The following is a 143220-nucleotide window of genomic DNA, read 5'->3' as shown; positions in this document are numbered from 1 at the left end:
CGCTTCTATGTTTTTTGTGAAGGATCTCGTCACCAAGGAAGTTCTCCTTTCCGGTCAGAGTCATGATGGCCTTTATGTCCTCTCCGAGTCTTCTGCCACGTCAGTTCCTCAAACTTTTTGGTCTCCTTGCATCTCCGCGACTGCCGACCTGTGGCATCGTCGTTTGGGTCATCCAACCCCTCGCATTTTCAATTTGTTAGTCTCCGGAAATAAAATCGTATGTACTTCTAGACGTTCTCTTACTCAGTGTCAAGCTTGTCCTTTAGGAAAGTCGTCCCGTTTGTCATTACGACCTACGGGTCACAAAACTTCTGCCCCGCTTGAATTAATTTTTAGTGATGTTTGGGGTCCTGCCCCTATGTTTTCTTCTGATGGCTTCCGCTATTTTGTTATTTTTGTTGATGCGCATACCAAACATATATGGTATTATCCGCTTGTTGCGAAATCTGATGTTTTTTCCACTTTTCAACGTTTTCAAACACTTGTTGAGCGTCAGTTTTCTCTTAAAATTAAATCTGTTCAAACTGATTGGGGCGGTGAATATCGTAAATTAAATAAATTTTTTCAGACCATTGGTATTCATCATCGGTTAATCTGTCCTCATACTCATGAACAAAATGGCACTGTTGAACGTCGTCATCGACATATCGTCGAAACTGGCCTAACCCTTTTAGGCCAGTGTAGTGCCCCATTGCGATTTTGGAACTATGCTTTTGAATCATCGGTCTACCTTATTAATCGCATGCCTACTCTTGTTCTCCAAAATACATCTCCATTTGAGTGTCTGTTTCGACGCACTCCTGATTATAACTTCCTACGTACTTTTGGGTGTCTTTGTTTTCCTTTTTTGCGTCCATATCATGCTCATAAATTAGATTTCCGGTCTTCCCCTTGTGTGTTTTTAGGTTATAGCTCATCTCATCTTGGTTATCGTTGTCTTGACTTAGAGTCTGATCGTATTTATGTCTCCCGTCATGTTCGTTTTCATGAAAATGTCTTTCCTTTTGCGAAGTCTGAACAGGTAACATCCTCACCGGTACCTCCCACCCCACCTACCTATCTTCCATCCTTGCACCCTCCTCCATCTTTTCAGCCTACTACTTACCAAACCAGCCCCAACCACAACCCAATTCTGCCCTCTGCCGCACCCCACCAGCCTACCACTTTGCCCATTGATTCTGCCACCCCTTCATCACCATCCCCCACTACCATACTGTCACCATATGCTTGTCTTTCCAATGATAATTATGCAGGTACAAGTTCTCCATCACCGGATGTGCATGTTCTCAGGTCTGCTGTAACAGAGCAGCCCGGTTCTGCATCAGCTCTTCCCAGTTCTGCAGCAGCCTCACCAGTGTCTACAGTGCCGACCAGTCCCTCCACTGCTTCTCCAGCTGGTCTGCAGCTCTGTGTAGACCTCTCCTCATATCCTCTTCAGCCTCTTCCAGGTACAGGCCCCACTTCTCCATGCCCAGCTGCTCGTCAACATCCCATGGTTCTTCGTCCAAGGCAGCCCAAGACAGCACTGTCCACAGCCACTGCTGCAACCTCTGCTGTCTCCTTCAGCCGGGTAGTTTCTCCCCCCTCTCATGAGCCACTTGTTTTTAATGATGCTAACAGATATGAGGCGTGGCATAGTGCTATGCGTGAGGAAATTCAGGCCTTACATGCAAACCGAACTTGGACCTTAGTGCCGTTTCATCCCTCCATGAATGTTGTTGGTAGTCGGTGGGTATACAAGATTAAACGCAGATCTGATGGCAGCATCGAGAGGTATAAGGCGCGTCTGGTTGCTAGAGGTTTCACTCAGCAAGAAGGTATTGATTTCTCTGAAACCTTTAGTCCAGTCATCAAACAGGCGACCGTCAGATTAGTCTTCTCCATTGCAGTTTCGTGTGGTTGGAAAATTCATCAGCTTGACATCCATAATGCCTTCCTCCATGGTGTTCTTGATGAGGAGGTCTACATGAAACAACCTCCAGGTTTTGTTGATACTGCTCTCCCCTCTCATGTGTGCCGATTGCATAAATCTCTGTATGGTTTAAAACAGGCTCCACGGGCTTGGTACACTCGTCTAAATGATTTCCTGTTATCTATTGGGTTTCGTGCCTCTAAGGTGGATACTTCATTATTTATCTTCTCTGTTGGTGCTGATATTTGCTATCTTCTGGTCTATGTTGATGATATTCTGCTTACGGGTAGTAACTCTCTTCTGCTCCAACGCCTCATTCAGCTACTGAGCTCAGAATTTAAGCTTCGCGACTTGGGTTCTGTTCATTACTTTTTGGGTATTGAGGTTCAGTCTACTAGTATGGGTCTTATGCTTCACCAGCATAAATATATACTTGACATCCTCACTCGGGCTGGTATGTTATCTTGCAAACCAGTTGATACCCCTATCTCTACATCCAAAGCTACCATTCTGCCCGATCCATTGTTTTCTGATGCTACCCGCTTTCGTCAAATTGTGGGTGCTCTTCAGTATCTCACTTTTACGCGCCCAGATATTTGCTTTGCTGTTAACAGAGTCTGTCAGTTTATGCATGCTCCTACAGATTCTCATTGGGCTGCCGTGAAACGCATCTTGCGTTATCTTCGGGGTACGGCATCACATGGCTTACATATCACTCGCAGTTCTTCTTTTGCCTTACATGGTTTTACAGATGCAGATTGGGCAGGCAGTGTTGAGGACAGAAAATCTACGGGTGGTTACCTTGTGTTTTTTGGTCAAACGCCGATTTCGTGGAAATCCGGTAAGCAACGCACAGTTGCTCGCTCTTCTACTGAGGCTGAGTACAAAGCCTTAGCTGATGGCACTGCTGAGGTTATCTGGCTTCAGTATTTATTAACAGATCTCCAGATTCCATCCACTTCTGCTCCTATTATCTGGTGTGACAACCTTGGTGCCACTTATTTGTCTGCGAATCCTGTTTTTCATGCTCGCACTAAACATGTTGAGGTCGATTATCATTTTGTCCGAGATAGAGTTGCAAAGAAGGAAATTCAGATTCGTTTTATTTCCTCCAAGGATCAACTTGCCGATGTCTTCACTAAGCCACTTCCTACTTCTTCGTTTACTGCTTTTCGTTTCAAGCTTCGGGTTGATCCTCCACCCTCAGCTTGAGGGGGCATATTATAGAATATATTTATATAGGAAATATTGTATATAGGAAATATTGTAGACATACTCTTGTGTGGTAACCTCCACCATTACTATTGTATATTGCCCTACCTATATATATAGAAAGGGTTGGCTAACCATCAGGTTAAGCCTCCCAATTATTCTCAACTAGGACTAGCTGGTTTAACTTTCTGCTAGCAACGATAAGGTCGGTCAAAACACACAAAAGTCTTCATAAATTGTGGCTATCTTACTTTCCAAATTTGCGCCCCCCCAGTCGTCTATCGTGAGCTGTAATATTGTAGAGGTCTCGTAAGCTATATAATAGCAATAACATAATAAACATAGAAATTTTAATGAGTGAAAAAAAAAAACAGATATGAACTTTAAATTTATTATTTCAAAATTAATATATAATGATTGTCTTCTCAAAAGATTTGTAAAACATTTAAATAGTAAATCGGTCAGAAAAACCTAAGGAGATAATTTAAAATCCAAAAACATCAAGAAAATTAAAATAGAATTGTAAAAAAGAAAAATCATAGGAAAATAATAAAATTGATCTAAACAGCAACTTTCATCCTTTGCTTGATCGTTCTCGGCTGCAGAAGTCTTTAATTTTTCTAATCTCCTTCCGAAATGCAGCCCTGGACTTGATAAAAAATGTGGAAGTGCAAGCAATCTTAGGGCCAAGAACATCAATGCAAGCCAATTTTGTTATTGACCTTGGAGAAAAAGCTCAGGTGCCAATTATATCTTTTTCTGCAACCAGTCCTTCTCTTACTTCCATCAGGAGTTCATATTTCTTGCGAGCAACACAAAATGATTCAGCTCAAGTGAACGCCATAAGTGCTATAGTTCAAGCCTTTGGATGGAAAGAAGCGGTGCCCATCTACATTGACAATGAATATGGAGAGGGAATCATACCTTATTTAACTGATGCTCTGCAAGAAGTTGATGCTCGAGTGCCCTACCGGAGTGTCATTTCTCCATCGGCCACTGATGATCAAATTGTTGAGGAGCTTTATAAGTTGATGACAATGCAAACTAGAGTTTTCATTGTGCATATGTATCCCTCTCTAGGCACTCGGCTTTTCACCAAAGCAAAAGAGATTGGAATGATGAGTGAAGGCTATGTTTGGATCATGACAGACGGTCTAAGTGTTGATTTCTTGAGTTCACGAAATCATTCGATCACCGATACTATCCAAGGAGTATTGGGTATTAAACCTTATGTTCCAAGAACAAAAGAGCTTGAATATTTTCGAGCTCGGTGGAAAAGGAAATTCCTACGAGATAATCCAAATAAACTTGATGCCGAGTTCAACATTTATGGATTACTGGCCTATGATGCCACTACAGCAGTGGCCTTGGCAGTTGAGAAAGCCGGCACTACAAATTTAGGCTTCCAAAAGGCAAATGTTTCTAGCAATTCATCAACAGATCTTGCAACTCTTGGCATCTCTTTAAATGGTCCAAACATTCTTGGAGCTTTATCGACCACTAGTTTCGAAGGCCTTACAGGAGATTACCTTTTTGTTGATGGGCAGTTGCAATCATCAGCTTTTCAGATAGTTAATGTGAACGGAAATGGAGGAAGAGGGATTGGATTTTGGACGCCAACAGAAGGACTTGTGAAAACACTGAATCCGAGAATAAATAAACGTATGAATTCAACTTCTATTTCCAGAGTTTCAACTGTAATTTTTCCTGGGGATACAACTGAGGTTCCCAAGGGTTGGGAGATTCCCACAAACGAGAAGAAGTTGAAAATAGGAGTGCCTGTGAAGCATGGCTTCAGTGAGTTAGTAGCAGTCACAAAAGATCCTGTTTCCAACACCACAACATTCACCGGATTCTGCGTAGATGTTTTTGATGCTGTAGTCAAAGCATTGCCTTATGCTTTGCCTTATGAGTACATCCCCTTTGCCAACTCTGATGGCGAACCTGCTGGAACTTACAACGATCTGGCCTATCAAGTGTACTTGAAGGTAAGACTTGCTCTCTCCTTTTCTGTTCTTGTAACTATATCAGTTTGAATATCATTCACATTGAAGTATTTTTTGTTTATTGCCAACAGAATTATGATGCCGTGGTTGGAGACATAACTATTGTCTACAACAGGTCGTTGTACATCGACTATACCCTGCCTTTCACAGAAAGTGGTGTCTCCATGATTGTTCCGATTGTAGACAACAACAGCAAAAATGCTTGGGTCTTCATGAAACCTTTGACACGAGACCTTTGGGTGAGCAGTTTTTTGTTCTTTGTTTTCATTGCATTTGTGGTCTGGGTTCTTGAGCACAGAATAAATGAAGATTTTCGAGGGTCAGCTTCAGATCAAGCTGGCACTAGCTTCTGGTTTTCCTTCTCAACTATGGTTTTTGCACAACGTAATCTCCCTTCACTTGTGAATTTTCCTTCTCCTGTTGTACTAGCACTCCATATATAAATACCAAATTGACTTTATATTTATATTTACAGGGGAGAGAGTGGTTAGCAACTTGTCTAGGGCGGTGATAATCATCTGGTGTTTTGTTGTGTTGATCCTCACGCAGAGTTACACAGCCAGTTTAGCAAGCCTACTTACCGTCGAGCAGCTGCAGCCTACAGTTACTGATGTACGTGAGCTCATTAAGAAAGGGGAGTATGTGGGATACCAGAATGGTTCTTTTGTTCTAGGACTCTTGTTAGACTTGGGGTTCGACAAGTCCAAGCTCAAGGTGTATAGTTCTCCAGAAGAATGCCACCATCTTTTCTCCAAAGGAAGTGGATATGGTGGTATTGCTGCAGCTTTCGACGAACTGGCATTTATAAACCTCATTCTGTCAAGATATTGTTCTAAATATACCATGATTGATCCTAAATTTAAAACCGGCGGTTTTGGCTTTGTAAGCTCACTTTCCTATCTTGTTATTTCCATTTACTCTGTGGCTAATAAGTGCATAGTTTCTCACTTATCCTTTCTTTTTGTAACTTCAGGTCTTCCCTAAAGGTTCTCCTCTAGTGGCTGATATATCGAGGGCAATTTTAAATGTGACCGAGGGAGATAAAATGAAGCAAATAGAGGGTGCATGGTTTGGCAAAAAAAGCACTTGTCCAGAATACAGCCCCTCAATTTCATCCAATAGCCTTAGTCTCAAGAGTTTCTGGGGGTTATTTTTAATTGCAGGACTAGCTGCATTGTTAGCTCTCATTATCTTCGTAGTCATGTTTGTTTACCGAGAAAGAAACGTCTTGAGGTCCTCTGATTCCACAGCTTCAATATGGAGTAGAATTGAAAACTTCTTTAGAATTTTCATTCAAAGGGACTCCACATCCAGTACTTTCAGACAAAGTGATCTGAATGATAGAAATGGCATCAGTCTGCCTACTATGTGTGCGCCAAGCCCATCATCCTATTCAGTCGACGCAGAATATCCTGCCAATCGATCTTCTGCAAGCTATTATTCTAGTCCAAATAGGGAAGCACCTCAAGAGCTAGTCATAGATACCGATCAATCAGCTTACCAACCGAAATCAGGAGAGACCGGCAGCTTTGGAACTAGACCATGAAAATAATTGACTTGTAGGTTATCATTTCTCACTTCTCATGACACCAGTAGTCATTAGCATTGTAAAGAAATGGAATTACTGTATTAAAAACACATGTAAGTGAGATTATTTTACTAAGATTTAAGTAGGATTAAACTGGGTTTCAGAAATTGAGCTTCTTTATATTTCTTGCCTTCTGTTTTACTCTTTGAGTTGTGTTACTGAGGAGCATCTGGCATTACCTTCTGTACCTTCATATTTGTGATAGACTTCTTTCCTTTTCTTGCAAGTCCTAACTTAACAAGAACCCAGAGATTTGCCTCGTGTTGAAGACTGCTTCAGGAATCCATGAGTCCTGTTTTTTCTATTCTATTATCACACTACACCATTAAACAGTTTTACCGACGGATTACTTCTGTCGGTGTGAGGCACGAAAACCGTCGTTAATACTTTTACCGATGGCATCGCCGACTGAATAAGTCCGTCGGAGGCATGATCGTTGGCGAAGTATGGCGAAGTATGAGACAACAAAGGAGGTTCAGGATCATCTGCAGAGGTTATTCACACAATCAAATTTTGCAAAGCAGTATCAGTTAGAGAATAACATACGAGCTCTTCACTAGAAGAATATGAGTATTCAGGAGTTCTATTCTGCCATGACAGATCTTTGGGATCAATTGGCTCTTATAGAATTGGCAGAATTAAAGGCATGTGGTGCTTATATTGAGCGTAGAGAATAGTAACGATTGATACAATTTTTAACAGCACTTCGCAGTGATTTCGAAGGACTTAGAGGTTCAATACTGCATCGCTCTCCACTACCTTCTGTTGACTCGGTTGTCAGTGAGTTATTGGCTGAAGAAATACGTTTTCAGTCATATTCTGTAAAGGGTATTCTTTCTGCTTCGAATCCTTCTGTATTAGCAGTACCCTCTAAGCAATTCTCCAATCACCATCATAAGCCTTACATAAGGGTTGGCTTCGACGAGTGCAGTTTCTGTAAGTGGAAAGGTCATTGGAAGGCTCAGTGTCCTAAGTTGAGACAGTAGAATCAAACTTGGAAACCTGACAGCCAGTCACAATCTAATGCTCATAGACCACCTCATGGTTATAAACCACCACACCATAATACCGCAGCAGTAGCTTCCTCATGCTCTATTATCGATCCTAGTACTTTGGTTGAGCAATTTCAAAAGTTTCTCTCCTTGCAGCTACAAGCAGGTCGTATCATTCTGTCTTTATATGTTAATGACATGATTATTATTGGTGATGCCATTGATGGTATTTCAGTTTTGAAGACAGAGTTGGCTAGACGATTTGAAATAAAAGATTTGGGTTATCTTTGATATTTTCTAGGTATAGAGGCAGCATACTCACCTAGAGGTTACCTTTTTTCTCAGTCGAAATATGTTACAGAAATTCTTGAGCGGACTAGATTTACTAATAACAAGACTGCAGATACTCTTATCGAGGTTAACGCAACGTACTCTTCTTTTGATGGCTTACCTTTGATAGATCCTACTTTATACCGTACTGTTGTTGGGAGCTTGGTATATGTAACACCCTCAAATCATAATGTCATAAAATCTCCAAATATTTCTTTACCAATGTCAAGTATTGGGTAATATGTCTAAATTTATGAGATTTTTTTTTTTGAAATTTCGGCAGAGTTTCCTCTATTTTTATTGGTACCAAGTTAACGACAACACTTTTATTATATGTCATTACGACTTCCATCTTAATCCAATCATCCTGGATCACATTCCATTCATCAAACAATAACTCAATACTTATACTTATTAATATATTCAAGTCTCATAATATCAATTAGTAAATCAACATAAATGTACTACCAAAACAACTCCAAAGATAAACAAATTCATCACAAACGTAATAAATGCTAACTAACTACATATATACCTTTAAACTACATAAATACAACATTAAGATTAAGAGTCATATTATATTTATAATAAATCTTATCTTATTATTTTGAAAATGATTTGGTCATACTAACAACTATACATATATATAATACATCCACTACATATTACACCTTCTACTTGATTTTTTTTTGCAACACAAAAGAATTTACACTGAAAGTAAAGACATGAATATTACATTCCAAAATGATAATTCATAAACAGGAGAATTCCTACATCTAATGATCTGCATCACCTCGCGGTGTACCTGTTTCAACAATAACCATATTAATTAACTTACTCGCTATATTAGTCTAATATTAATTAATTACTCTTAACCTTTGAAATTTAATACTTCTACTTCAATCTAACTTAATCCCATACATAGTCTTTTCAAAACTTAAAAATCCAGTTAACTCATCTTAATTACCAAATAAATCTAACACTTCCATATAACTATTCAGAAATTTAGTTTTCCTTCCTCAGTTACCAACAGATCCAGTAATTCCATTCGAATTACCCATCATCTAGCTAACTTCTTTTGTTAGCCAATCAATCCGGTAATTCCATATGAATTACTCCTTATTCGATTAATCTCTTTGTTAACCAATAAACCCGGTAATTCTCTTGATTACCCAAAAATCCGGCTAACCCATTTCGGTTAGCAAAAATCAATCCGGTAATTCCATATGAATTACCTAGTATTCGGCTAATCTCTTTTGTTAGCCAATCAATCTGGTAATTCCATTCGAATTACCCAGCATCCGGCTAATCTCTTTTATTAGCCAAACAATCTAGTAATTCCATATGAATTACCCCATATCTAGTTAACCCCTTTGTTAACCAATAAAACCGGTAATTTCACATAATTTACCGATAATTCACATAATCATAACTCAAATTATTCATTTGCTCCATTCGTTTAATATCAATTAAATAACCAACATAGATAATTAGGGAAACTAAAATTACAAAATAAGGTGACGAATCACCTACCTTCTGTTCGGGATGACCCAGCTCCTCCTGTCTGATAACCAACTTCAGACACAACTCCTGAATCAATCAAGTGTCATTATATCATTAGTCCATCAATATTTTTCTTACGTGCAGAAACACAAAGCACGTAATATTTTTATTTGTAATTTGTTCTAATAAAAATTCATTCTCAAATATAACATCATTATTTTACATACAACCTCATATTTAACTCAAGCTACTTCTTTGCTTACTCTATGTTCATAATTCCTCCATCAAATAATTCTTCTATTCTTTATACCCTCACATCATATTATTTATTTTATCTAAATACTATATTCAAACACAATCTAGACATTTTGTCTTCATATTTTCTTTTAACTAGTTTATTTCTCTTTTAATTTGAATTTACTTATAATTATAATTATTATTATTATTATTTTCTCAACTTAAATGCTATCTCTTCATTTAATCTTTCTCACATTTTCATTTATCATGATTAAACATGATTTTTTTTTTCTAAACATTAACATCAAAACTCATTCTCCTATTTTTCTCCTTCATTTGGCCGAATGTTGTTTCTTTTTCCTCCCCCAAATTTTCTTCATTTACTTGTTATTTCAACTTGTTTTCATTCTATTCCACTTCAATTTCATCATTTTTCCTTCCCCTCCTAATTCCCCCAAATTCACATAAGAACCCTAAATTCAAAAATCTAGGATTTAAGGGAAACTAAGGTAAAATTCCATGAAATTACTTCCTAACTTAATCAAATAAGCTTAGGAAAACATCTAAATCAAACATTAAATCCAAACTTCTCATGCTTACCTATTTCTTTTCTTCCAATTTCTCTTCTCTTCCAAAGTTAGTTGAACTCCCCTTCTCAAATCCTCCTTCCTTCACTTGATTTAGTGTTTTATAGGTTGAACTTGCAAGTTTATAAAGTTATTCTCTCAATTTCCTTATTGTTTTTCCTTACATTTCTCTCTTTCTCTCACGTTATGCTCTGTTTTTCTTTTCCTCTATTTTGTTTCTGCCCATTCGGCAGTTAATAAAAGAGAAGGAGAGCTTATATGTTTTCTTTTCAATAGCTAATCACTATTCTACCCTTAATGAGTATTTTTGCCTCTATTTGACGGTTTTTATTTTTTTGCTAGCACTGCCGAGCTCCATTCATCTTAAAATTTTAACCAGATTTTATTCAATATATTTTAAGGTTCCTCATAAAATTTCAGCTCAATCCCATGGTCGGATTGAAAATTACGTCCAATAACGTAAAACTAGTCGACTTGTGATTTTTCGTAAAATTTCCGAATTTCTCTAAAAATTCTAAAATTTTAACCCAAGATAAGAAATCATATTAGAAGGCTCCACACAAATTTTTAGAATTTTCTGATAACTCAATCAAGAGTTATGAATTTTTTTGTTTTACCTAAAACTAGTCAATTTTTTATTTTTCGCCCGGAGGTTTTACAGTATATCTCACCATTACTCGTCTAGATATTGCATATGTTGTTCATATTATTAGTCAGTTTCTTGTTTCTCCTACTACTGTTCACTAGTTAGCTGTTCTTCGTATTTTGCGATATTGTCGTTGTATAGTTTTTCAGAGTCTTTTACTTTCATTCACCTCTTTCTTGAAGCTGCGTGCATACTCCGATGCTGATCATGGTAGCGATCACATAGATCGCAAGTCCCTTACCGAGTTCTGTATCTTTTTATGTGATTCTCTTATTTCTTGGAAGAGCAAGAAACAATCTATTGTTTCTCGATCATCCACCGAAGCAGAATATCGTGCCATGATATCTACTACTAAAGAGATTGTTTGGTTACATTGGTTACTTGGTGATATGAGAGTTTCATTTTCTCATTCTACTCCTATGTATTGTGACAACCAGAGTTCTATTCAGATTGCTCACAATTCGGTTTTTCATTAGCGAACTAAGCACATTGAGATCGATTGTCATCTTACTCGTCATCATCTCAAGCATGACACCATTACTTTACGTTTTGCTCCTTCTTCCTTGCAGATTGCAGATTTCTTTATCAAGGTGCATTCCATCTCTCGTTTTCGATTTCTTGTTGGCAAACTCTCGATGCTTGTAGCTACCGCATCGTGAGTCTGAGGAGAGATGTTAAATAATATTTATGTAGTCTTATTTATTAAGGGTAGAATAATATTTTCAGTTTAACCTATATATACTTTCTTTGTATTTAGGTTAACACTATGCACTCATAATAAATAGATCATTGAGAATTCTAACCTCCCTTTTGTGTTTGATCTTAATTATTTTAACACTGCTCACCAGAAATCAAGTTTTGAGGAGTGTTTTGTTGCCGTGTCATCATTTACATGGGAGAAATGCTTGAAATGCGACGAGGAGGATTCACTCCTATCATATTTTAATCCAGTAATTTGGAGGTTCATTGTAATTTATTAATGGCAATCCCACTGCAGGTTCTCCAACATGCAAAACCACATAACAGCTTCCCCTCGTTGGACCCTTGTTCACTCCCACTATCAATGTTACTGTCGTGGTGAAAGTTGTAGTAAGGGCAGCAACTGATCCAGTTTTCCCTCCCGACATCGTGAATGTTTATGGAATACTGCGTTATAGCCAGCAGCAAAGAGCAATATATATTTGTTGATATCGAGAGAGTTCATATGTTTTCTTCACCAATATAGAGTTCATCATCAATATCAAGGTTTCATCTGTTTTCTTCTTCTCTGTAAGTTCTCAAAATGTTAGCGGTTGGAGTTGGACTCGCAGCATTTTGTGAACTGGAGACTCACAAAAAGGTTCCATTAACATATATGATGAAATAAAAATACATGATAAGAACCAGCTCATACCCTGTATGTCTCCTGATCAAAAGAGTTTATGTAGGTCTCATAATAATTATTTTTTGAAGAATCTCTTTTTGGAAGGTATAAATATGATTGCATAAAATCTCAAACAAACCTTTTCCTGGCATGTACAAATCATATATTTATGCAACAAATTTATATGCAAAAAAAAAATTATAAAACAAGTAAACATCCAAACAAAATACATATACTACAAAAATATACAATAAAAATTAAGTTAAAAAAGATAATTTTACTTTCTTTAAGTTGAGAAACCTTAATAAAATTTGAATTAGAACAGAGATGTTAACAAACTAAGTGTTGAGGTGGTCGAATTTGTAGTGGGAGGTTGATGTGTAATAAAAAAAATTAGAGGGTTTGCTGTTTATTGTAGAGAAAAATAAAGAAAGAAAAAGAAATGAGGAAGGGAGAAAGGTATTCGTTAGATCATAAATTTAATATTATAAATGGATTTACCAATGATATTCATCAATGGAATTAATCTGCCTGTAATTCTATCTGTAGAAGTGGCACGTCATTGTACCTTTTGATATTTTTTTTATTAACATGGGTGTCCGGACCAGTTTGCGCGCACCTCGACTAATCCCACGAGTCCTGAAGTTAATGACCATATAAGACTCAAGTGGCCCTGAGATTTGTGAGACTTGAACTGGTAACTTCTGGGGAGCAAACTCATGATCTGACCAGTTGAGCTATACTTCTCAAGTTATTTTTGACATTTTTTTAAACTTTTTTTCTCATTATAATTCATTTTTATCTATGTTTATTGATAGATATAATGAAAGAATAATGTATTGATAAAATTCACCATAATTTATCGGTAAAAAAATTATATTTGTAATGATTTTAATTGCAACTCTACATCATATGCATATGTATATTGATCTAGTTCCTGCTTTTGGATAAATTTTGAATAGAAATTTGATAATTTTATTATGGCGCAAGGAGGATCGATTAAACTGAGTTGCATTATTAAAATGAAAGGCTACAGTATTTTGGACTCTTGATAGCTAGTTGATCAACTCTTTTACCCTTTTTTTCCTTCTTCTTGCTTTAGCAATTTCTAACCTTCATTTATAGATGCTAGTTCAAGGTTTTTTCCCACAAGTTTATGGCACTTCTGTGGTGGATGGGGATTAGGGATCAGCCATTTTAAGTTTGGTTCTTAATTTCTTTTAAGGATAGAGAATTTCAGAATCTCAAGAAAAAACTAAAGTAATGGCTTATCTCTGACAACATGCAGTTAATATATAAATTTCCTCTGTAACAGTCAATAGATGGGACTGATTTCTTAATCATTGAACACTAAAACTGGAATTGATGGACTTAATCGTAAATTATTTACTTTAATCAATCCAAGCTGACTTTCTGCATCATGCACGCATTAGGTATATAAGCAAGCAATAGAATTTAAAATCCACGTTGATATTTTTATACATTTTCCTTTCTGCAGCTATTAATTTATCCTCCTAGCAATCACAATAAAATGGAAGAAAATAGTCCTCTTGTGATAGGCATACATCATGAAACCAAATGAAACCCTTGGTTAAAATTGAAAGAATGATTTAGAAAACTGTTATATATATATATATATATATATATATATATATATATATATATATATATATATATATATATATAAAACATTTGGATTCTTTTCTTGAAACTTGTTGTGTTAGTCATAATTTTTAAACTATGTCAGGGTTCATCAAGGGCAAGGGACAAGTTAGGGGCAAGAGGGTCGACCTCAAAACAAAATTAAAAAGAAAAAAGAATTAAAATGATGATGTTTTGTTAATTTTTTTTTAAATTAACAAGTTGATTTTTCTATTTTTTTTTTCCAATTAAAACCAATTAAAGCTCCAAATCAAGCAGATCTGAATTTTAAAATAGTTGCGTTGGTCACCAGGTCAGAAGAATAAAGGCTACCCAACATCCAAAGGCACTGGGTCCTACACTTCTTCTTAAAAATCTACGAACATAAATAATAAGAATTATTTTCAATTTAAAACTCCAAATTATTTGATTATATATGAATCCATCTTGACCTCATTTTTTGTCATCTTGGGTAAACGGTTGAGAAACACCTCCATCTTTTAAGAATGGTTTAGAAACACAGTCCAACCCGAGTTTTTAAAACATTTAAATTTTTTTTATTTAAAAATTAAAATTTTTTAATATTTTTTTATTATTTTAATATACTAATATTAAAAATAAAAAAATATTATTTCAATATATTTTTAAATTAAAAACACTTTAATTTACCATTATTATCATAATCCGGGCACTTAAGCTAAATAAAAATTTATGGTGATTTTGGAACTAGAATTAAGAAGTAGTACCCAGGAAAAAGCTTGCAGCAGTGTAAAACACGATTGACTTACGGGAGACAACGATGTGACATAACAAAGGATGCTTCCTCGAAGGAAGCCACAGCTAAAATAAATGATTGGCATATTCGAACCTTGTCCTAAACAATAGACAATTAGGCACGCACTGTTTAATGATTTCCTGCCAATAAAAATATTAAAAAAGGAACTGATTGTGATCTTCAATTATATATTTGGGTCTAAGACTTCACTTTATGCTAACTGATTTATATTTTATTATGATTACGGAAGGCACACTGGTTTTCTCAGCTTCAGCTTGTTGAGGAAAGCCAGCCTTGTATGATTTCTCAAACAAGCAAGAAAAAGCCCGGTGCTTTCTGTTAGTAAAACCTAAAAACAATGAAACAATATTATCTTATTAAACTCAAACTGGAGAAGATGATGTCGGAACGAAGCCCTTTGCCACCAACAGCTCAAGAGTTTAGGGGATCTATGCTACAAGCTTGAATATTCAATAACTAATCACAAATACTTTGATTTAGTCAAGGGTACACGATGGTGAAATAACCAATAAGACAAGGGATATTTATCGGTGACCAGAACAAGGCGAATTCCGACAGATCTGAGGGCAACTAATTTGTCATATGTGACCAATTTGTCATAGTCAAGGGTACACGTCCAAGTGCCTCTGTTTTACATGCGAACATTAACATGTGCCGGCGACAATGACTTTGATGGGGGTGTACAGTACAGTGTAAATGCAAATCTCTTGCCATTCTCCTCTTCCAACTCTTGCCATTGTAACTTATTTCAATAATAATAATAAAAAATCTTCTTTTATAATAATCTTAATTATGATCAGGGGTGGAGATAGGGAGCAAGTAGGGGCTCGAGCCTCTACCAAAAAAATTAAACCTTTTTAGGATTGTACACATATTTTATATGTGTATCTTCTATATAAATTTTTTTTCAAGTTTTGATATTTCCCTAGAAAATTGTACACACCTTCTATTTGAAAGAATTCAATAAATTCTTCTTCAATGTAATTGTAAATCGCTAACGTAAAATTGGAGCCCACGCACAGGACCACGTCTCCAATTTATTAATATGATTTGATTCAAACAATCAAAACATGCAATTTCCTAGTAATTACAATCACTATTCTTCTCCTCTCTTCAAACTAATACGGTTAGCTAGGCCCCTCCTCAAGAACTGGTCCAGCCTCTTCTCCTTCAAGGCTTTAGTTTCACCTTATAAATAACACTTCCTTCCTTCCAAGCTTAAACCAAGAAAACTAGCTAGAATCAGCTCAACCATAGTTGGACAACAAGAGGATCATGAAAAAATACTCTTTAAATCCTGTTCTATCTTTCTTTTTCTTCCTTTCTTTGATGATTTTGTTCTTAGAAATGGGGGTGGCCCAGAACACAACATCTACAATCCCAGTGAATGTAGGAGTGGTTCTTGACTTGGCTTATTTGGAGGCCAATATTGCTTTGAGCTGCATCAAAATGGCCCTTTCAGACTTCTATGCCTCTCATGGTGACTACAAAACTAGACTGGTCCTCAACACCAGGGACTCAAAGAAAGATGTTATTGGTGCAGCTGCTGCAGGTTCCCTCTCTGCCCCTTCTCTTGGTTCTCATCTCTTTTCTCCAATTATGAATCATTGCTCACCATTTCTTACTTCTAATTATTAACCTCCAGCTCATGCAACATTTTAACAGTAGAGATTTTTACATTCTGTAATTATCTGATGAGGTTCTTGACCTGCAAATCTCTAGTTTGTTCAAAGAATGCAGGTCCATTGACATGATATAAGAATATATATACCGTTCCATGCTTGCTATATTTTTCTTTTCAAGCTAAGGGTATTCTCAGAAAAACCTGCACATATCTAGACAAAACTCTCTTTCTGATCGTGTTTACGTAAGGTATTCACGCTCGAACAGGTTTATATTACTCATTTAATAACTTAAACTTTTAGAGTGAGATGATTATTTGATATTTAATGGAATTTCTTCCTCAACCTTTCATTGTATTGAACCCAAAATAACAACGCACGTGGGAAGCTTATCCGCAATCAACACCTTAAGACCAAGAAGGACACTTTTTATCTAGGCCTTACTGTGATAATGAAGGACAAGCTGGTTTAACTTTCTGCTAGCGACGATAAGGTCGGTCAAAACACACTAAAGTCTTCATAAATTGTGGCTATCTTACTTTCCAAATTTGCGGCCCCCCCAGTCGTCTATCGTGAGCTGTAACATTGGAGAACCGCCCCCCCCCCCCCCCCCCCCCCCCCCACAGCAATATTAATAAGTAAAACAAATGCAGTAAATTTATAATTTTATTATCTCAAAATTAGTATATAATGATTGTCTTTCCAAGAGGTTTATAAAATATTTAAATAGGTTAATAAAATCTACATTTAGTAGGAAACAACTTAAAATTCAAAACATAAAGGAAATTAAAACTGAATTTTAAAACAACAAAAAAAATCCTAGGAAAATAATAAAATTGATCAAAACAAGAATTTTCTAGTCTAATTCTAGAAGATCCAACAATCCTCTGATAAGCAACACAACTATGTTAATCTTAAGTAACATGAGAAAAATTTAAACTTGATCTAATAATTGAATTTCTCGTTATCTTAGTTTTAAGATATTAACCTAGTTTGACATGACTAGATTTTCTCTTAAGTCTAAACATGTCCCACTAATTTATAAAAATATTTTTGTAGGTAATTTATATAGTTTATTTGAATCATATCCTCATCTAATAGTATATGATATTTACCTAAATACTCATACTTGCTATAAGATCGCATAAATTTGTGGATGTCATAAGTTTATCAGGACTTCATGCATAATCACTTTTGGATTATTAATAATTTAATAATTTAGAATTGAACTCACTGAATAATTTGTTTAACTTGTCACTGCCTTATCAGCCACCTTTTTTTTTATGTAATTAACAGCCTAAGATGTACTTCTTAAAATAAAACATGAACATAATAAGCTTGGCTACGCCGATCATTGCATTATACTTTAATCATCATTCAACTATGATAATCATGTGGTTAGCATGTTGTTGAAGATTGCTTCATGAGCTGTCAAAGATTTTATTTCTCCTTTGTTGTTCTCAGTTTCAAGCAAATAATAAACTGTTGTCCTTGTCTCTAGGAGTTAGTTAATCTGTTAGTATGTTAACAGATCATAGCATGATTTATTGCTATAAGTTTGCAATTCTGTTTTGCTTAGTTTACTATGTATCTGTAAAGATTGCAATAAACCGTTAGCAATCTGTTTTCATTCGTTCTGCAAATAAATCAAATACAATCTTTGCTGTCTCTTCTCTTCTACCTATCTTCATTTCTTCACCAAAACATTTTACTATTAAAACACTTTCAATTTATCATCATTCAACTATGATAATCATGTGGTTAGCATGTCAATCTATAAATTAATTTTGTTGATTAGAAGCACTCACCAGTTAATTAGCCAGTTTTCCCTCTACTTAAAACAAAAGTTCATGCTCTGCTTAAAAAGTTTGGATTGATAGTGAAAGATATATATAGCTCGATCAGCATGGATTGCTAGACAAAAGCATGTTCATTTTCTGCTGTCATGTCATTTCTTGATTTATAAGATAGTGTTTAATTACTGTCTCGTAACATAACAGAAAATAAAAGGAAGTAAAGAAAAAAAGAACATGTTTCTTTGTTTTTCTTGTTTTAAAATGATAGAAATTCACTATAAAACTGTCAAGAGACATGTTTATTTTAAGAATAAGTCGTACTCGAACACTAACCAAATCCAACATAAGGTGTAGAGCAAAAGAGAAGAGCTCACAGATCATAAAACGTGACTGCAGAATGATCATCCTATAAGAAACTGTGATCCTTTGCTTCATCGTTCTCTGCTGCAGAAGTCTTTAATTTTTCTATTCTCCTTTCGAAATGCAGCCCTGGATTTGATAAAAAATGTGGAAGTGCAAGCAATCTTAGGGCCAACAACATCAATGCAAGCCAATTTTGTTATTGACCTTGGAGAAAAAGCTCATGTGCCAATTATATCTTTTTCTGCAACCAGTCCTTCTCTTACTTCCATCAGGAGTTCATATTTCTTGCGAGCAACACAAAATGATTCAGCTCAAGTGAATGCCATAAGTGCTATAGTTCAAGCCTTTGGATGGAGAGAAGCGGTGCCCATCTACATTGACAATGAATATGGAGAGGGAATCATACCTTATTTAATTGATGCTCTGCAAGTAGTTGATGCTCGAGTGCCCTACCGGAGTGTCATTTCTCCATCGGCCACTGATGTTCAAATTGTTGAGGAGCTTAATAAGTTGATGACAATGCAAACTAGAGTTTTCATTGTGCATATGTATCGCTCTCTAGGCACTCGGCTTTTCACCAAGGCAAAAGAGATTGGAATGATGAGTGAAGGCTATGTTTGGATCATGACTGACGGTCTGAGTGTTGATTTCTTGAGTTCACCAAATCATTCTGTCACCGATACTATCCAAGGAGTATTGGGTATTAAACCTTATGTTCCAAGAACAAAAGCGCTTGAATATTTTCGAGCTCGGTGGAAAAGGCAATTCCTACGAGATAATCCAAATAAAATTGATGCTGAGTTGAACATTTATGGACTACTGGCCTATGATGCTGCTACAGCATTGGCCTTGGCAGTTGAGAAAGCCGGCACTACAAATTTTGGCTTCCAAAAGGCAAATGTTTCTAGCAATTCATCAACTGATCTTGCAACTCTTGGCATCTCTTTAAATGGTCCAAACATTCTTCGAGCTTTATCGACCACTAGTTTCAAAGGCCTTACAGGAGATTACCTTTTTGTTGATGGGCAGTTGCAATCACCAGCTTTTCAGATAGTTAATGTGAATGGGAATGCAGGAAGACGGATTGGATTTTGGACGCCAACAGAAAGACTTGTGAAAACACTGAATCCGAGAATAAATAAACGTATGAATTCAACTTCTACTTCCAGACATTCCACTGTAATTTTTCCTGGGGATACAACAGTGGTTCCCAAGGGTTGGGAGATTCCCACAAACGAGAAGAAGTTGAAAATAGGAGTGCCTGTGAAGCATGGCTTCAGTGAGTTTGTAGCAGTAACAAAAGATCCTGGTTCCAACACCACAACATTCACCGGATTCTGCATAGATGTTTTTGATGCTGCAGTCAAAGCATTGCCTTATGCTTTGCCTTATGAGTACACCCCCTATGCCAACTCTGATGGCGAACCTGCTGGAACTTACAACGATCTGGCCTATCAAGTGTACTTGAAGGTAAGACTTGCTCTCTCCTTTTCTGTTCTTGTAACTATATCACATTGAATATCATTCACATTGATGTATTTTTGTTTATTGCCAACAGAATTATGATGCTGTGGTTGGAGACATAACTATTGTCTACAACAGGTCCTTGTACATCGACTATACCCTGCCTTTCACAGAAAGTGGTGTCTCCATGATTGTTCCGATTGCAGACAACAACAGCAAAAATGCATGGGTCTTCATGCAACCTTTGACATGGGACCTTTGGGTGAGCAGTTTTTTGTTCTTTGTTTTCATTGCATTTGTGGTCTGGGTTCTTGAGCACAGAATAAATGAAGATTTTCGAGGGTCAGCTTCAGATCAAGCTGGCACTAGCTTCTGGTTTTCCTTCTCAACTATGGTTTTTGCACAACGTAATCTCCCTTCACTTGTGAATTTTCCTTCTCCTGTTGTACTAGCACTCCATATATAAATACCAAATTGACTTTATGTTTATATTTACAGGGGAGAGAGTGGTTAGCAACTTGTCTAGGGCGGTGATAATCATCTGGTGTTTTGTTGTGTTGATCCTCACGCAGAGTTACACCGCCAGTTTAACAAGCCTACTTACCGTCGAGCAGCTGCAGCCTACAGTTACTGATGTACGTGAGCTCATTAAGAAAGGGGAGTATGTGGGATACCAGAATGGTTCTTTTGTTCTAGGACTCTTGTTAGACTTGGGGTTCGACAAGTCCAAGCTCAAGGTGTATAGTTCTCCAGAAGAATGCCACCGTCTTTTCTCTAAAGGAAGTGGAAATGGTGGTATTGCTGCTGCTTTCGACGAACTTGCATATATAAAGCTCATTCTGTCAAGATATTGCTCCAAATATACCATGATTGATCCTAAATTTAAAACAGGCGGTTTAGGCTTTGTAAGCTCACTTTCCTATCTTGTTATTTCCATTTACTCTGTGGCTAATAAGTGCATAGTTTCTCATGTATCCTTTCTTTTTGTAACCTCAGGTCTTCCCTAAAGGTTCTCCTCTAATGCCTGATATATCGAGGGCAATTTTAAATGTTACCGAGGGAGATGAAATGAAGCAAATAGAGGGTGCATGGTTTGGCAAAAAAGGCACATGTCCAGAATCCAGCTCCTCAATTACATCTAATAGCCTTAGTCTCAAGAGTTTCTGGGGGTTATTTTTAATTGCAGGACTAGCTGCATTGTTAGCTCTCATTATCTTCGTAGTCATGTTTGTTTACCGAGAAAGAAACGTCTTGAGGTCCTCTGATTCCACAGCTTCAATATGGAGTAGAATCGAAAACTTCTTTAGAATTTTCATTCAAAGGGACTCGACATCCAGTACTTACAGACAAAGTGATCTGAATGATAGAAATGGCATCAGTCTGCCTACTATGAGTGCGCCAAGCCCATCTGACTATTCAGTTGACACGGAATATCCTGCCAATCGATCTTCTTCAAGCTATGATTCTAGTCCAAATAGGGAAGCACCTCAAGAAGTAGTAATAGATATCGATCAGCTTACCAACCGAAATCAAGAGAGACAGGCAGCTTTGGAAATAGACCATGAAAATAATTGACTTGTAGGTTATCATTTGACACTTTTGACACCAGTAGTCATTAGCATTGTAATGAAATGGAATTACTGTTGAAGAGTGTCGCACGTCATTAAATCCGCGCGGCATCGGCTTGGCGATTTTTTCATTGTGTTGCGTTGATTCGTTTCGTTGGAGTCGCCACCTAGTAATTTATTGAAGGCTACTAGGAAACCTGATGTACTGGCCTTGTCAGAGATTCACGGGTAAGGGACTGGTTGTGGTTAAGGAAGGTATTAGCACCCCTAACACACCCTACCTGAGGTAAGCTGCTTCGTGGCTTTGACGTGTTAAAGAAGTTTTAATAATTGTCTTTTCATCGGATATTAGAAATACAACCTACATGTAAGTTAATAATTCTAGACCGTGATCCAATCAAAATATTAAATTCTTCTTTAATCTTTGCAATTTTATCATAAATAAAAAAACATCCATAAAACAAATACAAACACACACGTACACTTTCAACATATTTTTTTTCTTTTGTTTTGTTTTTTTTACATCCACACTACAAATAATAAAAATTCAATAAAATTACATCAAACAATTTAAAATTACAAAACAGCCCCTAAAACATCCAAAGGCTTCTGGAATATGCAGGAACAGTGTGCAGGAACAGTGGCGGCGTGTCATTCCACGCGCCACCATCACTGGCGGCGCGTGGGCTCACGCGCCGCCGCAAGAAAAACTCAGCGACAGGGGGGTCTGGATCGACTTCTTCCCCTCTTCTTTTCCTCGCCGGCGGTGAAGATCACCGTCACCTGCAACCAAAAGAAAACGCACAAGCAGTCTGTTTTAGTTATTTTTTTTAGATCTGTTTTCCTCTGCTTCCATCCTTGTCTGCTTCACTTTCTTCTTTCTCAGGTCTGTTCTTGGGGCTTCGTCGTGAGGCTTGTGGCTGGTTTGTGGGTAGAAGCTGAGGTGGTCTGCTGTGAGGGTGGAGAGGCAGAGGTGGAAGGCTGAAATGGCAGGGGAAATGGCGATGGAGGGGCTGTGTGCAGAGAAGAAAAAAATTCTCTGGTGGGCGGCGGCGGCTGGGTGTGAAAGAGATAGGTTTAGGGTTTCTCTTCCCCTTTTTTATTTGTCAAAATTGCCCCCCCTCTGAAAATTCAGTGTAGCATGGTATTTATAGGAAAAGTTTTGCTAGGTTTTCAAATTAGTCCCTCAACTTTTCCTTTCCTTCTCTTTTCCTCTTTTTTTTTTGTAAATTTTGATTTTTCTTATTTTTTTTGTATTTTTGAAAGCGAGGAAATATCAACATCGACTCAATGTGGAAAATCAATGATTTTAAAAATTATGCGTTAAAAGTTGAACGCGTTCCAAATATCTTTGAAAATTTAAATTCTTTTGAGACGATGCTAAAAATGATAAAAACGATGCAAATGTATTAAAAATGTATTTTTTTTGGATTTTCAATGTTTTTCGCTATTTTTGAATTTTTCTGAAAATTTATCAAAACATGGGTCAAAAATTAGGTAGCAACAAAGAGAATGATATTTTCTTATTGTATTACAGAGTAAGCAAAGGTTACAATTTATACTGATGGTTTAATACAAAGAGCCTATATTATTGTCTATGATCAAACCTAATTATCTATGAATAAGGAAACAAATAAGTAAAGATTCAATTACAGTATTTGACTAAACTTGATTTCCTATTCTATGATTGATTTCCTATGTTGTGCTTGGTTTCCTTTAACACTCCCCCTCAAGTTGGAGTGTATGTTAATTACACCCAACTTGCTAAGAAAAGTCTCAAACTATGTGGAGTTTAATGGCTTGGTAAACAAGTCTGTCGGTTGGTGTGTAGTTCGAATATAGGCTGTCTGAATCATTCCTGTTTGAATTTTCTCATGTATCAAATGACAATATATTTCCATGTGCTTGGTTCGCTCATGAAAGACGAGATTCGATGCTATGTGCATTGTTGCTTGATTATCGCAGAATAAGGTTACTGGTTGTGTGTGATTTATTTGTAAGTCCTTCAAAATGTTTTTCAGCCATGTAATTTCGCAGCATGTAGTAGCCATGGAGCGATATTCTGCCTCTGAACTTAAACGTGATATTGTTGTCTGTTTCTTGGTCCTCCATGAAACTAGTGCTTCTCCAAGTAAAATGCAGTAACCAGTAACTAATCTTCTTGTGTCCTTACAACGAGCCCAATCAGCATCACAAAATGCTCGTAACTAAAGTGCACCTGTGGACGGCAACAAGATGCCTTGCCCAGGTGTTTGTTTGATATATTTGAGCACTTTATAAGCTGCATCCAGATGTGGTTGACGGGGCTTGTCCATGAACTGATTTAGGATATGCACAACTTAAGTCAAGTCTAGTCTAGTTATAATAAGGTAGAGTAACCTGCCAACTAACCTCCTGTATGTTGATCCATCCTCCAAAAGCTTTCCATCGGATTGTGTTAGGGACACATTTTGCTCCAAAGAAAACTGAGATGGCTTGACACTCAAAACCCCCGCATCATCCAGAATGTCAAGTGCATATTTTCTCTGTGACAAACTGATGCTATGTCATGATCTGGCAACCTCAATGCCAATAAAGTATTTAAGTTGCCTCAAGTCCTTAAGTTTGAATTGCTTGGACTAGAAAAGTTTGGTGCTCTCTATGTCTTGCAAATTATTCCCAGCTAATATCACATCATCAACATATATCAGTAATGCTAGAAAGTTACCATGATGGCTTCGAGCGAATAACGAATAATCAGATAGAGACTGACGGAATCCTGCAGCCTTGACTGCACCGGACAACTTGATAAACCACTGTCTAGAGGCTTGTTTTAAGCCATACAGGGATTTGTGAAGTTTGCAAACATGTGTCTCCCCCTTTCGCCCGAAGCCAGGAGGTAAAGTCATGTACACGTCCTCATCCAAGTCACCATGCAAGAATGCATTGTTGACATCTATTTAATGTAAATGCCAACCATGCAAAGCTGCCACACTAAGTAAGAGGCGGACAGTGACCATCTTGGCTACGGGAGCAAAAGTTTCCTGATAATCAATGCCTTTAACTTGATAAACCACTGTCTAGAGGCTTGTTTTAAGCCATACAGGGATTTGTGAAATTTGCAAACATGTGTCTCCCCCTTTCGCCCGAAGCTCGAAGCCAGGAGCCAAAGTTATGTACACGTCCTCATCCAAGTCACCATGTAAGAATGCATTGTTGACATCTATTTGATGTAAATGCCAACCATGCAAAGCTGCCACACTAAGTAAGAGGCGAACAGTGACCATCTTGGCTACGGGAGCATAAGTTTCCTAATAATCAACGCCTTTAACTTGGCTGTAGCCCTTAGCCACCAGTCGTGCCTTATATCGTTCCACTGTCCCATCAGCATTCAACTTGATTTTGTATACCTATTTGGAGCCGATTGGCTATTTGTGGGATGGTAAAGGTACCAAACTCCAAGTCCCAGTGGCCTGTAAAGCAGCTACCTCATGGTGCATGGCCTCACGCCACTAAGGATGTTGAACAGCCTGTGAAAAACTGGTGGGTTCTTTGAGGAGAGTGAGTTGAGCAGTATAAGCCTTGTGATGGAGAGAAAGGTGAGTGTAAGATATATAGGTAGAGAGGGGATAAGTAGTACCTGAAGTGTGAACCATGTTCGTGGAGGATGTCGAGTCAGGCCTTGAAGGGAGAGTCATAGCAAGATGAAAATCCTGCAAGTAAAGAGTGGTGATAGAATGACTGCCACGATGAAGAGTAGGAATATGCACAGGGGAGGAGGGGTTTTGTATGGGAGATAAATCGGGTAGTTGACTTTCGACAGGACTGGCTGGAGATGGGGACTCTGTGATGGGAGCCGGAGGAGTAGACGAGCTAGTGGAAGGATGTGTCTGGGAATTGGGTGAGCTGGTAAGTGCAGGACAGGGAAGCAGAGGAGGGGGTTCAAAATGTATGTTGAAAGGTAAGGATGGAGTGTGAGTGGGGGTGGGATGCGAAAATGGTGGGGTATTAGTATGTGATGCAGATGTAAGAAAGGGAAATATGGATTCAAAGAAAACGACATCCCTAGAGACTATTATTCTTTGTGTAGCTAGATCAAAAACTCTATACCCCTTTTTTCCATAAGGATATCCAAGAAAAATACACCAAAATGCTCGAGGATCAAATTTGGAGCAACTTTGTGCATGGGTGGAAACAAAACATAAGCAACCAAATACCCGTAAGTGCGAGTAATTGGGAACTATGTTGAATAGTTTTTCATATGGTGTTTTTCCATGGAGAATGGGGGTTGGTGTTTGATTTATGAGATAAGCGGAAGCAAGAATAGTGTCACCCCAAAATTGGTTAGAAAGACCGACTTGAGACAGCAACTGATCTAGTTTTCCCTCCCGGCATCGTGGATGTTTATGGAATACTGCGTTATAGCTAGCAGCAAGGAGCAACATAGATTTGTTGATATCGAGAGTTCATTTGTTTTCTTCACCAATATAGAGTTCATCATCAATATCAAGATTTCATCTGTTTTCTTCTTCTCTGTAAGTTCTCAAAATGTTAGCTGTTGGAGTTGGACTCGCAGCATTTTGTGAACTGGAGACTCACAAAAAGGTTCCATTAACATACATGATGAAATAAAAATAAATGATGAGAACTAGCTCATACCCTGTATGTCTCCTGATCAAAAGAGTTTATGTAGGTCTCATAATAAAAATCCTTAAAGCTAAATTATTTTTTGAAGAATCTTTTTTTGAAGGTACAAATTAATATAATTTCGCAAATTTTTAACAAATTATACATTTATACAACAAATTTTTATACGAAAAAGCTATAAAATAAGTAAAAATCCAAACAATAAATATATATATATATATACACACACAATTAAAATTAACATTAAAAAATTGAGTTAAAAAAATAGATAGTTTTGCTTATTTGAAGTGAAGAATTCTCAATAAAATTTGAATTAGAATAGGAATGTTGACAAACTAAGTATTGGGGTGGTTAGATTTATAGTGGGATGTTGATTTGAGATAAAAATTAAGGGGCTGTGTTGTTTGTTGCAGTGAAAAATAAAGGAGGATGAAGAAGAAATGAGGGAGAGGGAGGGAAGGATTGCTCTTCTAATCATAAATTAAATATTATAGACAAATTTATTGACGACATTCTTCGATGAAATTTTCCTGTCTGTAATTTTATCTATAAAAATAACATATTACTATATTTTTTAGCTTTTTTAACTTCTTTTCCCACTGTAATTCATTTTTATCTATATTTATTGATGTATATAATAAGAGAATAATCTATTAATAAAATTTACCGCAATCTACTTACAAAAAAAATTATATTGGTGTTTTTATTTATATTTATCAATTTTCTAGTAATGAAAGTAATAATAATTTGTAATGATGTTAATTTCAACACTACATCATATGCATATGTATATTGATCGTGTTCCTGTTTGGGGTAAATTTTGAATAGAAATTTGATAATTTTATTAGGGCGTAAGGAGGATTAAAACTGAGTTGCATTATTAAAATGGAAGGCTACAATATTTTGGACTCTTGGTAGCTAGTTGATCAACTCCTGATAATCAATGCCTTCAACTTCAACTTGGTTGTAGCTCTTAGCCACCAATCTTGCTTTATATCATTTCACTGTCCCATCGGCATTCAACTTGATTTTGTATACTTATTTGAGGATGTTGAACCGCCTGTGAAAAACTGGTGGGTTCTTTCTTGCCATAGCAATTTCTAACCTTCATTGATAGTTGCTAGTTCAAGGTTTTAAGTTTGGTTCTTAATTTCTTTCAAGGATAGAGACTTTCAGAATCTCAAGAAAGAACTAAAATAATGGCTTATCTCTGACAACATGCAGTTAATATATAAATTTCCTTTGTAACAGTCAATAGACGGGACTGATTTCTTAATCGTTGAACACTAAAACTGGAATTGATGGACTTAATCGTGAATCAATTACTTTAATCAATCCAAGCTGACTTTCTGCATCCCGCATTAGGTATACAAGCAAGCAATAGAATTTAAAACCCAAGTTGATATTTTTATACATTTTTCTTTCTACAGCTATTAATTTATCCTCCTAGCAATCACAAGAATCATTTGGATTCTTTTCTTGAAACTTGTTGTGTTAGTCATGATTTTTAAACTATGTCAGGGTTCACCAGGGACAAGTTAGGGGCAAGAGGGTCGACCTCAAAAAAAGAATTAAAATGATGATGTTTTGACTTTTTTTTTTTAAATTAACAAGTTGAGTTTTTTTATTTTTATTTTTATTTGAATCAAAACCAATTTAAGCTCCAAATGAACACATCGAGCGGATCTGAATTTTGAAATAATGGCGTTGGTCACCAAGGTCAGAAGAACAAAGGCTACCTAACATCCAAGGCACCTGGTGCTCCAAGGCACTAGGTGTTGGAGATATCTGAACCGGAGGAGAGCCCCCACTTAATTCTTCTTAAAAATCTATGGTGATTTTATTTATTTATTTATTTTGGGGGAGTTGGAAGTAGAATTAAGTAGTAGCTAGGAAAAAGCATGCAGCGGTGTAAAACGCGATTGAATTACTAGAGATAACGATGTGTCTTGAAAACAAAATCCTGTGACATAACAAAGGATGCTTCCTCGAAGGAAGCCACAACTAAAAAAAATGATTGGCAAATTCGATCCTTGTCCTAAACAATAGACAATTACGCACGCACTGTTTAGTGATGGACGGCTAAGACTTGACTTTATGTTAACTGATTTATATTTTATGATGATTAAAATATGCAAGATTTATATTTTATAATAGTGATTAATTACGTAAGGTACACTGGTTTTTTTAGCTACAGCTTGTTGAGGAAAGCCCCGTATGATTTCTCTCAAACAATCAAGAAAAAGCCCGGTGCTTTCTGTTAGTAAAACCTAAAAACAATGAGACAATATCTTATTAAACTCGAACTCGAGAAGATGATGTCGGAACGAAGCTCTTTGCCACCATCGCCGCAAAAGTTGAGGGATCTAAGCTCTTTGACTAAATCAGAGTATTTGTGAATAGCCTCTTGATGATTATCAAAAAATATCTAAGCTTGAATATTCAATAATAATCACAAATACTCTGATTTAGTCAAAGGGTAAACGATGGGGAAATAACCACCAAGACAAGGGATATCATTGACCAGTACAAGGCGAATTCCGACAGATTTTTGTCATATGTGACCAAAAAGTCCAGGTGCCTCTGTTTTACAAGCAAAATTAACATGTGCCGGCAACATTGACTATGGTGGGGGTACTGTACAGTGTAAATGTAAGGCACCGTTTGGGAACGCGGCCGCGTTCCCAAAAAATTTGAAAATTTTTTGTTTTTTTTTTTTGTTAAAATTTAATATGGTTTGTACGTTTTGGATCGTTTTGATGTGCTGATGTCAAAAATGATTTTTAAAAAATAAAAAAACATCGTTGGCATGCATTTTGGCACGAAAAGTTATTTGAAAAGCACCCGCAACCACACTGCCAAACACGCTCTAAATCTCTTGCCATTCTACTCTTCCAACTTTTTCGGAATAACACTTTCTTAAATAATTTTAATATTTAACCAAAATACCCACTCCCCATTTGTGTCAATAGTGTAACCATTTAACTATTTAACTACTAAGTGTTTGTTTTTGTTAGAACATTCTTTTTAAAGCATTTTTCAATTTTTTGTTAGAACATTGACTATGGTGGGGGTACTGTACAGTGTAAATGTAAGACATTTTTTTTTATTATTATTTTTTACAATGGGAGACATAATTTTTAAAAAAGGGAATTAGGGAAAGGAGTAATCTGCTAGGATATAGTATGTAGTTTCAATAGTGTAACCATTTAACTACTAAGTGTTTGTTTTTGTTAGAACATTCTTTTTAAAGCATTTTTCAATTTTTTTTTCTTATGAAATAGTGTTAAATTAATAGTTTTTATGTGATTTTAATTAACATTTCTGATATTAAAAATAAAAAAATATTATACATCACAATACCAAAAACACATTTAGTTTTATTTTCATCAAGTTCACATACACATCGTATAAGACATTGGTGTATATTTGGTGAATTATTTTTTTTATTTATGATAAATGTATTTTAAATTAGTTTATATATTAATTGAAATTAATTTTTTATTTACTTCCTATATATATATATATATATATATATATATATATATATTAAGAAGAATTTAGCTAATTCCTCTTAATACCTTCTATTTGAAAGAAGAATTTAATTCTTCTTCAATGTAAATGTAAATCGCTATCGTAAAATTGTAGCCCTGCAGGACCCACGTCTCCAATTTATTAATATGATTTGATTCAAACAATCAAATCATGCAATTTCCTAGTAATTACAATCACTATTCTTCTCCTCTCTTCAAAATACGGTTAGGCCCCTCCTCAAGAACTTTAGTTTCACCTTATAAATAACACTTCTTTCCTTCCTTCCTTCCAAGCTTAAACCAAGAAAACTAGCTAGAATCAGCTCAACCATAGGTGGATAACAAGATGATCATGAAAGAACGCTCTTTAAATCCTGTTCTATCTTTCTTTTTCTTCCTTTCTTTGATGATTTTGTTCTTAGAAATGGGGGTGGCCCAGAACACAACATCTACAATCCCAGTGAATGTAGGAGTGGTTCTTGACTTGGCTTCTTTGGAGGCCAATATTGCTTTGAGCTGCATCAACATGGCCCTTTCAGACTTCTATGCCTCTCATGGTGACTACAAAACTAGACTGGTCCTCAACACCAGGGACTCAAAGAAAGATGTTATTGGTGCAGCTGCTGCAGGTTCCCTCTCTGCCCCTTCTCTTGGTTCTCATCTCTTTTCTCCAATTATGAACCATTGCTCACCATTTCTTACTGCTAATTATTAACTTCCTCATGCAACATTTTAACAGTAGAGATTTTTACATTCTGTATTAACTATCTGATGAGGTTCTCGGCCTGCAAATCTCTAGTTTGTTCATAGAAATGCAGGTCCATTGACATGATATGAGAATATATATACCGTTGCATGCTTGTTATATTTTTCTTTTCAAGCTAAGGGTATTCTCAGAAAAACCTGCACATATCTAGACAAACTCTCTTTCTGATCGTGTTTACGTAAGCCATTCACGCTCGAACCGGTTTATATAATCATTCTAAGAACCGGTGTTGATTGAGGAATTTCTTCCTCAACTTTTCATTGTAACCCAAAATGACAACGTCTTGGGAAGCTTAATTATCGGCAATCAACACCTTAATTAAGACCAAGAAGGACACGTTTTATCTAAGCCTTACTGTGATAATGAAGCAATAACACACAAAAGTCTAACTTTCTGCTAGCAATGATAAGGAGGGTCAAATCAAAACACACAAAAGTCTTCATAAATTGTGGCTACCCCCCCCCCCCCCCCCCCCCACCTGTAATATTGGAGGTGGTCTCCTAAGCTAATATAATAGCAATAACATAATAAACATAAAGATTTTAATGAGTTAAAAAAAACTAAAAATATAAACTTTAAAATAGTAAATAGATCTACTAGAAAATAACTTAAAATCTAAAAACATCAAGAAAATTAAAACATAATCCTAAAAGAACAAAAAATAATTATAGAAAAATAATAAAATTAATTCAAACAGCAACTTTCAAATCTAATAATGGAAGACCCATCAGTCCAATAAATAACGCAGTTATCTTATTCTTAAGATAACATAGAAATTTTTTTTAACTCTACCTAACAATTAGATCTCTGATTATTTCATTTTTAATATGCTAACCTATGATGCGCGGTCAAACTTTTTTTAAAATCACTTTTGGATTATTAATAATTTAGAATTGATGTCATTGAATAATTTGTTTAACTTGTCACTGTCTTATCAGCTACCTTTTTATATGTAATTAACCGCCTGAGATGTACTTCTTAAAATAAAATATGAACATGATAAGTTTGGCACTGCCTATTTTAATTGTGTAGTACTGCTACGCCGATCATTGCATTATTTTTGTGGTTACCATTTCGATAATCATGTGGTTACCATTTCAATCTATAAATTATTTTTGTTGATATAAAAATATTAGTTTTTGTTATATCTTATAATTTTATTTAATAATTTAAATTATTAGGTTAAGATTATTTTTTGATATGGTATCAAAATCTTGATAACTAAATGATCACAAGATTAAATTTTATTATTTTTATTTATTTGATAAAAATTAAGTATAAGTTTAATGTAAACTTGTATAAATTTTAAGTTTAAAGAGTTTTTATTTGGGAGGATATATAAAAAAATAATATAAATTATATTTTAAAATTTTATTTTAAAACTTAAACTATTAAATAAAAATGGTTGTTTGACGGTTATTGCATTATGCATGTACACTCACCAGTTAATTAGCTTAGTTTTCCCTCAAGTTAAAACAAAAGTTCATGCTCTGCTTAAAAAGTTTGGATTGATAGTGAAAGAAATATATAGCTCGATCAGCATGGATTGCTAGACAAAAGCATGTTAATTTTCTGCTGTCATGTCATATCTTGATTTATAAGATAGTGTTTAGTTATTGTTTTAAAATAGAAAAGACAAGGAAATAAACATAAAGAAAACATATTTTCTTGTTTTTTTATTTATTTATTTATTTTAAAATGATAAAAATTCATTATAAAATTATTTGAGATACATGTTTATTTTATTCATAAGTCCCTTATGCATTAGAACACTAACCAAATCCAACATAAGGTGTAGAGCAATTAAAAGAGAGGAGCTCACAGATCATAAAACGTGACTGCAGAATGATCATCCTATAAGAAACTGTGATCCTTTGCTTGATCGTTCTCTGCTGCAGAAGTCTTTAATTTTTCTAATCTCCTTTCGAAATGCAGCCCTGGACTTGATAAAAAATGTGGAAGTGCAAGCAATCTTAGGGCCAACAACATCAATGCAAGCCAATTTTGTTATTGACCTTGGAGAAAAAGCTCAGGTGCCAATTATATCTTTTTCTGCAACAAGTCCTTCTCTTACTTCCATCAGGAGTTCATATTTCTTGCGAGCAACACAAAATGATTCAGCTCAAGTGAACGCCATAAGTGCTATAGTTCAAGCCTTTGGATGGAGAGAAGCGGTGCCCATCTACATTGACAATGAATATGGAGAGGGAATCATACCTTATTTAACTGATGCTCTGCAAGAAGTTGATGTTCGTGTGCCCTACCGGAGTGTCATTTCTCCATCGGCCACTGATGATCAAATTGTTGAGGAGCTTTATAAGTTGATGACAATGCAAACTAGAGTTTTCATTGTGCATATGTATCGCTCTCTAGGCACTCGGCTCTTCACCAAAGCAAAAGAGATTGGAATGATGAGTGAAGGCTATGTTTGGATCATGACAGACGGTCTGAGTGTTGATTTCTTGAGTTCACCAAATCATTCTGTTACCGATACTATCCAAGGAGTATTGGGTATTAAACCTTATGTTCCAAGAACAAAAGCGCTTGAATATTTTCGAGCTCGGTGGAAAAGGCAATTCCTACGAGATAATCCAAATAAAATTGATGCTGAGTTGAACATTTATGGACTCCTGGCCTATGATGCTGCTACAGCATTGGCCTTGGCAGTTGAGAAAGCCGGCACTACAAATTTTGGCTTCCAAAAGGCAAATGTTTCTAGCAATTCATCAACTGATCTTGCAACTCTTGGCATCTCTTTAAATGGTCCAAACATTCTTCGAGCTTTATCGACCACTAGTTTCAAAGGCCTTACAGGAGATTACCTTTTTGTTGATGGGCAGTTGCAATCACCAGCTTTTCAGATAGCTAATGTGAACGGAAATGGAGGAAGACGGATTGGATTTTGGACGCCAACAGAAGGACTTGTGAAAACACTGAATCCGAGAATAAATAAACGTATGAATTCAACTTCTACTTCCAGACTTTCCACTGTAATTTTTCCTGGGGATACAACTGTGGTTCCCAAGGGTTGGGAGATTCCCACAAATGAGAAGAAGTTGAAAATAGGAGTGCCTGTGAAGTCTGGCTTCAGTGAGTTTGTAGCAGTAACAAAAGATCCTGGTTCCAACACCACAACATTCACCGGATTCTGCATTGATGTCTTTGATGCTGCAGTCAAAGCATTGCCTTATGCTTTGCCTTATGAGTACATCCCCTTTGCCAAGCCTGATGGCGAACCTGCTGGAACTTACAACGATCTGGCCTATCAAGTGTACTTGAAGGTAAGACTTGCTCTCTCCTTTTCTGTTCTTGTAACTATATCACATTGAATATCATTCACATTGACGTATTTTATGTTTATTGCCAACAGAATTATGATGCCGTGGTTGGAGACATAACTATTGTCTACAACAGGTCCTTGTACATCGACTATACCCTGCCTTTCACAGAAAGTGGTGTCTCCATGATTGTTCCGATTGCAGACAACAACAGCAAAAATGCATGGGTCTTCATGAAACCTTTGACATGGGACCTTTGGGTGAGCAGTTTTCTGTTCTTTGTTTTCATTGGATTTGTGGTCTGGGTTCTTGAGCACAGAATAAATGAAGATTTTCGAGGGTCAGCTTCAGATCAAGCTGGCACTAGTTTCTGGTTTTCCTTCTCAACTATGGTTTTTGCACAACGTAATCTCCCTTCCCTTGTGAATTTTACCTCTACTGTTGTACTAGCACTCCATATATATAAACACCAAATTGACTTTATGTTTATATTTACAGGGGAGAGAGTGGTTAGCAACTTGTCTAGGGCGGTGATAATCATCTGGTGTTTTGTTGTATTGATCCTCACGCAGAGTTACACCGCCAGTTTAACAAGCCTACTTACCGTCGAGCAGCTGAAGCCTACAGTTACTGATGTGCGTGAGCTCATTAAGAAAGGGGAGTATGTGGGCTACCAGAAGGGTTCTTTTATTCTAGGAATCTTGTTAGACTTGGGGTTCGACAAGTCCAAGCTCATGGTGTATAGTTCTCCAGAAGAATGCCACCATCTTTTCTCCAAAGGAAGTGGAAATGGTGGTATTGCTGCTGCTTTCGACGAACTTGCATATATAAAGCTCATTCTGTCAAGATATTGCTCCAAATATACCATGATTGATCCTAAATTTAAAACAGGCGGTTTTGGCTTTGTAAGCCCACTTTCCTATCTTGTTATTTCCATTTACTCTGTGGCTAATAAGTGCATATATAGTTTCTCATGTATCCTTTCTTTTTGTAACTTCAGGTCTTCCCTAAAGGTTCTCCTCTAGTGCCTGATATATCGAGGGCAATTTTAAATGTGACCGAGGGAGATGAAATGAAGCAAATAGAGGGTGCATGGTTTGGCAAAAAAAGCACTTGTCCAGAATCCAGCTCCTCAATTTCATCTAATAGCCTTAGTCTGAAGAGTTTCTGGGGGTTATTTTTAATTGCAGGACTAGCTGCATTGTTAGCTCTCATTATCTTCGTAGTCATGTTTGTTTACCGAGAAAGAAACGTCTTGAGGTCCTCTGATTCCACAGCTTCAATAAGGAGTAGAATTGAAAACTTCTTTAGAATTTTCATTCAAAGGGACTTGACATCCAGTACTTTCAGACAAAGTGATCTGAATGATAGAAATGGCATCAGTCTGCCTACTATGTGTGCTCCAAGCCCATCAGCCTATTCAATCGACACGGAATATCCAGCCAATCGATCTTCTGCAAGCTATGATTCTAGTCCAAATAGGGAAACACCTCACGAGGTCGCAATAGATATCGATCAGCTTACCAACCGAAATCAGGAGAGACCGGCAGCTTTGGAAATAGACCATGAAAATAATTGACTTGTAGGTTATCATTTGACACTTCTTACACCAGTAGTCATTAGCATTGTAAAGAAATGGAATTACTGTATTAAAAATACATGTAAGTGTGATTATTTTACTAAGATTTAGGTAAGATTAAACCGGGTTTCAGAAATTGAGTTACTTTATATTTCTTGCCTTCTGTTTTTCTCTGAGTTGTGTTACTGAGGAGCATCTGCCATTACCTTCTGTACCTTCATATTTTTTTGTGATATACCTTCTTGCCTTTTCTTACAAGTCCTAACTTAACAAGAACCCAGAGATTTGCCTAGCGTTGAAGATTGCTTCAGGAATCCATGAGTCCTGTTTTTTCTTTCAGCCTAGGATTAGGAATGTTCTCATAGTCATCAAAGGAGGACATTGTGGCATAATCTACTGCAGAAGCTGAAATTATAGTAACAACAGGAGTAGTGAATCAAGCATTATAGCTCAAGAAGATTCTATGTGATTTTTACATGGATTAGAAGGAAATTACATAGATCTCAGTAGATAATCAAGCAGCAATAACAACTTCTCACAATCCAGTGTTTCATGGAAAAACCAAATATTTTAATATGAAACTCTATTGTTTTTACAAGAGATGTAGAAAAATGATGAGGTTATGTTAATTCACTGTAAAACTGAAGATCCGTTAACAGATATGTTCACCAAGGCACTTCCAACAAGCAAATTCGAATTCCTAAGACAGAAAATTGGAATTTTTAATTCCTGAAGCAAGGAGTGTTGAAGACTCCTTCTGGAGTCCTATTTTTTTCTATTTTGTTATCATCAAATAAATGTTGAGCTAGTATGTAGGAACAAATTAGTCGGTTAAGATTTTATTTGCTGATTTGCGGTTGTTTGTTTTTACTATAAATGTAATGAAGTTTTAATGAATAAAATAGTAACTGAAGTCTGGACAACAATAGCAGACTATTATCATAAAATTCTCTCGTGTTTTCTTTTCTTTTCTTCCTTTTAAAATCATCACCTAGTCTTTGAGGAAAAATGTTAAAATAATCTTGGAGAAGGGAAAAAGTAATGACATGGAACTATACAACTTCTACTGAGATATACTAATGGCTGCAAAGAACATGTTACATTGGTTACAAAACTTTCCTAGCATTTTTTGTACACAAATTTACAGCAGAAATCATGGTAGATATTGTTCCAAGCACTCTTTTATTTTTCGAAAAGTCACGGGCTTTGAAACAAATGAGTCCATGCCATTTGCATAGCATTCCTCTGCACTCTCTGACAATGCATTTGCTGTCATCTGCACATTCACCAGCAGAATCTGTTAGCGTACGCTGACAGAAGAAAAGAAGACATCTTTCGGTGGTTCTGGCGTAAATTGGCTAGTATAGAAACCAAGACACATTGCTGTGTTTTGATTGATAATAATGTTTAACAAATGGCTAATAATATTCAGGATAGTAAGATTACAAGTGAATCAGGAGAGGAAATGGGGTATCAAGATTTTAAGGGTTATTGATAGTGAAGTGCTTACTGCAATTATAGGAATCCGCTTATGATCATGAATTGAACTCTGACCATGTAGTACTGAAGCTGAAGACGGTGCACATGGCTCTATTCCAGCCTTAATAGCAGCATCCCAATTGCCAGTTTCTTCGAAAGAACGAATCAATTGTGTGGCTTGAAGACCATTCATAACAGGCATGCAGACATCCTGCAAAATTTGTATTCACGGTTACTGAAACTTAAGAATCAAAGTATTCAGCTTAATCGAAATTGCATTCACACCTAAACTCATCAGAAGAAGCATGAACAAAGAAAAGGAGGTGGTGGAAATTATTTGAATCTAGAAATTACCATCAAAATGAGATCATAAGAACAGGACTGAACTGCACGCACTGCTTCAACTCCGTTATTTACGACATCCATGGTGTGGCCTAACTGCTTCATCATTGATTTCGTCACCATTACGTTGATCTTGTTATCTTCTACTAGAAGGATCTTAGGCTTTGGTTTTGATTCTGGTTCTGGTTCTTGTGGAATGCTGCTAGAATTGCACTGAGAACTTGTGGCAGATTTCTCTTGTTCCTGACACGACCCTGGTGGGTCACCTAACACTTCTTTGTGATTATAGCAGTTTTTAGTACCATTAGGGATTTTACTCTCTGTTTCATCTAGACATTGTTTTCTTCTACAAACTACATTCTCGTTGTCACGGTCTGGACTATGACTAAATGAGCTTTCAGGTTCAGATAATGTCTCGGCAACTTCAACCATAGAACAGGCATCCTCAACAGAAGTTGTCTCTTTCAATCTAGCGTTACCAGAAGGGAATGAGCAAGAATCCTCAGAGAATCCATTGAGTATAGGGGAATTACTGAAACCAATACTATGTGGCAACAATTTTTGAGTCCTGGTGGATCCATTAGAAGAGAATAGAGAGCCCAAAGTACGTGGTTGGAACCGAAAGAAGCCAGCAGTTTCATCCTCTAGTGGAGCATCATGATCAGCCATCTCTGAAAGATCATCAGGATCATCGGAAGAATCACAGGTTGATGATACCTTATACGGTAGCACAAACGTAAACGTAGATCCACATTTCACTTTGCTAGACACAGTGAGACGGCCTCCCATCAGCTCAACCTAATCCAAATGCATAGAAAAGTAAGAAGGCTGTCTCAAAATCTGTATTCACACGATGTTCTGTTTCCCATCAATTTAAGCTATAAAATCATGTTTGTATCAAAGTTTCAGAATACAAATTTCAGTTTATTACAGTCAAAGTACAAATCACAAATGGCTTGGGTGGTCAGAAAACTCACCAGCTGTTTGCATATCGCAAGGCCTAGCCCTGTCCCGCCATATTTTCGAGCATGATCCGCACTAACTTGCATGTATTTTTTGAATAGAGTAGGTAAAGCATTATCTGACATGAAAAAGAAATGTAATGAGTGCTTCTACAATAGAAATTAACTTAGAATGTAATAGACAGCTAGAGTATTGATAAACAGAAAAAAAGAAGAAAAGAAAATACTCAATTCTTCGACTAGGCAGATGATTTTAGAATAGAGTTAAGCATATTGATAATGTACCTGGGATTCCAATGCCGGTGTCATAAACATCACAGCAAAGCCACACTGTTGTTCCAGGTGCTTCAGGTTCCTCCCCTTTATCTCCGTCCATTGTGTTTCCATTTTTAACCGGTGTTTGAGGTTCATTGCTAGGCAAATGATTAGGATATGGACCTTCACTGTATTTTGTACTGTGGAAACTTTTTCGATCGCTGCTACTTTGAGACGAGGATGTAGGCTTGCCTTCCTTTGGCTCATTTGTGGTTGACTGATCTGCAGATGACTTCTGATGTTTTCTTTCAGCTTTTCCATAACATGGATCCGATACGACATAAAGTTTTATCCCTACTTTCCCTTCATGAGTAAACTTTATTGCATTGCTTATCAAGTTGGTGAGGATTTGCCGGATCCTAAGAACATCTCCAATGACCTAAAACTAAAGCATGATTAGTGTTTTTTTAATTTAAAATCGTAACAGATGTTACCTTCAGACAGAGCTAAATGGCACAAAAATATTGATATTGCAGATTCAATTTATATAAAAACAATATTCATGAGCAATTCTGCATCTAAAGTTTTTCTTAAAAGTTATTCTATCGACTTTGTGTTATGAAACTTTTACCTCAATGGGAACATCATCGGCTACACGTCCTTCCAAGGTCAGAATCTTTTGCAATGATGCCGCAGCAGTCTGCAGCACATGTTTTACTACCTCTCGTGGTCGGAATTTCGTAGCCTCCAACTTCATAACACCTGATTCAACCTTGGAAAGGTCGAGTATGTCATTTATAAGTTGAAGAACCAAATCTCCTGAAGATATCATGACATTCAATAGTTGTCTTTGCTCGCGATCAAGGTTTGTGGTGGAGAGAATCTCAGCCATGCTAACAACTCCAGAGAGAGGTGATCTTATCTCATGAGACATGGTTGCTAGCATTTGTTTTGCACGCATTGTTTCCTCTGCAAAAGTACAGAGGTACAAAGTCAGATTGAACTTCTTAAGTCACCACCACAGAAATTGTCGACGAAAAAACAAACCTGTTATATGGATTGTTTTGTTAAGTTCTGTTTCCTTAGCTTTCTGTACTGCTATCTCTTCTCGAAGCCTTGCCATTTTCTCTCTTTTCCTTACCTGTTTTGCAACCAGGAACATAAATGTCTATTCTTTTGCTAGATCAAGAAGATTCTAAATAACCACGAAAAAGAATGATTTACCTGATCAGTTACATCCATTCCCATATAGTTTATACCGATTGTCTCCCCGGACTTGCTAAAAACAGGTTCCACATAGATCAAAAATGTCTTTGAACCAAATAATTCTGTCTCAAATGTGATTTCCCTCTTTGCAGGCAATCCTTTATCCAAAACTTCTTTCTTGAAATCTTGAGATTCCTTAACTCCTGCGCCTGAAAAAATTTCGACATCTGTTTTTCCTATAATTTCCTGAAAATGGAATGGACAATATAGAATTATAGATAGGTAATTCAGTGACTCGAGCTAGCTAGCAATCCTTTGAAGAGGAACAATGAAAATGAAAAAGAAATCCTGCCTCGGTCACAATTTCTTACCTCCTCTTGCAAACGCGGAAAATGATTATAGATAAAGCGATATCTTAAATCTTTATCCTGAAAGAAATAATCAACAAATCAGACCTTTTAGCTAGAAATTGGGCGCAGGCAGGCAGAAAGAATAGGATTATGTCTGCTTTACTCATAATACCTGATGGCCTATAACAACAGGAGCATTTTGAAGTACAAAATGTAAGAAATTATCAGCCCTTTTCAGAATCTGTGTCAACTCTTCAACTGGGGAGGATTGCTTTTCCAAGTTCTGTATGCTTTCTTGTAACTTCTCTGTCAGTAACTCCTCTCTGTGGACACTGGCCTCCAACAATTTCTCTAAATGCACTACTCGCTGTTTCCAGTATGCGACGGTGTCGAATTCGGCATCTATGTCTACTCTCTTGCTTTGAACAATGATATCACTTTTTCTCCGAGGAATATCTTGATATATATCAAAAATTTCATCCAAAATAGAAATCTGTCGTTTATCACCACTGTATCTTTCTTCCTCAAACCGAAAATCCTCCAATATCTCCAATTTCTTGAGCTCAACTTCCTCCCTTTGTTTGTTTAAGATGTCAAGCTCTTCTCTGAGAAGGCGGACTGCATTTGCCTGTTTATACTCCCAGTGTTGTACAAGATGTGCCAACTGAGAAGAGCCCCTATCAGTGTAATTCGTCAGCTCGACAAGGTGATGGAAATCAACTATAGTTGGCCCCTCAACTATGGTAACCTCCTCTAACATGTCTTGATCCCCTACCGGCTTCTCTACATATGGCTTTGAACTATCAATATCTTCAGGCCACATTGAAGAGAGGGCTTCAATGTCCATGTCCTCCATTTGATCATTCTCCATTTCGCAGACCATTAAACTAATTACATCAAATTTATGCGTCCATCATTCAAAGGCTACTGAACCACTGTACTCGCGCCACTCTACGCACCAGAAACAATGAAAAACTTCAACCTTCTTAAACCCTTTACTTGCATAAGAAAATCTTCAAACGGCAGTGGTAGAAAATCCAAAACCATGAAATCTGATGCAATTTATTTTGACGGGAAAATTGTGAATTCCTATTGGAACCAACAGAGCAAAAATGAATTACTGGAGAAAACTCACATCCTACACTTCAGAAATGGAGAATCACATATACATTTACAAACATATCATGCATCAAAATCTTGAACATAAGGGAGCAGAAGCAGCAGCAAGAGCAATAAATAACAGCAAAATTGGATTGCTATACAATAAAAGCAGAGTTGATTGGCTATAGTAGTTTTATCTATTAAACAAAATTCTCTGATAAATATTGAACCAATTGATTCAAGACTTGAAACAGCACTTAGGCTATTTCACTTTGACAATCACAACAAACTTGAAATTAAAGAAAAAGAATCATTAAAATTAAAGAAAAAATAATTCAAAAAATGCAAATAGTATGGCCCAATTCAGAATTTTTTCAACTTCTGATAATCGCTTAATTTGCTGAATTATGCAAGGAATAAGAGAGAAGAATACCACTTTCCAGGAAACCAAACAAAGTGTAGAACTGAAAAGCTGACACACAAAAGCCAGAACAGCCTATACAAGACCACATGGCAACAAAAAATTTTACAGAGAAAGGAGGATTCTTTGAGTTAAATCAGTTAACCAAAGCAAAAGAATTTGGTCTACATTTTCTCATTTATAAGAACATAAAGGACTTCTTGTGCTGCATCATTTTCCACCTCAAACAACATTAAAGGACAAGAAGCGCAAACTCATGCCATTGCCAAAAAAATTTCACGTACAAAGCAAAGGATCCATCAAACAAAACAATTCAAGAAACACTTCCAATCAAACCCAAAACATTGAATTCAAGAAACACAAAGAAACAACTAACCTTGGTGAATGGTGATTGAATCAAAGCTCATGCAACCAAGAAGCAAAGAAGATCAAGAAAGTAACATAGGCAGACAAGAAAATGAAAGTTTAAGGGGGGGAAACTTTTTCACTGTAGATCTAATGATGAGGAATCTGGATCCTGGTTTTAACTACTGAGTCAATTCTTTTCAATGGATAATTAGCTACTAACAGAGAGAGGGAGAGAGGGAGAGAGCAAGGAGGGCATGTGAAAGGCAAAAAACAAAAACAAAACGTGGAGAGAACAGAAGGTATAATACTAATATTCTAGCTAGGCAGCTAGCTACTAACACCAAGAAGCCATGTGCATTCGGAGGTCAAAAATATTAGAAAAATTCTTCAAATTTAGCCTTTTTTTCACTCTTTTTAATTTATATAATATTCTATAAATCTTTTTCTCTCTTTCTGTGTTTTTAAAGTGACATTCATAGTCTCTTCTCTGCAACAAAAAAAAAGATTGGAAATCACCACTTTGGTCTCTTATACTTGTGTTTTCTCTGTCTTCATGCTTTTACTACAGAGTAAGAGAGGGTTTTTTTTAGTATTTTTTAAATGGGAAGGGAGTTCTCCTGATTTGCCCGCCTTTTATTATTTTTAGGGAAGTGTTTGATTAATGGTTATAGACAGAATGGATGGAGATTAAAAAAAACGAGACAGAGATATAATTGTATTTTGTGGAGATATATTTCATAAAATGATTATTTTTTTAACGTGTTTAGTTAGGGTAGATAAAACAAAATAAAATATAAAAATATATATTTTATTTTTAATATATATTGTTGCTAAACTTATATATTTTAAAAAATAATTAGATATTTTTTTATTTTAATTTATATTAAGCATTGAAATTAATAATATTATAATAACCATAATTATAAAATCAAGATTGACTTGATTAGTTGACCCAGGATCTGAACTAGTTTGAGTTTAAGAAAAAGATGAATGATTGACTAGATTTAACCCAGTCAAAAACCAAAGTCAACCCAGGATAAAACCCGGGCAAAAAAATCATTGACTTTTTTTTGAAAAAAAATTGATTAAAACAAGGTCGCTTTGATTATTTTTATGTTTTTTTTTTTGTCAATCGGATTGACCCTCCCTACCAGTGACTTGAACCTTGCATCGAGTTAACTCTCAAGTCAGGTTTTAAAACTATAATAATAATAATTATTATTATTATTTTTATCCATATGTTGACTCGGGTCAACCTGTGCTAACCCTCTCAACTCGTGACCTAAGTCTTGCCCTAATTAACCTCCAAGTCAGGTTTTAAAATATGATAATAACAACTTTTATTATTATATTGACCCGGGTCAACCCAATTTGATCTTCCTAATCCGTGACTCAGGCCTTGCCTCTGGTTGACCTTTGAATCAAGTTTTGAAACTTTGATAATAACCACTTTTATTTTATGATTGCCCGAGTTAATCTAGATTGACCCTCCTGACACATGACTCGAACCTTACCTTGAGTCGACCCCTAAATCAGATTTTAAAGTTATGATAATAACTATTTTTATCATTATGTTGACTAGGGTCAATGGTTAACCCCACTCGTGACCCAGGCCTTGCCCCTAGTCGACTCTCAAATCGGGTGTCAAATTATGATAATAATCACTTTTATTCTTATGTTGACCAGGGTCAGCCCGACTCATGACTCGAGCATCGACCAGTGACTCGAGTTTTACCCTGAATCGACCCCCAAGTTGTGTTTAAAAATTATGTTAATAATTATTTTTATGGTTACATGTCTTAATTGAACAATTTTGAAATTAATAGTTTTTTACAAAGACATTTTAAAAATAAAAAATAATAAATATTGTCTTTAAAAACATATATCATTTGTACCTCCTGTTTTGAAAGTACAGAAATTTAGAGACAAATTTATTTTTATGTCTCTATCTTTGTCTTTTCAACTAAATATATTTTTGTTCAAAGATAGTAACCAAATACTACCTAAGAGATATGTTGGGATGATGAATTATAGTTTCAAAACTCGATACGGGATCAATTTAGAGCAAGGTTTGGATCACAAGTTGAAAAAATTGATCCCAAAAAAAATTAAAAATAATAACAAAACAAAATTGTTTTGACAAAAGATCAATAAAAAAAGTCAATAGGTTAATTAGGCAAGTTTTTTTCTTTCTACTTTTTTTTTCAATCCAAACCTCGTGTTCTGGATTAACTCGAGAAGCCAGATCTGATGATCAAGGTTTTAAAACATTAATGGATGAGTCACCAAGATGGGAGTTTTTGTGTGTTGAGAATTTACACTGTAATTGGTGTAGGGAAGCAGGTGAAAAGTTTTGATTAAGATTAATTAAGTTTTAAACAAATATCAGTTTAGCTAATAAATTTAAATTTGGGTTATGCTTAAGATTATGCTCTCTTCAATGCTTAAATTTTTGTGTTTGATGGCATGACATGACTGAATAAAACTGAAGTAAATTGATTCAAATATATATTTATTGTTAAATAAAAAAAATTCAGCAGTTTAATCTCTCGTTACAACACTTACATAATGTGTAAAAAAATATTTTTTTTATTTTCTTTTTTCTTTAAAAAAAAAAAGATTTGAACTCGAGATTTCAAAACTTGTAGTCTTTCCTTTTTGTCTCTTTTACAACCTAATGATGATGTATTTTCATAATGGATCCTTTTATTTTCTCATGTCCCATGTTGACGGGGGTGGTTGATTTATGTTATTCCTGTTTTCTTACAAGCCTTGAGCATGCTAGCTATTCCTATGTAATAAGTATACATTTATATGGGAAAATACATAAAAAAAAGTCCGACCGATTTATATTATCAGAAAAATAAAAAATACCAACAAAATATTTCTCTGTAAACAATTTTAATATTTTATTTTAAAAAGAAAATTGTAGTAATGATATAAATAATGGAGCACATTGAATATAATTAAACTCCGTTTAGAAACGTGTTTTAAACCGTGTTTCATTAAAATTAAAAATTATATATTTAAATTTAATTTTTTATATATTTTTTTAGATCATTTTGATGTACTAATATCAAAAATAATTTTATAAAAATAAAAAATATATTATTTTAATACATTTTAAATAGAAAAATATTTTAAAAAACAACTGCTATCATATTATCAAATAAATAGTTAATTGGGCATTGTAGTGCCCGAGGGAAAGGAACACTAAAATATAATTAACTTCAAAGAAAGTTTGAATAATTTATATGAACAACAGATTAGTTGGAAGGATATGGTGATAAGTTGGTTTAGTCTATAAAAAGGCAATGCCTATATATATATATATATATATATATATATATATATATATATATATAGAGTTTATGCAACCATAACAAGTAAGCCACTTCCTCGTCTCTTCCTGTGGCATTTGGACCTATATAGCCTCCATCGCAATTCCTCATTAATTGATCCTCCTTGTCGACAAAGGCAGAGAAAATATATAAAATATGCCATATAGCTATTAAACTATTGATCAAAGCGTAAATAATTATATATATTCATTTTATTAAAAGTATATTGTCCTTGAAGAAAATATTTAAGAGTAATAAGCAGTCCTTCTGTTAGGTTATGTTACTTTTCCATCAAGCTAGGATTAGTAGTATTTACCAAGTGATTAGCATGTGATATTAAAATCACAAGAGAAATTAATTAACACGTGTGTTTAATTAGGGCTATATATGTAATGAGAGTTTACATGCTAGCGAGGTGCGTTTAATATTAACTCCAATTTGGACAGAAACCTAAGTACTTCGTTTAATACAAGGATTAATCTTTAAGGAGCCTTGGCACATTTTACTTTTAGTCTAAACTACTTGGAATATTGCATTTTGTGGTAACAAGTGATGATCACTAGGTAATCTCAAGGGATGGATTTGATTAATTATATAAGGTATGTTTCTTTCTTAATTCTAACTTGGTGTTCAAAATCAGGTTTCAAAAAATAAATTTTTCATAAATGTACTAATTGTAATGCAAAGATCATATCTTTAATGAGGAGGGGGAAATGATTTAATTACCATATGCAAACGTTAGATAATAATAATAATAATAAATTATATATCACATAGGTGCATATGAATCACGACCCCATGGCAAGTGTTTATATACCATGATCATGGCATGTTAGCATGCCATCACTGGCTCCTTTAATTCCTATATAACCGTAGGAATACTTGTTCATCAATATATATATATATAGACCACACACCAAGTTCCATTTTCCTGATTATTATAACAAAAAATGTAAGAGTGTCTATTAAAAAAGAAGGTTTTTTAATAAATAAAAAGAAACATAAAAAACAAAGTTATTGAAATCAGCTCAATTCAAGGTTTTGGTCGTGGCCGGGTATACTCCTTGAACCTTGTCATTAATTTAAAAAAAAAATTAAAAAGTTATTTGCTTCCGGTGACATTAATAAAGGATAAATATCAATTATATATTATTAATGAGATAATAAATATGCTAAGTCTTTTAAAAGATCTTTTGTACACCTATAAGTGTAAGGGAATCATTATCTCAAATATGAATGACTCATATAATTATTTTAAATGAAAGGCATGATGGTTTATCATGCCTAAAATACTTTTAATCTAGGAGATCATTTAGGGTTCAACACATGGTTGTAGAACCCGATAGTTTTTAAATACAAGTGTTTTGGGTCTCACACTTTCGTCAGACTTATATTGTCTTGGGTTTGGATGATTGTCAAATTCAAGTATCTTGGGTTTGATATATTCATCAGATTCATATTGCATTGTGTTTAGTCGATTTTCAAACTCAAGTGTCTTAAGTTTGACACGTTTGCCAAACATATATTGTCTTGGATCTGATATATTTTCTAAGCCCATATTATCTTGAATCTAGTTATCAATAAAACTCAAATGCTTTAGACTAAGTACATTTAGAGACCCATATTGTCCTTTTTAATTTATAAAAATTTAGCTAAAAATTAGTGACTCATTATATTGTACTTTGATTTTACTAATGAATGTCAACTGCTTGCGTATTCGTAGTTACCATAGCATATAAGGTTAATTAAAAATTTCCAAATAAATTAAATAGAATTAAGTGAAACCACTTTGCTTAACCATATTTTAATCAAGCTGCTAGCTAGCCAACTCCCTAATTATTTAATAATTAAACCCCTTTTTGAAGGAATAAATTAAACAAAACCCTTTACTGGCCATAAAGAACCTTTGGTGGAAGAGAGAGTCACACTGATAGGTTAATTAATTAATCACTTTTAAGAAAAAAATAATTACATGGAAGAGAAAGATGATTGGGTGAGACAGCATCCTCAATACACGGATTACTTAACTGCTAAAAAATTTCGGTAAGTGTGATTCAGTCCCTTTCACTAGGTTTACCAAAGATGGCAATAATTATTTAATTAATTTTTAAGGGTTTTGTTTAAATTAATAAATAATGGTATTGATGACTACAGATAATTAACCACAGAAATAAAGCAATGTGATTGGTTCATATACTTGCCAACGTTGAAGATTTATATATAAAAAAAATCATTTAATTAAGGATTAGTTTGTGATGTTTTTCCTAAGTTCATTTTGGCATCTCTTTGGCCTTTTTTGTTGGGTTTTATATATTAAAAAAATGGTGTAAGTAAACCTATTAGGGTTAGCTCAAGTGGTTAAAACTTGGTTTTCTAAGGATTTATGTATGTTGAATCGTTAATGAATTTTAAATTTTTATGTATTACCTAATATGGAATTTTAAAAATATATATATAACTAATTACGACAATAAAAATAAACCCGCAATTATATACAACTCTAATATATATATAATCATTAACAATAATTATCTTCATAAATTTGGTTTTCATGCGTGATCACAGACAAACAAATAAACATTTGCATAATCAATCCAGAGTTGAGTGCTTAATTTGTTATCACATGTCATAATTTTATTTTTATTTTTAGGGTAGAGGAGGAAAGCACATGTTCTCTTGATTTTTCTCCTCATGGTCGGCATCATGTTACCCTTAGTTGACTGTTTACGATATTAATTGGTAACATGGCTTTGCAAATTAATTAAGATCCCAACGCACAATTAATATTAAATATTATAACAGCTTAAGTTTTCATAAAAATTATCATATGGAAATTCGTTTACACTCATGCATTCTGCATATCATAATTCCTTATTCCACTTTAGAAATTACTTCTAAGAGCATTTGGTTTTTTTAAAAAAAAATAAAAAATCACCATCAGTTGATATAGATGGAACATGTCTTTTTATAACATTGTGTTTGAAATGATATAAAATTATTTTAGAGATATATTTATTTTTATATTTCAATATTTATCTATTTCACTAAACATGTTTTTGTCTCTTTTATTATAAGATACTAACTAAACACAACATTGAAAAACTAAAATTTCATATATTAGTTTTTTTTTTAAAAAAAGAGAGTATTACACGAAATTCATAAGAAATTAAAATATATAAAGATGCATAGTTTAAATCTTGTGTAACCTATTTAGTGTATATTTAGTAATGGGATACACAATATTTTTGCAAAATAATTTTTCAATTGATAATGCATTAAAAATATTTTTTTTAATATTAACATATCAAAATCATTAAAAAAACACCTAAAATGCATCAATTTCATAATTTTCAGAAAAAAATAATTTAAAAAACAAATTGAACCACAAAAATAAACACTCTTAATATGATTGACATTATATCTATTCGTGAATGGTTTATGATTTTTTTTATTTGTAACATGAGTTGATTTATAATTAGTTGGTGAATGGATAAGTATTATGTATTATTGCTAGATAATTACATGGTATTGTTCTTAATTATTATGTGATTAATTTTCTTTATAAAGACCATATTCATGAAATAACTTCTAATGCATCAAACTAGTGGCATATATATTCTACATCACTTATTGGCAAATAACAATATATAGCTAAAGCCTAAAATGCATTGTTCACCTAATTAAAGGAAGAATGCAATGAGGAATAAAAATCACTAATCATTTATCAAAAAGAAAACTCGAAAATATTATAGATAATTGCATGGAAATCATCAAGGGTTTTGTGAGTTCTGACAAGATTCATGTTGGGTCTCAAAATTTTGTGCAGTACGTGGCCAATTTCAAATGGGTGTACTAAAACCCCAGTAGACATCTGCTTGGACTATTGTGCAAGTCCAAACAAAGACTATACTTTTTGCTCACATTCATCATTTGGGATTGGAGCCTTTAATTTTTTCGGTGGAGTAAATAAAAAAATAAAATTAAAAATTAAGGAAATAGTGATCACGAGGAGGCACAAAAACACTCATCTCATCAGCAGCCAACAGGTGTGTTTGTACGTGGATGTTGGGCCAAATGCTTCCTTGTAGTAAGCAGTAAACACTCTTTTAATAATCATGGACAGCAAACTCTCCACCAGAATCTCTCAATAATAATATACAAATTGCTTGCTTATGCAAAATTTTTATACATATATATGTTCAATTTTTTTATTAACCCTAGAATTCAGGCTGGGTTTAAAAAATAAATGAAACCATGTTTTGTCTCCTATAGATTGAGTGATATTCTGATCTTATCCTTATAGTTTAAAACTTTTTGATGCTGATCGATCTTATATTTGACAAAAAAAAATGGTATACGTTTTAAATGTTAAATGGATAATGAAAATTTATTACAAATTAAATAAGAACCTAATTATTATGTTTTATGTTTTTTAATTGTTAAGAATTTTTATGAGACATTATGATATATATAGAAATTCAGAAAGAAAGAAGAGAGAAAGCATGAAAAATGAAAAATGAAAAAAGAAAAGAGAGTGAGAGTAAGAAATCGAGACTTCATTAGGTTTTTGTTAAGTATTTAATGGCAATTAGAGATGAGATTGAAGCTTTTTCTAATAAGGAATAATATTGAAAAAATTAAAATCTACGATGAAAAAAATGATGGTTGGCCATATTATAGTTTTATATTAAATTAAATTTATTGATTGTATCTTTGGCATTTTATTTGAGACAATACTTGAAGAAATTTTATTTTTTAATTATTTTTTTTTAAATTAGTATTCTTTGTTTATTTACTTTTTTTTCTATTAAATTATCCTAGAATCAAGTCATGAATCATAGATTCAACAGGTTTACTAGGTTTGGCTTAAATTTTTTTCATTACTTTTTAATATTTTTGGATATTAAGTTAGTAATAATAATTTTAGATTTTTTAAAAGAAAAATTTACATCCTCTTGATATTTTTTTAATACTATGAAAAAAAACAGAAGATGCAGGCCACTTTCTAAATGAAATTACAAGTACTTGATGCCAATCGATCCCCCAAACCCTGGAAGCACCATACCACCTAAGATTGTGATTTTGTCATTTTGACAACTCCATGACAAAGAAAAAAAAGGCCTTTCCCATGAATCCTACATTTGCACTTCTTGTAGGACATGTTGATTTGATATGGCTTTTCTCGACGTTGTCTTCTTGTCATCTGGTGTTTGTAGCTATGGCTAGTGACATTTCGTGTCAATATAAGATCTCCCAAGAACCCCTTCGCGCCATTGAAGGGTTGATTCATAGTTTTTTTTTTTTTTTTTTTTGGTTTCCAAAGGACTATCTTTCGTATCCAACACGTAACAACGCTTGATTCTCTCACGTTTATATGTATTTAGTGCGTGTTTTCCATGAAGATTAATATTTGAGGTGACATATATAGGTATTAGATTTTAGAGTGATGGAATTTTTAAAACTATTAAAAAGAAGCAGAGATGATCAATAGTTTGGAATTGATCCGTTCTAGTGTTCATGTATTTAAGTCGGGATATCAACTTAGATTTATTTTTTTAATCTAAAATGATATTTTTTTTAAAAAATCATTAGTTTTGACTTAGTTGAACTTAACAAGATCTATAGAAAAAGTAATTCAAAATAAAATTTAATCTAGAATTTAAATCGATGATAATATATATTGGTCATGGATTTAAACTCTACCACTGATTCATGAAGGAATCATGAGATATATAGTATCTTCATGCCACTCAAGCACACCATTGAAGACCCAACTGAACATGAGGAGCTAGAAGGCTCCTGAGCATGATGTTTAGCATTTTAGGGCACATAACATGGGTAGTGGACAGCACCACTCCGGGATTTCTTGCCTAGCTCTTTAGTAGGGTCCCCTTTCTAGCATGATATTTAATTATATATTGCATGCAAATCACTTTCACTATAGATAGAGGAGGTCTTGTCTTGGTTCTTACCAGGTAAAACTAGGAGCGAGCTTAGGACAAGAAGATTGCTTACTGATAAAAGCAGTATCATATCTCTGTGCATATATATCACTATCCTGATTAGTTCTATGTAGCTAGCCTTCTTTCTGCACCTACTCGAACCAACATGTTAGATTGGACAAAAGATTGCCTAATCATAGAAGCACCACATATCTCTCTTTACATCTCACTTCCCTCAAATCTATCAAAGCTTGTTAATCCCTTTTCCTCCTTTCTCACCCAACACACACTTCAATGTTTATTATTATTGTTTTTGTTTTTTATTATGATATTTAAACATGTTTGTACATCAATTGACATGAAGTCTTTTTTTCTAAATAATTTTAATAACATACATTGTATATGATTTGATGTATTTAGAAGAACATATATATAAACTTTTTAAAAAAAGTTAGATTAAAAAAACTAAAATAACTAGCAAATTTGTGTAAAAATAAGATAGCATTTGAACAATTGAAATAAAAGATATGTTACATTATTTTTTATGTTTTGAAATAACAGAAATTCATTCTAGAGTTGTTCTATAAATAGATTTGTTTTATATTAATATCCAAATATATTTTTATTTTTTTATATGTGTTTTTCATCCCAAGAAACTAACTTCACTAGCAAAATTATTATGAATGGAACAAGGAATATCAAATTAAATATTACCCTAATTAAGAATGGACGTCACCATTTTTATAAACTATGCTAGCAAAACCCCATTTGGCTTCAAGCACCTCATTGTCTTCACATGTACACAAATCGTAAAGAATATATAATAGAATGCGATCTAAGGCAATGAAAAAAAAAGTGTTAGAGAGAGAGAGAGAGAAAGAGCCCAGTGCCGGTCTTCGAACATGCTACAATAGCTTGATTGCTTCCCCCCTTCATAAGAAACAATGCTGGGTTTATTTAAAAAATAAATAAATAAATTTACATACATACATACATATATATTTATATATATGTTTTGATTAAACTATTCAAAAACATTATAGTGTCAACCACATGTTGCGTTCTAATTAAGATATAATGAAGAATAAATTTAAACAGGCTGTCTTATAAATGGAGCGAGTACTTAAGAAACTTGAGAAGCGTACTAGAAATTATTAAGTAAATGTAGATGTCAAATTGGTCGGTTAATTTGCCTGTTCCTTGCATCCCCCTAGTATCTCATGGGCAACCAACTTTTTGACCTATCAAGAGCATAGCTGGTGAATTTAGTATGGTTTGATGGGTTTATCCGAAAAACTCAAGGTTTAAAACCTGATCCAAGTCAGGGTTTTAGTTTAGTTAGATAAAATATTAACCCAATAAAACTCGATTAGGTCAATATCGGTTATTTTTTAAAAAAATAAAAAGCAAAGAACAAAAAAAAAAAGTTGATATAAGACTTATGGGGGTTGATCTGAGAAACCATAAATTAACTTTAGCAATCCAATAATTCAACTATGATACTCTTTTCATGTGGTGAATAACATTACCTATTACCTTAATAAGTAAGTGAATTGTGATCAAGAAATCTTCTATATTTCTAGATGGCAATGGTGCCAAGTGCGTGCAGATTTGATATGGGCCTTGAGAGTGACTTCATTGGTTGGGGGCCTATCGGGCCTCAAAGCCTCTAGTTCATGTTTGGAAGCCCAACAGATTAAGTCTTCCTTGCTATCCTTGTTTCTGCTTGTCATTATCCCTGATATATAAATGCATGTATTAATATTTCATTTTATGTTTTAGCCTATTTTACTAAAATTAATATATATTGTAAGTTGGAGAAATTTATAAAATTTTAAATCAAAAGGTGTTTTGTATAGGAAATCTTAGACAACTTTAAACCAAAAATGTAGGGTTTAGTAAAACAGTTTTTTAATTTCAAAATTGTTTTCTTAAGAATAACTTGTTTCACATGCATCTTAGTACTAATGTCCACTCTCGTAACCTAACTCAAACTAGGTTATTTGGGTAAAATTTGACATGGTTCAAACACAAACCTATCAACCTAGTCAAAATCAAATTGATTTTTTATTTGACTTCTTAATTTTTTTTAAAAAAATAACATTGTTTTAACATAAAAAAAATCTAAAAATAACAATATTATATTAACTTGAGTCAATTTTTATTAAAGCTTTGACTCGGTGAAGGCTATTGATTTGATTGATCTTGTGATGTACATATAGTATTAGAAGAGACCTTGCATTGTCTACTTGCATATTTTGAGTGGAGATGCAACTATGGATGGCCCAGAATTTCTTTCTCAATTCTAGCCTAGCAATTTATCACATGGCTGAAGCCCGAGCCATGTCTATTCTGCCTGGACTGGCTACATTTTTCTTCTCCAAATTTCTTCACCTAATCCATCAATGCATTGACCTCTCACCCTCCTGAGCCCATCGACTAATGCATCAAAAATATATATAAAAAAAAAACAAAAACCCATCAACCAGATTTTAGTTTTCCCAATTTTATGAGAGTATTTTGCTACACTCTTGTGAAAACGACATGTTTTTATGGAAGGGTTACTGTTCATTTTAAACAATAACATATTTCTTCGGTTTTATTTTTTTACAATTCGGTTTTTTACAGTTTCTATCCCCAAAACTCTTTATTTTCTACCCTTTCTTCTTCCCTTTAAAATAAATTTAAAGTAATTTTTTATATTTTTAAAACATAAAAACACAAGGAAACATGTATTTTTTTTATTCCAAGACAATAATACATATTCTTTATTAACGGTTGTGTTTATATATGTATACATATAACACAATGAAAGAACATGATGCATACAAGAAAATGAAATTATCTTGATTTTTTTTTAATTTTTAAGAAAATATTTATGTAATTTGCACAGAAAATATATCCAAACCAACAGATCAATCAATCAATTTTGTTGCCCCATCTCAGCTGGAACCAGAAGCTCATAAATTTGCAAAGTGGAAGAAATATATCACAATCTATCTTTTCATTACATTAATATCAACCAAACATGATTGTTCAGACAACCTAATAAGTCAACCACATCCATGCCTGTTCTTTAATGCACGAAATCATCTTGTTTATGTTCACATTACATGCATGAAATCCCTTAATAATAAATTCAAGATGTGGTTTTCCCACTTTTACTTTGGAAAAAATTGAAGCATCGTCTCTTAGAAAAGTTATATTGCACGAACAATGTATTTTATGAAAAGTCAATTGCTTGAAATTTATGTTGATATTTCAATTTATATAAATATTTAATTTAAAAGGTTTGTTTTAAAATATTTGTTTTTCTTAAGAGAAAATCGGGTTTTTCAATTTTTATTATTCATTTGCTTTTAATTGAATAATCTTAACAACTAATCTTGGCACACTTAGCAAAATTGATCAGCAAATCTTATCTCATTCAATTTTAATTGATTATTATCTTAGTGTATAGCTAAACTACAAATTGAAAGTTTTTATAGAAATTTGCTTTGAACAAGAATTGTGGTTTTGTTGGGTTAATCCTAAGTCAATTTAGATTTATAAAAAAGAATTATTTTTTATTATTTTTTTAAAAGTAATTAAATGATATCATTCCAAATAAAAAAATTATTTAAAATTAATAAAATCAAATCAAATCTAGATTTGATGAGATCAATCAGATTACATATTAACTCATTGAGTTATCCAAGTTTAATCAATTCATTATCCATTTTAATTTTTTCAAAAATATTTGACTCGAATCATGCTTAGGTTGTGAGATCAATGGATCAACGTGCCAAACCAACACAATTTAATAACTTTGAAATTTTGTAAGGTGTTTTCAAGATTAAAAAGCATTGAGGTGGGGTTTTTCAGGTTGATGAGGTTAAAAAAATTACTAGGAATATTCTAGGATGAATTATTCTCAGAGATCCTTACACATTATTCACAATGTGTTCTACGACCTTCATTTTAAGACTATACTGATTTCTTTTTTAATTGATCTCCTTTGAGGTGTTAATCTCTTCCTGAATAAATACATGCACAAAATCCTCTAGGAGTGTTGGTGGGGGATCTTTCGGAGGTCAAGTCAGTACCAGGTTTTTTTATGTAACAAAAAACATTAATGAAAATATTAACGAACTTTTATGAAGATAGAGAAGAAGAAGGGGAAGAAGATTTAGAATTCAGGAAGAAGAAGCAGAGAATGTGTTTTTTGTCTCTAAGTATAAGGTTTTGAACCCCTTTCTATATATTCCACTCCTCTTTTATATTATCTGTCTTGACCTGTTTCATATAACATAGGAGGGGTAGAGATGTAATTTCATAATAGTAAAAAAACAATATTTTATTGCTTGTACTATCACATCTAATTAATATAAGCATGAACTACTTGCTCATATTTAATAGGATGTGATGAGTATCATAATTATTAACTCAGAACTAGAGTATGAGAGACTCAGTATAGAATTACCTTTCAGCCATACACTCAACCTGAGAAATGTTGGACTCAATTTACACCCGAAACCCAAGAAAAAACAGGGTGCGGATGTGTCCAGGTCCAACGTTGAGTTGGACACAGTCGCATCTAAGTTCAACATGGAGCTAGGTACAATTAGTCCCCCTCTCCATAACTTTGAGTTGGACATCGTGAAAGATATAATTTCATCTCGGATTATAACTTTCATACATTATCTTTTAAATAAATTTGATTTGAGAAATTATAACCCATCACAAGTGTAAAAAAAACACATTAAATTACTATAGTAAGCACAAGCTGAACTACGAACGATAGTTTTCTCTTAATGATTAAACTATAACATAAAAAAAACCAGCTAATCTACCTCTCTATCACAGATAATTAGCAATTCCAAACAAATATGGAAGTGAAACATAGAAGCACGACTCCGAAAAGGATAATGGAATAAATTCCTCATACTTGCCAGGCAAGGATGCTTTCCCAGCACCTCCTCCTCCTCTCAAGATGCAGCACGTGACCAGTCACGGTCCCAGGTAGAACAAAGCAATTGAAAACATGGATGGAAGAAGAAGAAGGGAAAAAAAAGAGCAAAAAAATCAATACTAATTTTCTTATTTCCAGCTCAGAAACTTCTAGCTACAGACGAAGAAATAAGAGAGATAATAATTATCTAAAATTATTTTATAAATAATTATAATTATATTGCATTATTTATTTAACTTTGTGATATTCTTACTATACATTTATTAATTCTTATATTTTACAATGATATTATTCTTTTTTATTTTATGATTAGGGATCTCTTAAATCGTTTTTTTACACATCAAGAACAAATTCGACTTTTCAATTAAATAAATTAAAATTATCTATAGAATCCATTTCAATATCCATAACCATTTTAATATATCTAAAAAGGGACAAGAGAAAATAAATAAATAAAAGTAAGTACATAAACACTTTCCCATCATTAAATTCTTATGGTTGGTAATCATATTAATAATAATAACAATTAACCACTAATCTTAATTACCCTACTAATCAACCCCACCTATTTCCATACAATAAATAAATAAAATAAATAAATCTTTCCCCAAATCACAATCCCAATTCCCACACACCAAAAAAATAAAAACCCTAACAAAATACTATTCACAAACTCTCCTCTCCAAATCCCTAATTTACTTGTAAAAAAAGGGAGAAAAACACGCAAAAAATCCTTTGATTAATGCATGCAAACAACAACAAGTGTAGATGCATGTCGGTGGAATAACAGTGGATCTGAATTGGTTACTACAATTTATATTCACTGTTTTTGTTATTGGTTTGGGGTTGTTACACCTCGTTAAGAATACGGCGTCCAAGTACTTCGAAGTCGGCGCTAATTTCGAAGCAGCTGAGAGTAGCCACACTGCTATTGATCCAAATATTATTAATCAAGCCGTGGAAGCTGAAGAGGACTCTAGTATCTGTGGACATTGTGGCGGTTTTGGGAGTAAAAAGTGTTCTCGTTGCAAATCCGTGAGATATTGGTGAGTTTTTGGTGATTTCTTTGGGTTGTTGATTATTGGGTTCTGGTCAAAATGCAATCTTTTTTGGGTTCTTTTGATGTTGGGAATCAATGGGTTTTTGTTATTTTTTTGGTTTTGCAGCTAAATTAGTGATTTGGAAGGTAATTTCAATGTGTTTTTGTGTAGCTTAATTGTAGTTACAGCTCCTTTTGGTGGTTTTTGAGGTTTTGTGTTTTCTTGGTTTTGTAGCTAAGTTTGTGATTTGTAGGGTAATTTCTTTATGTTTTTGCGTAGCTTAATTGTAGTTACGGTTCTTTTTAGCTAAATTAGTAATATTAAGGGTGGTTAATTGTATTAGAATGAATTGAGTTTTTGTTTATATTAGTGATTCGCAGGGTAATGAACTCCCTAGTGATATATGGTTTGGCATAATTATGCATGATTTAGCTTAATTAGTGGTTAATGGGGTAATGAACTAACTAGTGACAGATGGTTTGTTGATAAAAGTGCAGTCTTTTTGTGTTGAAGGTGGCTTGTTAAACTTGGGAATTCTGGGCTTATGCTCTTTTGGTTTTGTGAGCTTATTTTTTTACGGTTTTTTTGGTTAAATAGCTTAATTGATTTTGTAGGTAACTGATTGTGTTAAGAGTGCTATTGGCGGTTCACAAACACACACACATATATTTGTGGTTGGATGGGTGGGGTGGGTTTGGTTAAAAATGTGCTCTTTTGTATTTAAGTTGGTTTCTTAATCTTATAAATCACTGGGCTCATCCTCATTGGTTGGCTTAGTTATGCTTGGTTTAATTGGTTGTTCAAACTTAAGTAGCGATTGTAGGGTAGAGATAGCATTGCAATGCTATAATAATAGACTATGATATAATGTGCTATTAGTTTTTATTGATTTTATGATGAAGGTTTATTATCTGTTTCATGTTTTTATTTTTCAGATGAAGGGTTTTTTAGTCTAATTTGGAAGTTTTTTTTTTGGGTTTTCCTATCCTTTTAATTGAGTTTAATATGTGGGTTTTAGGTGCAGATTTCTTAAGTTTCTTTTTTTAGCATAAATCATATGGTTGTTCTTGTTTTCTTTTCCCCAGCTCACACAGATGCCAAGAAGCAGACTGGAAGGCTGGCCATAAGTTAAAATGCAAGGATTTCAAATTAAATTCTTCACAAACAGTAAGATCAAACTTTGGTTTTAAACCTTCAGGTGGTGGGAGTAGAAGCTTTTCTAACGCTGCACTTGTTCCTGCCAATGGAGTTTCTAACTCTAAGCCTATAAAGAAGCCAGGAAAGGTATATGTTTTAACCTTTTCTCATTTTGTTGTTCATTTAGATTATTTAGTGAATTCTTGTTCTGCATCGTGAAAACTTCAACACACTTAAATCTCAGGTTCTTTTCCCGTATGATGAGTTCATTAAACTTTACAACTCAGACAAGCCCGAATTCTCTCCCTGTGGGCTCTTAAATTGTGGAAACAGGTAAATGTTTGCAACCCGCGTACACCTTTATTTGTTCATTTGACCATAAACTATGCATGGGCAGACACAAACATTTGCTAGTTGTGTTATGTTTTTCTTTTGAGCATGTGCCATTTTTTATTCAATTATCCCCTCTCTTTTTTTCCCTTCACAGTTGCTTTGCCAACGTGGTTCTACAATGCCTCACATACACAAGGCCACTTGTTGCATATTTGTTGAAGAAAGGTCATCAAACAGAATGTAAGCTCAGAAATTGGAATTTTATGTAGCCTTCTTGTTCTGCTTTTTTGGGGTAGTTTGGACAATTCTTCCCTCACAACTTTTCATATTTGTTTCAGGTAGACATAATGATTGGTGTTTTCTTTGTGAATTCCAATCCCATGTTGAAAGAGCAAGCCAAAGCACACATCCCTTTTCACCAATAAATATTATTTCTCGGTTACCTAATATTGGTGGTAATCTTGGCTATGGAAGACAGGAGGATGCACATGAGTTCATGAGGTTCTTATTACTGGCCTTATCTGGTTTGCATATTCTGAGATAAACATCCCCCATCAGAAGAAAAGACACGACACACTCCAAATATAATAAGATAGAAGAATCAGTTGAAGAAAGTGATTGAGTAGAGAAGAAATTTTAGTTGTCTTTGATGCAATGCCCAGTTCAATACCATAAACCTTTCATGTCTTTTCTGTAGGCTTGCTATTGATACTATGCAATCAGTATGCCTTGATGAATTTGGTGGAGAAAAGGCTGTTGAACCTGCCTCTCAAGAGACTACAATAATTCAACACATATTTGGGGGTCGCCTCCAATCTCAGGTCATGCATCCTGTTATACTGAAGCTGTTTGATTTTGTTCTTGTTTGTGAGAGCTTCTTTTCTCAGCATGCATTAACTGTATTGAATTCCACTTTTATGCCATTATCCAGAGCTTCTCATCCTTTTCTCTGTTATTAGTCATTACAAATAGGGAAAAAATAGAATTTGATGGACTCTTGGACTGAGCTGTTTCTGAGAAGTCTGATATCTGGTGCTGGATGCCATGTTACCAATCTTATTGGAAACGTAAAAAATCCCTGGATGATGCACCAAAGCCTTATTAAACCTGTTCCCAAACCCCAAATAATCTCTCAATTGATTAGAGGAGTCCTATCTCTAGTTTGGGATGCTGTCCTGACATGCTTTATCTTCGTTAGGTGATATGCACAAAATGCAATAAGATTTCAAATCAGTTTGAGAACATGATGGATTTAACTGTTGAGATTCATGGTGATGCTGCATCCTTGGAGGAATGCCTCGATCAATTCACAGACAAAGAGTGGCTTCATGGAGAAAATATGTACAAATGTGACAGGTATGGCTGCTTAATCCTGTGATTTCTGAATCCCAAAAGCTTAAATCATTTACTTTATTGATTCCATTTCGTCATCTCTTTTGTTTTATTATGCACACAATCTTTAATTTTAATATTTATTTTTTAATCTTCAACCTTTTATTTTAAGCAACTACTAGAAATTCAATCCTCTCGGATTCTTCCACCCTTGCTATGACTGTATGAGCAATTTTAAATTATGATGGAGGTAGTTGCATTTTAAATTGAAATATTGATATGCTTTAGAACTGAATGGAGGAAGCAGATACATGTATCTTGCTCCAGCTAGTTTGGGATATCAATCTTGAGTTAGTTTTATTTTTTTCCCTGGATGGTGACTGGGGTTTGTTGGTTTCAGCAAATCTTTCTCCCCTTGCATTTTGAGCCAAGATAGGCAGATGGATGGTAGATGTTGAATACGGACTAGTGGTGCATTATTTACTGTCCAATTCTTCCTTCTCTAGTCATTCCTTGGTCCGGGACTTGAAATATTCTCTAAAAGAGGAAAAATGTGTGCATATTGGTTATTTAATTTTCGTTTTTACTCTAGCATATTTAACATGAACAATATAATTGCCTAACTGAATATTCAACATATTCTACTCTCTGCGGCCAACTACGGCTTCCATGAACTTGTGGACTGAAAATTACTTCTATTTCTAAGTATGTGGTCTCTAAATATCTGCTTAAAATATGGCCGCAGATCAGACAGAATAAAATGATGATTTGTCCAGCCAACTCCAACTAGTTTGGCATGATGCCTTGATGGTTTAATATTTGAAAGTGAAATATGCCTTGCCATGAAATGTATCTTATTTTCATACTAGTTTGTCAATATAATTGGAGCCCAGCAGGTTCTAATAGAACAAGGCTACCAATAACATGGATCACAAGTCTGCATTTAATATCTTTTGATGTCTGCATCTGTTCTGATTTAAGGTACAATTTTAAACTTTGTATAGGTGCAATGACTATGTCAAGGCATGGAAGCGTCTTACCATTCAACGAGCTCCAAATGTTCTTACAATCGCTTTAAAGAGATTCCAGGTCCGATTTGTTTACATGCTATGGATATCTCTGCTGCTTTATTACCTTTCTGAATCTAAACTACCTTTTCTGTGAAAATAATTATTTTGCTATATTCTAGTTCTAGAGGTTTTATAACTTCTGAAATCATGTGGACATAACTTTTCAGAGTGGGAGGTTTGGTAAACTTAACAAAAGGGTAACTTTTCCTGAGATGTTAGATCTGAGCCCCTACATGAGTGAAGGAGGAGATGGCACTGATGTGTACAAGCTTTATGCAGTTGTTGTCCATGTGGATATGCTAAATGCATCATTTTTTGGTCATTACATCTGCTACACCAAGGATTTCCATGGAAACTGGCACAGAATTGATGACTGCAAGGTAGGAACCACCCCCACCCCCCCGAAATAATAATAATAATAATAATAAATCCGTGTGCACTTCTAAACAGATCTACCATCTACAGCTTGTGAGGATTGGTGGCCTTATCTTTTTAAAATCATAATGTGAAACTTGGTTTTTTTTTAAAAAAAAATTTAAATCTAGTGTAAGAAATGGTTTTCTGCTTTGGAAAATTGCTATGCCAGAATCCTATGTCCCATCATTTCATTATTACATCAAATGAAAACAGCTCAATTGTCACGCTCAATCTACATGGACTCATTTTTCTCTAACTGCAGTTCTGCCTTCTCCCAGGTTTCTAGTGTTGAATTAGACGAGGTACTTTCTCAGGGTGCATATATGCTTGTGTACAGCAGGTATACAGACTAATGCCTGATGGTGGATATTGACTACCATCCAATCTCAATTTTATCTATGACCTTCACAACATTTGCTTTGCTTATATACAGTTACAGTATTTAGCACGCTATAACCAAGTTGCAGGCAAATTAGATACTTGAACATTCATTGCATACATTTCGATAGGATGGTGTAAAAACTTGATGGTATGAGAACTTGAGGAAAATATAAGCATAAAATGGTGGATTTTATTTTCTTATTTTATGTTTACGCAATGTTGAAATTTCTGGTCTCCTTGTTAGAAACATTTATATAAGCAGGATGCACGTGTCAGAACACTTATACAGCAGAATGAGACTTTGAATTTGTTTATCTGAATTGGGGCATACAAGCATCGTCTGTTCAACTGCAGTGTGTGTGTATATATATATATTAAGTTCTTTCTGGCTCTGCTCTGAAGATTGTATTTGCCTGATGTTGGGCAGGGTTTCTGTTCGGCCGTCATGTCTCAGAACCATTGAGCCTTCAAAGGAGCAGCAATCAATCGTGAAAGTAGAACTAGATTCTTGCACGGAGAACCCAGTTGAACACCTTTCACCAATAGAGTCGATGGATGCCACAAATTCTGGGTTCCCAGCACCTGAAAATGAAAATTATGAAGTTGGAAGTGAACATCACGAGTCAGGGACTGGTAATGAAGATCCTGACGAAATGATTGGAGTTGATTACTGCTCAAGTTTATCCATTCCAGTGGGGGTTTCTGGCCTCAAGAAAGATTCCGCTGCTGCACTTGATTCAGAAGCTGTTGTGATAGAGCACTCCTTGGACTATACAGATACAGTCATGTCTGAATCAGATTCTGCCGTTGCGAAGGATATCAAAGTAAATGGCAGTATTTATTCATTCTCGAGTGAAGAGATTTCAACATAACCTAATAATTTGAAACGTCAACCACCATTCCACTATTTGGACAGCGAGGACACGGCGCAACTGAAGCTAAAAGAGCAATAGTAGATAGTTATTGATGATAATGATGCTTTATCAATCTCTAATTAATCGTTCATATTTTTTAAACAATCCCCAATCATCAAAGGAAAATTTGAGTTGGGCATTTTTATCCGGGGTTTCATTATTTGCAGAAATCTCAGATTCTATTTGTAACGGTTCTAGATGGGAAGAAGCCTCACCTTCCTTCAAATGACACAGTACGAGGATGTCATTGCTTCATGAGCAGGAATGTTTCGTTTATAGTCTACTCCATAATGTAAGTTGCCAAGAAAGTCTAGTCCAAGGAAAGCAAGTGATAGGTTGTTTAATTTGTTAGTGTACCACTACAGCATAACATCCTACTTTAGGAATATAAATTTTCTGGCTGTGTCAAGAACAAGCCAAAAGGGTCACTGTGATTGCTTGATAACTTGGGCATGTATAGAACTTGAACTGGTCTGGAGCTGCAGAGAATGCTGGAATGTGAACAGTGGAGATTCTTACATTGATTGATTGATTGATGGGGCTTTTTACCGCCAAAATTGATGGGGCTTTGCTACTTGTTATTGCGAGATTCTTACATCTATGAAGGTTATCCCATAGACCAGTAGTGTTCCAATCTCTTCACGTCTAGGGGGGTTAAAAAGTGTGAGAAATAGGTTTTTTTTTTTTTTTTTTAATTTCTAATTGCATCTGATCAATCCTAAGTAAGTGATTTATATCATAGTTATTAGAATTTATCTGAGATATGACCCGACTCAAAATTCAGTTCTTGAGTTTATTGGGTTGGTCTAAATCAAATTTAAAGTTCTGTGTTGTTAATTTGTTGGGTAAACTTAAATTAAACTTAAAATAATATTATTTTATTTATTTTTAAATAAAATAATGTTGTCTTAAATTTTTTTTTTTAAAACAATGCAATTTAAACAACAATAAAAATAAAAATTCTAGAATTTAACTCGATAAAACCAAGTTTAATATTTATATTTTATATTCATAAGGATGTACTAATTTTAATAATTAATAGGATAGCTTGGTAAAAAATTTCTAATATATATATAAAAAATAATAATAAATTTTTTTTATTTTCTTCATTAACACCATAATCCTAAAATTTCGAAGTCTTACAATACAAGTATGAACCTTGTTTTCACTGGATTAAAAAAAGACATTTTACTCCCAATCCAAGAAAGTTGGTCCAAAATTACTAAATAGTAATCATGATAACGGTAAAGGGATTATTTAGAGTAGAACCAATGGTCATGTGAAGTGGTTAACATCTTAGACCGTTTATCTTGAAAATAGTAGAGCCAAAAGTGGAGACACAGGAACCAGCAAGCAAGCAAACCCATTTCTCATCTGATGGCGATTTCTCTCGTGGAGTTGCCAGCTGTTTGTCTTTGCCCTTGCTGTATTATTTTTATTATTTCTCGCTCTATCTTCCTCCTTTTATTTTTGCTTCTATATTTTTTACTACAGCAAAACCACTCACAAAAACCTCTTTCACTTGATCCAAGAACCCATAAAAAAAGGATTCTTTTTTGTTACTATAATGTAAAGGGAGTTTGTTTTTAGCAAGGTTATTGATTTTTAATGATGTCCCAGATTCCAGTTATGTTTTCTATTTATTTTTGCTTCTAAAGTTCGATGCTTTTTATTTGATTAGTTTGCAGGGCTTTGTTTTGTTTCTGATTTTGGGAAATTGTGGGGATTTGTTTGACTCAATTGACAGCAATGGAAAATCGCAGTGAAGCAGAAGCAAGTCCTTATAAGAGGTACTTGTGTTATATTATTGAGTTCTTAATCCAAAACCTATTAATGCATGCATGCAATACTTATTCACATTTCATTATCTGATTGATTTGTTTGAAGGCATTTTAATGAATTTGATGATTGTATGTGAATGAATGAATGTAGTTTGGTTGCTGCCGTGTCATATGGAATTGCTTCAATGGCTATGGTTTTTATCAATAAGGCCATTTTGATGCAATATGGTCACTCAATGACCCTTCTCACCTTGCAGGTATTGAATTTTTTGAATTTGAAAACAAATTAAACCCTTTTCTTGTTTAATTGTATTGTTATTTGGAAAAATATTCATGCTGTGTTGTCAATCCCACTTGATGATGAGTTTTGAAGATTTTTAGACTTGTTGCTCTAATATGTGTGTTTTCGGTGATTATGATTACTGATAAAGGACGTTGTTATTGTTTGATTCTTGTTGGTTGGTTGGTTGGATTAGCAATTGGCGACGGCATTGCTTATACATTTTGGTAGACGAACAGGGTATACGAGAGCGAGGGGAGTCGATATGCAAACAGCTAAAAGACTTCTCCCAGTTTCGTTGTTCTACAATGCTAATGTAGCTTTTGCTTTGGCTAGCTTGAGAGGAGTTAATATTCCTATGTATATTGCAATAAAGAGACTCACACCGCTTGCAGTACTTATAGCTGGAATTTTCTCAGGAAAGGGAAAGCCTACAACACAGGTCTGTGCTGCCACTTATTGAGCTAGTTTTCACTGAATGCTTACCCTTTTTGTTTGTAACATATATAAGATATACATTGGACTCTGCTTTGCCAGTGTTTTATTTTACATTTAGTGTGTGTGTACTTGAACTGGTAAAATTAATATTATTGACAGAATGATCAATAATTCACATTCCTGATTCTTGAATTTTGAGATTTCATAAATGAAGGAGAAGCTTGCTGTTCAATTAACAGATATATGTTACTAAAAGACCAATTTTTATTTATATGCCCATAATCTAATTATCAACCCTTTGAATCCTTGAGAAGGCATCTCCTTGACTAATATCTTGAGTATAGGATGCTACTTCAAACTATGACACTTTTGCATCGTATTTCAGGTTACTCTTTCCGTGCTATTGATTGCTGCTGGAGTTATTATAGCAGCACTTGGAGATTTTTCTTTTGACCTTTGGGGATACGGCATGGCCCTTACTTCTGTTTTCTTTCAGGTTGGCTATTAATTCCATAATTTCCAATGGATGTGAATAATACAGCGTGATGATGCTTGCTTATTTAGTAATAGTAGTTGTGCTTTGAAAGTGCAGACGATGTACCTTGTTTTAGTTGAAAGATCTGGTGCTGAGGATGGCCTCTCTTCAGTTGAGATAATGTTCTACAACAGCTTTTTGTCTCTTCCATTCTTGATATTTCTCATCATAATTACAGGGGAATTTCCAAACTCTTTAGCATTATTGTTTGCAAAGGTCAGAATCTTAACCCATCATATTTAGACTCAAATTATTGATTGTGCTAGAAACAAATGGCATGCTGAAGTTCTGAAGCCTCTTCAGAGCAGGCTAGAATGCTATTCTTGTTTACTTATGTAGGCTCTTGTCATTATTGTTTACAAATGGAACTTTGAATTAATAATTGATGGTCAAAACCTTTTTATGTAGCACCAAAAACCTTTTCTATGACTTCAAAGTTTTCTATCAGAGTCTGGATTTTACAGTTAGGCAGTTAACATCATTGAAGTTCAGTCTAATTTATGTTGCTGTAGGAGCTTATACCTTACCTGGAGAATCTTGTATTCCACTTCAACATCTATCAGATTTTCATGTCAATGGTAGAACACCATTGGTCAAATATGTTTCAGTGTGCAGTCAGTTATTTGAGTTTTATTATTTTCTTATTTGAGTTTTTATTATTTTCCTTTTAATTGGTATCCCAACTGAAAAGTATTAAATAGGTTGAGGTCATGTTATATTGGTATCCTGCATTTCATGTTTTTCCTTTTGGGATTGTTGATTGATGCCTTTTGGAATAGTCTGGTTCCTGAAACCAGGAAAGTGCACTACTTGGCCATTTCAGAATGATCTTAACATCTTGAACATCTAAAACCTCGTTTTTTCCTAGGGCAGGGCAAGGGTATCGATTATGTATTAGGGAAACTAGGTCTGATTTCTGTCGAGGGGTGGGGTGAGGGTGTTGTTAGCGTTTTGGAATGCAAAGTTTGATTCATGCTATAGACACCCTCTTGAGACCTTGACCTCCCCAACTTGTGATAAATTTAAGTGACAGTTTTAGTTGTCATATTATCATTTATATTCCCTCACAATTTAAGACCTTCAAAAGTTATCATGATGAACAGTATCAGGCTACTGACCTTATTATGTTGAATATCAATTGCTGTTCTATCACGAATGCAGTCCCAGCAAGGAGATGCCTCGGAAAACTGCACAGTGGTTGCAACTTTGATACTGTCTGGTCCATCCTGGACTATTCTATCATTAGACTTTTCTCAATGCTTCAAGTTGATGTTTTCTGGTGTATCCATAAAACTCAATGCCTCCACATGCATGTGCCTTGTTTTAAGTCTGAATTATTGTCTTGCCTCCTCATATGGTATTGGTCTTGGTCAATCTTTTTAACCAGATCATGTAATTTGTTTTGAAAAAATCGTGGCAATCAAAAAGATTTCCATAAAGTGCAGTGATGATTCAAACTTCATTTTTCCTCTACAAAGTGCTGCATTTTGCTCTTCGTGATTTCTGACTTGAAATCTGTTTTTTATTGCAGAGTAATTCCTTATCATTTTTGGTGATCCTTGTTATTTCATTAATAATGGGCATAGTTCTCAACTTCACAATGTTCTTATGTACCATAGTCAACTCAGCTCTAACAACAACCATTGTGGGAGTCCTCAAAGGTGTTGGGTCCACGGTATGTGCATATAACCCTTCTAGTCTATTACAGAGAATCTATAAGAAGAAAACAAAGAACTTGGAGTTTTATCAATTAAACCAAATTGTTTGTGGGTTTTTTCAGTTACCCTCATCTTTTTCAGACCATTAGTCATGTTTTGCTAAATGTTCAAGTGCATTAAGTTTAAGTTTCCTTTTCCTTTTCTGCTCAGACCCTTGGTTTTGTCCTCCTGGGTGGTGTGGAAGTGCATGCTTTGAACGTGACTGGATTGGTTATCAACACAGCGGGTGGTTTGTGGTACTCATATGCCAAATACCAGCAAAAGATGAGTAAACCTCCAAAGAGAATATCAGATGTAGAGGCTCGTAGCAAATAAGTCTGCTTTTGAAGATCACTACTGGTGATGAGTTGCTGCTTCAGCCGGTTCCTTATCTGATTTCTTGTCAATTTGCCTACACTGTATAATTCACAATGATCTCATAGTAACAACCAAAAGGGGTGGAAAATGAAGTATAGCGATAAGTTTTTGTTCTTAAAGAATATTCAACTCTATAGCATATCCTTGCTTGGAACACTCTTGATTTCGTTCGGAGAAGATGTCGAAGTCTAGATGGTTAATGTTGTCCGCTGATTTAGATTGGACTTGTGCTTGAAACTGATGCTTAAGCCACAGAATGTTGTTCAAAACGTTTTAATCCTGTGAAATCAAAAGCTTCTCTTAGCTCATTTTCTTTCTACTTTATGATTGCATCATGCATATGATTCTCAGCTGTGAATTGTGATGGTTCTCGTCAGAGTCGGTGAAAATGATTGATCTATCCACTTCTGTGCTTGTCTGGAGACAAGATTAGTTCTGATAATGTAAACCATAGAGTTAAACTGGGACTCCTGAAATCCTCAACACGCATCCCATGCTAAAGATCTATCCACTTAACTAGAATGATCTCCCCTCTTACCACCACCCCTTAGAAAGGCACAATAAATGGGAAATTAGGTGAATGATCATGACAGAAAGTAAGAGTTTAACTGCTGCAAGAGGCAAGATGAATCCTCTCAAGTTCAAGAAAACATCCTATCATTAGTCAAATCAAGTGTGAATCATTGTTTATACCAGTTTTCTCTTAACTAGTTGATGCATTGCTCGTTGGTACAAGACTATAAGCTGTCTCCACTCTCAATTGTCTCTTTCATGGATAATTAATCTTTCAAGTCTAAAGTTGTTTTCATTTTCTTCCAGCACGGGGGGGTACTGCGACACCCAAGCTAGCTTAAAGCATATCATTCAAATTAGGATTCACAAGAATTTAAGGATTGATATCATTAATGTTTTCCATTTTTTAAAACTAAATTTAAAAATATAAACAAAAAACTTTATTTTTTTGTTGTTTATTACGAAAATATAAAAAACCAATAACTAGTTGTCAAAAAATTTCAAAATCAAACAAATTGGTTTTAATAATTATGACAATGGATAATTTTGCTTTTTGTTTTTTTAACATGAAAATTCAAAATAATCAAGTTCTTAAAAATAAAAATCGCAAATAATATTATCTCTAAATAAAAAAGAGAAAGATAATGAAAAACAGAAAATACATATACTTTTGTATCTTATTTTTTGAAATGACAATTTCATTTTAAAATTATTTTAAAAACATATTTATTTTATATTTTTATCAATGTTCAACCAAACACATGGATGATTTTGTTTTTTTTTTTAAACATAAAAGTTTAAAATAATCAAGTTCTTAAAAATAAAAACTGCAAATAACATCATTGTTTAATTATTGCTTTGGGATAAAAAAAAATAAAAATAATAGAGATAGAAGGGACACGCCTTTCTTATTCTCTATTTTAAAAGGATATCATTTCACTTCAAAACTATTTGGTTTCACTTCAATCAAATATTATTTTTGTCCTAAAACATTAAACAAACGCAAACCAACCCTAATTGTTAAAAAAAGTAGTTATTATTATTAATTTGATATTGCATCATCATCTGAAAAATACAAGATATATATGCAATGGAATGTGGGTGGGACATACAATGGCCACAGACCATCGAAGGACAAACATGGTTTGGTCTTAACTCTTCTGCCTAATGCTTGCTTGTAGTTATGTTGAAAATGAAAGCTGGCCATAGCTTGCTGATAACCAATAGCATAATATTTCATGGATGGTTTAGAGGAGAAGAAGTGGCCCTTCTGTTTTTGGAGGTTCCTCGACATTGAATAGCTTACCAAACATGATTTTAAAATTTGTGCTTCAAAATGTCTTGCTATTACTACCCATTTTCTTTTCTTGTCTTTTCTTTTCTTTTTAGGTTGATTAATTTACATTGAATAATGACAATGAATTCCTTTTCTTTTTCAGGCTTAAGTATTGAAATCAAGAAAATCATTGCTACTAAAATCTCAGTAATTTATGACCATGAATCCCTTCTCTTTTTATGGCTTGAAGAAAGGATCTTCTATATGAGAGTTCATTACTTTAAATCCACCATCCCAAAATATCGAAAAAGGAAAAGAAGTGAATTCCATTTTTTGTTAAGGCGTGGGAGGAGAAAAATATTGAACTCTAGAAAATTATTCCTTGTATCTTACAAAAAGATATTCCAATCTAAAAATTTAAATAATTAAGTAAAGGGCACTAGCGAGAGTTTTGCTAGACGAGCATCAACGACGAAGACATTAATTGTAAGAGCCTATTTAAAAGTGTAGTTGCGGTTACTTTTCAAAGTACTTTTCATTCCAAAATATATTAAAATGATTTTTTTTTATTTTTCTAAAATTATTTTTGAGATCAGCGCAGCAAAACTATCCAAAACATAAAAAAATTAATTTTTTTAAAAAAAATTTAAATTTTTTAAAGATACAAGTTGATCCGCATTTCCAAACGCTCTCTAAATTAGTTTACATGCGTCGTGGTAAGTATTATATCCTACTATAGTTGCTACGATAATCTTTAACAAGTTAGAACGATTGTTTACTACCAGATTTGCTCAATATAATTTATATATTTTTCATTAAAAAATTTCAAGTAGTTTCTTGAAATTTTTCTTTTCATTTTACGACTAATTAGTATCTACACTCTTATTTTTTATGCAAAAAAACAACGTTCGTGCCTCTAGTTCAATTCAAGACAAATTATGCACATTAATTGAAACTAAAAGAAATTCAAAAATATTATACTTTTCACAACTTAAACCTAGGAGACAATAAGGAAGCAACTCATATGAGAGCAACTCCCTCGTATCCCTCCTAGATAATGATTCTACTAAAGTATAAGCACATGGTATTGCTCCTTTGTCTTGGATGAAACCAATATGTCTTAGTCCTGCATGCTGAGATGCATAATATTATAGAGGACCTGATGTCTCATTACCAACAATCCCACGTACTGGAAATCAGTTGAGATGAATTAATTCAATGAGAGGCCTGAAGTAGATTGGTTCATGATCCACTTTTAAATGTCAATTTTGGCCGACGAAAAATTTGGCCTTGTGGGGCAATTATTGCTGTGTGTTGTTTGTCCCCTGATCACTTCTAGGGTTCCAAATCTCTCTCTTCTTGAAATTCATGGGTTTCAAAACTGTGATTCAGTGAATGATTACTAGCTACTAGCTAGTTAAGAATGGCAATTCCATCCTATTTAATTGGATTCGATTTTTTCCAATTAAACCGAGAGTGGAAAAGAGCGAAGGATTCACTCGTTATCACCTTTTTCATCTTATGAATAGTGTAGAATTCTTATGGTTTTATACATGGATTGTAAGTTTACACTCTATTTTATAATTTATGATTCAAAGATGAAGATTATATTATTTTAAAAATTAGGTTTTATTTTCGTAAAGCTATTTTTTTAATAAAAAAACCCAGATCATATCGGATACCATCAAAGCAGGTAAAATTTTCTACTCAACTTGATTCGATTAAATTGAGATAAATTGAGATCGGACAAGAGATGTATTTCGAATGGAGAACAGGGGTTGATGAAAAACCCGGCATTGACCCGATCTATTACCATCCTTATTAGTAGTAGCAAAATGCGAATCATCAACTACTCGAAGCGCTTGGGTTTCAAAAACCAAATCGTTGTAACCAGATATAGACCCCAATGCCACTTTCTCCTTTGCTTTGTCCTTCATCCACACAATATTGGAGGTTGTCTTTTTACAAGTGTAATCAATTCACAGAAATCCTGTGGTCTTTCCATGGATAGTACTCTGCCTTTAACTTTATCATAAATGTAATACTGTTTTTGGTCACCCAAAAATCTAAACAAAGAGTTGTTTATGTTGTAAAGTGGGGGGAAAAAAAGGAATTCTTACAAATTTTGCCTTGTAAATTTAGGATGATACTGTTGATGAGATCAAGACGTTTCTTTCGAAAGACAATGATTCTGTCTAAAGAAAGTCTTGAAAGGGTTAGATTCGTTGTCAAAATGGAAAAAAGCCACCATGACAATAGAAAAAAGAAGAAGAAAGTATTACTTTTCTGATTTGTAACATAGAAAATAGGGTTAAAAAGCAATATATCCCCAGCACATTATGTAATCGAAGCAATCATGTACGTGTGTGTCTTCTTCTTCTTTTTTCACGGTTCGAGTATTTTCAAACCAAACTTCATATATTAATATATTAAGTTGATATATACCATCCAAATTCAACTTGATATATTGAAGAAAAGTTATACATATAATACACTAAACAATTCATTTATTAACTGATGACCGGTCAATAAATTCAAAATCTTAATAAATAAAAAAAACAAACAACAAGCTGTTTAGTCTGGTGTTGTGATAAGCCTCAACCCAAAACAAATAAATTAGACAACAAAGTTGTCGGGTCAAGTTTAAAAGGTCTTGGTTCAAAGAATAAACTAGACAGCAAAGCTATTAGGTGAAGTTTGGTGGGTCTTGGACCTCAAGTTAAGAGCTTCGACCCAACACAACCCTAGTATGGTGGCATGCTCGCTCAAACTTTATCATTAACCAACCTAAATATATAATGATGATACTAGCTATACAACCCCCTATATGCCATGCTAAACATCCGTAATGATATAAAAAATGTGTGAAATTTGATTCCAGATAGCCTTGAAAAAATCAATGGATTTTTCATTTACAAGATCCCCAAAGTCGGGATTTTTTTTTTTATTTTAGTTTACCCTGGTCTTGGAATGAGATCGCAATTAATAGCAATGGCTCCAGATCTTCAACCTTGTAGTTGTCACATCTTTGTGGTTGCATATAATTGTATCAAGTCGCCATGCATTCACGTGTTTAAGTGTTGTGATGGTTCCTTCATGATGGCCACCTTGTCCTTAGATTTGCTTTCCATGATTAAGATTTGAGATCGATCTTGGATTGCAGAAATCCAATAATCAATCACATGTTATTAATTACACAATTAATGGAAAAAAAAAATTAGGGTTCTCCGTATATGTATATAATTAGGGTGAAGGAGGCAACATTTTAATCTTGTTTGCATACAGTTCAGAAAACTTGCCCACTTTAGTCCACATAAATGCTACTTTTAGCCTTGAAATGAGTTGTTATAGTTCAATAATCAATTGCATCTTTAAACTCTTTAGATACTATAGATATATAAAAGTATCTCAAGAGATAGAAATATAAAATAAATTTATTTATATAATTGTTTTAAAGTAAATATTTTCTTTTTAAAATAGAAATTATAAAGGGACATGTTCTCTTACAATAATAAAATGTTATCTAAATTCCAACTTTTAATCAAGGTATAAAAAAATTCATGAATCTTCAAATCTCAACATAAATGGTTATTTTTTGCTTGATTATAAAAATAAATCAATTTTTTTCTTCACTAATATGTGTTTGTGCGCGCGTAATTTTGAAGGAGTTGAAGATCGATGTAGAGAGTTTCAAACATAGCACTTTCAGATATCCGAACTCTGACAATGATAATAATATATATATGTATATATAAAAATATTAACTATAATAATGTTGGTATCTCCCATGAAAATAATAATAATAATAAAAACAATATGTAGTAATAATAATATGATCCATGCTCATCCAGTGGTCTCTTTATTCTGTGATCCTAATGTAACGCTGCTCGATCGACAGAGCCAGTCTTTGCTTCATTAATTTCCTTGGGCATGCAGTGGGTGGCAGCCTGGCAATAGAAAAACAAAGAATTTTGCATGATATATATATATATATATAAACTAATGCATAGGAACATGCCCTGGTGCCAATCAGAGATAGCATTCGGTCTAAAAAAAAACATTAACCATAAGAACATCAATTTAATTAAGATACATTTTCTCTCAGATAGTCTTAAAAGTGTAAACCTGAAAAATAAAAATAAAATATAACCTTGACCAGTAAGCTAACCCTTAAGAGTAAAATAAACAAATAAACATAATAATTAAATATAATTTATTACATTAGTCAATATTTATAGTTTTTATACACTCTATATATAGAAGAGGTTACAGTAGTGAGTGTGTGTTTGTGCGTTTTAGAAAGAGAGAGGACCCTCCTCCAGCTTTACTTCTCCAGCTCAGTACTGTGCTCAATATATAATTTTAAAAAGCTAGTTTAAAATACCTTTACCATTAATTAGAAAAAAGAAGACATAATTCTTTCTCATTATACTTACTTTATCAAATTTCAATAAAGAAGACTATATATATATATATAAAGTACATATATAAGCTAATGTCCAATTACTTGCTTATCAATGTGCCAAGAAAGTAGGGCAAAATGATGATGGCATTTTGGATCATAGATATGCACTAAAGGCAAAAATATATATATTAAAAGAGTACTGGAACAAATGGCATTTTGTTCTTTTATTGGCATAGAAGCCACAAGCAAGAAAGGGCAGTATATACTGTTGGCATCACTGAATCTCCTAAAGGCCAAAGTTCTTCAAAAAAAAACTGTGTAAATTAAGGAGAGGAAGAAGTGTCAAAATTAGCATAAATCCATAACCTTCTCTGTAAGCAAAGTTGATGTATTATAGTTGTTTTACCCCTGAACATTTGTCCACTTGCCAAGTTTAGCATAAAATTAAATAATATTATTTTGAGTTTTTTTAAAAAATTATAAAAAAAATGAAGAAGAAGTGTCAAAAATAGAATAATTCCACAACCTTCTCTACAAGCAAGGTTGATATGTATTTGTTTTACCACTAATCACTTGTCCATTTGGCAAGTTTAGCATAAAGTACTGTGATTTATTAATTTTGTAGACCGGTATGAAAATCTTATAAAATCTACTTGAACTACAAATTTGATTAATTAATTAGATCAAGTCTAATTCTAAGTTAATTTTCTCCTCACAAAAAAAAACTTTGTTTTACCATTTAAGTAATTATTATTAAATCTCTCTTAATAAGTTAATCAAAGACTTGGCTGAATCAATTTTTTTTTATAAAAAAAACTAAATATAAATTAACTTGGTTGGCCTAGTTAAAATTCATTTTATATATTTTTTTAAAAATCAAAATAATATTATTTTAATTTTTTTTAAAATATATTAAAATAATATTATTTTAATTAACATTTATCGACATCATCAATTTACTATCTAAACTTTGGATCAAATAAATTTTTAGCTAAGTTTAATAACTTTAGTTTAGTTACTCATTTTTATATAGCAAAACTAAATTAACTAAGCATTTTCCAAATCGAATTATCCATGCTTATAATAAGTTCATAGTATATTTATTTTTGGAACCATAAGTATACTCCTTGTAAGGTATCATGATCACCAGTCTTCAAAGACGTCATCCGCCCCACCTAAAAGCCACTTCTTCATAACATTTGCCAATAAAGAAAGTGACTGCAAATTTCTTTTACTGACAGTAAAAAGGACCATGCAATTAATGATTATTAATTAATAAAAATAAATGCCAATCATGGCTCTCCAAGAGAGAAATAAAAAATTAACCTCCCAAGATTCCTCACATTGGCTGCCTTGCTTCTCATTTTATTATGTTAGTGTTTCTATTGTTAATTCTCCATTAATTCTTGCACTTATTGCATTATTTAATCTCAACCAAGAGCCAAAATAAAAATAAAAATAAAAATAAAAACAACCCACTTTAATTAGCATAATCATGGTTTTAATACACTATTATTTCATCTAATTTCTGTAATTTAAAATTCCCTAAAACGAGAAGAATTCTCCAGAAATAAATATGGGCAGAAGGGGTGCCTGACCTCGTTTCTTGGAGCTGGAAACTGGAGTGGTGCTGAAAAGACATTCCTGCCCCTTAAGAGTTAGCTTTTAGGTTGTCGTGAAGGGTAATATTGATATCTTACTGGTGTTCCAATCCACTTGTGGCTTCTCTTTTGATTTTATTCACTTTAATTACTTGTATTTTTAAAAAACAAAATAGTTCGGGGACCGAACAAAATGTTAGAACAGAAGAAGAATATTCTTCTCTCCCATTTCTCACATAACCGACATGTTCTTACTATCATTCTTGGGTAACTATGATCAACTCAACTTAGTTTAATGAGCTTTGGTAAAAAAATCGAAAGTTTTGATAATCTGTCAATCGAAAGTTTTTTTAAAACCCACTCATATGATGCATGTGAATTTTTAATGCATTAAATATTTTTACATAAATTTTTATATCAAATAGATTTTTTTAAATTTAAATAACATGTCTCCATCCAGTATAAAAATTAAATTAAAATAAAAAGAAACTTCCTATTGAAACAAATGTCTGTGATTAGTGAACATGCTTGTTGCTTAATTAGGTGTGGGAATTTCCATGTGGTTACCTCATAATTTAGTCAACACAACGTCACAAGAACATGATACCATTACCTAGATGTTCACATTCAGAACTGTTTACTTCCTAGTCAACTGATGTTTACTTCTTAGTCCATGTTGCCATGTCTTTAATCCATGTTTCACATAAAGTTTTGGAAAACTAATACATATGGGAGTAAAAATATTTGGACAGGTAAAGAGTAAGGTTTATTATAGGCTGTGTTTTTGGAATATTAGACAAATTCACATGGTGTAAGGGTTCTTACAGCTGCAACAACAGATACCTTACCTCATAGTATTTCTTTGCCATGTTGGATCTCTTGGTAGTGTCTTTGAGTGAAGAGAGTACAAAGAACATCTCTTTCACTTCTCTTCTTTTGCTTTTTCTCGCCACATTGTACTTTAGCATGAGTGGGTAGCCTTAAAGTTGTGTTCTTTGATTGAGGGAGGGGAGGGATCTAGATTTCTAGGTTTAATATGGTTGGTTCTAAAATGGGGGTCTCTTGTTTCTTGGTTTTGGGATCTGGGTTTTGATTTTTTGTTGAAAAGATTGGAGCTTTGAGTATTTTGGTTTCTTGGGGTTTTTTTTTTTTTTTAATGTTGTTTGTAAAGTTGTGTTGAAGATAGAGAGGAAAAATGGCTCCAAGATTGGATTTTTCAGATTGGTGGGGAAAAGATAGCAAGGAGGGAACACCTGTTGTAGTGAAAATGGAGAATCCTAACTATTCTGTCGTGGAAATCAATGGTCCAGATTCTGCATTTAGGCCAGTTGAGAAGAGTAGAGGCAAGAATGCAAAGCAAGTCACATGGGTTTTGCTCCTCAAGGCTCATAGAGCTGTTGGTTGTGTTGCTTGGTTAGCTACTGTCTTTTGGGCCTTGCTAGGGACTATAAAGAAGAGGTTGATCTTTAGACAAGGTGTTGCTGTGGCTACTGAGAAGTTAGGCAAAGGGAAATTAGTACTTCAAATCATTAGAGTGTTTTTGGTTGCTTCTTTGGCAATTTTGGCTTTTGAAGTGGTTGCCTATCTGAAAGGTTGGCGTTATTTTGAGAGTGCTAATTTGCATATCCCAAGGGCCTTGGATTTGCAAGGCTGGCTTCATGTGGTTTATGTTGCTTGGTTAACATTCAGGGCTGATTACATTGCGCCCTTAATTCAAGCTCTCTCTCAATTCTGTGTTGTTTTGTTCCTTATTCAATCTGTAGATCGTTTGATACTTTGTTTGGGTTGCTTTTGGATTAAATACAAGAAGATTAAGCCAAGGATTGAAGTGGATCCATTCAAGTCAGATGATGTTGAGGCATCTGGCTACGAGTATCCCATGGTTCTTGTTCAAATCCCAATGTGTAATGAAAGAGAGGTAATGCACTGAACTTTATCTCCCCCCCTTTTTTTTTTACATTCTTGTGCTTGCCTTTCATTGATGTGTGTTGCTTTTTACTTGTGGCTAAATCTGTGACAAAGATTTAGAGGACAGTTGTTTAATTCAAGCAGTTGAAATGACAGATAGCGAAATTTTGAGAGATTAATGAATTATATGATTAAGTTAGGTGCCATTAAATAATAATTTTTGGATTGTATTTAGCACTTATTCAGAAAAAATTATGTCATGATGTTTGGATATGTTATTTAGATCAATATCAAACTAGGAAGTCTCAAATCTTAGATGACTAGGGAATTAACATAAAATATAAATGGCAGCATTGTGAAGTTTTGTACAGAATCCTTGATGTTGATATTTTCTTTGTATGCAGGTGTATGAGCAGTCTATCTCTGCGGTTTGCCAAATGGATTGGCCAAAGGATCGTATACTGATTCAAGTTCTTGATGATTCTAATGATGAGAGCATCCAATGGTTAATCAAGGCAGAGGTTGCTAAGTGGAACCAAAAGGGTGTCAACATAATCTATAGGCATCGTTTGATTAGAACTGGTTACAAGGCTGGAAATCTCAAGTCTGCAATGGGCTGTGATTATGTAAAGGATTATGAGTTTGTTACAATTTTTGATGCTGATTTCCAGCCTAATCCAGACTTCCTTAAGCTGACAGTGCCGCATTTCAAGGTAGTTAAAAACAAAAGAATCTCAGTTCAATAATTTTCTGTCAAAAATGTTTCTGGGGTTTAATCCACGCCTCTCTTACCTTATGTTGCAGGGAAATCCTGAACTGGGGTTGGTTCAGGCAAGATGGGCATTTGTGAACAAGGATGAGAATTTGTTGACTCGTCTCCAAAACATTAATTTGTGTTTTCACTTTGAGGTGGAACAGCAAGTTAATGGAACATTCCTAAATTTCTTTGGTTTCAATGGAACTGCTGGTGTTTGGAGAATCAAAGCCCTTGAAGAGTCTGGTGGATGGCTTGAAAGGACAACTGTAGAGGACATGGACATAGCTGTCCGTGCACATCTGAATGGTTGGAAATTCATCTTCCTTAATGATGTGAAGGTACTCTTTTGCTCTCATCAGTCTAAATCCATCACTTCCATTGCATCAGTATATGTAGTTTGGTAGGATAAAGATGAACAAATGGAGAGTTGTTTTCAGGATCATTCCATTTCATTTGAAGCATTCTAGAATTTTAGCAGACAACAAGAAAACAGGTGCATACTTTCCTTTCTCACAAATTTGGAACAAGCCCTGACAAAATGAATTTCATGTGTAACCATTTAGGTCCTCTGTGAAGTTCCTGAGTCCTATGAAGCTTACAGGAAGCAGCAACATCGTTGGCATTCCGGTCCTATGCAACTTTTCCGCTTGTGTCTGCCAGCAATTATAACCTCTAAGGTGCCTTTGATACCCGTTTGTGCTTCCTGTAATTTAACTTCCACTGATTTACTTTTCTAAGGGCTTTCCATGTTTTCGATCTTGCAGATGGCATTTTGGAAGAAAGCAAACTTAATATTCCTATTCTTTCTATTGAGAAAACTTATCCTTCCTTTCTATTCCTTCACACTATTCTGCATAATTCTTCCTTTAACAATGTTTGTCCCTGAGGCTGAGCTTCCTATGTGGGTTATTTGCTATGTGCCTGTCTTGATGTCATTCCTCAACATTCTTCCTACCCCAAAATCCATCCCTTTTATTGTTCCTTACCTTCTCTTTGAAAACACCATGTCAGTTACCAAATTCAACGCCATGGTATCTGGTTTATTCCAGTTGGGTAGCTCATACGAGTGGGTTGTCACCAAGAAGGCTGGTAGGTCATCAGAATCTGACTTACTGGCTGCTGCTGAGAGGGACTCAAAGACAATGAACCAAGCCCCGATATGCAGAGGAGCTTCTGAGACCGAGCTTGAACTGTTAAACCAATTAAAGGAACAAAAAGAAGCAAATCCTACACCTGTTAAGAAAGTGAACAAGATATACAGGAAGGAGCTCGCTCTAGCATTCCTCCTACTCACAGCTTCTGTCAGGAGCTTGTTATCGGCCCAGGGAGTCCACTTTTACTTCCTTCTCTTCCAAGGTGTGACTTTCCTTGTCGTTGGTCTTGATCTGATTGGAGAGCAAATAAGCTAAGCGTAAACTAAAGCAAGATAGAGTACAATACACTTCCAATCAAGTTCAGGTAACCTGCAAATATCCACCCTATCTGGATCGACTGTGCACTTAAAGGAAGTTCGGTCCTTTCTTTCCTTTGCAAATGGTGGTGAAGAATAGCCTTCAATTCAATAAAATGAAGTCATTTTCAACCTGTGATTTGAAAGATCTATAGAATTTTCTATATTCAGAAATCCCTCTCCATACTGTGGTCATACTTCCTCTTATTATTGTTATTTTTTTCACATAGGATATCGGATCATTGTTAGTTTTCCTCGGGCATTGAATTGTTGCTGGTTGTCATGGGTAGGATATTAGGTTTCAATTTTTTTACAGTTGACTTATATTCATGTTTGGGTGTGTGATTTAGCAGCATTCAAGGTTCAAGCCATATTTCCTCTTGTAAAGTCCAAAAAGTTTGAGTGAAGTCAAAGCATAAGCTTGCTTAATGCTGTCTGGTTTCCAGATTTTATCCTTATAATGTGTAACATGTAAAAGAACTACTGTATGTACATTTTCACATGTTCTGTTTAATCCAAGGTTTCAAGTAATCCCTCTCTCCACATTCCTTTTGTTCTTCTGCTATTTGCTCCTCTGAATGTGCTTGCATGTGCACATGCATGCACATGTACGGCTTGATCTCATATTTTAACAAGAGAAGGTCAAAAGAAAGTGTCGGCAGGCAAAAATGACTAAACAAGTTGAGTTTTGTAGCAGGTTTGAGATGGTTAAGGTAGTGAGGTTTTGATTCACATTCACATCACTCATTACACATCATGGAGTGTCCAAAATGTTGGGGGGCCAAGTGATCTTTCCTGGGCAAATACTGATTCTGGATTTTGTATATGATGCTCTTGGTGAGAAGCATAGCGAGGACAAACTCACTAGTTTCTCTGGTCCACCCCATTAAAAAATTTGTCATGGGAAACCAATCAAGAAAAATTCTTGATTTGACTACCTACCTGTTTCATGGCATTTAGCTTTCTTTTTTTTATATCTCATCTGTAGCTGGCAATGCTGGGTTACAAGTGGGCTTGGTTTTAGTAACACTTAGGCAGGTCAAGTTTTCTGCTTGACCCAGCATGTTTTGGATATGAACAAGTCCAATCTACTAGGTCATGTCTGCCAGCAGTTCAAGGATGCCAGGACTTCAAAACTCAAGTAACTGGTTAATGGTTTTTGTTTTTTAGTTTGAAAATGCTTCTGCTTATGCCCAATTGTTGGAGATTTTGTGTTGAACATCATGATGAAATTTAGTCCTGTAGCAATCTTTAGTCTTTAGCATGAGATTATTAAATGTGTTTGTTCATAAGTTGGAGGTGTTTTGTAAAAGTGCATTTGGACTAATTTAATGTTTTTTTTAGATTTTTTTATATATTTTTCACATTATCATATCAAAACTATCCAAAAATACTAGAAAAAAATCATATATTTTTTCTGCAATCTAAATATATTTTTTTTAAAAAAATACTTACATCTTAACTAGTCTCAAGTCTCAACTGTATCAAAGCCATTCATCCTCTTGTATAAGACTAGTTATTTGACCTGTGTTTGGTTATTAGTCGACTAATTTTTTCTAATAAAAAATTAATCATGTAGGCTTTTCTAGTGTATTCTTTTCATAAAAATATTTTTAGTGTAAATCGAAAAATTTATATACTCATCTAACTAAACAAATCGAGAACAATTTGTGTAAATAAATAAGAAAAAAAAAGACATTTACAATAACTAAAAATAAAATTGAAAAAAAAAGAAGTCATTTCTATTATTGTTTATTGAAATTAATTTTTTATTCAATCAAACAATAATAGAAATAAACACACATGAAATTTATTAAATAAAATAAAAAGAAAAAGTAGTCTGCAAGGTTACACATATTAGAAATATTATCTAAAAATAAATATTTCTTATTTCTAAAAACAAAGTTCATTTATATAAAACATTACAAAAATTATAGATAAATCAGAATAATATCTTCAAAAAATAAACATATACAAAATAATTTGATAAAAGCCTCTATTTAAAAAAGGATAAATAAAAAAATCATAGAGGAGTGATAATAATACAAATTAAAAAACTATTTTAAAAAGAAAAAGAAAAAAAAGAGGAATCAATTAACAAGAAACAACAATTAGAATAATAAAAAAGGATACGAGAATCTAGGAGTCATAAACACTTTAAAAAAAACAAGAAAGACAAACGAATTAGGTGATAACCTCGAACAGTTTTAATAAATTAGTTTTATTTTAATTAGATGATAAAAAAATAAACAATGATAGTAACACATACAATTTTTTTTTTTAAAAAAGATCATGATAACTTGGAAAAATACCTTTTGAAGTATGGATTTTGATCAACAAAAAAAAACCAGACAAAAAAATCAGTCATAGTCAACTCGAGGTAACGTGATAGACAAATAACTTGGGTAATAAAGGACAAGCCAATCCGAGTTAACCTGCAAAAAATAGAGCTCAAGTCATAATATCAGGATAATCCGATAGAAAAGAAATTAAAGAAAACCACAAAATCATTTTTTTATATATAAAAAATAATGTCAAACAATGAAATATGAAAAGAAAATAAGCAAACTAAAAAAGATGTCAACTAATATTAATTTTTTAAACTCATTATCCAAGTCATTAAACTAGAAGCAACAAACATGTAGAAATCACGAAACTCAGTCCCAACAAATCAAACTCTAAAAGATAAAATCATAGGGGAATTAATTACACAAAAGCATACAAGATAAAAAAAATTAGCAATTAAAATAATGAGGGTGAAAATAAAAATAAAAAATAAATTAGAGGTCAAACCAAGTTTTATTTATTAAAAGGTTAAAGTAAAAAAGAAAAATAACTTTAACAAAAGAAAAAATATCAAAAGAATGAGGAACAAATGAGAAAGAAAAAAAACACCATAAACTTGATTTAAGGATTGAAAACCAATAAAACTTTTATAAAAGAACCAAGAAATAAAATAGAAATAAAAAAATAAGGAAAAAATTGGGAAAAACAATATATGATAAATTGGAATTGAATAACTAAATCCAAAACAAATAAAACTTTTACAAAAGAATTAAGAATAAAAATAAAAAATAAAAAATAAACACTAAAATTAAAATACTAAAAATAAAGATAACAAAACTACTTTGTTTTACAGGAAAAAAGATAAAAAAAGGGGGAAAAAAGGCTTCTAGCGGCAAACCGCTCTACCAGTGGTGACAGGTGCCACCGTATAAAAAAGAAAACTCGACAATGCTTTCAAAAATATAACAAAAAAAAAAAAGTTTGAACACTGGAAGGCTCTACATGCACTATTTAGAAAATACAATATCTTTTTATCTATTAGTGTTAGTATACGTACAATATGTGCCAATAACTTTTTAGATTTTAAATAAATTTTTAGATTTTAATATTAATTAAATAACTTGAAAAGAAAAAATTTACTTCCAATGATTATGAGATTTATGGAGAGAAAAAAACCATGTAAAAAGATCAAAAGACACTTATTTATTATTATTTTTATTTAAAGGGCAGAATTTATTTTTTAACCATATATTAAAAATTAAAAAGATCTAAATACGCCTAAATGATAGTTTTAAAGATTTTAACGTGAAGGATCGTAAAATCATTTGAGTGTTTATGAAATTTGAAAAAATCACATGTAACCCTAGTCAAATAATTAACGGAAAATGAAGCATACAAAAAGACCAAACTAACACCCAACTTATAGGCCTCTAATTTTTTATTGGAAGGGCATAATAGTCATTGAAGTATAGCAATGAATAGTAAATTCAATGTGTGTACACAGATGCTACGTGGTTTAGAGCTTCTGTTAATTATCATGGAGCTCAGTGCCATTTCAAGAAGAAAATCCAAGGCAATAATGTGTTAATCTCACCCGATTGACTGTAACAAAACTCAACTTTAATCAAGACTTGCTACATGTATACCTATAAACTAATGGATATTAGAGAAATCACAAGCAGCTTGCCCCTTTAACATCCACTTGCTTCCAGCTACCTAAAAATTAATGGAATCATCCCTGGGTGCTTAAAGCACCAGCAATGGCGTGGGGGATTTTAATTAATATCCTTTCAGGATTGGATCATTTGGCTTCCATTAAAGCTTTTCCACATTGGTAGTTGGCTGTTGGATGAGAACCGGGGTCAAACTAGTCATCATCTAGTTCTGTACAGAAGTCTGGCTCTTCAGGTTTTGCAACTCGAGCATTTCAACATCCTTGGCGCCCCTCTCCTTGTGTTTGCAGCAAATCTTGAGGTCTAAACTGATTGGCGACGAACTTGAGGTCTTCTGCTCGCAATGCAGTGCTTCCACTTCTTCTAAAGCTCTCACTGTCCTTGTGGAAGAAGGTAAGTTGAGAGTAGATTTTCGAAGCAATGCTCAGGCAAGCAGCTCCTCACCGCAAAAGTCACCAGGTCTCAAAGTAATTGACATGAAGAAACCTGTTCGCCCTCCGTTTGGAGTTGAGCTCTCTTGCTTTACCCTGATAATAAAAAGCATCTCCATAACCGGATCACCTTCTCGAACTATATAGTTTCCTTTAGTACTCAAACAGGACACTAAGCGCTTACGTATTGCATCAAGTAGCTGATCATCCATCTGCGAGAAAAAAGGAACCTCCAAATAGGAAAAACATTAGCTAAAGCTGCATGAGATTTTATCTCGAATGAATATTTATGGTGAATTTCAATGAAGTCATACCTCAAGTTCTGCAAGCCCCACCATAAACAATACAAGTACTTTTCAAGAAACTCAAAGGAAAGTACTTTCTGCTGCAATGCATTTGCGAATATGCCATAATTGAAAATGGAAGTGTCATCTGGATTACATCTGGCAGGCAAAACAGTAGTGTTTTCCCAGGACTTGCGATCAGGAAATTCCAAAGTATCGCAATCCAAGAAACAGGGGTTGCATGGTATAGGGCTCAATTCATGTTTGCAAGAAGATTTCCAGCATGTTGCCTTGACGCTGGATCGACAGCAAATACAATGATGCCCCCAACACCTACAAGATCAGATGCCTAATCAGTGTAAAGCAGCAAAATGACCAACACAACAGCAATAGCTAGCGTTTTGTGAGAGCAGCAAGTAGTATAGCCTAAAAAAGGCAAGTATTTTCTGATTCAAGGAGGCATTACGTACATGACTAGCCAGCATGTATAGAAGGCGATTATACGCAGCCCCCACCCAGGCAGTCTTTGTGACTACTCCAGTGGCTTTAATGATCTCAGAACTTCATGGAAAAATCAAATATAATCTGGGAATATATTGAAGCAGAACAATCAGTACTAGGGCATTATTGGTATGATCAGCAAGCGAGCTTCTAATTGCTGTTATAATAAACTACATCACAATCTGCCAAAGGGAACAATTTGATGTCATCTTCTTTAGCTTCAAAGGACAGATTGCAATAGCGAAAAGGCACTAAAAGTCAAAGAAATAAGAAAATTTTCATTTGCAAGGAATGGATGCTTAAAAAATCAAACACACTGCCATATGTGCCATATTTCAATCCAAAAGAGCAGGCATAATAGCATATTCTTAGTCACAAAGTTAAGACTTAAACTCGAGACCTTTCCCCCTCTTTGCAGAGGTGAATGCCACTGGGTGAAACACGGATTTGTAACTTCAGTTCAACCTCAACAAGTGAAAGAAATGCCTGGAATTTTGAGGCAAAAGAGAAGCTGAAAATTGCAGTAGCAACTTCAACTTCATCAACTAAATGAAAATTTCAAGTTCATTCTCATTTTTTACAAGTATCTGTAATTTCTATGCAAAAAAGAGAAAAAAATGAAATCACAGGCTAAAATTCTACATTCAAATCAAATAAACAAAAGCAGAAACAAAGATAGGAATGTATGAACCTGAGGAAGAGGGAATGCTGCAACAAGATCTAAAAGGCAAAGTGGGGTGTTCAGTATGGTTGACTTCCATTAAAAGCCCAACAGAAAACTAACAGTGAAAGAAAAAAAAAACACAGCTCAGATATTCATTTGCTTCTTTTATTTATACTTTATATTGATTATTCTCTAATATCCTCGTACGAACTTTTATATTGAAGTTAATCTTTCTCTGATAAGATCTTGAGCATTATCATTCACATTTGAATTATTGTATTCATGAAAAATTTCATTTTCATATGTTTTTGGATTGGAACAATGAAGAATAACATAGAGAGTAAACCTGCAGGCTAGACATCCAAAAATTCAGGTACTTTTATATATGATTTATCGCAATAACTTGTAAGAAAATGGACCTGAATTTTAGAGAGATAGGGGACATGAATAGCATGACAAAAAAATAAATAAACAAACAGTACGTGTGTATCAGAGACCAAGAAGTTTTATTAGCAGATCTCTCGGGCAAAATATATTCAGTTTTGTGTTTCTTTTTTATGTATAGTTTTTGTACTAGTGTCATTGTTCAGATGTTGACAAGATTGAACTAAAAATTAACTTACAAGTTGAGGAAAAATTACATAACATTTGCCACATGAATTTGCGGCATGGAGAAATTTACATCACCTTTTCACCTTAACCAACTTCACTTAACCTGGTCCTTGCATCTGCAACAAAACCTCTGTCTCTCATTTCTCCAATAAGTTGCACTGCCCTTGATTCATCCTTGTGCTGGAGAAATCCTCGAATAATAACATGATAACAAATTTCATCTGGAGGGCAGCCATCCTCTTCCATATTTCGGAAAGCTTCCAATGCTTCATCTAACAATCCTTCTTTACAAAGTCCAAATATTATAGTAGTGTATATCTGAACATTAGGCTGCAACCCTTGGACAAAGAGTTCTGAAAACAGTTTCCTTGCATCTTTAAGATTCCCAGATTTGCACATGGCATGAACCAGGATGGTATACATCACCAGATTAGGCTTCAAGTGAGTACTTTGCATTGCTCGAAACAGTCTGAATGCCTTACCAAGATACCCTTGTTTGCAAAAGCCATCAAGCAATATTGAGTAAGTACGTAAATTTGGGAGGTTTCCATCAGTGCGCATATTCCTAAAAAGATCTTGTGCTTCCCTAAGTCTGCCTAATTGGCACAAGCCATGAATAAGAGTGTTGTAAGTAACTTTGTTCGGAGTTAAGCCTTGATGAATCATTTCATTAAAAAGCTGCTTGGCTTCATCTATCTTTTTGGCCTTGCAATATCCGTTAATTAAGATGTTATAGCTAAAAACAACAGGTTTAAAACCCTTGGTTATCATGACATCAAAAAGCTTTCTAGCTTCAACAACTTGTGTACACGAGGAATATCCATACATCAACGAATTGTAAGTAACAACGTTAGGCTCCACACCCATTTCAGTCATTGTTTTTAACGCACCTAGAGCCTCTGAAACCTTGCCTTCTTTACAAAAAGTATCAACTAGCACGTTGAAGGTGACAATATCTGGCATGATATTCAAACTCGTCATTTCATTTAGCAATGCCGAAGCCTCCTTCCATCGGCTGAAATTGCATAAGCCCTGGATCAAAGAGGTGTAAGTGAAAATATCTGGGGAAATGCCTTTAGCCTTCATGTAAGAGAAGATATCTAAAGCCTCATTCACCAGCCTATCTTTGCAAAGACTGTCAATGAGTGTGCTGTATGTCACCACGTCCGGCTGGCAGCCCGCCTCTTCCATTTTCTTAAACAATCCAGCAGCCTCAGCAGCTTCCCCAGTCTTACATAAGCCATTGATAATCGTAGTATAAGTGTAGACATTAGGTTGACAACCTCTTGCCACCATGTCATCAAATAATTCCACGGCTTGGGCAAATTCACCCACTTTACAGAGCCCATTGATTAAGGTGTTAAATGTGACAATAGTGGGTTGAAGACCAAGTTTAATGACTTTGGCCAAGACAGAGAACCCAAGATCAACACGTTGCAACTGGCAGAAGCAATTCATCAAGATATGAAGGGTATAAGTATTAGAAGAGAGCCCAGCTAAACCCATTTGTTTGGAAAGAGAAATCACAACATCGTAATACTGTCCCATTTTGACAATTGCAGACAATAATTTGGTGAATTGGATAATACATGGCAGGGGTTTCCTATAAATCATGTGATTGAAAGAAGCAAGGGCATCATCAATGTTTCTAAACGAAGAAGAAGAAGCATCATTTTTGTGTTTGTATCTACTGCTACTACTACTGCTACTGCTACTGCTCCTGCTAGAAGAAGAAATGGAGTTGGAGTGTTTGCTAGACAAAAGTGATGGAAGAATCATACCCGTTATTTTCATTAGGCATCGCTGAACTTGGGACCCAATGAAAAAGGCTTCTGAAGCTCCTCGTCTCACTGCCGCCGCCGCCACCATCATCAACCTTCCTCTGTGTTATTCCTTCTCCTCGTGGTCTTGTTTCTTTATTGACCAAAACGACAGAGACACTTTGTACAAATCTGGAAGATTGAGGAAAGTGATTTGGGGAAGCAGGACCGTCTCCCTCACAAACACAAGGAATGCAAGGTTTCTCTTTTGTGATTACTGTTTAAACAGTTAATTATTTTTCTTTTTCTCTTTCTTTTCAAATTTGTTCTTGACATTGCATTTAATTGGAATGATTTGTCTGATTTTGCTTTTTATAGTGATATAATGATGTCAAGATAATATCATTTGATTTTATATATAAACAAATAGTTTAAATGCTAGCAAAAAATAATTTTTGGGGAACAAGGGAAAAATTATTTTTAGTTTTTTTAGTTTAACAAGTTAATATTTTATCCCAAACTTCATTTTTAATATATTCTAGTCCTTAAAATTAAGAGAAAAAAGAAAAAAATTGCTAGATTACATGTTCATGTAAAAAAAATTATTACATTGATTACAGTAACTAAAAAAGTTAAATTAATCTTATTATAAACAATTTATTTTGATAAAAGAAAATTCACTAAGTTTTTTTAATTCTTATATTACCTGAAAAAATAGAATAAAGTTGGAGAAGTTTTTTAATTATTTTTTGTTTTTAAACTAATTTTTTAGGTGGTTTTAGACAATAAATCATTTTATTTAGATTTATAAAGTGTTTTAGATGTGTTTTTATATTTAAAATAATTTAAAATATTTTTTTGATATTTTTTTTATAATTTTCATACAAAACATGAAAATTATCAAAATTATCCAAATAATAAAAAATCCTACTTAGTATATAAAAATATTAAAATTATCTCAAAATATATAAAAAAATACATAATTTAAATATATTTTAAAAAATACTTTTAAACATAATGCAATCCTACGGTAGCGTCTAATATTGTAATAACGATTATTTTTTAAAGTATTTTTTATGTAAAAATATATTTAAATAATATTATTTTATTTTTTAAAATTTATTTTTAATATTAACATATCAAAATAAATTAAAAAAATATTTTAAAATAAAAAAAAATATTTTTTTTTACAAAATCTTGCTGAAACTAGTCTGTTTGCTCATCAACAGAAACTGAGAAGGACTCTGACATGCTCAGGCTCTTTGCCATCATCCTCTTCTTGTGTCGACGCCAAGCAGCCTGAATAAAGCAGGCAGCCCAGCTTCTCCAATGGTAATAGTAGAAACGGAAGGTATGCTGTAGTTTCTTGCTATGGAGACGTCTAAACTGATTGGCAACGAACTTGAGGTCTTCTGCTCGCAATGCAAATGCTTCCACTTCTTCTAGTGCTCTCCCTGTCCTTGTGGAAGAAGGTAAGTTGAGAGTAGATTTTGGAAGCAATGCCCAGGCAAGCAGCTCTTCACCGCAAAAGTCACCAGGTCTCAAAGTAATTGACACGAAGAAACCTGTTCGCCCTCCATTTGGAGTTGAGCTCTCTAGCTTTCCCCTGATAATAAAAAGCATCTCCGTAACCGGATCTCCTTCTCCAACTATATATAGTTTCCTTGAGCACTCAAACAGGACACTAAGCGCCCACATATGGGATCAAGTAGCTTATCATCCATCTGCGAGAAAAAAAGGAACCTGTAAATAGGAAAAACATTAGCTAGAGTTGCATGACAGAAGAAGATAGATTTTAAAATGCTTGATCGTGAGTGTTTTACTCGTCTAACGAGCTCCAGGCATAGGTGACGCTGGATGTCTCGACAAAGATCTGTACGTAGGTATGAACGCAAGATTGATTCCTCATCAACCCCACTAGTTGCAAGCCACTTGTATTGAACAAATCTTCTGACAAGTTCTCGCAAACTGTAGGGGAGTTGAAGATGTCTCATCCACTCTTTTGTTTCTCGTCGCTTGAGCCTCCACTCCCCAAGCCTCATAGTGATAGATTAAAAGTATGTCTCTTCAAGAGAGAGCATGTTAAACACTGCAGAGTTCTAGAATTCAGAAGAAATTTATCATGGAAACTGTTAACGGAACGAAATCTTATAAAGCAATTTTATATTTCAAATGATTACATTATTGTAAAATACACTAAATTTGTTTTTTGAAAAAAAAATCAGCATAGTTTCCCTACACAAAAAAAGTACACCACGATTATGATCACCTTTAAAGTTAAACTCATGTCTATCTCTGGTTATGCTGGAGGGATTCATCAATCTTTGAGTAATGGCAATTTAAGAAATCCCACAATAGATAATGACATTCACAGGAAAAAGCTCTATTCAATGTTGTTTTCCTGCTGTATGTTTTATGGATAAGGTGTCTATAACCTCTCATAGCAGGAGTTAGGTTTAAATCAAATGGAGACCGATGGTTCAGGGTTGCGATACTTAAAATCTTATTAATAAATTTAGAGTTTAACTCAGATCTCTGAGATCTTTGTGTGTTGCAGAACATTAAATAAATAGAATTGTAACACTTGAAATTTTATTAATAAACTCAAGGTTTAACTCATATCTTTATGTTGCAGAACGCCAAATACCTTCATCTTCTTCAACGAGGTTAGTTTCACCTTTTGGTTATCGTGGTAAAAAGTACTCTTCATGTGGCCCACTTTATTAAATATTCTAAACAGCTACCCCGCTTAAAGTTCTTTCCTCTTAACATCCTATGGAAGCATGGGAGCTGGGAGTATAGAGGAGAATTATGGCTGGTGGCGAGGAGTAGTTCAAGCACTGTCCTTACAATGAACTTGAAGCTCGATGCTGCTCCTCCCAATGAATTAGTTTTGATTGCTAAAAATCAAATGAAGAGGACAATAATAAGGAGAACATAGAGACAACGTCAGCTTGATAGAGAGGTTGTCCTGCAGAATGTCTCAACTTGCCAGGAAGATTCATCCACTTCATTCCCAAATGTAAGGCTGCTGTCTGCATCTTACATGAGCTCTCAATCCTTTCGTCTGTCTCATGAAATCAATACAGGGAGAGGTTGCGGTCTGTTTCTTCTCGTGAACATATTCCTTTATCCAAAATACAAGAGGGACGATAAAGATAGGGAGAGAGTGTGATTTAATCAAAGGATTTTCTGTCTATTTTCATCGCTTCTTTTGCAGCGCAATTCAAGCGGAGAGTTTATTTTTAGCCTTGTTTGATGACAACTACGAAGTCCAATGAAGCTCAGTTCATTGATAACGTCAACGTCTGTTTTCATCTTCATCATCCTGGAAATTAGAGTTTTGCTCCTCCCTTGTACAGCGGTGCCATGGTGGTATAATATGACCAGACAAATGAAGGATTCGAACGCCCACATTGTTCAATCTGGACTCTCGTTTAAAAGTGATGGTATAGCTAAATTATTGTATCCCATTGATCTATCCGCAATAAATTTAGCGAGAGTTAAGAGTTCATCCAAAAAAATAAATAAAAAAATCTACAATTAAATTTCACCTTGTGTCATTATTTTATTTTATTTTTTAAGAATAAAATAAATAACATGGAAAATAAATAAACCTTAGTATTCTTTAAGATATAAAATTTTCTTCAAGAAAAGCACTTCAAGCAAAGAAGTTCTCTCAAAAGCTACCAATCCTTTTTCATCTACACTTGAATCTATAAAAAACAAAACTCTATTAGATTAAGTCTAAACGTTCCATAAGAATTCTTCGACAACATTTAAAAGACAAATCAAATATCCTCTTTCAAAGCATCAAATCACCAAATCTCACTTTGCAATACACACTCAAATTCACATTCTTGTAAAGTACAAATCTTAGCTTATTTTCACAAATAAATCAAGTCACCACATATCAAATCTAAGGAAAGAATAAAAGGATTATTTATTCTTTTTGTAAGCATATTTTAAATAAAAATTGTATCAAATCATATATTTTAATAAAATTAAATATTTGTACGTATATGCTTATCTAATTTTGGATGATCGAAATTGTGTCTCCCAACATTTGTGGTGAATTTCAATGAAGTCATACCTCAAGCTCTGCAAGCCACACCATAAACAATACAAGTACTTTTCAAGAAACTCAGAGGAAAGTACTTTCTGCTGCAATGCATTTGTGAATATGCCATAATCGAAAAAAGAAGTGTCATCCGGATTACATCTGGCAAACAAAACAGTAGTGTTTTCCCAGGACTTGCGATCAGGAAATTCCAAAGTATCGCAATCCAAGTAACGGGGGTTGCATGGTATAGGGCTCAATTCATGTTCGCAAGCAGATTTCCAGCATGTTCAATGACGCTCGATCGACAACAAATACCATGATGTCCCCAGGACCTACAAGATCAGAGGCCTAATCAGTATAAAACAGCACTAAATGACCAACAACAACAACAATAGCATTTTGAGAGAACAGCAAGTAGTATCACCTAAAACGACACGTATTTTCCCATCCAAAGAGGCATTGCTCACATGACTAGCCAGCATGTATAGCAGGAGATTATATGAAGCTCCAGCCATGCGGTCTTTGTGACTACTCCAGTGGCCTTAATGATCTCAGAACTTAATGGAAAAATCAAATATAATCTGGGAATATGGAGCAGAACAGTCAGCACTGGGGCATTGTTGGTATGATCAGCATGTGAGCTTCTAATTACTGGTATAACAAACCATATCAGTCTACCAAAAACATAATTGCATATTTTTAGTCACAAAGTTAAGACTCAAACTCAAGACCTTATCCCCCGCTTTGAGGAGGTGAATGCCACTGGGTGAAACGTGGATTTGTAACTTCAGCTCAACCTCAAGAAGTGAAAGAAATTCCTGGAATTTTGAGGCAAAAGGGCAGCTGAAAATTGCAATAGCAACTTCAACCTCATCAACTAAATGAAAATTTCAATTCCATTCTAATTTTTTACAAGTTGCTGTGATTTCTATTCAAAAAATGAAAAACAAAAATTGAAATCACAGGCTAAAATTCTACATTCAAATCAAATAAACAGAAGCAGAAACAAAGATAGGAATGTATGTACCTGAGGAAGAGGTAATGCTGCAACAAGATCTATGAAGAAATCTGATCTCAAATATCTCCTTGCGATCAACTTAGGATCCATAACAAGTTCACCTCTCCCAAAAACTCTTGAACTAGGTGAGTCATAAGCTGTCCTAAACTTTATTACAATATGATCTATGTAAAATACATCAGCAACTGTTCTAAAACATGTCACAGTAATTCCTAAATTCAAATCAGTATCCATACAAGATGACTTTTCCTTTTTGCTTGCTGATGAAAGGAAAAAAAAACGATGGATCAACAAAGAGTGCTGTCAAGCATGAGAAGAGGAAAATCCTGTTCCATTTCAAGATAACATCACTTCCTGGATCAAGAATTCTCTCTCTCCAATATGGCTCATGATGATTCTCTGGAAATACCATAAACCTTCCAAATCTAGGAACCTTGTTACTTGTGTTTCTGTCACTATTAATACCACCTCCTCAGTTTTAAGCAATGGCTCTGATGTTTTATGTACAGGCAATGTCTTGTCCAGGTTTTGACTAGCATTAAAACTGTAAATTTTGAGAACACCCTTTAACCAAATCATCAAAGAAAGCAAATGTGAATCATAAAAGAGAGAAAATACAAGCAAAGAGACTAACCTTACTAGCTTCTCTTTCTTGAACTCCATGACTGTAAGTAATCCTATAATATACTATGTATCCAAGAAAGGGATACAAAAGAGGATTGTCTTCAAAAAGTTTCACTGAATTTTTCATTTCTGATTTGAAAGTAAATCTTTCTTTCAAGAAATGGACCTTGAGTTCCAAGCTGAATAAAATGAAAAGAGATTTTGCAGAAAGAGGAAAAGAGAGGCTTTAGGTGGTGAAAAGGCAAAGTGAGGTGTTCAATGTGGTTGACTTCCATTAAAAGCCCAACAGAAAACTAATAGTGACAGAAAAAAAAAAACACAGCTCAGATATTCATTTGCTTTCTTCTTTAATTTATTCTTTATAATGATTATTCTATGTCAAAAAACCAAGTTAAGGTGAGGTTTTTACTATACAATTTATATTTACATTTACAGGATTTTGAATATATGATAGTTTGGTCACTTAGAACTATAATATCATGTCAAAGAAACAATTTAATTAAAAAAAAATGTTAAATAAAGTTCTAATATATGATTTATATTATTCTCTAATATACTCGGACCAGCTTTTATATAGAAGTTAATCTTTTTCCGATAAGATCTTAAACATTATCATTCACATTCGAATTATTGTATTCATGAAAATTTTCATTTTCATATTATTTTGGATTGGAACCGTGAAGAATAACACAGAGAGTAAACCTGCAGGCTAAACATAAAAAAATTCAGGTACTTTTATATATGTTTTACAACACTAACTTGTAAGAAAGTGGACTTGAAGAGCATGCCAAAAATAAAAAATTGAAAAAACAGTACATGTATATCAGAGACCAAGAATTTTTATTAGCAGATCTCTCGGGCAAAAAATATTCTATTTTGTGTTTCTTTTTGATGTATAGTGTTTTTACTAGTGTCATTGTTCAGATGTTGACAAGATTGAACTAAAAATTAACTTACATGTTGCAGAAAAATTACTTAATATTTGCCACATGAATTTGCAGCATGGAGAAATAAAAGTTTACATCACCTTTTTACCTTGGCAAACTTCACTTAAGCATGGTCTCACATCTGCAACGAAACCTCTGTCTCTCATTTCTCCAACAAGTAGCAACGCCCTTGATTCATCCTTATGCTGGAGAAGTCCTCGAATAATAACATTATAAGAAATTTCATCTGGAGGGCAGCCATCCGCTTCCATATTTCGGAAAGCTTCCAATGCTTCATCTAACAATCCTTCTTTACAAAGTCCATTTATTATTGTAGTGTATAGCTGAACATGAGGCTGCAGCCCTTGGACAAAGAGTTCTGAAAACAGTTTCCTAGCATCTTTATGATTCCCAGATTTGCACATGGCATGAACCAGGATGGTATACATCACCAGATTAGGCTTCAAGTAAGTACTTTGCATTGCTCGAAACAGTCTGAATGCCTTACCAAGATACCCTTGTTTGCAAAAGCCATCAAGCAATATTGAGTAAGTAAATAAATCTGGGAGGTTGCCATTAGTGCACATATTCCTGAAAAGATCTTGTGCTTCCCTGAGCTTGCCTAATTGGCCAAAGCCATGAATAAGAGTGTTGTAACTAACATTGTTCGGAGTTAAGCCTTGATGAATCATTTCATTAAAAAGCTGCATGGCCTCGTCTATCCTTGTGGCCTTACAATATCCATTAATTAAGATGTTATAACTAAAAATATTTGGTTTACAACCCTTGGTTATCATGACATGAAACAGCTTTCTAGCTTCAACAACATCCGTCCACAAGGAATATCCATACATCAACGAACTGTAAGTAACAACGTTAGGCTCCACACCCATTTCAATCATTGTTTTTAACACACCTAGAGCCTCTGAAACCTTGCCTTCTTTACAAAAAGTATCAACTAGCACGTTGAAGGTGACAATATCTGGCATGATATTCAAACTCGTCATTTCATTTAGCAAAGCCGAAGCCTCCTTCCATCGGCTGAATTTACATAAGCCCTGGATCAAAGAGGTGTAAGTGAAAATATCTGGGGAAATGCCTTTAGCCTTCATATAAGAGAAGATATCTAAAGCCTCATTCACCAGCCTATCTCTGCAAAGACTGTCAATGAGTGTACTGTATGTCACCATGTTCGGCTGGCAGCCTGCCTCTTCCATTTTCTTAAGCAATCCAGCAGCCGCAGCAGTTTCCCCAATCTTACATAAGCCATTGATAATCGTATTATAAGTGTAGACATCAGGTTGACACCCTCTTGCCACCATGTCATCAAATAATTCCACGGCTTGGGCAAATTCACCCACTTTACAGAGCCCATTGATTAAGGTGGTAAATGTGACAATAGTGGGTTGAAGACCAAGTTTAATGACTTTGGCCAAGACAGAGAACCCAAGATCAACACGTTGCAACTGGCAGAAGCAATTCATAAAGATACTAAGCGTATAAGTATTAGGAGAGAGCCCAACTAATTCCATTTGTTTGGAAAGAGAAATCACAACATCGTAATACTGTCCCATTTTGACAATTGCAGACAATAATTTGGCGAATTGGATAATACAAGGCAGGGGTTTCCTATGAAGCATGTGATTGAAAGAAGCAAGGGCATCATCAATGTTTCTAAAAGAAGAAGAAGCGTCATTTTTGTGTTGATATCTACTGCTACAGCTACTGCTAGAAGAAGAAATGGAGTTGGAGTGGTTGATAGACAACATTGATGAAGTGGTTGGAGATGGAAGAATCATACCCGTCATTTTCATTTGGCATCGCTGAAAATGGGACCCAGTGAAAAAGGCTTCTGAACCTCCTCGTCTCACTGCCGCCGCCGCCATCATCGTCGACCTTCCTAGGTGTTTTTCCTTCTCCCTGTGGTCTGTTTTTTTATTGACCCAAATGACAGAGACACTTTGTAACAAATCCGGAAGATTGAAGAAAGGGATTTGGGGAAGCAGGACCCCCTCTCTCTCTCTCTCTGACAAGGAATGCAGAAGTTTGGGGAAGTAAATTCGTTGGGAATGAACGGTTTAGAAAGCAAATCATAAACATTTAAAAAAAAAAAAAACAAAATTCAACCCGTATGGAAAAACAAAATTCAGAATTAATCCAGTTTATGCGGTTAAACTAGCTATTTGACTGAGATAAATTAATAAAAAGTAAATTTAAAAAATAAGCATGATTTTTAATAAATATAATATTTTGAAGTGGAGAAAAAAAACAAATTAAATTTATCATAATGATATATAACCCAAGAGAAAAAAATACAAAGCATAATTACTAAAATTAAAAATAAAAACTAAGAAAAAAAACAAGTTGTTATTAAGTGAAATTAAAAAAAAAAACTCAAAAAATAGTAAAAAATTAAAAAATCAACTAGAAAAACTAATAAAAAAAACTCTTACCACCGTAGATTAACTTGTTAAATCTAGTTTCTAAATCATGAAATTAGTTAAAATTCATAAAATATAAATGAAAAAATATTATAAAATTTTATTTTCAACAAATCTAATATTAAATATTGAAATTGAGAAGAAAAAAAACTAAATTCATGAGATTGATATATAATTTAATTAAAAAAATAAAAAATATTATAAAATTTAATTTTCAAAACAATTTTATATGAAATAATAAAATTAAAAACATTAAGATTGAGTAATTAAAATGTAAAATTAAGTAAATTTTTTTTTAAAAAAACTCATGAAATGCCATTCATATTAATATTATTTTGAGTGTGGTTATAGTGATTTAGCTGCATTGTTTAGGTTTTTTTTTTGTTAATTTTAATGTAAATAATATGATAATTTTTAAATTATTAATTAATAATATATATACAAAATTAAATATTTATAGCAAACTAAAAATATTAGTGATTTCACTATACATATCATTTTCCATCTCAGTGCTTATATGTTTTATTTTTCTTGGTAACTTTATTGAATGGTGATAAAGGAGAAAACAAAAAGAAAAAGAAAGTGATTCATCAACTTTTTTTTAATTAAAAAATTATCAATTTAACCACGAGGCAAGCATTATTGGTTGAAATAATTCACCTTCTTTTATCCTTTTAATTATTTTCTAATTTAATCAGTAATTTGTTTAATTCATCTTTTAATACTTTATAATTTTTATTTATTTATTTTATATATAATTATTATGATATAAAAAAATCCAACATTAAAATGATTTTTAATTTAGTTAAAATATATTTACCAATATAAATATAGTTTGATTTTTAAAAAATTAAAAATAAATTTTTATTAATAATAAAATAATAAATGAACTCAGGCTTTACGAATTATTTCATCATTCATAGATCATGAACTTTTCATTGTGTTTATTCTATGTAAAACAAAAAATTACTTTTTATTTAATAATATAATAACAAAAATCAACATTTGTTTTTGTAAAATTATATTTGAGTACACATGACATGTATTTGTTTAAAAATATATTTGGAATAATTTAATGTTTTTCCAAATTTCGATCCAGCATATTAAAATTATCTTAAAATACCAAAAAAGACTAATTTAATAATATTACAATTTAAAGCGCTTTACGAAATACAGCCTCACTAGTCGCAACTGCATCAAGGCCATTCATCCTCTTGAATAAGATTATCTTGCTGAAATTTATCACGGAGCTCAGAGCCATTTCAGCAAGAAAATCCAAGGCAATAATGTGTTAATCTCACCTGATTGACTGTGACAAAACTCTAATCAAGACTGCCTACATGTGATAAATCACAAGCAACTCGCACCTTTTACATCCACTTGGCTTCCAGCAACCTAAAAAGTAATGGAGTCATCCATGGCTGCTTATAGCACTAGTAATGGCGTGGAGGACTTTAATTAATATCCCTTCAGGATTGGATCATTTGCCTTCCATATTAGCTTTCTCCCATCGGTAGTTGGCTGTTGGGTGAGAACAGGGGTCGAGCTAGTCATCATCTGGTTCTGTAGAGAAGTCTGGCTCTTCAGGTTTTTGCAACTTGAGCATTTCAACATTCTTGACTTTCTGTGCCCCTCTCCTTGTGTTTGCAGCAAATCTTGAAGCTAGTATTGTAACACCAAGGTGCTGTTTTGCTTGAGAATTTGAAGGTGCAAAACTTGGTTCATCCTCCTCTAGTGTTGTTTCATCACAAACTGTTTGCTCATCAACAGAAACTGAGAAGGACTCTGACATGCTCAGGCTCTTTGCCATCATCCTCTTCTTGTGTCGACGCCAAGCAGCCTGAATAAAGCAGGCAGCCCAGGTTCTCCAATGGTAAGAGTAGAAACGGAAGGTATGCTGTCGTTTCTTGCTATGGAGACGTCTAAACTGATTGGCAACGAACTTGAGGTCTTCTGCTCGCAATGCAAATGCTTCCACTTCTTCTAGTGCTCTCACTGTCCTTGTGGAAGAAGGTAAGTTGAGAGTAGATTTTGGAAGCAATGCCCAGGCAAGCAGCTCTTCACCGCAAAAGTCTCCAGGTCTCAAAGTAATTGAATTGAAGAGACCTGTTCGCCCTCCATTTGTAGTTGAGCTCTCTAGCTTTCCCCTGATAATAAAAAGCATCTCCGTAACCGGATCACTTTCTCGAACTATGTAGTTTCCTTGAGTACTCAAACAGGACACTAAGCGCTCACATATGGCATCCAGTAGCTGATCATCCATCTGCAAGAAAAAAGGAACCTACAAATAGGAAAAACATTAGCTAAAGCTGCATGAGATTTTAAAATGCTTGAAAGTAACACTAGGGAGTCCCTTACTCGTCTAACAAGGTCCAAGCATAGGTGACGCTGGATGTCTCGACGAAGATCCATAGGTAATGCACGCAGAATTGATTCTTAATCAACCCCTCTAGTTGCAAGCCACTTGTATTGAACAAATCTTCTGACATGTTCTCGCAAACTTTGGGGCAGTTGATGATGTCTCATCCACTCTTCTGTGTCTCGTCGCTTGAGCCTCCACTCCTCAAGCCTCACAGTGATAGATTGCAAGTAGGTCTATTCAAGAGAGAGTATGTTAAATACTGCAGAGTTTTGTATCTCAGAAGAAAATTATCATGAAAACTATAAGGGAAATACTCTCTTGAGAATGAGAACACTTCCAAGTTTTTTCCAAGAAAACAGACTTCAATATTTTTGTAGCAGGGGAAGGTTTCAATTGCAACAGAGGCCAAAAACAGCCTAAGGTTATGTCATGTGTCCACATTACCTGCATATTCCCAATCAAATGAGCAAATAAAACCAGGCCCAAGATGGCAATGAGTATCGCAACTGCAGTTTCCCCAATGAATGTGCTTGTAGACAAAGACTGGCCATAGGAACTGAAAAATACAATAAGCAGAAAAGATACGTTAGAAGTTCCTATAAAAACCTCTTTGAGTTATGGAGACAATTAGATGGAATCTATGTATCTGTGGATAATAATATCACAGAAACTGCATACAGAAGAAAGAAAATTTTCTGCTTCAACATCATGCATCGATTCAAACAGCTAGTGAAACTGATAAAATGCAATCAGATTCTATCATTATCTTGAATGAATATCTACGGTGAATTTCAATGAAGTCATACCTCAAGTTCTGCAAGCCCCACCATAAACAATACAAGTACTTTTCAAGAAACTCAGAGGAAAGTACTTTCTGCTGCAATGCATTTGCGAATATGCCATAATTAAAAAAGGAAAAAGGAAGTGTAGTCTGGATTACATCTGGCAAACAAAACAGTAGTGTTTTCCCAGGACTTGCGATCAGGAGATTCCAAAGTATCGCAATCCAAGTAACGGGGGTTGCATGGTATAGGGCTTAATTCATGTTTGCAAGCAGATTTCCAGCATGTTGCATGACGCTCAATCGACAGCAAATACCATGATGCCCCCAACACCTACAGGATCACAGGCCTAATCAGTGTAAAGCAGCACTAAATGACTGACACAACAGCAATAGCTATTGTTTTGTGAGAGCAGCAAGTAGTATAGCCTATAAATGCAAGTATTTTCTGATTCAAGGAGGCATTACGTACATGACTAGCCAGCATGTATAGCTGGAGATTATACGCAGCCCCCGCCCAGGCAGTCTTTGTAACTACTCCAGTGGCTTTAATGATCTCAGAACTTAATGGAAAAATCAAATATAATCTGGGAATATATTGAAGCAGAACAATCAGTACTAGGGCATTATTGGTATGATCAGCAAGCGAGCTTCTAATTGCTGTTATAATAAACTACATCACAATCTGCCAAAGGGAACAATTTGATGTCATTTCTTCTTTAGCTTCAAAGGACAGATTGCAATAACGAGAAGGCACTAAAAATCAAAGAAATATGAAAACTTTCATTTGCAAGTAATGGGTGCTTAAAAAATCAAATACACTGCCATATGTGTCATATTTCAATCCAAAAGAGCAGGCACAATCGCATATTCTTAGTCACAAAGTTAAGACTCAAACTCGAGACCTTTCCCCCTCTTTGCAGAGGTGAACGCCACTGGGCGAAACGCGGATTTGTAACTTCAGCTCAACCTCAAGAAGTGAAAGAAATTCCTGGAATTTTGAGGCAAAAGGGAAGCTGAAAATTGCAGTAGCAACTTCAACCTCATCAACTAAATGAAAATTTCAAGTTCGTTCTCATTTTTTACAAGTAGCTGTGATTTCTATGCAAAAAAGAAAAAAAAAATAAAATCACAGGCTAAAATTGTACATTCAAATCAAATAAACAAAAGCAGAAACGAAGATAGGAATGTATGTACCTGAGGAAGAGGTAATTCTGCAACAAGATCTATGAAGAAATCTGATCTCAAATATCTCCTTGCGATCAACTTAGGATCCATAACAAGTTCACCGCTCCCAAACTCTTGAACTAGGTGAGACATAAGCTGTCCTAAACTTTATTACAATATGAACTATGTAAAATACATCAGCAAGTGTTCTAAAACAGGTCACAGTAATTCCTAAATTCAAATCAGTATCCATACAAGATGACTTTTCCTTGTTGGTTACTGATGGAAGGTAAAAAAACAATGGATCAACAAAGAGTGCTGTCAAGCATGAGAAGAGGAAAATCCTGTTCCAATTCAAGATAACATCACTTCCTGGATCAAGAATTCTCTCTCTCCAATATGGCTCATGATGATTCTCTGGAAATACCTTAAACCTTCCAAATCTAGGAACCTTGTTACTTGTGTTTCTGTCACTATTAATACCACCTCCTTCAGTTTTAAACAATGGAGCTGATGTTTTATGTACAGGCAATGTCTTCTCCAGGTTTTGTCTACCATTAAACCTGTAAATTTTGAGAACACCCTTAAACGAATCATCAAAAAAAGGCAAATGGGAATCATAGAAGAGAGAAAATACAAGCAAAGAGACTAACCTTACTAGCTTCTCTTTCTTGAACTCCATGACTGTAAGTAATCCTATAACATACTACGCATCCAAGAAAGGGATACAAAAGAGGATTCTGCCTTCCAAAACTTTCACTGAATTTTCCATTTCTGACTTGAAAGTAAATCTTTTTTTCAAGGAATGGACCTTGAAGTCCAAGCTGAATAAAATGAAAGGAAATTTTGCAGAAAGAGGAAAAGAGAGGCTTAGGTGGTGAAAAGGCAAAGTGAGGTGTTTGATCATTGATGTGGTTGACTTCCATTAAAAGCCAAACAGAAAACTAACAGTAAAAGAAGAAAAACACAGCTCAGATGATCATTTACTTTCTTCTTTTATTAATTCTTTGTAATTACTATTCTCTGTCAAGGTTAGTGGGTCAAGTTTTAATAAACAATTTATATTATTTTTAAACTAATTTTTGTATTAAAATTATTTTTTCTCCGATCAGATCTTAAACATTATCATTAACATTCCAATTATTGTATTCATAAAAAATATTTTTCATGTGTTTTTGTTTTGGATTGCAACTATGAAAGAATAACATAGAGAGTAAACCTGCAGGTTAAGCATCAAAAAATTCAGGTACTTTTATATATGTAAGAAAGTGGACCTGAATTCCAGAGAGATAGAGATGGCGTGAAGAGCATGACCAAAAATTAAAAATAAAATAAAATTGAACAAACTGTATGAGCATATCATAGACCGATAATTTTTACTAGCAGATATCTGGAGCAAAATTAAGTGCAACTCTAAAATGGGTGGGCCTTTTACTGTGCAGGGATGAGCAAATTTTTTTTGTTTTTTCAACTTGATTATCAAACTATTTTTGTTTTTGTATTTTATAGATATTTTTAGTTAAAAATAGATTAAAAACAAGTTTTTAAATTAAAAAACTTAAACTCTGATTTTTCATGCACCACAGTAATTAAAATTTAAACAAATAAAATGCAAGTTGTTTAAATAAAGAGAGAGAGAGGGGGGGGGGGGTATTAAGTTAATAAAAGAAATTAAAATAAGGAAGGAGAGGAGGGAGAGGTTAAAAACCTTTGTACTTATTCTTTAAGAATGAAGATGAAAATACTCGGTTAAATAATATCGTACATATCCGTACGGTTAAATGCCGCACGGTAAAAATGCTCTAACCATCAAATATGAAAAGATGAGATTTGTGGGAGAGGGAGAGTATGGAGTGATAATAATAATAATAATAATAATAATAATAATAATAAAAGAAATTAAATTCCGGAAGGAAGGAAGGGAGATGTTAAATACCTTTCATATATGTTCGGTAAAAATGCTCTAATACTCATTACAAAGGAAAGAGTGTGGAACAATAATAATAAAAGAAAATAAATGAAGGAAGGAAGGAAGGAAGGGAGAGGTTAAATACATTTCTATGTTAGAGCTTATTTTCAGCGGTTAAATTAAATTAAGGAAGAGGTTAGATACCTTTCATACATGTAAGTATGTATGTTCGGTGAAAATGCTCTTTTACTCCTTAGTATCCTTCACCCTTTACATAGCGACCCTCCCTTTGAATGTAGTAGCCATCAATGGAAATATATGGAATGTGTTTAATGATAGGCCACTCCTCCTCGCTCTCCTTTCCCCATCCTCTTGTTCTTCCACTCATCTCTTCACTGCAGTAATCGATTCTTAAGAATTGCAAAGAGGGAAGGTAGGGTATCATCCCTTGAGATTCAGATTCAGATAGCGACTTCAATTCTCTGCAGCCAATGATATCTAATTTCTGAAGAGAATGCATCCCCTGAGCAGGCAGCGGCAGAGACTTCAATCTTGGACATGCATAGATCGATAGCCATTGAAGAGAAGAGAGATTTTGCAGCCCTACTTCTGGAAGAGATTCCATGTCATCAATTGAATGCATATATAGACTCTTCAATTTGGAGAGAGGATGGATAAATGAAGAAGAAGAAGAAGAAGAAGAGATTGGTGATGTCATCTTCATTGTCTGTTGTAATGGCATTGAACTACTCTCCCACAAACGAAGAAGTTCATCGAGAGTTGGAAACAACGGCATTGAAGTCAGATTTGGACATGCAGAAATGCTCAAGGAAGAAAGACGTGGAAAACAGAGCATTATCAACCCTTCTTCTATTGTTGACTCATCACGATCATCATCCATCTCATCTCTACTCGATCTCTTCCACCATCCCGTCAGTCTATGACAATGAAAAATATGAAGTCTCTTTAAGGATGGGAAAAACATCGACACTCCTTTTCCTCCAACCCCCTCACTATCTATGTACTCCAAATCATCTAATCCCCCAATACTTAATTCTTCAAGAGAAGGGATTCCATGCAAGGGAGGGATATGCTTGAGTCTTCTACAATGTTCTAGATGAATACTTGCAATATTTGAGAGCTGTGAAACCCAACTAGGAAACCTCATACCTCCATAGCCTTTAACTACCAACTCTTGAAGACTCGAGTTTGGCTGGAGGCTTTGCGACATTTTTTTATCATACAAATCAATATCTGAATCAATATCCTCCCTTATGGTCACCCATACGGTCAACGACTGAAGATATTGTTTATCTATCAATCTAGCTCCTTCAAATTCTGATATATAAGAACTACCCTCATATCCCTTGACTCTTATTTCTACGCTCCCTCTCAATTCATTTAACCTTCTCAACTCATCCAATCCACCTATCATCTCAGATTTAGGACTCCTATTCTTAGCAGCCACGAAATATGACAACGTCTGTAGACTAGTTAATTTCCCGATCCCACGAGGCATATACTCTAAATTCTCACATAAATCACGATCAAGAGTGCAACCAACATCAAGATGCCTCAGGTTAATTAGCTTAATAATATCTCTAGGTAGTTCTTTAAGGTTACTACAACCATTGAGCTTGAGCACTTGCAAATTTACTAGAGTGGTGACAGAATTAGAAAGCGCCTCCATCTCATTATTCGAAAGATCAAGATATTTCAGATGCTTGAGCTTTTGAATGAGAGGTGACACTTTCTTCATTTCCAAATGACTCAAAACAAGCACACGTAAAACCCTAAAGTCTCGACAAATAGACTCCCATGACCCCTCATCCCATTTGCCACCTCTCAATAATACAAGTGTTCTTAGATGTTTTGAACAAGGCAAAGACAAATCCAATTCCGTGTCAAATGACACGTGCCGAGTCAATTCACTAATCCTATTTCCTCCACGCTCCACTTTGATGCTCTGAAAACCAGCGACATGGGTTGCAAGATCATGCATAAAATCATGCATTTTGCAACTTTTTATGTTCCCAAATCCATCCTTTTCCACTTCATGGAAGAATGACCTCCACAATAAATTCTCAAAGCAACTAAGACCATCAATTTCAAGACTCCCACCACCTGAATTTGAAGAGCTAATGAACCCTTGTGCAATCCAAAGTTGAATCAATGACTTCACATCAATCCTATGACCTTTCGGGAATAAGCCACAGTATGCAAAGCAATGCTTCATAATTGATGGAAGAGGATCGTAGCTTAACTTAAGGGTATGAATGATGTTATCATCTTGGACCTTATTTGGAAGTTCTTGTTGGATAAAGGGCAACCACTGGGCTCTATCTTTCAAAGACATTAACCTCGCAATTGCCTTTATGACCAAAGGAACTCCACAACACCTCTCTACAATCTCTTTTCTAATTTTCTCATCTACATGACCTGAATCTTGCCCTTGACGAAATGCCTTTCTTCTAAACAGATCCCATGACTCATCTACTGACAGACCTTCTAAAACATGTGGTTCTATTGTGCTTGTGAAATTTGCAATTAAGTGAGAACGTGTAGTTATCACTATCTTACTTCCTACTGCATCACGTGGTAACAACTCCTTCAACCTATCCCATTTTTCACCATCCAGACCTTCCTCACCATCCCACACATCATCTAATACAAGAAGATACTTCTTTTTTTCTATTTTCTCTTCAAGCTCCCTTCTCAGACTCTCTAACTGATCATCAAAATCTCTACCTATAATCCCTTTGATGATCTTTCTAGCATCTAATCCACCAGAGACACTTACCCAGAGTTTCACACCAAAGTGTACCTGAACTTGCTCATCATTGTAAACATGTTGAGCTAGTGTGGTCTTCCCCAACCCTCCTATTCCAACTACAGAGATGACAGAAACATTATGTTCATAGTTGGAATTCATCAGAAATGTTTTAACTGCCTTTTTGTCACTCTCTCTCCCAACTATTATTTCAGGTTCAGATGAGGTAGTTTGCTCCCTGACAGTGGTCAAAGCTGCTCTCTCCTCACCACGAACATCAAAGTTGAATTTTTTACTGTCAGTTTCAATGTCATCTAGTCTCTCTCTAAGTGCTTTAACTCTATGACCCATCCGTAAACCATACACAAATTGGTTTGATCTTGAGAAAAAAAGGCGTACCTCCCTCGATACTCTTTTCCCAGGCATCAACTGTTTCCGCACAACTTGTGTTGAGAAATCGTCCAGCAAATCCTCGGCATCATATACAGCTTCCCGCAGCTTCATGAGCCAGTCTTCGATTTGATGGTTCTGTTTTTGTGCCTGCTCCTCAGCGTCTTGAATCACAGCCTTAATCCTGGTAGCTGTGTCATTGAGCTTCCGCAATTGATCTTTGATCCCCCACCATAGTGCAACCTCCTGAGCAGTTAGGAAACCTAATGTCTTTATTATTTCCTCCGCAATATTGAAGAGCACACCTTCAGCCATTTTTTCTTTGCAGGTTCAAAAAGGAGTGGATGGAGGAGGGAAACACAAAAAAAGGAAGGGAAAAAATTTAAAAGAAAAGGTGTGACTGGGTGGTGGTTGAGGTTTTTCTTGGTTTGAGAGGTGATGATCGATTTGAATGCTAGAAGAATGTTTATGTTGCTGTGAAGAGCGTGCGGAAAACCACAGGCTTCCGGGCTTCATTTATAGAGATAATAAGATTCGAAAATCTCCAAAACACTCAAAGCTATTAGAGATTCTGCAAGTACTCTCATGATCTCGAAATCCTTTAACCAATCTGCACTCAATAAGCAGGTATATATTTCTTTTCTTTGCTTTTAAAAATCAATCTCTATTCCTTGCTTCATTTTAAACATCACACCAATAGACTTGTATGACTTAGCCTTGCTAAAAAGGGAAAGACAAATCCAAGGGATGTTTCAAGTAGCAAAGCCAAATTATTTTTTGACATGAGATTTCAATTATGTTTTACCTTTCAAAATGAGATTTACGATGCGAATGTCTTTAGTAATGGGTATGCCTTACGTAATGAAAAAACGATCACTTCCCAAGGAGATGCTGATGCTTTCATTTACGTAAAGATAAGACTAAAGCTATAAGAAGGCCTGCATGCACTCTCTCGATCTCCAAATCCCTCAACTGGTAGTACTGCTTCTACTGCTTTGCTTTAATGAATCATTCGGGCCAGAAACCTTGTTCCTCACACTTTATTCAAAAAATGACATCAATCCAGGGTTATAGCTATATATACAGTACTGATGAAGGAAAGATGAGGGCAAAATTAACTTGTTAAATGGAGATTGGAAGCAATAATGGAAGATGCCTTCCCTTTTTCAAGGGCTTATGCGTACTTGGGATCCTACAGTATCGGTCACTGAAACCAATCAGAAGAAGCAAGTGCCTTTAATGGAGGGTATGTTCCTGCTAGTAGTGGTGAATGTAAAGACTTCTTCTTGGTGCTTTATTCGTAGGTAAAGGAAATTCCAAACGATCCCAAAACACTAAAAGCTATCAAAAACTCCAAATCAATCTCTTCATTGGCTACGAGCTCCTTTCTTTGCTTTAAAAAATAATCATTACAAGAACGTTCATTTGTTCTTTTGGAGTTCAGAGCTGCTCGTCATTTCATGGACTCCTCAGAAATCATAAAGCTGTAGCTAGAAACAAGTTCAATAGCTACATATTAATGGCATATGAGCTTTAAAGGGTTGGTTAATGAAGTTTAATCATTTTCTAGGTTCAAATATTGGAATCAAGATGTTTCATGTAGGGAAGCCACAATCTTTCAAAACGTACATTGCTATTATATCCAGCCATAATTAATAACTTGTTAACATCAGATTTCAATTATGTTTAGGATAATATTATGTTTAGTACGCTAATTCCTTTAGTTAAAGGATAGGCCACCAAAGCTATAAATCATTTCATGGGGGCTTCGGCGTGCATATGGTGCTTCATTATCTGTTCACTGAAACAAATCAAAAGAAGCAAAATGCCCAGTAGTAGTGAATATGGACCCCCCCTAACTATATGATCAAAAGAGATTTCGATGCGCTTTACTCAGGTAAAATAAATTCCAAACTGTCCCAAACACTCCAGGTATCAAACACTCCAAATCAATCCTTTGATTCGACTGCACTCAACTAGAACTTTCTTTGCTTTAAAAAATCAATCAAGACCATAATCTTTGTTCTTTGAGAGTTCTAAGCAGCACATCATTTAGGAATCTAAACAAGACATCAAAATGTTGTGAAATTCTATATATGATTTAGCGACATCACACATGTCAAGATCCCTGCACTTAAGATGTTAACATAGAAACAAATAAATATCTACTGGCTGTTCTGTTAATATTCAAAAGAAGGAGCAAAATAACTCGCAACAGCATTGTAGACTGGGTAGCATTCTGTTGAGAATTATGTTGCTGTGTTTTGTGCAGGTGAAGGGATGCATAATCAAGAATAACAATGCTGAGTATTGAAGAACACGAACTACACACAAGGTGTTTGATAAAATATCTCAGTGAGTATTTCATTAACTGCATGTCTTTAAATACATGAGACAACTTAACAAACTTCCCTAGTTAACAGCCACTAACTGTAGTGGACAATGTGCTGCCACTAACTCAGCAATAACTTCAGAAAAACAAGGTATTTATTTTGACCAAATCAAAACAGAAATGAAAGAAAAGAAAACAGACAATACTTGATTTAAACAAACTGAAACACTAGAGTTAAAATGTCAATTGTCTAACACATTCCAAAATACTGTGAACTTCATCAGGTTGCTTTGTAGTGAAACTCGTCAATTGTAGAGTATATTAAACCTTCATCTTCAAGTGATCTAATAGATTCCCTGGCCAGGACAAAAGAAAAGGTCGATAAAAGGAATTACTTGATAATGTAGGGTGAGAAGGGGAGATAGAGAGAGAGGTTACTTGATCTTCTCCATGGAAAGTTTCAGCTGTTGGCAAAGTTCATCCATGTGCATCCCTTTTTCCTGTCCACTGCAACCAAGAACCTTTCTCAACATCCGTAAAGGAACTAAACGTAAGTTCAGTGTTAGCAGATTAAAATTTAATAGCAGTCAGCATAGTGTTTGCAAAACATGGCTAACTATTCCAAGCAACGCTGCAAAACTTAATTGTCCATAGCAGTCAGGGCAAACTGCATGTGTTTGTGAAGAAAAGAAACCAAAAGAAAAAAATTATTGGACTGCTCAAAAAACTAAAAACAAGTTCAGTAGCAACAGATTAAAACAGAAAAGGAACATCTCTCCATGGCATGGGGCAGAGTGATGTTTTAAACAAATAGAACTCCAATGAAACAAGGAACTATTCCAAATTAGCAGCCTACAGCCGGAGGACAAAAGAGATTGAGAACCATATAGAACTTGATTTATTAAACGCAATCAAAGGTACTACGGTGGCACTAAGAAAGGGCAAGGCAACCACAGACACCATCAGATTTCTAGGAGAAAGAAGCTGCGTGGAGTAGAAAGTTTAAATGTTCCACTCACATGCTTGAAGACTGTTGCGGACGGTCAAGGACCAATTGATCACAATCCTTTAGCCCATCAACATCAAATTGCTAGGACATTGAAAAACAGTTTATATTTGAAGCTGTCTCATACCGGGTTTGATGTGAATGTCTGACCATTGATCCGCACAGGAATGTTCATTGATGATTCAACCATACGAAGCTGAGCTGAAGCTCCACCCTGCAACTTCAGTTGAAACAAATTCACACAACCAACCAACAGAAAACACAATATGCTCTCAAATCATTTAGGAAACTTAAGCCCTTATTTTTCGAGCACCATAGTAGTTGGAATCTTATGGCAAAGCACGAGTCACATAACTCATTATCATTATTTTATATATTCATCTTTATTTTTTAATCAGATATATTTATATATTTTTTGTATTTATTCATTATTATCCGACAAGAGCATTACGTTTGGTGGTGCGTCGGAATACAATGTAGAGTATTTTTAATTAAAAATATATAAGAATAATATTTTTTTAAAGTAAATCAAATTGAAGTATTTAGACACACGGAGGATAGAACTAGGAGGACAAAGCACACTCTATAAACTAAGGATTCCAAAATCAGCTGTTGTAACAACAGGATGAGCAGTAAATAATCTCAGACTGGTCAGGAAAGCCTATGACCTCCATGAAAACAATGATAGTCTCTTGTAATATGATTCTGCCTTCAGTTTTCCGTACTGACTATTGTATCTGGCGCCAAATAAACCGAGCAACGCTATGGCTTAAGGTGCCATATGCATGCTAACATGTATAGATAGACTGACACAGAAAATTTGCCAAATAAGAAATCCATGAAAAGGAACTTCATATATATATATATATATAGGAAGCTTATGACATCCATACCTTGCAGATAAAACACAGAACCATTTTCTGCAACTGGTCCAGCCTGTTCCATCGTTTACAATGAGAGCAACATCAACAACCTTTTCAGCTTTACCATAACCTACATCAACAAGATGTCAAAACTTGTTAGAAAAATAAGCTAAACAATTACCGTGTTTATTTCAACTGAATCCGACAAGATCAATAAAATTCAGTTCCTAGAATGTAAATATGAAAGCAGAGTATTAAGAGAGCTTTTGCAAGAAAACTACAACAAATGGTCTAAAAGAGGTAGTAATGATTAACAGAAAAGGAGGGGATTTGAGATGAAGAGATGAGAGGCCTTACTTTTAGAAGAGGAGTGGTCTTTTGTGGTAAGCTGACTGAGAGGTATGAATCCATCACCATAGGCAGCGGAGGAGGTTCCGAACTGGATGCCAGAGGAGTTAGAGACAGAATTGTTTGAAAAAATATATGAGAGACGATGGGAGAGGGCAACATTTACATGGAAATAGAATGTTCACAACTAAACAAGAGATTTTCCACTGAAATTAAATGGCCACCTTGCAAAAAAGCAGATCCTAGAATCGAAGAGACAAGCTGTAGCTCCAAAAATCCTACTGCACTCTTCCTGCTCTCAACATATCGATAGTCCAAACAAAGATGCTCTGAAGCTATATCAAACTCCTAACGGAACACAAACTGGATATTATCAAACTTTATAAAACGCAGTAGATTAAAATTTTGAATGCCACATATATTTAAAACTTATAAATTGAATATGATCAAACTTTAACATCCAGGCACTGATATTAGCTTTGAAGGCAGATTTTTGACGAAGAGACAAGCACCATCATAAAGCATCAAATTTCCTCTCTTGACTATATCATAATGCTCATTCGCCCTCTTAAAACTACAGCACCATTTCTTCACTACCAGTATAAGAAATAAAATAATAAAAATGTCATGTTTTACATATCTCACTTGATTTGTTTGATTTTCCTACACTTTATGGGCGACCAATCACGTAGCTAGAGGGATAAATTGAGCCTTTGCTTGTTTAGTTAGCGGAATATTAAATCTATGTACTCCAAATCATCCAAATACGAAATACTTAATTCTTTAAGAGAAGGGATTCCATCTAAGGGAGGGATATGCTTAAGTCTTCTACAGCCTTCTAGATGAATCCTTACAAGATTTGAGAGATTTGAAACCCAACTTGGAAACCTCATACCTCCATAGCCTTTAACTATCAACTCTTGAAGATTCGAGTTTAACCGGAGGCTTCGCAACATTTTATCATACAAATCAATATCTAAATCATTATCTAGGTCTGGGTCCCACCGTACGGTCAACGGCTGAAGATATTCTTTATCGATCAATTTAGCTCCTTGAAATTCTGATATACAAGAACCCTCATATCCTTTGACTATTATTTCTAGGTTGCCTCTCAATTCATTTAACATTCTCAACTCATCCAATCCACCTATCATCTTAGATTTAGGACTCCTATTTCTTGCAACCACAAAACAAGACAATGTCTGTAGACTAGTTAATTTCCCAATCCCACGAGGCATATACTCTTAACTTTTTACATAAATCATCATCAAGAGTGCAACCAACATCAAGATGCCTCAGATTGATCAGCTTATCAATACCTCTTGGTAGTTCTTTAATGTTACTACAAGCATTGAGCTTGAGCACTTGCAAATTTACCAGATTGGTGACAGAATCAGGAAGCGCCTCCATCTCATTATTCGAAAGATCAAGATATTTAAGGTGCTTGAGCATTTCAATGAGAGGTGACACTTCCATCATTCCAAAATCACTCAAAACAAGCACACGTAAACACCTAAAGTCTCGACAAATTGAAACCCATGCCCCCTCATCCCATTCGCCAATTAGCAACATAAGCGTTCTTAGACATTTTGCAAAAGGCAAAGGAATTGGCATTTGTTGTGACAGATCCGATTCCATGTCAAATGACACGTGCCGAGTCATATTATTACTGATTTGTTTTCCTCCACGCTCCACTTTGATGCTCTGAAAACCAGCGACTTTGGTTGCAAGATCATCCAAAAAATCATGCATTTTGCAACTTTCTATGTTCCCGAATCTATCCTTCTCCACTTCATGGAAGAAGGACCTCCATAGTAAACTCTCAAAGCAATTGAGACCAACAACCTCAATGCACCTACGACCTGAATTTGAAGAGCTAACAAACCCTTGTGCAATCCAAAGTCGAATCAAATATTTTACATCTATCTTATGACCTTTGGGAAATAAGCTACAGTAAGCAAAACAATGCTTCAAAAATGATGGGATAGTATCATAGCTTAACTTCAGGGTGTGAATGATGTTATCATCTTGGACTCTATTTGGAAGTTCTTGTTGGATAAAGGGCAACCACTGGACTCTATCTTTCAAAGACATTAACCTCGCAATTGCCTTTATGACCAAAAGAACTCCACAACACCTCTTTCCAATATCCTCTAGTTCTCTCATCTACATGACCCGACTCTTGCCCTTGAGGAGATGTCTTTCTTCTAAACAGATCCCATGACTCATTTACTGACAGACCTTCTAAAACATGTGGTTCTATTGTGCTTGTGAATTTTGCAATTAAATGAGAACGTGTAGTTACCACTATCTTGCTTCCTACTGCATCAAGTGGTAACAACTCCTTCAAACTATCCCATTTTTCACCATCATCCTTACCATCCCACACATCATCTAATACAAGAAGATACTTTTTTTTCTCTATTTTCCCTTCAAGCTCTTTTTTCAGACTCTCTAACTGATCATCAGAATCTCTACCTACAGCCCCTTTGATAATCTTTCTAACATCTAAGCTGCCTGAGACACTTACCCAGAGTTTTACACCAAAGTGCGCCTGAACTTGCTCATCATCGTAAACATGTTGAGCTAGTGTGGTCTTCCCCAACCCTCCTATTCCAACTACAGAGATGAAAGAAACATTATGTTCATAGTTGGAATTCATCAAAAAAGTTTTAACCACCACTTTGTCACCTTCTCTCCCAACTATCACTTCAGGTTCAGAGGAGGTTGTTTGCTCCCTGACAGTAGTCATTGAAGCTCCCTCCTCTTGACGAGCCACAAAATTGAATCTTTTACTATCAGTTTCAATGTCATCTAGTCTCTCTCTAAGTGCTTTTACTCTATGACCCATCCGTAAACCATACACAAATTGGTTTGGTCTTGAGAAAAAAAGACGTACCTCCCTCGATACTCTTTTCCCAGGCATCAACTGTTTCCTCAGAACTTGTGTTGAGAAATCGTCTAGCAAATCCTCTGCATCGTATACAGCTTCCCGCAGCTTCTTGAGCCAGACTTCGATTTGATGGTTCTGTGTTTGTGCCTGCTCCTCAGCGTCTTGAATCACAGCCTTAATCCTGGTAACTGTGTCATTGAGCTTCCGCAATTGATCTTTGAGCCCCCACCATAGTGCAACCTCCTGAGCAGTTAGGGAACCTAATGTCTTTATTATTTCATCCGCAATTTTGAAGAGCACACCTTCAGCCATTTTTTCTTTGTAGGTTCAAAAAGGATTGGGTAGAAGACAAACTCAAAGGAGAGAAAGAAAGAATATGTAGCTGGTTTGGAATGGTGATCGTTTAGTATGCTAAAAGTTAAGAATAAATCTTATTATTAGTGGTTTTAAGATTAAAATTCCAAAAGTTAAGAATAAAGCTAGCATTTTTAATATCAAGTAAATCTTAATACCTCATGCGTACGTTAGTATATATTCGGGGTATATTAAATTATATTCGAAAACCAATATCAAAGCTCTTTGGTACACTAAATGTTTTTTTTTTTTTGGTAGGATTAAGGCAATACCAATATTTTTAGTTTTTACAGTAATACTGTTATTATTTTCAATCAGAAACCATGAAGACAACAAAGCGGGAGATAATATATTTTCAAGTAATTTTTATTTTAAAATATAAAAATTTATGTTAAAAATATTTTTATTTTTTATTTTTATCTTTTCAATCAAATTGTTTTTATAAATTTTTTTTACAAAAATATTAATTAAAAATATATTAAAATAATATTTTTATTAATTAAAAAATTATTTTAGAATAAAAATATTTATACAAACATATCATAAAACTAGAAGGACAAAGCACACTCTGTAAGGGTGTGTTTGCACCTTTTTTTTAATTTAATTTTTTAATTTAAAATATAAAAAATTATATTTTTATATCGTTTTAATATGCTAATATAAAAAATAATTTTTAAAAATAAAAAAATAATTTTAATATATTATTAAATAAAAAATATTTTAAATCATAAAAACTACTGTAACCTTAAACAAACTTTAAAGCTACCTTAAAGCTAGATAAATAAATAGGCACATGTTGAGATGCACGAGTCACACAACAATGATGAATTGTGGGACTGACAAACAAAGCGCGCGGGACCAATCAGAGGTTGACAGAGTGCTGAAATTTATGGATGGTGGATATTTGAAATTTTGATAATAATTGTTTTTTAAAATAATTTTTAATTAATTTTTTTTAAAAATAATATATTTTAATTTAAAAAAAATTATTTTTAATATTAACTTATCAAAATAATTTAAAAATATAAAAAAATTATTTTTAAAATAAAAATTATTTTTTTTGAAAAATATTTACAAATTATTTACAAAAGCAAGCACACCATGTCAAGAGCAAAAAGTTTATTTTAGACAAAAGTAGTTAAAGCACCGGCAACCTTTATATATTAATAAGAAAAGGTAAATATATTTCTAAAGCTAAAGTTTTATTTTAGGCAAAAGTAGTTAAAGCATTAGCAACCTCTACGTATCTTAAGAAAAAATGGCAGTGGAGTGCAGAATATGTCTAAAGCTAAAGCTTTCTTTTTTTTTTGTATTTTATCGATTCAAGCGGCTGTCGGTCGAAACAGAAAAGACCATCTCAAAACAGAAGAGAAGGGATACAAAAGACATCATCTCCTTCGTTTTTAATGACTGGGGCAAGCAAATGCCACCAGAATTTTGAGACAAAGAAAAGATATTCAGTTAACTTACCAAAACAAGAAGACAACCATCCTTTAACAGCTAGATATCTCCAACCTACTTCAATATCTCAACAAAAATCTTGCAAAAGTTTTCAAATATTCTCCAAAATCCTCCGGCAGAAACTTCTCAAAAGCTTAAAGTATGCAATATATATCCAGCTTCAACCCCAGCTACTTACAACGACTTGAATAAAGGAAAGACAGGAGCTAGCCTGTCCCTTTCAAATCTTCCAGGAGCTGCCTTGTTATATTGATTATTAGAAGAAAAAATCTATATCTAGAAGTCTTCCTATGCAACGTGTCATTTTATAGTCCACGAAATCCAAAAAAGGAAGATTACCCACACACCTCTAGAATTTCAAATTTCTTAACCAAGTTCTCCTGGTAACATTAAAGTATGATATTTTTTTTTGGATTGATTAGGTTAATTTAGGTTAACTGATCCAATCATTAGACCAGATTATTGAGTCAGATTTCAAAATTATAATTATTATTTAATTATTATTGAGTGAGCTTTTTCTATTCAAACATGACATGACAGTCTCATCTCTTTCTGCCTAAATTTATTATTTAATGAGTAATTGAGCCTTCCGGAAAATAATATATTACCGGCGGCTGTACACTTCTAAACTTGTCTTCAAAAAAATAAATTTATTTGTGCGATCTTCAATCACCTACGCATATGATAGCTATGAAAAAGATAAAGTAGGATTGTTTTATCGAGTCCAGCTACGACTATAATTGCATTCCATCATTTTCTCTTCTTTCCCTGCCTCTCTACTTTCTTCTATATTGTGGATGGGTGGGACTGGAAATAGGAAACGGCACGGGGTCTCCTGTCCTTCAAAAACAGGATCAAAATCCAATAATGGCGGATAAAAATAATGCAGATCCCGTGGGTCAGGATGTTGACATATATAGTATACTGAAAGATATTCACATGCAAAGAAACCAAAAGAATTGTCAGAAATATATTTGGCCAGGTATTCCTTTCCAAAAGATCCAAGTTGAGAAACACCAGATCCGTCATCAGACAGGACGAGTATTGGTTTCACGGTGGAGGGCATGTGGAATCTCTAGGATCGAATAAGAGCCTGGATATCAAGGATCAAGGCTAAATGGGAACGAAACGGAGAAACATCACTAATAACACATTGATTTTCCATCATTTCCATAGACTTGCCTCCATCAAGCGAAGTAGCTGCTGGCAAACATTTTTTAAGATCTAGAAATGGGGATTCTGCAAACACAACTGTTTCACAGATTGTTTGTTAAGATTTGTATAAGAAGAAAAATAGTCGAAACTAACTGCATTCGTCATGGAACCAAATCAGAGCCTAGGAACATTCCTGCAGATTTGAACTTCACCAGGTGGCTTTATAGTGAAAATCATCTCTTGCAATGTATATCAGACAGTCGTCATCAAGTGATCTAATTGATTCCCTGCCAGAGACAAAAGAAGAGAAGATAAATAATGGAATTACTTGATTCCTGCAGAGAGAGGGTAGTGGGGTGAGAGATTACTTGATATTGTCCATAGATCAAAATGAAACAACTTATACTTGTTTTACTATCAATATGCAGAACTGTCTTATTCTGTAGATCGGCCTTTTCGATCATCTACAGTGAGACCAACATCAGAAACCTTTTCAGCTTTATCAAACATCAGGCCGATGACAATAACCTATGCCAGTAACTTGTAAAAACTCCTCCTTAGAAATAAAAAAAAGGGCTAAACAGTTACTTTGTATATTTCGACAGTAAGGAAAAGGAGCGGTAAATTTGAAACCCTGAGGCTACTAAGACAGAGACCTTTTCAATTGACTTTCTCAATTGCATTTGTTAAATTTCTAACTTTCTAGGAAATCAAACAAAGGGTCTAAAATAAGTAATAACATTAAAAAAAAAAAAAAAACAGGGGAAATGGGAGCGATATGAAGCTTACTTTTGCAGGACTGGTATTCAGTGACATGCAGGGTTGACTGGGAGGCATGAATCCACTACAATAGACTGCAGAGGCAGAGCCGAACTGGATGCTGGATATTATTATGTTCGAAGACAATTTTGACAAAAAGACCATCATCATCTTACATACCAAACTATTATAAAGCATCATTCATAAAGAGTCAAATAGATAGGGACATCTATACACGCATGGTAGAAATCAGTAACAGAGCATACTAAACATTCAGTTTAAAGACTACAGCAGGTACTAAGAAACGCAGAGAACATCTTTTGATATAAAACTTAGAGAGTTGATGTTTTAAAGAAGTAACAAACAAATAAGACTAAAGTACCATTTCTTCACCGCCAATATAAAAAATAAAATAACAAAAATGTCATATTTTACATTTCTCACTTGATTTGTTTGACTTTCCTAGAGATCAATCGTTTAGCTAGAGGGATAAATTGTTTAAGAAAAGAGAAGCCTTTGCATGATTAGTTAGTAGAATATTAAACTATTTCACTTGATGTTATTGAATTATGATAATTCTATTTAAAGATATTATTTAAAAAAGAGAGGCCCTTATCTGTCTGGTATGATATAAAGATGTTTTAGCAGTAGCACTTACTTAGCCAGCTTTAAAAACAATATATACCTGTGCTTTGGAATTCAGAACGTGGGAATGCATCACCATCTGTAAAACGATAAGATAGTAATCTCATAGAAGCTTGCTAATGGCCTGGAAAACACCATAAATGCAAAGTATGGATCAGAAAATATATGGTATTACATGAAAACAATGTTAGTCTCTAGGTAGCTCCAACACCATCATTGTGCCTTCAGTTTTATTGTTTTCGAGTTCTGTTTTTTTATATAAAAAAAAATCAAAATTTTGAGGACAGATTAGGTGATTGGAGAAGGCTTTCCTTTTTGTAGTTACTATCATTTAATTGAGAAATTTTGGGAAATTTTGGTTCAATGAACCCCTCTCCCAGTTAATTGAGAACTGTTACCAACTTTTAAAGAAAAAATAATAATTTTATCATATGAGATTTGTGGATAATAAAATAAATAATTACAGAGTTAGAGAGAGAGAGAGAGAGAGTATTGAGTAATAATAAAAGATATATATTTTTTTTTAGTTTAACGTGGGTGTCCGGGCCAGCTTATGCGCACCTCGACTAATTCCACGGGCCCTGAAGTTAACAACCATATAAGTTTCCAGTGACCATCATATAAGCAACCACATGGCTCGAACCTGAGACTACAGAGGAACCAAACCTTTTGATTCCAAGCTCTTACTACTGGATCATCACCTCACCTAGATGGTTAATAATAAAAGATATTAAATGAAGAAAGGGAGGGAGGGAGAGGTTAAAAACCTTTGTATTTAAGAATAAGGATGAAAATGCTCGGTTAAATAATATTCATATGGTTAAATGCTGCACGGTGAAAATGCTCTAACCATCAAATATGAAAAGATGAGATTTGTGGGTAACAAAAAAGATAGATAGAAGGTGGTGAAATACCTTTTATATATATGTATGTTCGGTGAAAATGCTCTAATACTCATTACGAAGGAAAGAGTATGGAATAATAAAAATAAAAGAAAATAAATGAAGGGAGAGGTTAAATACCTTTCATATATGTTCGTTGAAAATGCTCTAATATTCCTTGGTATCCTCCACCCAGTGCCCATCAATTACAATATGTTCAATGATAGGCCATTCCTACTCGCTCTCCTTTCCCATCCTCCTGTTCTTCCGCTCATCTCTTCACTGCAGCCGTCGATTCTTAAGAAGTGCAAAGAGGGAAGGTAGGGTATCATCCCTTGAGACTCAGATAGTTGTCCAAGAGAAGAGAGGTTTTGCAGCCCCACTTCTGGAAGAGATTCCATATCATCAATGAAATAAATACCTAGTTCCTTCAATTTTCCCGTCTTATTTTTAAGGAAGAAAGACGTGGAAAACAGAGCATTCTCAACCCTTCTTCTATTGTTGACTCAACTCTACTCTTCTTCCACCATCCCTTCAGTCTAGGAACTGTTCCAAATTAGCAGCCTACAGCCGGAGGACAAAAGAGATTGAGAACCATATAGAACTTGATATATTAAACGCAATCAAAGATACTACGGCGGCACTAAGAAAGGGCAAGGCAACCACAGACACCATGATATTTCTAGGAGAAAGAAGCTACGTGGAGTAAAGAGTTTAAATGTTCCACTCACATGCTTGAAGACTGTTGCCGACGGTCAAGGACCAATTGATCACAATCCTTTAGCCCATCAATATCAAATTGCTTGGACATTGAAAAAAAGTTTATATTTGAAGCTGTCCCATACCAGGTTTGATGTGAATGTCTGACCATTGATCCGCACAGGAGTGTTCATTGATGATTCAACCATACGAAGCTGAGTTGAAGCTCCACCCTGCAACTTCAGTTGAAACAAATTCACACAACCAACCAACAGAAAACACAACATGCTCTCAAATCATTTCGGAAACTTAAGCCCTGATTTTTTTCGAGCAGTATAATAGTTGGAATTTGTACAAATAAAATGTGGATTGTCCAAATTTTTTTAACAAAAAATTTAGGGTGGATAACACGCCCCTTACCCAAATTACAAAAAAAACATTAAAGGTCTAAGCACGGGCCCTAATAAAAATGGATCAAGTGAGTTGGCCAGGCCCAGTAGCACTTTACTTTTGCTTTTTTTTTTTCTAATTGTTTTTTTTAATTATTTATTTTTTATTGATTAATCTATATTTTTTTTATTGATGAACTTTAGTTTTGATAATAAAAAAAATTATTTTCAAATAATATTTATAATATGTACAGCCTTACAAGGTGTTTTTTTTTATTCAATCAATTTAATTTATATCTATATTTATATTATTATTTACTTGAATAAAAAGATTATTTTAATTAATAAATTTAACAAATACAATCAGGTAAATGACCCGTCTTTTAAGATTAAATATTTTGATTTACACCAATCTCTTTATTTTTCAAGTTTTATTTTAGATATTGTTAATGACTTTTTATTTATTTATTTACACACATAGTTCTCAATTTATTTAATTACATGTATGCATAAAAAAAATTATTTGAACTTAAGTTTTTTAAATTATAGAAATATATTGAAAAAACTTCCATATATAATTTTTTATAAAAAAATAAAAGTATGTAACATGCAGCAAAACACGGACTACATAACTAAAATATTTCATTTTGTGTATCTTTTTGATGGATAGCTTTTTGGTTTTGGTTTATGTTTTTTACAAGTGTGTTACAAGGTGGTATAGCCATGTCGTCGTCGTCGTCGTCGTCGTCGTCATGGCGACCTCTGCAGACGTGTGGAGCCATTGCCTCTTGACAAACCATAGCTTCTTATAAATGCCGGCAACTCTATTACATTTTTCTCTTTATAAAGTCACCATGAAAGTCTTGACATGTCGAGTTATAATGAGGTTTGCTCTTTTTATTAATTTTTTGGATTCGAAACGTGGAATCGGTATTCAGAATCCATATGAGAGATATACCTTTAAAATCTTTTGGAGAAAATTTTTAATCGTAATTAATATATAAATTGATTTGAAAATATCACTTTGTGATATATATATATATATATTTCTTTTAGATACCAACCATGTTTAATTTTTGATGAGAGAACCAGACATAAAAATAAATTATTTGAGACAAAATATAGGATGGTTCAATCATAACTAAATTTGTAGTAGAACAACTTGCCGATATATTCACTAAACCATTAAAAAAAAAGAGAGATTCTCCACCATTAATAGTAAGTTGGGAGTTCTTGACATTCACTCTCTAACTTCATAGGAAATGTTAAGAAAGGATCAACAATATCTCACATTTACGTAATGTATTAGGAAACATATGCTGACAAGGACATTTATTCTTGTTGTAACTCTTATTCCAAAAATAGCTTAGCACAATTATAGGAAAATATTTTATCTGAAAAATAGATGTAAAATGAGGAGAATTTAACCCGGTTTGATTTTAGTTTTTTGAATGTTTTTGAGTATTTTGAGTTGATAAATTAGTCTCTAAGTGTTCCAATGATGTTATTAAGATGTTTTTGGGTTGAATGACTTAAAAATTAGGGATTTTAAATAAAAAAAAGTTTTGCTCTTATTTTCCAGCTACCATAATGGTGGCCAAAATCTAGGCTTCTAGGTGACACGTTGTCAGCCTTGGCATATGACATGTCACATGCATATTTTTTTTCCAAGAAAAATAAGGGCGAACATTCTCCCTTTTAAAAATAAAGTCAATCCTAGACACACGAGCCTGGGTTTGAATTCTCACTCACACGCTCAAGATTTTCCTTAATAACCCAGGTGTGCTAGGGCATTGACTGGAGTGCCTGGTCTCTTTTTTAGCCCTCTTTATGTGTGTGTGTGCACACGAGTGCATGTCGGTTAAGTATAAGTTTAAGATAAAAGAATTATCTCAGTTGAGTCCATGATCTGGATCACAAGTTTGATAAGTTAAATCAAACTCCTGGGCTATTATTTGTTTTCTTCTAATTTTTTTTTATTGATATCTTTTTTTCAGCATTTCTTTTTTTTTTAATATTTTATAAACAAAATATAGCAAATATAAACGAGTAAATATCATGTCTTGCGAGATTAAATATCTTGATCTATATATGTCTCTCGATTTCTTAAGTTTTAGTTTTAGATATTGTTAATGACTTTTTATTTATCTATTAACATGCATAATTTTTGATTTATTTGATTACAAGTATACATAAACCTTTTGTTTTGTACTTAAATTTTTTAAACTACATAAATGTATTGAAAAAGATGCTTATATAATTTTGTTTTATAGAAAATAAAAATATTGACTTACGGTGAAACACGAGTCACGTAACTCTTTACCATTATTTTATATATTCATCTTTAAATTTTTAATCAAATATATTTATTATTTTTTGTATTTATTCATTATTATCAGACGAGTATTAGACTTACGGTGAAGCACGAGTCATATAACTCATTATCAGTATTTTATATATTCATCTTTATTTTTTAATTAGATATATTTATATATAACTCATTTAATTAAAAATATATAAGAATAATATTTTTTAAAGTAAATCAAATTAAAGTATTAAGACAAACGGAGCATAGAACTAGGAGGACAAAGCACACTCTATAAACTAAGGATTCCAAAATCAGTTCTTCTAACAACAGGATGAGCAGTAAATAATCTCAGACTGGTCAGGAAAGCCTATGGCCTCCATGAAAACAATGATAGTCTGTCCCTATTGTATAATCAGAAGATTTAAAATGTTAAAGAAATCATACCACAATGCATTGGCAGGGGAAATGAAGAGGACAGGTAACATACTCTGCTGTCTACATTTCCAATGTCAAAGTGCTCATGCACCCTCCTAAGGTTAAACACAAGTCAAAACTAGTTTCTACAACAAAGAAAAAACCCCAAATTTGATTTAGTATATCAACAAGTTTTAAGTTCATGATTTGATTTCTGGAGCACCAAACTTTCTCTGACTTAAACTCCATAAAGCAAAAGGAGAAGGTAAAAATGAAGATCAAAATTAAAAGACTTGCACTGAATTTTTCTGTCAATACACACAACCATTTCCTGCAACTGATCCAGCCTGTTCCATCGTCTACAATGAGAGCAACATCAACAACCTTTTCAGCTTTACCATAACTTACATCAACAAGATGTCAAAACTTGTTAGAAAAATAAGCTAAACAATTACTGTGTTTATTTCAACTGAAACCGACAAGATCAATAAATTTCAGTTCCTAGAATAGAAATATGAAAGCACAGTAATAAGACACAGCTTTTTCAAGAAAGCTACAACAAATGGTCTAAAAGAGGTAGTAATGATTAACAGAAAAGGAGGGGATTTTAGATGGAGAGATGAGAGGCCTTACTTTTAGAAGAGGAGTGGTCTTTTGTGGTAACCTAAGTTGACTGAGAGGTATCAATCCATCACCACAGGCAGCGGAGGAGGTTCCGAACTGGATGCTGGAGGAGTTACAGACAGAATTGTTTGAAAAAAATATATGAGAGACGTGGGGAGAGGGCAACATTTACACGGAAATTAAATGGCCACCTTGCAAAAAATCAGCTCCTAGAATCGAAGAGACAGGCTGTAGCTCCAAAAATCCTATTGCACTCTTCCTGCTCTCAACATATCAATAGTCCAAACAAAGATGCTCTGAAGCAATATCAAACTCCTAACGGAACACAAACTGGATATTATCAAACTTTATAAAACACAGTAGATTAAAATTTTGAATGCCACATATATTTAAAACATATAAATTGAATATGATCAAACTTTAACATCCAGGCACTGATATTAGCTTTGAAGGCAGATTTTTGACGAAGAGACAAGCACCATTTCTTGACTGTATCATAATGCTCATTCGCCCTCTTAAAACTACAGCACCATTTCTTCACTACCAGTATAAGAAATAAAATAATAAAAATGTCATGTTTTACATATCTCACTTGATTTGTTTGATTTTCCTACACTTTCAGGGCGACCAATCACGTAGCTAGAGGGATAAATTATTTAAAAAAGAGAAGCCTTTGCTTGTTTAGTTAGCGGAATATTAAATTAATTCACGTGACGTTATGGAATTAAGATAAATTCATTTACGGATATTATATATTTAAAAAAGAGGAGCTTTTACCCACCAACAGGGAAATGCAACATGTGCGCATAATGCTTATCGGCCATCAACTCCAGACATCTTATTGATATTTCAAGATTTATCAAACGCTACGGATCGAGAGCAAGCTACTGAAAGTTCCAGGTCTTGCAAAGAGCATCATATCTGGATTCTGGGATTTACGATAGCTTCCACCTCTGAACTCCATTGACATCTCTTGCAATGTATATCGGACATTCATCTCTAGCTTGATAATGGCCTGGAAAACACCATGAATGCAAAGTATCGATCAGAATATGGTATTGCATGAAAACAATGTTAGTCTCTAGGTAGCTCCAATACCATCATTAATGTGCCTTCTGTTAGTTTTTGAGTTCGGTTTTGTTTTTTTTTTTTTTTAAGAAAAAAGAAAGATTGTAGTATGGAAGCAAAATGGGTTTTTCCTCAAACAAAATAATCATAAGAGAAGAAATAAGAAATTTGAGGATAGATTAGGGCAGAGAGGTTGGGTAATTTGTTTTCCCAATTAAATGAAAAAATGTTGCGAATATTCAAAGAAAAACAATAATAATTTGATCAGATGAGGGCTGTGGATGATCGAATAAATAGATAGAGAGAATAAGATATATTAAACTAAATTAAATTCAGGAAGGAAGAGGTTGAAAACCTTTGTGTTTAAGAATGCTCTAACCGTCAAATATAAAAAGATAGATTTGGAGTAATAATAAAAGAAATTAAATTAAGGAAGGAAGGAAGGGAGAGGTTAAAAATCTTTGTATTTAAGAATAAAGATGAAAATGCTCGGTTAAATAATATCAGTACGGTTAAATGCTGCACGGTGAAAATGCTCTAACCATCAAATATGAAAAGATGAGATTTGTGGGTAACAAAATAAACAGAGAGGGAGAGTATGGAGTAATAATAATAATAATGATAATAATAATAAATTAAATTAAATGAAGGAAGGGAGAGGTTAAATACCTTTCATATATGTAAGAATGTAAGTATGTTCGGTGAAAATACTCCTTAGTAATAGTATCTCAATAATTAAAAAATAATAATCTGATAAATTGAGATATGTGGATAATAAATCTAATAAATAAATAGATAAAGAGAGAGAGAGTATGGAATAATAAAAATAAAAGAAAATAAATAAAGGAAGGAAAGGAGAGCTTAAATACCTTTCACCCTTGTAAGTGTTTGTATGTATGTTCGGTGAAAATACTCCTTACCAGTAGGATCTCAATCCTTCACCCTTTACATAGCGACCCTCCTTTTGAATGTAGTAGCTATCAATTACAATATTTGGAATGTGTTTAATGTTAGGAGGCCACTCCTCCTCCCTCTCCTTTACCCATCCTCTTGCTTTTCCGCTCACCTCTTCACTGCAGTGATTGATTATTAATTCTTGCAAAGAGGGAAGGTAGGGTATCATCCCTTGAGATTCAGATTCAGATAGCGACTTCAATTCTCTGCAGTTACTGATAAATAATCCTTGAAGAGAATGCATCCCCTGATCAGGCAGTGGAAGAGACTTCAAACTTTCGCATTCATATATCGATAGCTGTTGAAGAGAAGAGAGATTTTGCAGCCCTACTTCCGGAAGAGATTCCATGTCATCAATTGAATAAATATCTAGACTCTTCAATTTGGAGAGAGGACGGATAAATGAAGAAGAAGAAGAGACTGTTGATGTCATCTTCATTGTCTGCTGTAATGGCATTGAACTAGAGAAGGTCAAGTCAAGGCCTTCATCGAGAGTTGGAAACAACGGCATTGAAGTCAGATTTGGACACTCTTCAATTTGCAAGGAAGAAAGACGTGGAAAACAGAGCATTCTCAACCCTTCTTCTATTGTTGACTCATCACTATCATCATTCATCTCATCTCTACTCCATCTCTTCCACCATCCCTTCAGTCTACCACAATACTCGATACGAAGTCTCTTTAAGGATGGGAAAAACGTCGACGCTCCTTTTCCTCCAACCCCCTCACTATCTATGTACTCCAAATCATCCAATTCCCCAATACCTAATTCTTCAAGAGAAGGGATTCCATCCAAGGGAGGGATATGCTTAAGTCTTCTACAGCGTTTTAGACGAATCCTTACAAGATTTGAGAGATGTGAAAGCCAACTTGGAAACCTCATACCTCTATAGCCTTCAACTCTCAACTCTTGAAGATTCGAGTTTGGCCGGAGGCTTTGCAACATTTTATCATACAAATCAATATCTGAATCACTATCCAGCTTTGGGTCCCACTGTATTGTCAACGACTGAAGATATTGTTTATCCATCAATTTAGCTCCTTCAAATTCTAATACACAAGAACCACCCTCATATCCCTTGACTCTTATTTCTAGCCTCCCTCTCAATTCATTTAACATTCTCAACTCATCCAATCCACCTATCATCTTAGATTTAGGACTTCTTTTTTTCGCAACCACAAAACATGACAACGTCTGTAGACTAGTTAATTTCCCAATCCCACGAGGCATATACTCTAAATCCTCACATAAATCATCATCAAGATAGCAACCAACATCAAGATGCCTCAGATTAATTAGCTTGCTAATATCTCTAGGTAGTTCTTCAAGGCTCAAACAACCATTGAGCTTGAGCACTTGCAAATTTACCAGACTGGTGACAGAATTAGAAAGCGCCTTCATCTCATTATTCGAAAGATCAAGATATTTCAGATGCTTGAGCTTTTCAATGAGAGGTGACACTTCCTTCATTCCAAAATGACTCAAAACAAGCACACGCAAATGCCTAAAGTCTCGACAAATAGACTCCCATGCCCCCTCATCCCATTTGTCACCTCTCAATAATACAAGTGTTCTTAGACGTTTTGCACAAGGCAAAGACAAATCCAATTCCATGTCAAATGACACGTGCCGAGTCAAATCATAAATCCTCGTTTCTCCACGCTCCACTTTGATGCTCTGAAAACCAGCAACTTTGGTTGCAAGATCATGCATAAAATCATGCATTTTGCAACTTTGTATGTTCCCGAATCCATCCTTTTCCACTTCATGGAAGAAGGACCTCCATAGTAAATTCTCAAAGCAACTAAGACCATCAATTTCAAGACTCCCACCACCTGAATTTGAAGATCTAATGAACCCTTGTGCAATCCAAAGTCGAATCAATGACTTCACATCAATCCTATGACCTTTTGGGAATAAGCTACAGTATGCAAAGCAATGCTTCATATATGATGGAAGAGGATCGTAGCTTAACTTAAGGGTATCTATGATGTTATCATCTTTGACCCTATTTGGAAGTTCTTGTTTGATAAAGGACAACCACTGGGCTCTATCTTTCAAAGACATTAACCTCGCAATTGCCTTTATGACCAAAGGAACTCCCTGACACCTCTCTACAATCTCATCTCTAATTCTTTCATCTACATGACCTTGACGAAAGGCCTTGCTTCTAAACAGATCCCATGACTCATCTACTGATAGACCTTTTAAATCATGTGGTTCTATTGTGCTTGTGAAATTTGCAATTAAATGAGAACGTGTAGTTACCACTATCTTACTTCCTAATGCATCACGTGGTAACAACTCCTTCAAACTATCCCATTTTTCACCATCATCCTTACCATCCCACACATCATCTAATACAAGAAGATACTTCTTTTTTTCTATTTTCCCTTCAAGCTTTTTTTTCAGACTCTCTAACTGATCATCAGAATCTCCAGTACCTACAGCCCCTTTGATAATCTTTCTAACATCTAAGCTGCCTGAGACACTTACCCAGAGTCTCACACCAAAGTGCGCCCCAACTTGCTTATCATGGAAAACATGTTGAGCTAGTGTGGTCTTCCCCAACCCTCCCATTCCAACTACGGAGATGACAGAAACATTATGTTCATAGTTGGAATTCATCAGAAAACTTTTAACTGCCTCTTTGTCACTCTCTCTCCCAACTATTTTTTCAGGTTCAGATGAGGTAGTTTGCTCCCTGACAGTGGTCGAAGAACCTCTCTCCTCACCACGAACATCAAAGTTGAATTTTTTACTATCAGTTTCAATGTCATCTAGTCTCTCTCTAAGTGCTTTAACTCTATGACCCATCCGTAAACCATACACAAATTGGTTTGATCTTGAGAAAAAAAGGCGTACCTCCCTCGATACTCTTTTCCCAGACATCAACTGTTTCCGCAGAACTTGTGTTGAGAAATCGTCCAGCAAATCCTCTGCATCATATGCAGCTTCCCGCAGCTTCATGAGCCAGTCTTGGATTTGATGGTTCTGTTTTTGTGCCTGCTCCTCAGCGTCTTGAATCACAGCCTCAATCCTAGTAACTGTGTGATTGAGCTTCCACAATTGATCTTTGATCCCCCACCATAGTGCAACCTCCTGAGCAGTTAGGGAACCTAATGTCTTTATTATTTCCTCCGCAATAATGAAGAGCACACCTTCAGCCATTTTTTCTTTGTAGGTTCAGAAAGGAGGGGGTAGAAGACAAACTCAAAGGAGAAGAAGAAGAAGAAAGAATATGTAGTTGGTTTGGAATAGTGATCGTTTAGTATGCTAAAAGGGTTTTATGTAGTGAAGTAGATTCCGACGTTATCCAAAGAGTCAAAGAAATGTGTGGGTACTGTCTAAGCTACCAATAAATATCCCTTAATCCTTAATGTTTTGAGATAAATTATAACTTAATTGTAGGTCCCAAGAACAAAGATTAGGGGGCAAGTGGAATCTGTCGAAGTCGAAGTCAAGCCAGCCTATTATGACTTGGTTAGCACTGATTGGAAGCAATAATTTAGACAGACCTGGAATAGGTGGTTTGCAAGCAATAATTTCGCAAGCAATTATGTAGATGCTGCAGAGCACAAGATGCTGAAGGACCAGAAAATAGACCGCTTCAGCATCCTTTTCCTGTACTAATATTCCATTAATTTAGACAGAATCACTATTTTGCAAAATCCGGTGACCGGTTCACGTGAATACTGTCCCTGTAGGCTCATTTAGATTCAATAGAATAATCTTTGAAAATATCATCACGAAAAATGTCACGAACCGAATTTCAGTATTATTTTATCTATGTTAATTCCCAAAACAAACATATTAAAAAAATAAATTATTTAAAAATACATAGCATTTCATAATCTTCAAAAATATTATATTATTCCAAACTAATATAATCAAATGATAGTTCAAAATTTTTCATTAGTAATTAAAACAAAAACAATAATATATAATATTTATTACATTATTAAAATCCAAATTTAATTCAAACAAGATAATAGTTGAGCATTTAAGATATCGAATCAAAACTAAAAAGAAAGCCTTGCAAAACAAGTAAAACATACCAACTAAAATTAAAAAAACACTCAGTAAAGTTCACCTACTAACAGAAACTAAAAACTTAAAATAATATTAAGAATAAAGGACGAGTTCAACCAACTCAGTGAAGGGATAATATTTAATATATATTTTAGATATTAATAGTTTGCAAATTGATTTATTTTGATATACATATACATATTAAGCATATTATCATAAGGTAGTGGAATACATGTTAGAGATCAAATACCACCCGAAGGTAACTATTGTGGAAGGATTAGTCATTTTGAAAAAATCAATTTAAACAAATCAACTTACAAATCATTATTTCTAACAACCTATTAAAAATCAATCACTTAACATTAAACCCCTAATAATCATGAATCAATCTTAACAACATAAACTTCAAATCCTTATAAACCCTAATGTCTTCTTAATCATTTCATAAACAAACCATGATTGAAAGTAACATGAGAGAGAATCACTTACTCGTTTTTTTCACCTTTTTAAAACCCAAAACTGAAACTCAAAAACTCAAAATTGAAAACTAAAATTCTTGGTTTTATGAGAGGAGGATCACGACGGCTATATGAATTAGAAAAGAGAAAAACAATTCTCTTGCAACTTTTCTTTATATATCTAGGTTAGGTTAACTTTTCTTTTTATTACCAAAGGAACTCCCCAACCATTGATGCCTCAGATTAATTAGCTTACCAACATCCCTAGGTAGTTCCTTAAGTTTCCTACAACCATTGAGCTTGAGCACTTGCAAATTTACCAGACTGGTGACAGAATTAGGAAGCGCCTCCATCTCATTATTCGAAAGATCAAGATATTTCAGATGCTTGAGCTTTTCAATGAGAGGTGACACTTCCTTCATTCCAAAATGACTCAAAACAAGCACACGTAAACGCCTAAAGTCTCCATAAATAGACTCCCATGACCCCTCATTCCATTTGCCACCTCTCAATAATACAAGTGTTCTTAGACGTTTTGCACAAGGCAAAGACAAATCCAATTCCGTGTCAAATGACACATGCCGAGTCAATTCACGAATCCTATTTCCTCCACGCTCCACTTTGATGCTCTGAAAACCAGTGACATGGGTTGCAAGATCATGCATAAAATCATGCATTTTGCAACTTGCTATATTACCTAAACCATCCTTTTCCACTTCGTGAAAGAAGGACCTCCACAGTAAATGCTCAAAGCACCTAAGACCAACAATTTCTAAGCACTCACCTAAATTCGAAGAGCTAACAAACCCTTGTGCAATCCAAACCTTGTGAGAGAAAGATTGTTGGTGGGAGGAACCACTGGTGGTGGCTTTGAAACACTCAGAGGGGATAAAACACAAGGTTTTATTTTAAGAACAAAAGCTTACAGGAGCAAAATAAACACAACAAGCTTAACAATACACACCCTCTCTTTCTCTCTAGTGTTTCTCTCTACTCTCTCCATACATAATAGCATAAGCTCAGCTTGCTATTTATACATGAATTCAAAACAAGAAAATTCAACCTTCAAGTGTGAAGGCGGCTTTGGACGGTGGTGTGAAGGCGGCTTTGGACGGTGGTGTGAAGGCGGCTGGCGGCTGCGGCTGCGGCTGGCGGCTGGTCGGTCATAGCTGGTGGCTGGCTGGCCAGTGGTTGCCTTCCGTGACCTTCTAGATTGAGTTTAGTATTCAACAAATCTCCCCTTTAAACTCAATCGAGAGATATCATGCCAATCATGAACTTTAATCGGATAAATACTTCTCTCTTCAAAAGCTTTGTGAAGATGTCTGCAACTTGATCATTTGTGTTGCAAGATATCAGTTGGACTTCTTCATTCTTCACATGTTCCCGAATAAAGTGATGACGTGTATCAATGTGTTTGCTCCTCTCATGATACACTGGGTTCTTTGCCAATGCGATTGCTGATCGATTGTCTATATAAATCTCCGTAGGATTTTCTTGAGGAAATCCCAAAAACTTCAGCATATTCCTTAACCATATTGAATGGCATACGACTGAGTTAGCAGCAACATACTCAGCTTCACAACTTGATAATGTGACAATCGATTGCTTCTTGGATGACCATGTGAAAGATGTGTCTCCCATGAAAAAGACAAACCCTGTTGTGCTTTTCCTTTCATCCAGATCTCTACCCCAATCACTATCCGAGTATCCTACAAGATTAAAGTCTTTACTTGAGGTATAAAACATACCTTCATTCATTGTGCCTTTGATGTAGCGAAGAATTCTCTTGGCTGCATTCAAATGAGACTGGTCTGGTGTCTCCATGTATCTGCTGACGAGTCCGACCCCATAGAGTATATCCGGTCTGGTACATGTCAAGTACCTTAAGCTTCCTACTAAGCTTTTGAAGTAAGTTGGATCGACATTTCCAACCTTACTTTTCCTCAATTCCACTCCATTCTCAACTAGAGTTGATACCGGATTGCAGCTTTCCATCTTGAACCTTTCAAGAATATATTTGGCGTAACCGCTTTGGGATACAAAAATCCCTTCTTCTTTTTGCGTTACTTCCAAGCCAAGAAAATGTGACATTAAACCAATGTCAGTCATCTCAAACTCCTGTACCATGCTTCGTTTGAAGTCTTCAAACATGGTAGGGTTGTTGCCGGTGAATATCAAATCATCAACATACAGGGACGCAAATAAGATGCTGCCATCTGCTCCTTTCTTCACATATATGGCGTGTTCATATGGACATTTCTCAAATCCATTATCTTGAAAATACCTGTCAATTTTGGTATTCCAAGCACGCAGAGCTTGCTTCAAACCATAAAGAGCCTTCTTCAACTTGTATACTTTGCCTTCATTTTCAGCATCAATGTATCTAAATGGTTGTTCAACATAGATCTCTTCTTCTAGGAAGCCATTCAGAAATGCTGACTTCACATCGAGTTGATAGATCTTCCATCTATGTTGTGCAGCTAGTGAGATCATCAGTCTGATTGTCTCTAGCCGGGCTACTGGAGCAAATACTTCTCCATAGTCAATGCCTTCTCTCTGTTTGTAGCCTTTAGCCACTAATCTTGCTTTATAGCTTTGCACTTCTCCTTTTGCATTTTTCTTTGTCTTGTAGACCCATTTGACACCTATTGCTTTTTTGTTTTCTGGTAGATAAGTCAGCTTCCAGGTATCATTCTTCTCAATGGCATGTATTTCTTCATCCATTGCTTTAATCCATTTCTCTTCTGTGACAGCTTCATTGAAGCTTAATGGGTCACTATCTGCAAAGAAACAAAACAAATTTGTATCTTCCATTACTTGAGTGGCATCGTACAGCTCTTCAAGATTTCTCATCCTTCTTGGTTCTTCTGATGAGAATGCTGATGGTGGTGTTGATGATGATGCTCCTGGTGTGTTCCTCCTGTTGAATACAGGGAATCTGTGTACCGGACTTTGTGGTTCAGCTGCTGGCACAATCGGTTCTTCGACAAGTACTGTTGGTACTTCTTCACCTTCAAGGATCAAATCAATGTTGATCCATTTGACTGCTTCTTTATCATCATTCCATTCCCAAGATTTATCTTCTTCAAATATAACATCTCTACTCATAATCACCTTCTTCGTGATGGGATTATACAGCTTGTATCCCATCCTTCTTTCACCATATCCGACAAAGATGCATTTCTCGCTTTTATCATCAAGCTTTCTCCTTCTTGCATCTGGGATCTTTGCATATGCCACACAACCAAAGACTCGTAGATGAGTAACACTTGGTTTGTGACAACTCCATGCTTCTTCTAGAATGACTCCTTGCAAACTTCTGGTTGGGTAGCGATTCAGTAGATACACTGCACATGATACAGCTTCAGCCCAGTATTGCTTGGGCAACTTCTTTGCTTTGAGCAGACTTCTTGCCATGTCAAGAATCGTGCGATTCTTCCTTTCAGCTACACCATTCAGCTGTGGTGTATACGTGATAAGGGAATTTTTAGCATGTATATTTTCTGCTATTCATGCTTGATTTTTAAATATTTTGGATATGTTGCACAAGACAATTAGAATTTTGAATCTCTTTTTGAACTATTGACCTCGTGGGAAATTAATGTGTTTTCAGATCTTAGGTTACTGAACAGGCAGAGCCGGGCAGTGAAACTGAACAGTGATTCATTATGTGCTGCAAAGAAGCTATACAATTTAGTTCCGGATGTTCGTAATCATTTTCAAATAGCTGAGATGAAGGTCTACAAAACATATGAAGGACATATAACTCAGTTTTGTTGTTTCGAAGCCCAAAAAGCGAGTTGAAAAACAAGGATTGAACCAGCCCGAAATTCCTGCACTGCAAAGACTGTTTCGGTTTATAGCCCATATCTCAACGCTCAGAGGTCCAAAAATTTCAAGATCAGTGTCGTTGGAAAGAAAATTGGATTCTCTACAATTTCTCCAGAAATAGTGATCTTTTAATTCGCACGTTCCCTACCTCAAATCTGGCCCGCAATGTCTGGGTAGGAGAAATCAATGCAGAAAAGGAAATTTTCCTCATTACTGCAGGGGTAGAAAAGCCATAATATAAAAGAAGACTTACGGGGTCTGAAAAACAGAGGAGTTGAGACACTTAGAAACCCTGAACAGAGCAAAGAAAAACAGAGGAGGCAGCACCTACAGGAACAAAAAAGAAGAGAGGCAAAAATATTGAAGACCGGGGAGGACACCTATCTCTTCCACTAGAAATTCTCTGCTTTTGAGTGATGTTCATCGTATCAAGTTTGTTTCTCTTTAATTTAACTATGGAGTAGACTTTTATTCTGGGATTTTTGATGTAACCTTACTATGAATATGTGAACAATTTCTTCGATTGAATTATTACATTAAGATGTTGAGTATTTCATTCTATGTGTAATGCTTGCGTGTGTTTGGCCAACATCTGCATGATTTAGAATTCAATTTGAAACTGAGAAGTGATAATTGTTTTAGCTATTGTTTGAAATACCTTAAGAAATCTATAGGATAGAGATATCCTAGGAACTTTTGTAATCATTATAGGTTTTACAGTATTTAATTGATTTCGGCAAGTTCAGAACTTTCGTAGAGTATATGAAATTTGGTTGTTGAAATAATTTATTGATGCTCGAGAGAGATTAATATTTACATTAGCAAAACCTGATTATCAACATTAGGAGTAATTAATTTAATCGAGAAAGTTCACATAGGCATAGTTACGGTAAGTCAGAAATCCTAGAACCAGTATAATTGAATTCATTAATATTTAATCATTTGGTTGTTTGTTCTAATCATTAATTTTTGTTTCATAAACTATCTCATTCGATTCCTCAAATAGATCATAATTTAAAAGACTTTGGTAATTAGTAGTCATTTTTACAAATCCTCGTGGGACGATACTCTACTCATCACTTTATTACTTGTTACGATTCGTGCACTTGCGAAATTAACCAACAATACGCAGGTGTTGTCTGATGTCTGATGCCTTGTTGTGTACAATAGGCTTCAAAGTCATTTGCTGTATATTCTCCACCTTGATCAGATCTCACGGTTCTGATCATGTAGCCACTTTGCTTCTCCACAATTGCTTTAAAATCTTTAAAACAATTGAATACTTCTGACTTCCTCTTCAGAAAGTATATCCACGCCTTTCTACTAAAATCATCAATAAACGTGAGGAAGTACCTATTTTGTACAGTCGACATAGGCGTTATTGGGTCACACACATCTGTGTGTACTAACTCCAGTGACCTCTTTGCTCTCCAGTTGACTTCTTTGGCAAAACTGGATCTGTGATGTTTGCTGAGGACACAACTCTCACAGACTTCATCTGGATGATCAATGTGAGGCAAACCTTTGACCATCTTCTTGCTTGCTAGCATCTTCAGACTTGTGAAATTCAGATGTCCAAGCCTCAGGTGCCAAAGCCATTCTTCACTGTTGGTGATGGCACTCAAACACCTTGCTGCATCATACTGGATGTTCAAAGGAAACATCCTATTCTTGGACATTTTCACATAGGCCATTAATCTCCAATTGTTGTCTCTAATTGTCAGATGACAATTCTTCGAGTAAAAAGTATAACATCTCTCCATAAGTTGACCTAAGCTGATCAGGTTCTGCTTTATGGCTGGGACATAATAGACATTGGCGATGTGGCTGGAATCGCCGTTCTTCAACTTGATTGAGATGCTGCCTTTACCTTTGAATGGAACCTTTGTGGTATCTCCAAAAGTAACTAGACCTTGCTTGGTCTCATCTAGATCACTAAATAACTCTCGGTAGCCGCACATGTGATTGCTGGCTCCAGTATCTAGATACCATATATTTTCCTGTTTCTCGCTAAGTTCTTGTTGGACAAGAAATTCAGCTTCTTCTCTGTCCTCCTTCTCTGCATAGTTGGCTTGCTCACGTATCTCCAACGGAGCTTTCCTTTGACATTCAGTGCTATAGTGCCCAAATTGATTGCACCTATAACACTGGATATTTCTCTTATCACGGTTATTGTAACCGCCTCCTCTTCCTCTAGTAGTGAATGCTTGTTGTCTTTGGCCTCCTCTGGTGGTGTTTCTACCACCTCTTCCTCTAAAGCTTGTATTCCAAGAACCTCTTCCTTGGAATCTCTGGAATCCTCCTCTGGATTGTTGACTTCCTGCTTTAGTGGTATATCCACTTGTTGAAGTCTCCCTTTGCTCATATCTGTCCTTGAGAGACAGCTTTGCTTGTAAGGCATGCTCGATGGCCTTATCTCCATTTCGCTTTACAATCTTCTTCTCATGAGCTTGCAAAGAACTCATAAGTTCATCCACTGTCAACTTGTCCACTTCCTTAGACTCTTCAATGGCGACAACAACAAAATCAAATTTTGGATCTAGGGATCTCAAAATTTTGCTCAGTAATTCGGGAATCGACGATGACTTCTCCATTTCTCCTCATCTGATTGACTATCACCATAATTCTTGTGTGATAATCAGAAATAGACTCCGAGGACTTCATTTGTAATAACTCAAATTCACCTCGTAAAGATTGAAGACGAATCTTCTTGATTCTGTCAGCACCTTTGTATTTTTGTTGGAGAGCCTCCCATATGTCATGTGATGTTTCAGCGGAAGCTATGATCTCAAATGTATCTTCATCAAGACCTTGGTAGATGATGGTCTTTGCTTTGTTGTCCTTTTTTCTGTTGACTTTCAGGGCTTGCTTCTGTGCCTCTTGTAAAGCATCTTCTTCTTCTTTGGACTCTGGTTCATCATAACCATAGTGTACAATTTCCAAACACTCTTGTGAACCAAGGAATGCCTTTAATCTGATGCACCAACTATCATAGTTGTCTTTGGTCAGCTTCGGGATGAGTGTTTGTGTACTTTCTGTAGTCATTTTGCTCTTTTAATGACTATATCTCCTTCTGGGAGTTGAATTTGGCAAAACGGACACTGTAGATCGATCCGGAATGGTCGAAAAAGTCGAGAACCAGTCTGACTTTGTATAAATCGGGTCATAAAATGGGTGAACCGGTCCAAAAACCAATTCTGGGCGTCGGGCGGTTCGTTGGGTTGAACCGGGAATATTCTGTGGAATATTCTATCAGCTCGGCTTCGGCTAATAGCGGCTCGGCTTGAAAAGGGAATATTCTCGGGAATATTCTTCGACTCGGCTGGAGGCTTGGCTTGCGGCTTGGCTCGGTGCGGCTTAAACGGCTCAAATATGGCGCGCGTGTGGCTCAGTCGTCGTCTACCTCTGGCGTGCGTGGGTGCGACTGGGCTACAGTTACCGGATCTTCAGGCGGCGCGTGTGGCTCACCCCGGTGTCCGATTGAGCTGATTTTTGCAGCAATGAGTTCGTATGGATGAGCTCTATACGGTGGAATGATCAAAACTTGTTTTTGACAACTTTGAAAATTCTGATATCTCCCAAAACACTTCTGTTTTCTGACGAACGGGGCTCTGATACCAATTGTTGGTGGGAGGAACCACTGGTGGTGGCTTTGAAACACTCAGAGGAGATAAAACACAAGGTTTTATTTCAAGAACAAAAGCTTACAGGAGCAAAATAAACACAACAAGCTTAACATGGGTAGCATTCCAAAATACTGTGAACTTCATCAGGTTGCTTTGTAGTGAAACTCGTCAATTGTAGAGTAAATTAAACCTTCATCCTCAAGTGATCTAATAGATTCCCTGACCAAGACAAAAGAAAAGGCCAATTGAAGGAATTACTTGATAATGTAGAGTGAGAAGGGGAGATGGAGAGAGAGGTTACTTGATCTTCTCCATGGGAAGTTTCAGCTGTTGGCAAAGTTCATCCATGTGCATCCCTTTTTCCTGCCCACTGCAACCAAGAACCCTTCTCAACATTCGTAAAGGAACTAAACGTAAGTTCAGTATTAGCAGATTAAAATTTAATAGCAGTCAGAATAGTGTTTGCAAAACATGGCTAACTATTCCAAGCAACGCTGCAATACTTAATTGTCCATAGCAGTCAGGACAAACTGCATGTGTTTGTGAAGAAAAGAAACCAAAAGAAAAAAATTATTGGACTGCTCAAAAAACTAAAAACAAGTTCAGTAGCAACAGATTAAAACAGAAAAGGAACATCTCTCCATGGCATGGGGCAGAGTGATGTTTTAAACAAATAGAACTCCAATGAAACAAGGAACTATTCCAAATTAGCAGCCTACAGCCGGAGGACAAAAGAGATTGAGAACCATATGGAACTTGATATATTAAACGCAATCAAAGGTACTACGGTCGCACTCAGAAAGGGCAAGGCAACCACAGACAACATGAGATTTCTAGGAGAAAGAAGCTGCGTGGAGTAAAGAGTTTAAATGTTCCACTCCCATGCTTGAAGACTGTTGCGGACGGTCAAGGACCAATTGATCCTTTAGCCCATCAACATCAAATTGCTTGGACATTGAAAAAAAGTTTATTTGAAGCTGTCCCATACCAGGTTTGATGTGAATGTCTGACCATTCCGCACAGGAGTGTTCATTGATGATTCAACCACACGAGGCTGAGTTGAAGCTCCACCCAGCAACTTCAGTTGAAACAATTCACACAACCAACCAGCAGAAAACACAATATGCTCTCAAATCATTTCGGAAACTTAAGCCTTAATTTTTTGACCACACGTTGGAATCTGAACAAATAAAATAAGGGTTGTCAAATTTTAAAAAAAAAAAATTAGTACAGACGACATACCGCACATCTCAATTGCAAAAAAATAAAGGCTTAGTTGAATGGCTTGCCAAGGCAAGCCCACGGGTCCTAACAAAAATGGATATGGTTGGCTAGGCACCATCTTTGCTTCTTTTTTTTTCTAATTGTTTTTTAAAATTAATGATTTGTTATGGTTTTTTCTTTGGATAATATTTTTAATTTATATTTAAATTAGTATTTTTTCTTTTTTTTATTTTGTTTGGAGTGTTTCTTTTAAATTATAATTATTTTTTTAGTTATACATTTAAATTTGAAGAATTTTTCTGATTAATATATAATTTTTATTGATGAACTTTAGTTTTGATAATAAAAAAAATTATTTTCAGATAATATATCTAATATGTGCAACCTTGCAAGATGTTTTTTTCTCTTTTATTTTATCTAATATATTTAATTTGTGTCTATATTTATATTATTATTTGCTTGAATAAAAAGATTATTTTAATAAATAAATTTAGCAAATACAACCAATTAAATATCCCATCTTTTAAGATTAAATATTTTAATCTATACCTATCTTTTTATTTTTCAAGTTTTATTTTTAGATATCGTTAATGACTTTTTATTTATTTATTTACACACATAGTTCTTGATTTATTTAATTACATATATGCATAAAAAAATTTATTTTAACTTAATTTTTTTAAACTATAGAAATGTATTGAAAAAAGTTGTATATATAATTTTTCTATAGATGTTTCTTCTCTTATTGATATTTCAAGATTTATCAAACGCTACGGATCAAGAGCAAGCTACTGAAAGTTCCAGGTCTTGCAAAGAGCATTATATCTGGGATTTACGATAGCTTCCACCTCTGAACTCCATTGACATCACTTGCAATGTATATCGGACATTCATCTCTGGCTTGATAATGGCCTGGAAAACAACATGAATGCAAAGTATCCATCAGAATATGGTATTACATGAAAACAATGTTAGTCTCTAGGTAGCTCCAATACCATCATCATGCGCCTTCTGTTAGTTTTCGTTTTTGAGTTCTTTTTAAAAGAAAGAAAGATTGTATTATGGAAGTAAAAGGGGTTTTTCCTCAAACAAAATAATCATAAGAGAAGAAACAAGAAATTTGAGGATGGATTAGGGCAGAGAGTTTGGGTAATTGTTTTCCCAATTAATTGAAAAAATGTTGCGAATATTCAAAGAAAAATGACGTAGCGGAAGCTAAATAATCTCGAATCCACGAGAGAATAGTTGTGTTCAAAGAACAAGTTTATTGATGAAAAATAATAATAATATCTACAACCTTCCTGACTTGGTGCTTTTAAAGAAACGAAAACAGAAAACAGAATCCTAAAAGGAATGAGAAACTAATATCAAACAAGTTTGACTTGTTTCCAACACTAACGACAGATAAAAATAAAAGTAGAATCCTAAAAGGACTGAGATCTAACAAATAAACTAACTAACAGTAATAACTTCTTCATGTCCTACATCAAAAAACAGTAATAATTTGATCAGATGAGGGCTGTGGATGATAGAATAAATAGATAGGGAGAGTATGGAGTAATAATAACAGTAATTGAATTCAGGAAGGAAGGAAGGAAGAGGTTAAAAACCTTTGTATTTAAGAATAAAGATGAAAATGCTCGATTAAATAATATCCGTACGGTTACATGTTGCACGGTGAAAATGACTTTCAAATTGAATAAGAAATCCCTCAAGAAAAGAACAGCTTTAGGAAGCATGACTGGGTAGGACATGTTGGGGTTTCCCAGAATTAAAGCACACAGCAAAAACAAAATTTAACGTGATTCGGCAATTTATCTACATTCATATAGCTGTTCCTTTCATTAACAAAGTGAAAACATACACATTACAATGAGGAGGAGATAACCACTTCTCAACTCAACTCTCTAACACTCACAGAACTCTCTTTATCTGTTAATTTCACTTGACGTTTTTGAATTAAGATAATTTCATTTAAAGATATTATTTTAAAAAGTGAGGCCTTTACTTGTTTAGAAAATTAAAGATTTGAAATAACGTAAGTCGACTTAGTCTAATACATGGTTTGATGTGGATGTCTTATGTCTGCCTGATCCATACCACACATGAGGGAACTGATGATTCTACCATCGGAGCATGAATCAAAGTATTACTTTGCAGCTTCAACCAGAGAAAATACACATAATCAACCAACAGGGAAACACTGGATATGCACATGATGCTTATTGGTCATCAACTTTAGACATCTTATTAATATTTCTTGATTTATCAGCAGTCAGATCAATGCCTGCAATTTGGTTCTGTAAATGGAATGTACATTGAATGTATGAAGTGTGAACAAATTTCCTCAAAGTTTGTCACAGGCCTGCAAAACCCCATAAACACAAGTGTCGTAAGAAAACCTGGTAGAGTGACAACGATGACTTGCAAATTGAATAAGAAATCCCTCAAGAAAATAACAGCTTTAGGAAGCATGACATACCTCAATGAGAAAACAACTGGTTGTCATTTGAAAAATTCTCATATGGCCCTTTTAAGAGTGTTAAACACAAATGGTAAGGGCCTGAAAATAGCACCAAACTTGGAAGGAGAAATGAAAAAGACAAAAAAAAACACTCTATATTGTCTCCATTTCCACTTTGCAAATTCTCATATGGCCCTTTTAAGAGTGTTAAACACAAACCAAAACCAACTTTTGCAAATTTGGATTGGATCAAGATTTATTATATAGGCATAGAATTTAGTTTCTGTACACACATGTTCATCGACTAAACTCCATAAAGCAAAATAGAAATTGGAAAGAAAACCAGAATGTCAAATACATGCAGCGAAAAAGGTGTTATTATTTAGGAATAAAATTTAGTCTCTGTACACGCATGTTCATCAACTAAACTCCATAAAGCAAAAACATAAAGGCATTAAGAGATAACTTCAGTACAGTACCAGATCCCAGCATTACTTACCTTTTCGGATTTATCAAACCCAGTCCAACCACCATACCTGCACAAAAATGATTTCAAAAGGGGGCTGAAAAGAAAAGGTTAAACAGAAACCAAAGTAGCATGAAATTTTGGTTTCAGACAAGCAGAAACTTCAGTTTTTTCTTAAAAAAAAATAAAAAATAGGACAGATTAGGTTATTGGAGAAGGCTTTACTTTGTGCAGGTAGGGAAGAGAGATGGGGTAATCCGTCGTTTTGTTGAGGGCTGAACCCTTTCTATTTAATAGCTTTATTTTTTAAAAAATAATTTTTATTTAAAAATATATTAAAATAATATTTTTTTATTTTTAAAAATTTATTTTTAATATTAAAAACATGAAAAAACAAAAAAATAAATGAAACTTTAATTAATTAAAAAATGTTACCAATATTTATAGAAAAAATATAATAATTTTATCAGATGAGATTTGTGTATAATAAAATAAATAAATATAGAGAAAGAGCAGGGATTAATAATAATAATAATAATAATAATAATCAAAGAAATTAAATGAAGGAAGCTGTTAAAAACCTTTATATTTAAGAATAGTAGCCTCACGGTGAAAATGCTCTAACCATCAAATATGATAAATTAAATAAATAAATAAATAATACATAGTTTTATAAAATGATCGTAATAATAATAAAAATTAAAGAAATTAAACTAAGGACGGAAGGAAGGAAGAGATTAAATACGTTCATTTAAGTTTGGTGTGTGAACCCAATTAATTGAAAAACGTTACCTTTCATACACCTAATAAAGAGAGAGAGAGTATGGAATAATAGAAATAAAAGAAAATAAATAAAGGAAGGAAAGGAGAGCTTAAATACCTTTCATACACACATGTGTGTAAGTGTTTGTATGTTCGGTAAAAATACTCCTTGGTCGTAGTATCTCAATCCTTCACCCCTTTACATAGCGACCCTCCTCGCTCTCCTTTCCCCATCCTCTCGTTCTTCCGCTCAGCTCTTCACTGCAGTCATTTGCAGCCGGTGTTTGATTTTGTAGACCCATTTGCAGCCGATTGGTTTATGACCAGCGGACAGTGGAACCAAACTCCAAGTGTTATTGTGTTGCAGAGCTTCTAATTCTGCAGTCATAGCATGACGCCAATTTGGGTCAAGAATGGCCTGGGCATAGGATGTAGGTTCTGTGTGACCTGTAATCTTAGCAAGAAAGGCACAATGGGCAAAAGATAAACGTGAGTAGGTAAGGAAATGAGAAAGAGGATATTGAGTACCTGATGCAGAACGCATTAAGGTTGAGTGATTGACTTGGTTGGACATGTGGTAGTCTGCATGCCATGCCGAAGGATGTTTAGTACGAGTGGACTGTCGGGGAGGAGTAAGGGGAATGATGGGCTGACCTGGAGGAGTAGGGGTGGATGTAATGGGTGGTGACAACTCATGTGAGGGGATGTGTGTGGGGGACGAAGGTGGGATAGGAGAGGGGGGTATATCAGGTGCATATGGTGGGTTGCCATTTGGGTGTGGTCGATGGA

The 143220-nt window shown here is 34.6% G+C and overlaps 10 protein-coding genes, 5 long non-coding RNA genes and 4 pseudogenes across 27 annotated transcripts; 6 read left to right on the top strand and 13 right to left on the bottom strand.

The window, feature by feature from the left end:
• The window catches only part of LOC133688201 (glutamate receptor 2.8-like), an 8935-nt pseudogene extending 2259 nt beyond the window's left edge, over positions 1 to 6676 (top strand).
• Positions 6677 to 8705: 2029 nt separating this feature from the next.
• LOC133688290 (uncharacterized) lies at positions 8706 to 10583 on the bottom strand. Its single transcript, XR_009841126.1, has 3 exons — positions 10381 to 10583; positions 9574 to 9630; positions 8706 to 8845 (listed from the first exon to the last, which is right to left on the bottom strand). It is a non-coding gene; the product is annotated as an uncharacterized LOC133688290 (long non-coding RNA).
• A 5331-nt stretch (positions 10584 to 15914) lies between these two features.
• Positions 15915 to 21757, top strand: LOC133689215 (glutamate receptor 2.8-like). Its single transcript, XM_062109004.1, has 5 exons — positions 15915 to 16365; positions 18719 to 20064; positions 20153 to 20465; positions 20557 to 20963; positions 21055 to 21757. The coding sequence occupies exons 1-5, from the start codon at positions 16089 to 16091 to the stop codon at positions 21631 to 21633; spliced, it is 2922 nt and encodes a 973-aa protein (XP_061964988.1). The 5' UTR covers positions 15915 to 16088; the 3' UTR covers positions 21634 to 21757.
• An 8233-nt stretch (positions 21758 to 29990) lies between these two features.
• Positions 29991 to 35544, top strand: LOC133690333 (glutamate receptor 2.8-like). Its single transcript, XM_062110587.1, has 5 exons — positions 29991 to 30414; positions 32487 to 33832; positions 33922 to 34234; positions 34328 to 34734; positions 34830 to 35544. The coding sequence occupies exons 1-5, from the start codon at positions 30132 to 30134 to the stop codon at positions 35406 to 35408; spliced, it is 2928 nt and encodes a 975-aa protein (XP_061966571.1). The 5' UTR covers positions 29991 to 30131; the 3' UTR covers positions 35409 to 35544.
• Positions 35545 to 36344: 800 nt separating this feature from the next.
• LOC133688664 (histidine kinase 5-like) lies at positions 36345 to 42272 on the bottom strand. Of its 2 annotated transcripts, none has more exons than XM_062108234.1 (11): positions 41901 to 42272; positions 40175 to 41091; positions 40024 to 40080; positions 39671 to 39898; positions 39494 to 39587; positions 39078 to 39415; positions 38477 to 38885; positions 38207 to 38310; positions 37242 to 38027; positions 36919 to 37098; positions 36345 to 36684 (listed from the first exon to the last, which is right to left on the bottom strand). In XM_062108234.1, exons 2-11 carry the CDS (start codon positions 40883 to 40885, stop codon positions 36562 to 36564), a joined length of 3030 nt encoding a protein of 1009 aa, XP_061964218.1. In that variant the 5' UTR covers positions 40886 to 41091; positions 41901 to 42272; the 3' UTR covers positions 36345 to 36561. The 2 variants fall into 2 exon arrangements, with proteins under 2 accessions (XP_061964218.1, XP_061964219.1); XM_062108235.1 differs by having other exon boundaries at positions 40175 to 40953.
• A 14433-nt stretch (positions 42273 to 56705) lies between these two features.
• Positions 56706 to 63158, top strand: LOC133690001 (ubiquitin carboxyl-terminal hydrolase 18-like). 2 transcript variants are annotated; one of them, XM_062110133.1, is made up of 11 exons: positions 56706 to 57152; positions 58232 to 58430; positions 58528 to 58616; positions 58771 to 58856; positions 58955 to 59117; positions 59314 to 59437; positions 59815 to 59972; positions 60953 to 61037; positions 61186 to 61398; positions 61714 to 61775; positions 62219 to 62405. In XM_062110133.1, the coding sequence occupies exons 1-11, from the start codon at positions 56875 to 56877 to the stop codon at positions 62277 to 62279; spliced, it is 1518 nt and encodes a 505-aa protein (XP_061966117.1). In that variant the 5' UTR covers positions 56706 to 56874; the 3' UTR covers positions 62280 to 62405. The 2 variants fall into 2 exon arrangements, with proteins under 2 accessions (XP_061966117.1, XP_061966116.1); XM_062110132.1 differs by having other exon boundaries at positions 56707 to 57152; positions 62244 to 63158.
• Positions 63159 to 63989: 831 nt separating this feature from the next.
• Positions 63990 to 68147, top strand: LOC133690135 (UDP-galactose/UDP-glucose transporter 7-like). Of its 6 annotated transcripts, none has more exons than XM_062110333.1 (8): positions 63990 to 64137; positions 64412 to 64520; positions 64663 to 64768; positions 64988 to 65233; positions 65615 to 65725; positions 65822 to 65980; positions 67296 to 67439; positions 67633 to 68147. In XM_062110333.1, the coding sequence occupies exons 2-8, from the start codon at positions 64480 to 64482 to the stop codon at positions 67795 to 67797; spliced, it is 972 nt and encodes a 323-aa protein (XP_061966317.1). In that variant the 5' UTR covers positions 63990 to 64137; positions 64412 to 64479; the 3' UTR covers positions 67798 to 68147. The 6 variants fall into 6 exon arrangements, with proteins under 6 accessions (XP_061966317.1, XP_061966315.1, XP_061966318.1 ...); XM_062110331.1 differs by having other exon boundaries at positions 64023 to 64156; positions 64478 to 64520; XM_062110334.1 differs by having other exon boundaries at positions 64028 to 64156.
• Positions 68148 to 76252: 8105 nt separating this feature from the next.
• LOC133689363 (probable xyloglucan glycosyltransferase 5) lies at positions 76253 to 80104 on the top strand. Its single transcript, XM_062109196.1, has 5 exons — positions 76253 to 77552; positions 77947 to 78255; positions 78347 to 78637; positions 78863 to 78976; positions 79064 to 80104. Exons 1-5 carry the CDS (start codon positions 76830 to 76832, stop codon positions 79706 to 79708), a joined length of 2082 nt encoding a protein of 693 aa, XP_061965180.1. The 5' UTR covers positions 76253 to 76829; the 3' UTR covers positions 79709 to 80104.
• Positions 80105 to 83444: 3340 nt separating this feature from the next.
• LOC133689722 (pentatricopeptide repeat-containing protein At1g62930, chloroplastic-like) lies at positions 83445 to 88327 on the bottom strand. 4 transcript variants are annotated; one of them, XM_062109723.1, is made up of 5 exons: positions 87982 to 88324; positions 85616 to 87640; positions 84894 to 85008; positions 84454 to 84756; positions 83445 to 84351 (listed from the first exon to the last, which is right to left on the bottom strand). In XM_062109723.1, the coding sequence occupies exon 2, from the start codon at positions 87494 to 87496 to the stop codon at positions 86285 to 86287; it is 1212 nt and encodes a 403-aa protein (XP_061965707.1). In that variant the 5' UTR covers positions 87497 to 87640; positions 87982 to 88324; the 3' UTR covers positions 83445 to 84351; positions 84454 to 84756; positions 84894 to 85008; positions 85616 to 86284. The 4 variants fall into 4 exon arrangements, with proteins under 4 accessions (XP_061965707.1, XP_061965706.1, XP_061965704.1 ...); XM_062109722.1 differs by having other exon boundaries at positions 83445 to 84369; positions 85616 to 88327; XM_062109720.1 differs by having other exon boundaries at positions 85616 to 88327.
• Positions 88328 to 89166: 839 nt separating this feature from the next.
• On the bottom strand, positions 89167 to 93704 carry LOC133688187 (probable cyclic nucleotide-gated ion channel 14; annotated as a pseudogene).
• Positions 93069 to 96672, bottom strand: LOC133689721 (putative pentatricopeptide repeat-containing protein At1g12700, mitochondrial). Its single transcript, XM_062109719.1, has 2 exons — positions 94701 to 96672; positions 93069 to 93844 (listed from the first exon to the last, which is right to left on the bottom strand). The coding sequence occupies exons 1-2, from the start codon at positions 96478 to 96480 to the stop codon at positions 93819 to 93821; spliced, it is 1806 nt and encodes a 601-aa protein (XP_061965703.1). The 5' UTR covers positions 96481 to 96672; the 3' UTR covers positions 93069 to 93818.
• A 1480-nt stretch (positions 96673 to 98152) lies between these two features.
• LOC133689720 (probable cyclic nucleotide-gated ion channel 14) lies at positions 98153 to 103434 on the bottom strand (annotated as a pseudogene).
• On the bottom strand, positions 102029 to 106969 carry LOC133689719 (putative disease resistance protein RGA3). Its single transcript, XM_062109718.1, has 2 exons — positions 103456 to 106969; positions 102029 to 102166 (listed from the first exon to the last, which is right to left on the bottom strand). The coding sequence occupies exon 1, from the start codon at positions 106724 to 106726 to the stop codon at positions 103505 to 103507; it is 3222 nt and encodes a 1073-aa protein (XP_061965702.1). The 5' UTR covers positions 106727 to 106969; the 3' UTR covers positions 102029 to 102166; positions 103456 to 103504.
• A 1557-nt stretch (positions 106970 to 108526) lies between these two features.
• LOC133690279 (uncharacterized) lies at positions 108527 to 138644 on the bottom strand. Of its 2 annotated transcripts, XR_009841409.1 has the most exons (4): positions 138504 to 138644; positions 137817 to 137885; positions 137627 to 137734; positions 108536 to 108638 (listed from the first exon to the last, which is right to left on the bottom strand). It is a non-coding gene; the product is annotated as an uncharacterized LOC133690279 (long non-coding RNA). The 2 variants fall into 2 exon arrangements; XR_009841408.1 differs by lacking the exon at positions 138504 to 138644 and having other exon boundaries at positions 108527 to 108638; positions 137817 to 138285.
• On the bottom strand, positions 111499 to 114573 carry LOC133690273 (putative disease resistance protein RGA4; annotated as a pseudogene).
• LOC133690275 (uncharacterized) lies at positions 116544 to 118260 on the bottom strand. The gene is made up of 3 exons (XR_009841404.1): positions 117613 to 118260; positions 117192 to 117379; positions 116544 to 117110 (listed from the first exon to the last, which is right to left on the bottom strand). It is a non-coding gene; the product is annotated as an uncharacterized LOC133690275 (long non-coding RNA).
• LOC133690274 (uncharacterized) lies at positions 122775 to 124340 on the bottom strand. The gene is made up of 3 exons (XR_009841403.1): positions 124324 to 124340; positions 123734 to 123857; positions 122775 to 123645 (listed from the first exon to the last, which is right to left on the bottom strand). It is a non-coding gene; the product is annotated as an uncharacterized LOC133690274 (long non-coding RNA).
• LOC133690271 (putative disease resistance protein RGA4) lies at positions 124356 to 128895 on the bottom strand. Its single transcript, XM_062110508.1, has 2 exons — positions 125480 to 128895; positions 124356 to 124557 (listed from the first exon to the last, which is right to left on the bottom strand). The coding sequence occupies exon 1, from the start codon at positions 128734 to 128736 to the stop codon at positions 125527 to 125529; it is 3210 nt and encodes a 1069-aa protein (XP_061966492.1). The 5' UTR covers positions 128737 to 128895; the 3' UTR covers positions 124356 to 124557; positions 125480 to 125526.
• Positions 138645 to 139586: 942 nt separating the features above from the next.
• On the bottom strand, positions 139587 to 141995 carry LOC133690276 (uncharacterized). 2 transcript variants are annotated; one of them, XR_009841406.1, is made up of 3 exons: positions 141895 to 141973; positions 141222 to 141739; positions 139587 to 141104 (listed from the first exon to the last, which is right to left on the bottom strand). It is a non-coding gene; the product is annotated as an uncharacterized LOC133690276 (long non-coding RNA). The 2 variants fall into 2 exon arrangements; XR_009841405.1 differs by having other exon boundaries at positions 141222 to 141995.
• Positions 141996 to 143220: the final 1225 nt, after the last annotated feature.

The sequence above is a fragment of the Populus nigra genome, chromosome 3 (genome assembly GCF_951802175.1).
Source record: "Populus nigra chromosome 3, ddPopNigr1.1, whole genome shotgun sequence".
NCBI classification, from domain to species: domain Eukaryota; kingdom Viridiplantae; phylum Streptophyta; class Magnoliopsida; order Malpighiales; family Salicaceae; genus Populus; species Populus nigra.
The sequence above is the reverse complement of the archived record's forward strand: the minus strand, read 5'-3'. Positions and strand labels throughout refer to the sequence as shown.

Bases quoted from the DNA above. Each gene is read 5' to 3' on its own strand.
- LOC133689721 (XM_062109719.1), bottom strand. From the start codon at position 96,480: ATGATGGCGGCGGCGGCAGTGAGACGAGGAGGTTCAGAAGCCTTTTTC. The intron at 93,845-94,700 runs GTAAAAAGGTGA...CATTTTATTCAG, and splicing joins CTTAAGTGAAGTTTGCCAAG to CTTGGAACTCAAGGTCCATT.
- LOC133688664 (XM_062108234.1), bottom strand. From the start codon at position 40,885: ATGGTCTGCGAAATGGAGAATGATCAAATGGAGGACATGGACATTGAA. The intron at 39,588-39,670 runs GTAAATCATTCT...GTTGCAAAACAG, and splicing joins GAATGGATGTAACTGATCAG to GTAAGGAAAAGAGAGAAAAT. The intron at 37,099-37,241 runs GTAATTTCTAGA...CAAATTTTGCAG, and splicing joins CTTATGATCTCATTTTGATG to GATGTCTGCATGCCTGTTAT.
- LOC133690271 (XM_062110508.1), bottom strand. From the start codon at position 128,736: ATGGCTGAAGGTGTGCTCTTCATTATTGCGGAGGAAATAATAAAGACA.
- LOC133689719 (XM_062109718.1), bottom strand. From the start codon at position 106,726: ATGGCTGAAGGTGTGCTCTTCAATATTGCGGAGGAAATAATAAAGACA.
- LOC133689722 (XM_062109722.1), bottom strand. From the start codon at position 88,072: ATGATGGTGGCGGCGGCGGCAGTGAGACGAGGAGCTTCAGAAGCCTTT.
- LOC133689215 (XM_062109004.1), top strand. From the start codon at position 16,089: ATGAAAAAATACTCTTTAAATCCTGTTCTATCTTTCTTTTTCTTCCTT. The intron at 16,366-18,718 runs GTTCCCTCTCTG...TTCGAAATGCAG, and splicing joins TATTGGTGCAGCTGCTGCAG to CCCTGGATTTGATAAAAAAT. The intron at 20,065-20,152 runs GTAAGACTTGCT...TATTGCCAACAG, and splicing joins CCTATCAAGTGTACTTGAAG to AATTATGATGCTGTGGTTGG.
- LOC133690333 (XM_062110587.1), top strand. From the start codon at position 30,132: ATGATCATGAAAGAACGCTCTTTAAATCCTGTTCTATCTTTCTTTTTC. The intron at 34,235-34,327 runs GTAATCTCCCTT...TTATATTTACAG, and splicing joins AACTATGGTTTTTGCACAAC to GGGAGAGAGTGGTTAGCAAC. The intron at 34,735-34,829 runs GTAAGCCCACTT...TTGTAACTTCAG, and splicing joins AAACAGGCGGTTTTGGCTTT to GTCTTCCCTAAAGGTTCTCC.
- LOC133690135 (XM_062110331.1), top strand. From the start codon at position 64,108: ATGGCGATTTCTCTCGTGGAGTTGCCAGCTGTTTGTCTTTGCCCTTGC. The intron at 65,726-65,821 runs GTTGGCTATTAA...TTGAAAGTGCAG, and splicing joins TTACTTCTGTTTTCTTTCAG to ACGATGTACCTTGTTTTAGT. The intron at 67,440-67,632 runs GTATGTGCATAT...TTTTCTGCTCAG, and splicing joins TCAAAGGTGTTGGGTCCACG to ACCCTTGGTTTTGTCCTCCT.
- LOC133690001 (XM_062110132.1), top strand. From the start codon at position 56,875: ATGCATGTCGGTGGAATAACAGTGGATCTGAATTGGTTACTACAATTT. The intron at 58,617-58,770 runs GTAAATGTTTGC...TTCCCTTCACAG, and splicing joins CTCTTAAATTGTGGAAACAG to TTGCTTTGCCAACGTGGTTC. The intron at 61,776-62,243 runs GTATACAGACTA...GATGTTGGGCAG, and splicing joins TATATGCTTGTGTACAGCAG to GGTTTCTGTTCGGCCGTCAT.
- LOC133689363 (XM_062109196.1), top strand. From the start codon at position 76,830: ATGGCTCCAAGATTGGATTTTTCAGATTGGTGGGGAAAAGATAGCAAG. The intron at 78,256-78,346 runs GTAGTTAAAAAC...CTTATGTTGCAG, and splicing joins TGACAGTGCCGCATTTCAAG to GGAAATCCTGAACTGGGGTT. The intron at 78,638-78,862 runs GTACTCTTTTGC...GTAACCATTTAG, and splicing joins TCTTCCTTAATGATGTGAAG to GTCCTCTGTGAAGTTCCTGA.